Genomic DNA, 134,234 nt, shown 5'->3' on the forward strand with positions numbered 1-134,234 from the left:
ATACAGCGGCTTCTTGAGGTTATCTTGAGATGATTTCGGGGCTTTTAGTGTCCCCGCGGCCCGGTCCTCGACCAGGCCTCCACCCCCAGGAAGCAGCCCGTGACAGCTGACTAACTCCCAGGTACCTATTTACTGCTAGGTAACAGGGGCATTCAGGGTGAAAGAAACTTTGCCCATTTGTTTCTGCCTCGTGAGGGAATCGAACCCGCGCCACAGAATTACGAATCCTGCGCGCTATCCACCAGGCTACGAGGCCCCCCTTGCAGTTAAACTACAAAAGAACTTATGTATTTAAATTCCAGTGTATTACAGCAATATGAGAAGAGAAAGAGGAAATATTTCCTGAATTCAGGAGAACTTTAGCATAATTGTTGACTTAAGTTGTAATTTACCGCAACTATTCGCGTCGAGTTGCCTTTTATGTTATTACAATATTGTTGAGAGATAAGTGCCATATATTCTTGTATGAAGTTTAAAATGTAATCAATTAATATTAAATTAATTATTTAATTAAACTAAATTTAAATTAATAAAACACCAGTTTTATTACAGAGTTTCTAATTACTATATGAAGAACATCGCTCGTTGTTTAGCGAACAAAAAAATCAAACATATTTCTAAGGAATCTAATTTTGTTGATTTACAAGATCGTATCAAAAATATCAATATTTGGGAGACTTCATTTTAATCGATTTTATAAATAGTTTGGGAGAAAGTTTTAAAGATTTAAAGGTCTGACTATACAAACTTTGCTAGTTTACAACTGAGTTGTATTATAATGTTATTAATTATTATATTAGTATTTCACATGAATTTTAACTTGCTCTAGAGGTCATAGGCTTTCATCCCCCTGCCTTAAGCTCTCTTAAAGTTAGGCTTATATCGAAATAAATTTAATATTCAATATAGATATAATAAACACATTTTTATAAAATAAAATACAATAAATATATTAAATTTAACAATGGATGATTATATATTGCCATTGTGAATAATAATTGATCTGACGTGCTGCATATAACGCCGTTGTTCACTCTTCAAGTTCTAATCCAACAGTTGTGACTGAACTGGTCTTATAGAACAACTCTTAACGAACAGACTTTAACAAACAGCTCTTAACGAACTGTGTCCATAATGAATAGACCTGAACAAATAGCTCTTATCGAACAAATCCACAAGGGCCGTGTCGAGGGTTCGAACCTATGTCCGAGAGGATCCCAGACGCGACTTTATCGACTAAGCTACGACATGATTAAAAGAATTGCAACCGGGAAATCAACTTGACCTACCACGGATCCTGCAGCCTCTCCGAGACCAGTAAACACGAGAGAAGTCAATAATACCTTTGTATGAGAGGTCACCCCCCCCCCCCCCCTGCACTAGGTTCTCCACCACGACTACCCAGGATATGCATTCCACAACAGTTGCCTAACTCTCTGATACTTGTTTATCACTAGGTAAACAGCGGCATCAGGGGTAAGGAAATGCACTTAAGCGTCCCGTCCACCGTAGGAACCAAACCCGGGATCATTCGTTGTGCGTGTCGACCACTGCGCTGAGGAGGAATTGCTGCCAAATTGATATTAATTTGGTTTTCTATTCGTAAATAATTGAACATTTATAATATACTTTGTTTAAAAAATACAAGTACCATTCCGTTTATACAAGAAGTTAGTAACAGTGTTGATACTGATCATTGCAGTCACTAAATAGTAATACCCACTGTGACACTGTGCTGATAAATGTTAAATAACAACGCAATAGATTTGCAGCGTCTTCTAACGACCTGAAGAACAGATGAAAGTGGTTTGCGGAACCCAATGACTGAAGGGAAGGGAACTATCAGGGGAACCCATTGACTGAAGGGAAGGGAACTATCAGGGGAACCCATTGACTGAAGGGAAGGGAACTATCAGGGGAACCCAATGACTGAAGGGAAGGGAACTATCAGGGGAACCCATTGACTGAAGGGAAGGGAACTATCAGGGGAACCCATTGACTGAAGGGAAGGGAAGAGAACTGTCAGGGGAACCCATTGACCGAGTAGAAGATTGACTGTGTGGTTTAGACTAAGTGTTTCATCCTTTAGAGATAGGTTCCGTGAACCCACCGGCCTAGCTTACTGTTACGTGTAAGGCAAACGGCTTTCACGATCTCTCACCTATTCCAGCTTTGTGGAGGAACCACAACACAAGGCGCTCAGCCATTAGCAACCTCATGTTGGCAATTCCTTTCTCAAGACTATCACTCCATCAGCGATTATTCACTCCTAGACTGACTCCCATCTGGAATATGTTCCCACAACATGAAACTATTATGTTTCAACTCCAGTCAACTGAGCATATGAAGGCTGTGGCACACAGTTGGCTCCAGCGTCATCCTGTACCGTACACGGTTGAACTTAACATTAAAATAAACTTAATACCCAATGAAAATTATTAATAATTATTAATAGCTTATTTTCTAGGCCACGTTTCAGCTGAGTTGACCTACAATAACATCTCTTTGTTTCCAGTTTAAGTCACGAATATCATTGCTAGATATTCCTTATGAACCCCAGTCTAAGAGTGACAGAAAGAGGGAGGGAGGGAGGGAGAGAAGAGGAAGGGAGAGAGAAGGGAGGGGGACGGGGCGAGCCAGGGAGAGGAGCGTCCGGAAGGGTGACAGGTTGACGGGACCACAAAGCACGGGGCCCTGGTGAGTGACGTGTGAGGGGGGACTCATGCATCACTGACCACGGCGTTATGTGCTCTGCGGCCGCCGCTCAAACACGCTCATTACCGTCTTATTCGTAGTCATTCGCGCGAGGAGCCCACTATTTCCGCGAGTCTGCTGCGTGCTCAGTACCTCAGCGAGTCTGCTGCGTACCCAGTACCTCAGCGAGTCTGCTGCGTACCCAGTACCTCAGCAAGCCTGCTGCGTACCCAGTACCTCAGCGAGTCTGCTGCGTACCCAGTACCTCAGCGAGTCTGCTGCATGCTCAGTACCTCAGCGAGTCTGCTGCGTACCCAGTACCTCAGCAAGCCTGCTGCGTACCCAGTACCTCAGCGAGTCTGCTGCGTACCCAGTACCTCAGCGAGTCTGCTGCATGCTCAGTACCTCAGCGAGTCTGCTGCATGCTCAGTACCTCAGCGAGTCTGCTGCGTACCCAGTACCTCAGCAAGCCTGCTGCGTACCCAGTACCTCAGCGAGTCTGCTGCATGCTCAGTACCTCAGCGAGTCTGCTGCGTACCCAGAACCTCAGCGAGTCTGCTGCATGCTCAGTACCTCAGCGAGTCTGCTGCGTACCCAGTACCTCAGCGAGTCTGCTGCATGCTCAGTACCTCAGCGAGTCTGCTGCATGCTCAGTACCTCAGCGAGTCTGCTGCATGCTCAGTACCTCAGCGAGTCTGCTGCGTACCCAGTACCTCAGCAAGCCTGCTGCGTACCCAGTACCTCAGCGAGTCTGCTGCGTGCTCAGTACCTCAGCGAGTCTGCTGCGTACCCAGTACCTCAGCGAGCCGGCTGTGTACCCAGTACCTCAGCGAGTCTGCTGCGTACCCAGTACCTCAGCGAGTCTGCTGCGTGCCCAGTACCTCAGCGTGCCTGCTGCGTGCCCAGTACCTCAGCGAGTCTGCTGCGTGCCCAGTACCTCAGCGAGTCTGCTGCGTGCCCAGTACCTCAGCGTGCCTGCTGCGTGCCCAGTACCTCAGCGAGTCTGCTGCGTGCCCAGTACCTCAGCGAGTCTGCTGCGTGCCCAGTACCTCAGCGTGCCTGCTGCGTGCCCAGTACCTCAGCGTGCCTGCTGCGTGCCCAGTACCTCAGCGAGTCTGCTGCGTGCCGAGTACCTCAGCGAGTCTGCTGCGTGCCCAGTACCTCAGCGAGTCTGCTGCGTGCCCAGTACCTCAGCGAGTCTGCTGCGTGCCCAGTACCTTAGCGTGCCTGCTGCGTGCCCAGTACCTCAGCGAGTCTGCTGCGTGCCGAGTACCTCAGCGAGTCTGCTGCGTGCCCAGTACCTCAGCGAGTCTGCTGCGTGCCCAGTACCTTAGCGTGCCTGCTGCGTGCCCAGTACCTCAGCGAGTCTGCTGCGTGCCGAGTACCTCAGCGAGTCTGCTGTGTGCCCAGTACCTCAGCGAGTCTGCTGCGTGCCCAGTACCTCAGCGAGTCTGCTGCGTGCCCAGTACCTCAGCGAGTCTGCTGCGTGCCCAGTACCTCAGCGATTCTGCTGCGTGCCCAGTACCTCAGCGAGTCTGCTGCGTACCCAGTACCTCAGCGAGTCTGCTGTGTACCCAGTACCTCAGCGTGCCTGCTGCGTGCCCAGTACCTCAGCGAGTCTGCTGCATGCTCAGTACCTCAGCGAGTCTGCTGCGTGCCCAGTACCTCAGCGAGTCTGCTGCGTGCCCAGTACCTCAGCGAGTGTACGATAGGAACATCATTACAACTAGGAACAACTGTTTTACAGAAGGTCAAAGCAACACCTATGCACTGACAACTACACAAATACCGTCTATCATTACCACTACTGGAAGTAGAATCGGGGATCCGGGTTCGATTCCTGGGCGGGACAGAAATGGTTGGACACGTTTCATTTCACCTAATGCTTCTGTTTACCTAGCAGTAAATAGGTATCCTGGAATTAGGCAACTGCTGTGGGGTTGCATCCTAGGAAGTCAGTAATTCGACCTTGGGAGGAACTCGATACATGCCTAAGGAAAACACATACACAGGCTTCCTGTCCCCGACAAAACGAATTATACGAGCATTAAAAATGGGACGCTGTAGATGACTAAGCAAACAGGCAATTTAATAAAGAGTATATGGTGGTAACTCACTTTATTCCACCAACCAAGAATATATTAATGTTACTTAAAGCGTCCTTAAAAAGCCTATATATATATATATATATATATATATATATATATATATATATATATATATATATATATATATATATATATATATATATATATATATATATATATATATATATATATATATATATATGTCGTACCTAGTAGCCAGAACTCACTTTTTGGCCTACTATTCAAGGCCCGATTTGCCTAATAAGCCAAGTTTTCCTGAATTAATATATTTTTTCTATTTTTTTTCTTATGAAATGATAAAGCTACCCATTTCATTATGTATGAGGTCAATTTTTTTTTATTGGAGTTAAAATTAACGTAGATATATGACCGAACCTAACCAACCCTACCTAACCTAACCTAACCTATCTTTATAGGTTAGGTTTGGTTAGGTAGCCGAAAAAGTTAGGTTAGGTTAGGTTAGGTAGGTTAGGTAGTCGAAAAACAATAAATTCATGAAAACTTGGCTTATTAGGCAAATCGGGCCTTGCATAGTAGGCTGAGAAGTGCGTTCTGGCTACTAGGTACGACATATATATATATATATATATATATATATATATATATATATATATATTAGTATATTTTGGTAGCAGTCTTTCCTGTAGACATATATTATTAAATATGACCGAAAAATATTTATATTTTTAAATATTATGACCGAAAATGACCGAAAAATATTTTTCGGTCATATTTAATAATATATATATATATATATATATATATATATATATATATATATATATATATATATATATATATATATATATATATAGAACGTTGTTACAGGTTCTTCCATATAGGCTCTGAGACTCTGGGCGCCTGGGGTAAATGTGCACTTAAGTTCCCAAAGAAGCTGGGTGAGGAACTCATTAGGCAAACTAGAGACTCAAGAGTGGCCAGTTTCCTGTTCCAGCGCCTCAGTGTCACAATCCAGAGAGGAAGTGCTTGATGTATCTTGGGCACTAGGGGAACAATGGGGAATGGGTGCCAATGGAACATTGGGTAAGGAGGTGGGAGAGGAGAACTCTGTAGAGATGTCGTTGTTATCGGGAGGTGTTTAGTGAGGTCTGAGTCTGAGCGTAGGCAAGGTGTTGAAGTCGTTGCTCTGTATACTTAGGGTGGGTCTTTTAAAAGACCCACACAACTTCGCCTGTTTTACGTGTGTATTTAACACAAATTTGCCCCCTTGTATATTCATTCCTAGAGAGTTGCGAATGGAAATTTTTAGCGAGAATCAACTAACAAACACAAGGAAACGTCTGAACGTTTTAGAAACATTTAATGATGCATATTCAACACAAGGAACACACACAGGTCATCAGGTTGGGCTTACGCCTTGAAGACTTCACTAGTTATTGCTAGTATTTTATCAAATGATATTTTATTGTTTAATGTCTTGTAAGTCCATAATATTTTACCCTGTTACTTATGTTTCCTCTTCATTCCATGTTGTTATCTTGTTTCTTTCTCTCTATTTCTTCTCTCTCACTGCCCCTCATTCTTTCTTTTATATTTCCTCAGATCGCGTCCTGACTTTCTAACTGTAACGCGGTGTTCTACCCTCTCTCTCTCTCATGCAGGTCGGTGTTCAATCCCCGACCGTCCAAGTGGTTGGGCACCATTCCTTCCCCCCTTCCCATCCCAAATCCTTATCCTGATAGATCTCTCTCTCCCGCAGGAAGCAAAGAGACAGCGTTCATCTACGCTGTGACGTCGGCAGGGGTAGTACACGCCGTCACCCACGCCTGCTCCTCCGGCAACCTCACCGACTGCTCCTGCGACATGAGCAAGCAGGGACTGTCTACTCCTGAGGGCTGGAAGTGGGGGGGCTGCAGGTTAGTGTATCAGGGAGGGGATCAAGGTGTTTGTGTGTGTGGTGGAGGGGGAATGTGTGTATGTTTGTGTATATGGTGGAGGGGGAGTGTGTGTATGTTTGTGTGTGTGTGTGTGGTAGTGGAAGGAAGGGGTCTGGTGCGTACCCAGTACTTCCGCAAGTCTGTTGGGTGCCCAGTACCGCCGCGAGTCTGTTGGGTACCCAGTACTTCCACGAGTCTGTTGGGTACCCAGTACCTCCGCGAGTGTGTTGGGTACCCAGTACTTCCACGAGTCTGTTGGGTACCCCGCATTACTGAGAGTCACTACAACCAGGGACAGCACCTGTTTTACGAAGAGTCAAATCAAAAACTATATACAAAGGAAACGGGAAGAGTATGACTTCCCGTTCGTCACGAGTCATACGCCCTCTGTATATAGGTAGAAGTGTCCAAGATTTGTTTTAGAGAGAGGCAAGGAGCCTAATTTTGAGATTATGTCAGTTTTAATTTTCGGTGAGGAAGGAAGCAAAGCCTAGGGTTTTGACTTTGCTTTGCAGATGGCGGATCGCCGCCAGCCCCAAGTTGAGAGTTTCCCGCCGAGAATCAAAGACTGGCAGCGACACGGAAATTTTCGGATGGAAGAGGTGATTGGTCATACGCTGGCAGGAGTGACCAATGAGGAAGCGAACTTAGGTCACGTGACGTAGCGGGGTCGCAACCCGTTCTCGCAAACTTAATAAGTCAATATTGACTTATTAAATATGTGCATAGGTGACATACTTAACATAATAGATACCCTTAAAAAGATTCATAGAAAACACCGACCTTACCTAACCTACTTAGTATGTTAAGATAAGCATCTTATTGCTTCGTAATTACAATTATTACCTAACCTATAATAGGTATAGGTTAAGTAATAATTGTAATTACGAAGCAATAAGATGCTTATCTTAAGATACTAACAAGGTTAGGTAAGGTTGGTGTTTTCTATGAATCTTTTTAAGGGAATCTATTATGTTTAGTATATCACCTATGCACGTAGTTAATAAGTCAATATTGACTTTACGAATTTGCGAGAACGGGTTGGAGTGACGCTTGTCACCGCGGGCGGGAGCCATTGCACCCTCTAACGTCGCGAGAGGCAGATGCAACGCGGCCAGCTCGGTAGATGTCTGGGATTTCGCAATGTTATCAGAGCTAAGCCGTAGCAGACTCTCGGATAACCTCAAGAGTGACCGTGCAGTTTTCTGGGGAAGTTTTAAGGATGAAGCTCTGCAGATTGCAACTCACTATCTTTGTTATGTGGCATCACTTGTTCTTGTATTGGAGGCCGGGCCGAGGAGCTGTAGTCCTCGCAGCCTTTTGTCCTCTGCGCGACTACAAGAAGACAGTGTGTAATCCTGGTCTACAGTTATCAACATCAAGATGATCTGGTGGGCAGCGAAAATTTCCAAGCAGGAGTCCTGTCACCTGGGATAGCCCAGTGAGCAGTGAAGGCAGCGTCCGACTGCAAGGGTCCTGAGACCGCTATCGTACCCAGAAGAGTGCCCGCAGCTGCACGCAATCTCTTAGTGTGAAGAGTAAGTGCCCATTGAGGAGTGAGGAGTGCCGTAGAGCGCCGGGCACAGGCACCTGGGATACCCAACGTGAGGCCTTGACTCCAGGCAGGAGGTATGCTGGGACGGTGGCTGTATGCAGAAAGTGAACCCAGTGACTGCGAGGTGTTGTTCCCGAAGTACAAAATACTAATTAAACTCCCAGTGAGTAAAGTGAGGAGTGTGACCCTAAGAAATTAGCAGGGTCTGTGGACAACAGTTATCGTTAGCCGTACTACAAGATATTTACCATCGCGACTCAGGATAGGTGTGGGAGCTACAGGAGCAGCCAGTCACATTTGTCGTGATCAATATCTTCCAACACCTGGTCGGAAGGGACAGCACAGCAGACTCGACCTCCGCCAGCAGGAGGCTAGAGACGAGGTGAAGACCACCCCTCTCAGCTAGGGATCTCCTGGGAAAAAATCGGCGAGACCCGAGGGCAGGTGTACAGATAGATAATTAACGCCTCCAGTCACCCTTTATGTTAGGCTTTTCCCAGGAACCGATTTATAACTGTTGGCTATAAATTAAATGTATTATTATAACTCTGGAGTATGTTTATATATGTGTGCATTTATACTTTGAAGACTCTACTACCGACTAGAGAATAAAAGGCAACTATTTAATAGATAGGGAGTTAATGTAACTTTAGTTAAAGTTAGAACTGCGGGCCAGAGGAGCCTAATGTGTGCAACCTATTACTTTAACTTTTCAGTTCTCACAAGAGTTGAGCAATCTGTTTATGCTCATGAAAGTTGAGTATCTGTTTAGAATTTACAGAGTAGCTGTCTGGCAAGTTATTCTGAAGCACACGACGAGAAAAAATAAGTTTTCATTAATTATGTTCAAATAAATTACCAGTAAATTCCTCTTCAGGCTATAGCGCCAGGCGGTGTTGCCAGGCGGCGCGATAATTCACGTGTGTTGCTGGGGTCTACTTTTACTTACGTCAGTTTTTTTTATGTCGGTTATTAAATGTTGATAAATTCTTTGATTTTGGTGATTCGTGTTATACATTCTCCTCTTCCCAGCCATTGGTCTGAGGCACTGCGCTCAATATACACTGCTGAAATTTAACCACTGTATGAGAGAAGTGATTTATTTCACAGTGTGGGGGAGAGGTACAACTGCGAGGATATTAGGAGTATATAGTCGACCCACCGCACATATTTCGCAGCTGAAGGAGAGCCTCCCTAATTGGCGACCTTGTTTGTGATGTAAACCTTTGAGACGGTCTAAGCACCGGAGTTCAGGCAAACCCAATATCAGTGTCTGCAGATCAGGCCGTTCTCAGGGCAGCTGTGGGTGAATGAGTCAGTGGCGATAATGATAATTTTATTTAGGGAAAAGTACATAAATACAAAATGAGTTAGAGGCAAACTGTTGGATTTCCAGATAGAGCAAGTATATACTATGCCCAAAGCCACTTAACTAGTACGGGCAGCGTTTCGGGTAAAGGTGCTATGGAAAAGATTTTGGGCCTTATCCCACTCTCACACAGAGCGGGGTGAGACTTGCTGACAGTTACCCCTCTGTGCTGGTGAGTGACTGGGATCCACTCTGGTGCAACCCTTCCTCCGAATAGACAGTACGTTTAATACTAAACATAATAAGTACTTTCCTGACTGTATAGTACATAATTATACTTATGGTGCTGTTACATTTACCTCCCCATATATTTTCACAACGCATCATCCGATTAAACAGTACGTTTTAATACTAAATATAATAAGTACATTCCTTACTGTCTGCATAGTACATAAATATATTTAATTGTGCCGATACATTTACCTCTCCATATATTCTCCTCATTTTCTGCTGAAGACACTAAAAAATTTTAAGATGAAATTTTCATGATCGATGCAATATGTCCAAGTTTTAAATATAAAGAATGTCTTTTTTACTTTTAATAAACAATAGAAATTTTATACAAAATATGAAAACATCCTGAATTACTTTATAATTTATTAAAGATTTTAGTTTTGTTTTATTTGTTTAATAAAACTGTAATATCAATATAGCTATAGGTTAAGTACTAATTGTAATTTAGAAGCAACAAAAGTGCTTGTCCTCTTACACTATAAAGGATAGATTAGGTCGTGGTTTTCTATACACCTTTTCAGGTAAACTCTAATATTCACAATATTTTGGTGTGATGCTGGCAATTAAGTGTATTTATGTACTATGCCGATAGTCTGGATTGTACTTATTACATTTAGTATTAAAACGTACTGTCTATTCGGAGGATGGGCAGCTTTGGTGACAGTCGCACCTATAGAAGAAGGGAACGAGCGTCACAATGGTGTTTGTGTGCATGTATACTCACCTAGTTGTGCTTGCGGGGGTTGAGTTCTGGCTACTTCGGTCCGCTTCTCAACTGTCAATCAATCAGCTGATTTTTTTCACACACACACACACACACACAAAGCAGCCTGTAACAGCTATCTAACTCCCAGGTACCTATTTACTGCTAGGTAACAGGGACATCAAGGTGAAAGAAACTCTTCCCATTTGTTTCCACCATCGCCAGGGATCGAACCCAGACCCTTAAGATTAAGAATCCAGAGCGCAGTCCACTCAGCTATCGTCTGTGTGTGTGACGATAGCAATTTTTGTATGTGTGTGTGTGTGTTCATTTTTACTTTGTAAAATTTTTTGTTGAGTTTCTAAAGTATGAATAATCGTAGATTTTATTGATACACATTTTGTAAATTTTTCACTTTAGTTATAGATTTGGTTCATCAACATTTGTTCACGCCGATCATCATTTTTTTGCAATATAATAATAAATTTAATTTAAATGAATAATAGCGTCTTGATATTCACGTTTCTTTGTGGGAGTTTAAATAAATTATTAAATCTAATATACGTAACTCAAACTAGCTCAACACAACCCTGTCTTACCTAACCAGAGCTAATTTAAACTTACCGAACCGAATAATTAAAGTTCACTTAAACCGGATGGAAAGAAAAGTTGGCAGTGAACGAAGCATTAAGATGACCAACAGGTTCTCGTATAATGAGATTCTAATGCAAATAACAAAATGTGTAAATAGACGCATTGGAAAATATGATTATTATTATTATATCGTCTTATGAAATAGGAATTTTTGTAATTTCCCCTAAAACAGTTACCCCTAACAACGTGCTTTATAGAAAACGTTTGGGTTTGCTTGTTAGCGCAAACTGTGCTAGATATCGAGCGCGGGGATTCCTTGCCACGGGTTGACGCCATTGAGTTTACGAGATCACCCTAGTCAAAGGTGAAGCTCCACAATTTGGCACACCGTTCGTTCATTTTAACCAGCTTGTAACACCTTCCGTCTCCTCCACCCCGGCTGTAACATCTCCCGTCTCCTCCACCCCGGCTGTAACACCTCCCGTCTCCTCCACCCCGGCTGTAACACCTCCCGTCTCCTCCACCCCGGCTGTAACACCTCCCGTCTCCTCCACCCCGGCTGTAACACCTCCCGTCTCCTCCACAGTGACAACCTGAGGTTCGGGGTGCAGTTTGCCCGGCAGTTCGTCGACGCCCCGGAGAAGGAGCGCCATAAGAAGTTCAAGAGGAGACGGAACTTGATGAACCTGCACAACAATGAGGCTGGCAGAGAGGTGGGTGTGTATGTACTCACCTAGTTGTACTAGTTGTGCTTGCGGGGGTTGAGCTCTGGCTCTTTGGTCCCGCCTCTCAACTGTCAATCAACTGGTATACAGGTTCCTGAGCCTATTGGGCTCTATCACATCTACATTAGAAACTGTGTATGGAGTCAGCCTCCACCACATTACTGCCTAATGTATTGTATCTGTGAACTACTCTGACACTGAAAAAGTTCTTTCTGACTTCCCTGTGACATTTGAGTACTCAGTTCCCATCTCTGTCCCCCTTGTTCGTGTTCCACCCATGCTAAATAGTTTGTCTTTGTCCACCCTGCCAATTCCCCTGAAAATTTTGTAGGTGGTGATCATGTCTCCCGTCACTCTTCTGTCTTCCAAGGAACGAAGATGGGCTATGTCTTGGGCAGGCAAATGATGTGACTGTTGTGTTGCAGGCGGTGGCGAGACTGATGAAGATGCAGTGCAGGTGCCACGGGGTGTCTGGATCCTGTGAACTCAAGACCTGCTGGCGATCCATCCCGACCTTTCCCGTCGTGGGCGACTACCTCAAGAACAAGTACAAGACCGCCCTCAGGGTAAGGCCCTTGCCTCCGTGCTCTGTGTAGAGGCTCACCAGTGAGTCGCAGTAACGTCCCTCGAGATTATCATCACACATCACAAGACGAAGCAATGACGACGTTTCGAGTCGTCCTAGACCGTTATCAAGTCGTGGAATAACTTACACGGACCGAAACGTTGTCGTTTCTTAATTTTTTAATGTGTGTGTCGGTCATCAGCTTGTATTAGTCGTCTTAACTGTGAAATGAGACGAGAGTTAGTCCTTATCCTTGTCACAGTGCATTAATTGCCTTAATAGTAACATACAGCGCCACAGTAAAGAGTCAGTCCAAATCTTTCTCTTCTGAAATAGGGTTCAGTCAGATGTTTACTCTGAAATTGTGGTAAATAGAATTTCTGAATTGCTCTTGTAACGTGAGTATATTGTTACTGTACTGTAGTAATATACTGTACCCTAAATTGCTATAGGCACAGATGTGTACTATCCCAGTACAGATGTGTACTATCCCAGTACAGATGTGTACCATCCCAGTACAGATGTGTACCATCCCAGTACAGATGTGTACAAACATACCTTAACATCACTACCGTGCACTGATCAATTGTATTTATTTAGTAATTTCAATGTGCTATTAATTAATATTAAATAATTGCAGCGATGAAGGACTGCTCAGCCGTGCACCTCACCCCTTGCACCACGACGTGCTCAGAGTTTTACAACCTGGCCTGACATGACATGACATGACAGGGCGCCTCAGGTTTTATAACTTATTAACAGGTGGTGGTGCAGGGGTAAGGCTGGGCGTTCCTTGGTCGCTGGTTCGAGGCACCTCATTGCTCCAGTTGATTTTTTTCTCACTGATATTCTATATATATGTCACGTTTGTCAGAGATTTGTGTTATTATTATAATTATTATAAATATTATTACCATCATCACTATCATCATCACTATCATCATCACACCATCACTACCACAATCACTACCACCATCCCCACAATCACTACCACCATCCCCCACAATCACTACCACCATCCCCCACAATCACTACCACCATCCCCACAATCACTACCACCATCCCCACAATCACTACCACCATCCCCCACAATCACTACCACCATCCCCACAATCACTACCACCATCCCCACAATCACTACCACCATCCCCACAATCACTACCACCATCACCACAATCACTACCACCATCACCACAATCACTACCACCATCCCCACAATCACTACCACCATCCCCCACAATCACTACCACCATCCCCACAATCACTACCACCATCCCCCACAATCACTACCACCATCCCCACAATCACTACCACCATCCCCACAATCACTACCACCATCACCACAATCACCACCATCTGCAGTATGTGCATCATCACATAGAGCGTGTTTCAGTACAAGAGGAAGAAGCGGAGCAGCAGCAGTGGCCGCCGCGACTCCCGCAGGCGGCGGCGGCGACGCGGGCGACGCAAGCGGCGCTTCCTGGCCAGCAAGGAGGAGCTGGTCCACATCCACAAGTCGCCCAACTACTGCGTCCAGAACCTCAAGAAGGGCATCTTGGGCACCCACGGCCGCTTCTGTAACAAGACCTCCAACGGCGCCGACTCCTGCGACCTCCTTTGTTGTGGCAGAGGCTACAATACCCAGGTATGCTTACAGTACCCAGGTATGCTTACAGTACCCAGGTATGCTTACAGTACCCAGGTGGGCTATAGTACCCAGGTATGCTTACAGTACCCAGGTATGCTTACAGTACCCAGGTATGCTTACAGTACCCAGGTGGGCTATAGTACCCAGGTATGCTTACAGTACCCAGGTATGCTTACAGTACCCAGGTATGCTTACAGTACCCAGGTATGCTTACAGTACCCAGGTGGGCTATAGTACCCAGGTATGCTTACAGTACCCAGGTATGCTTACAGTACCCAGGTATGCTTACAGTACCCAGGTGGGCTATAGTACCCAGGTATGCTTACAGTACCCAGGTATGCTTACAGTACCCAGGTATGCTTACAGTACCCAGGTATGCTTACACTACCAAGGTATGCTTACAGTACCCAGGTGGGCTACAATACACAGGTATGCTTACAGTACCCAGGTGGGCTATAGTACCCAGGTATGCTTACAGTACCCAGGTGGGCTATAGTACCCAGGTATGCTTACAGTACCCAGGTATGCTTACAGTACCCAGGTGGGCTATAGTACCCAGGTATGCTTACAGTACCCAGGTGGGCTATAGTACCCAGGTATGCTTACAGTACCCAGGTGGGCTATAGTACCCAGGTATGCTTACAGTACCCAGGTATGCTTACAGTACCCAGGTGGGCTATAGTACCCAGGTATGCTTACAGTACCCAGGTATGCTTACAGTACCCAGGTGGGCTATAGTACCCAGGTATGCTTACAGTACCCAGGTGGGCTATAGTACCCAGGTATGCTTACAGTACCCAGGTATGCTTACAGTACCCAGGTGGGCTTCAGTACCCAGGTATGCTTACAGTACCCAGGTGGACTACATTAGCCAGTTGTATCCTTATAATGCCCATTTGTACCCACTGTATCCAATTGTATCCACTGTATCTTTATAGTGTGGGGTTACGTGGATAAGTTAAATATTTATTTCAATTTAATTGCAAGTAGTTTGTCTATTGGTTATTGTCATACAATTTTAGAAGCGTATAACATAGGTTAATATAAACTTTCACACAATTCCACAGTGGGAGTTTATTATAATATTAGTTAATAATAATCCGGTCTTATCGCTTATCGGTTAATTTGTTGAAGTTAAATGTGAACTTTTTGCTGCATTGTAGTATCAATGCTGAATGCCAATGAAAGTGGCTCTGCCGACGTTGAATGATAAGAAAGGACAGTATGGCATGCGGTACTGGGCATGCGGTACTGGGCATGCGGTACTGATCAAAAACTAAGGCAAAAAAAAAGGAAAAAAATACCCTGGAATTGGCACTGAAGAAACATGACGAAAAGATGTTGGTCTCCACACTATACCTAGTTGCTTGGACTCAACATTCTCCAGTTAAAGGCACTCATTCTAATTCCGTCCATGATGGGGCGAGGCAGTGTTGGGCCGTCATGAGCTTGTTTAAGGCCACTGTAGACGAATGTTAGTGAGATACACAACAAAGAAGTTCAAGTAGATCCTCGAGGACGCCGATGGCAGTGTGCCAAGTAGTGTTGAGCTCCTTGTTGCGTCAACTCAACATTCTACAGTGCAACACACTCATTGTACTCCCATCTGAGATGGGGCTGACGACCCTTAGATCAACATCAGAACAGCATGAGCTGTCGCCTTACACACACACACTCTCAATAGCTTGCTACATGTTACTGCACATATTTATACTTTATTTTGTAATAATAAAGAAAGGCCCATGGGTGTTTTGTATACCATTCCTTCCCACTGACAAGAAAGCTGCAAGAAAGATTAACAAGGAGACAAAGAAGCAAAGAGTGCCAGGATATTTTATACAGTTACTGCGACAAGAGATGCTGGTGGGACACCAATAAATCAGCTACCTGCTCACCATACAAGTGTATTCGTCAGAAACTATACATGTAGATCGGAGAAGTTGAGCCAGGAAAGTACATTAATGGTCCAATCTGCTCAAAGAGGCGGAAACCAGGGCTGAGCCGGCCACCAAGGGGCCAGAAGGATTACCGTGCCTGAGTATGCCTTCAGCCAGGACAGCAACCAGAGCATCAACTGAATCGGGGAAAAAGATTTAAATAATCCTCACATCGACCAGTCTAGCTGAAAGACGTCCACGACGGGAGCCATGTGATCGGGAAATGAAGCCACCAGTTCTAGACTGTCGTGAAACAGTCCACCTCAGGGGAAGCATTTTTGCAAAGCCAATGAAAGAACGAATCATTGATGGTCAACTCAATGGAAATGGGCTTTGAGTAAGATAAGCCATTTGCAAGATTATTGGAGCCACCCCACATGTGAACTGTGTGAAGAACCAAACCCCCCTAGAAGTCAGCAGCCAAACTACCTAAAGAATGCACCTCCAGAGAAGGAAGGACTGATGTGAACTCCCACAATTCAGTGAATGAATCACCAGAGAGCAGTTGGAATGAAGCCAGATGATGGAGCCTGAAGAAAGACGAACCCTCCACAGGGCTTGCCACACCATGGTAACCTCGCGTTTCGTGCCACTCACCTGATGAATGAGGCCTGACCACTAACCCTGGCAGGCCTGGTGCATAGTGGTCTCAAAGCCCCAACCCTGAGCCGACACATTCTTGAACATGTCGAGAAACGGGGGAGGATGGCATCATGGAACAAAACCCCGAATAAACAGTAAAGGAAGTTGGAAAAGCAGGAGCCGATAAAATGCGGGTGGGTACGGAACCCGACGGTCCCGGCAGTGGCGAGAGGTGCAAAACTAGAGGAACTGATACAATACCTGGAGCCTGATCCTACTCAGAGGAAATACCTTGGAGGCAAAGTCAGGGCTTCCTCACAAACACTCATCCAACCGACAAGTCACCCAGGGCCAATCCAGCGCCTGCTGGTGACTGCTGCAGGCAGTGCAGAGTAGCAAAAGGCAGGGATAGAGATGCTGACTGAGAATCCCAAATTGGGCCCAAGTAAGTCTAAACCTGGAACAGAACCAATTGGGACTTCTGCCAGTTTACCAGAAACCCTAACCTGGCAAGCTGGGAAAGATCCGAATCCCTGGCTAGCTGACTCGTGGACTGACTAGTAGTCCAAACCAGCTTGTCATAGAGACAGCCAGGTCGCCACTACTCACACTAACCTGGTAAAGATCGGAGCAGCCAGATTCAAGCTGAAGGGCAGAGCCTCGAAGCTGTAGGAGAATGTACCGTAGGTCCACCGAGTCTCGCTTAGGAACAGGCACAACCTGGGCACTCACCAAAGGAAGGTCAACTCAACAATGCTCGAGTCACACCACATCATCGCAACTATTATTATTGAGGATTGTGGGACCAGGAATTGGGGAAAATGGTCAGTCTTCCCCACACAGCACCGTCAAAAAGAGTAAACCACGAAAGGGCCATCACGAAGACCAACGAGCACAGCCATCCTTCTGTAACGTATAACTGTGGTGTCGAGGAGAGGAGGAATGAGCCAAAGAAAATGAAAGAGCCCGGGAATGTGACTCCAATAGGGACCTACCCTGACCAGCAGGAGGTGAGGCCCCCAACCATACTGGACCACCTCTAAAACAGAGAAACCAGATTACCACCTCTGAAAAAGTACCTGACTGAGGGTACGAAAAGCAGCAGCCATACACAGGTGAAATAATAGCAGAAACAGCTGTTTATAATAATAAACAGAAACGTTGAAGAGAAGCATTTCTCTTCAATGAAGGGAAGTATTTCTCTTCAAATGTACAACATTTTAAGAATTGTGCATTTGAAGAGAAGCTTAGGAGGCAGAATTCCTAGGCTACAAGCCCGAATGCATGAGGGGGGGGGGCAATTGTGTGAAACCCTGGTTAGGCTTCAGTGGAAGCCTAAGAAACCCTAGAGGATTTAGTTGAATCCCAGATTGCAATGCATTGACCCATTTCGTGGTGTAGTGATCTTGAGTGTGTGCCAGGAAACACCTAGTGCACAAGTTCAAATCCTCTTCATGGCTTCTACTGATTATCTCGATGATTTACCGTTTGCTGTATCTTAACTAGGCGATGACCTTTGCAGTATTTAGAACAAGGATACTGCATCCATTTGTCTTTTTCAAATATTGAGGGGAATTGTTTCCATGACACTAATACCGTAATACTAATGAAGGAAAGATGAGTTTTAATTATATATTGCGTTAAATAACCCAATCCACACGTATGAAATTAAGTTTAAGTGAATTACTTTTGGTCCATCCTGGACCCTTATCAAGTCGTGATTAAAAGAGTCCAAAACGGACCTAAATGTCGTCACATGAGGGTCCAAGACGGACCGAAATGTCGTCACATAAGAGCCCAGGATGGACCGAAACGTTGTCACATGAGGGGCCCAGGATGGACCGAAACGTTGTCACTATCATTACATTTTGTGTAGGTTGGGTTACTTGTTTCAGCCCCGTTAATGTGACTTGTTTTCTGTGTTTACAGAAAACAGAAAGAATATCACTCTTTTTTTTTTCCCCCAGGTGGTGAAATACTTAGGAATATCACTCTTTCCCCCCCCCCCCCCCAGGTGGTGAAATACTTAGGAATTATTTATATATATATAATGCGTTATGTGTGGTTTCCTCCGACGCTAAGGGTCCCCTTTTTCCAGCCAGAGGTGGTACTCCCTTCCCTATTGTATATATATACATATATACATATATATATATAAAATGAACAAATCCACAAGGGCCGTGACGAGGATTCGAACCTGCGTCCGGGAGCATCCCAGACACTGCCTTAATCGACTGAGCTACGACAGGGTAAAAAGGGTTGAAACCGAAGTTCTACTGAACTTACTGGATCCCGTAGCCTCTCCGAGGCCCTTGTGGATTTGTTCATTTGATGCATCACGCTATTGTGATCTCTGTGTGTGATATATATATATATATATATATATATATATATATATATATATATATATATATATATATATATATATTGTTTTCCCTTCCCTAGGTGGTGAGATACGTCGAGCGATGCCACTGCAAGTTCGTGTGGTGTTGCCACGTCAAGTGTAAGACTTGCGTCACAAACGTCGATGTTCACACCTGCAAATAGCGAAGAATTTTTTCTTCTTTCTGTTTGGACTAATGACAGCAAGTTGGAAAAAAAAGGTATATTAACATTTATTTCATTTCACTGAAACATTGAATATCTCACAAGAAGTTATTGAATATATGATCAGTGAGTAGGCCTATGCATGTGTGTCCAATGTATATACATGTGAGTAGGCCTATACATATATGGCCAGTGAGTATACATGAATATGAAAAAAGCATAATGTTAATGGGAATTAATAGAGACGCTGATGTAACATAGGAATTCAACAAATGGATAAATGGTAACACATACAGACACGTTTATCTTTGGCTACGAATAGTGTCTAAAAGGAGGAATTCAAAGATTTTAATTAAAACTGAGATGCCTATTGACTTAAAAGCAGAATAGGGTTAGACCTTTCAGAATGATAATTTAATAATAAAGGTGAAAGCAAATATAAATAGATTTAGATTTCCATAATTCTGGAACGTTAGAAATGAATAATTCTATATATTTTAGAGATAGTTTCGCCACTAGGCTCTACATCAGTATGATAGTTCACCAAGCCTGTGGCTCTTTAGCCTTTATGATGAAGTTAGATTTTTTAAGCCACAAACAATGTTTTAGACAGGATATAGTATTTGGATCCGAGCTTTTGAGAGCATTTACTAGCAAGTTTGTTCGTAATACATACTTTCACATGAATCTCAAGTGTGTTCTCTCTTTTGTTGTCATTTGTTTAACAAAGGTACTTGATATTCAAGTGCATTTGGACATTCATACATATATATATACACATACATACATACATACATACATACATACATACATACGTACGTACGTACGTACATACATACATACATACATACATACATACATACATACATACGTACGTACGTACATACATACATACATACATACATACATACATACATACATACATATTAATTTTATGAAAATAGGAAAAGTACTTATCAAACATTTTTATTGTAATGTACGTTTTTTTTTTCCTTCAAAGAGTTGAGGAATACTGTAGTTTTATGCTTCAGAATGATTTTCCATGTCTCGTGGAGTACTTTTAAGAATATGCCATGTACATATATATTCCTGAGTGGTGAGCATGTTCTGATCTAAGATGTTTTGATGATCACCCATATATATATATGCTGCCTAAGCAATATGATAAAAAAAACAAAAAATTGTGATAACTTCATTGGATAATGAAACATTTTGGCCAAATATTCCTTGAAGTTAAGAAGGAGGAATCTTAACCTCTGTTTTCCTGTGTAAGACAAATGAAACGTCTAGACTCTCCTTCTTGACAGACCTCATAATGAATGATACGAAAAGGTAATGTCTGTTTCTAAACTAATGTCATGTGAAGAAAGGATTAAAATATTTTCTGACACGAGTAACTGATCAAAATATATTGTGCCATGGTAACAGATGATCAAAGGTATTTCCACATGACATAAGAAATGCTGATCAAAATATTTTAAGTATGATATAGAACGTCCTAAAAATATTTTCCATGTGACATATGAATAATTCATCAAAAATATTTTCCATGTAAATTAAATTGCAATAAAATTGTATTCAGTGTAAATTATATTGCAATAATACTATATTACATGTATCCTCTTTCGCAATAAGACTATGTTACATGTAAACTATATTACAATAATAATATATTACTTGTAAACTATATTGCAATAATACTATATTATGATGTTTGAACATAACTAGCTATGATTGGAAGTCTTACCTCATATTAATGGTGTCTTGTGTATAGTGTACTCCCTTCATCAGTGGTAGTTTCATAAACTATGCTGGGTTTGTATATAATGTGATGTCTCTTTATTTTTTTTGCTTTCCTCATGCCTACTTGCAGATATCTTATATTCTACAGATATCTTCATATCCTATATATATAGGATATGAATACTGTATTCTAGTTTTAGCCAAGGAATTAACATTTACTGATTGCAGCATAGGTGCATACACACACAGAAAAAAAATCATGATTCAGTAATAAACATTTTAATATTCACTAGACTTTGGGAACTGTTCTGAAACTAGAATTTTTTGACCTGGTTAAATGCAATTATGAGATTGTACATTAAGAAAATATTCACTTCATTAGAATTGTATTATTATTTTTTATTTTTTATCTAATCAGTCACATTATATTTTGTAATAAATGTCCTAGCTTGATTTAACACTATACCACAAATTGCAAAAAATTAATTAAGTAGGAAATTTTCATGATAAATGTAAATACAAATGGGTCTTTACTAAAATCAAAAAGACATATTGTCATGACAGCTAGTTGTCTTAAAGTATCTTCACATGATATTTATATCATGTTATATAATCAATGTCTTAATTATAACTCTTTTATGTGAAATCGCTTGGATTTTTTTGTATCATTTATCTCTCCAAGAATCAGATTCAAGTGTGTTGCCAATGCACCACACGAACGTCCACTTTCTTATCGTCATAGAGAATTATTTTTGTATAATGCCTTTGCAGTATATTTTTTCTTATATCAGAAAATTGTATCATAAATATTGTTTTCCATACACACACTCACTCACTCGCACCTCTCACTCCACTTACTCTATTCATGCCTCATTCACTCACATGCGCAATCTTCTCTCTCCTCTGTCTGTCTGTCTGTCTGTCTGTCTGTCTGTCTGTCTGTCTGTCTGTCTGTCTCTCTGTCTCTCTGTCTCTCTGTCTCTCTGTCTCTCTGTCTCTCTCTCTCTCTCTCTCTCTCTCTCTCTCTCTCTCTCTCTCTCTCTCTCTCTCTCTCTCTCTCTCTCTCTCTCTCTCTCTTTCCCTCTTCCCTCTCCCTGAAACACACACACCTATATTTGATATTATTTCATGGTAAAACAGTTCAAAAGCAAATATTTCATGTGAGCAAATAATCGTGTACACCAGTGACGGACATTTGAAGCTATTTGTTTGAAATTTATTTGTAAACAGTATTACATTTGGTTCTACATTTTGAATAAAGAATTTATTTGTGATTAATTTTGTCCGAATAAACTCATCATAATTTACAGCTAAAAAAATATTTAAAAGTAAAGATATGTTTATTTAGGTTGTACGTAGACTTTATGATAACCTAAACACTGGGATTATTGTATTCACTGAAGGTAGCTATTGTTAATCTTATGGGCTAGACAGTTATAAACAATTAAAATAAAGTTTTGTAGTCTTCAATAATAACAACTCTAGTCATTTTATTTGTTTATAATGCTGATGATCATCAGTGTCTGTCAAATCTGACTCTCGTCTTGTCTGGGATATCTTAATTGCTCCCTAAGGTAATAATTAACTGAGAATTAAACCACACACCTGAAGATGAGGAGACGTTGACGTTTCGGTCCGTCCTGGACCATTTTTATCCAGTCGATTGTGTAATAATCAATTGTTTCAGTAGGGACAACAGCAGCATGTGTTGAGACAGGAAGGCGTTCTGGGACCTGCCGGTGCCATGGAAAGCCTCTCAAACGCCACCATGCCCGGCCATAATAGAAGTTCAGAACTCAATTGTTCTCTAAGATCATCCTCACTGACACCTCCAATGTGCCTTTCTGGCCATTTACACTTAGCCATTAACAGATGGCAACGTTTTAAAACACAACATTTTTTCCCCCCATTACTGTCTAGTGACTCGTTTCACTATACACAATGGATCAAAACTTAGCTCGTAAACGAGGCGGTGACAAGGGGCCGACTGCCAAACTCCTTAGTGCCCTCTCTGATGCCAAGTAAAGACATCAAAGCATTTTTAAAGATGATCTATATTTTAGCATTTTACCGACTCAAATTGTATGGTATTTGCCAGTGGTCCCAAGTACCAATGTGACTCTGTAAGAGTGCTGACGTTCTCTGTGGCGCCGGTACCAGAAGCAGGCTCTTCCTGGCTTTGTCATAGTTAATACTTAGACAGCGGAATCTTACCTTAGGAAGCATGAGCGAAATACTCAGAAAGAGGCTTTTCATGTACATTTCAAGCCAACGTTATGTTAATAGGCTTTTCCTGTACATTCAAAACGTATTTTATAATAATTGTTCATGTATATTGAAAGCCTATTATATGCAAAAGGCTTCTGTATATTCAAAACATTTTTAATGTAATTTGATTTCATGCACAATTAAAGCCTATTTTACGTAATATACTAATTGGCGGTTTAACCTCATTCTTCAAAGTCTTGAAGGCCACAGTTCTCGGAGATAAGAATACTGAAGCATCCCTGCGGCATATGGAACCCAATATGTCTTAGATGGTCAAGGAGTAATTCAGTGACCTCAATTTTTTTTCTAAATGCTAAATAAATTGCGATACTTATGATATGTACACTATCAAAATGTCTTATTTATGACACTTATGCAATGTTTAGCTGCACAAATATATAATACTCTTGAGTATATATATATATATATATATATATATATATATATATATATATATATATATATATATATATATATATATATATATATATATATATATATATATATAATATGTGTGTGTTGTAAATTGTATAAATCTCTCTATTTGTGCTGTACGTCAGGCATATTTTAGATATCTGTGTTGCCAAAACTTAAATATATATATATATATATATATATATATATATATATATATATATATATATATATATATATATATATATATATATATGTATATATATATATATATATATATATATATATATATATATATATATATATATATATATATATATGTGTGTGTGTGTGTGTGTGTGTGTGTGTGTGTATGTGTGTGTGTGTGTGTGTGTAAATCACGAAAATTAACACGTGATGAAAAATGTGACAGTGTCAGACCACGAAAGAAGAATTGAAACAGGAATTTCCTTAAGTACTTTCGTATTACGTCTTATTCGTATTAGTACCTTAAGTCTTGTTTCAATATATATATATATATATATATATATATATATATATATATATATATATATATATATATATATATATATATATATATATATATATATATATATATATATATATATATTTTTTTTTTTTTTTGTGCTGTATGTTTGCCAAAATCACCTCCCGCAAACACATACTGTAGTGCACATGTTTTTGTTCGAGTTTTTGCTTTGTTTTTCTTCACATTTTCAGTCGTCCTACCATCTCTGTTTTCCCCAAAATGTTAGCATCACGTTGTCAAGGTGATGTTGATGTTCACTAATGCAAATCGCATCCTTATGTACATATTTGTATTATATACACACTGAAGCAAAGATGTAGAAACTCTTAATTAAATATAGTTTAGGTGATGTTGCTCGAAGTATTTACACTAGTTAATTACTGTTCCTAAATGTGAACACTAATTAATTACTGTTCTGAACTTTGAACATAAATTAATTGATGTTATGAAATTTGAACACTCATTAAAAACTGTTCTGAAATTTGAACACTAATTAATTACTGTTCACAAATTTGAACACTAGTTAATTGTTGTTCACAAAATTGAACACTAATTACTGTTCACAAATTTGAACACTAATTACTGTTCACAAATTTGAACACTAATTACTGTTCACAAATTCGAACACTAGTTAATTACTGTACATGTGCTGAAAAAGATGTAGATTGTTTTGGATCAAAAAGCATAACAACAGTACATGAATTCTTCCTGAAATGATAACTCTCCTTCACAGGGACATGTTCACTCCATACAATTTGGTGTTCACTGGAAATTATTCCATGTTCCTCAAGCTGTTGTGAACTTTACAGTCACACATTACAGTTAATACAAAACTGGGGTTCCAATTTGGACTAAAATGGCGCACTGAACTCTGCTGTGCTTTATTAGAATCAGAAATACTGTAATTTTAAATGGTGATTTATATTATTATACTTTATATCTAGCAAAGCATACAGTATATCTAGCAAAGCATACAGTATATCTAGAAACTATACATTATATAATACAAGCTATACAGTATATCTAATAAGCTGTACAGTATATCTAGTAAGCTGTACAGTATATCTAGCAAGCTATGCAGTATATCTAGCAAGCTATACAGTATATCTAGCAAGCTATAAAGTATACCCAGCATACCTGAAGTGAATCATATGTTAGCTATTGTACCGTTCCCATGCTAGGAAATGTATCGTCCCATTCAATTCCTGCCGACTGCTATCTTCTAAGGATTTCTACCATTAGACTTGGAATTGTATTCCACCCCAGGTTATAATACAATACGCTAATGTGTGTGTGAGTGTGTGTGTGTGTGTCTTTCATTCAAAAGTTTCTTTTGACTGTATTACTATTTTGCAATATGTCATTACCAGATAACAAATGATTACAACTGTTTAAACACGTAATCTAGGGCCCCTCCCTTGTTAGCACATGGTAAAAGGGCTATATACTGCTATTCCAGATGCTGAAATATTATTTGATGTTGATGCATATATATATATATATATATATATATATATATATATATATATATATATATATATATATATATATATATATATATATTTAAAGTTACCCACCAACTACTTACTTTTCAGATCTGATTTTTTTTGTTTAACTTATTGATGTATAGTATAATTAGAGAAAGTTAATTAATGATCTATGTAATTAAAGGGATGTATATGCAGCTGGTGGGTAATTAATTAAACTCCTATACTGAGCTCTTCCACAACAGTTAGATTGATCTGCGTGTCGCCCTGGAAGACATGTGTTGAATAAGGCTTTCCTCATAAGTCAAAGGTAAATAATACTTAAAAAAAACTTAGGTTTTGAGATTGATGTTTATTGCAGTAAGTCGCACAAGTGTACACGAGGCTACAGAGAACAAAGACATAAACACAAAACACAACATTCCTTTTATGTTGTGTTTGTGTGTTTGTTGGGATGTCATCACGTGTCTGTCAGTGGGGGGAGGGGGGGGGGTGTGTTTGTTGGGATGTCATCACGTGTCTGTCAGTGGGGGGAGGGGGGGGGGTGTGTTTGCCCACAGCTTGAGGCAGAGTCACGGAGCTGTAGTCTTGGTTTCTGTCTGAATGCTGTAAGATAGCTTTCAATTGTGTTTATATATATATATATATATATATATATATATATATATATATATATATATATATATATATATATATATATAATTTCTATCACTAAATGTGTACATGACTGAAAGATCAGGTATTTTGTAAGGGAGTGATGATTATGTAGGAATATTCACTGTATTCTCCAACTAAATTATCGGGATATTCGCTGTATTTTGAACAAGTTAGTGAAATATTTGTGGTATTTCAAAACATGCTTTCATTTCCTGGTTTTATCAGAGCGCCCATTTCAATATTGAATCTTTAATATGTTCTCTAGAAATATGAGGCTTCAGACTGTTCACTTTGATATATATATATATATATATATATATATATATATATATATATATATATATATATATATATATATATATATATATATATATATATATATATATATATATATATATATATATATATATATATATATATATATATATATATATATATATATATATATATATATATATATATATATATATATATATATATATATATATATATATATATATATATATATATATATATATATATATATATATATATATATATATATATATATATATATAGATATTGACGCTGTCACTATCACGATGACGTCACTACTGGTAACGTTACTCATTGCGACGTCACTCATTGTGACGTCACTATCCTTGTAACATCACTACACTATCCTCAACAGTTTCTGTTTCTACCCCAGAAGTTTCTCTGTATTTAGTAGTGGTAAATTAGGCAATATTTAATTTTGATCAGGAAATTCAGTTCGGCAACGCAACAGACACTGAGAATGACTGAACCTATCTTGTCTTTAATTAATATATGGAGAGATTTGTATTGAGGCAATAAAATAGCCTAAATATAATATTTTTTTATTTCTACAGCCTTTTAAATGTATTATTAGTCATAGATTTAAAGGTATGATTAGGCAAGTGTTTTAATATATGATTAGCCAGGGGTTAGAAATAGTATTTACAATGTGTTTAAAGACATGATTACTAAGGTGTTTAAAGCCAGTTTTCAGGCTTTCAAATGTTGCCACAGAAAATGAGTATTGTTTGAAAACGACTTTGGAATGCTGCCATCTGTCGGTGAGAGACGTGAGATACTTCACATTATGTTTTGCAAGCCTGAACTGCCAGCTAAGTTCACCACGATAATCTCAACATTCTATTCTTTCTTCTGATGCCTTTGTTGTCATCCGGGCAGGCGCCAGTAACCCGTTTCCCGGTGACTGGAACGGTTAAAGTAGTGGTCTTTTGTGGTGTTATCAAGACTCCTCGTGCTTTCCAAACACGTGTGTGCGCGTGTGTGTGGGTGACGGTGATGTGAGGTAAAGTACACAGTTGTGTTTGTAATCGCAGCTCGTTTCTGAACCGCATTACTTGCTCTGGCTTTACATTGCAGCCAGAGCACTCACCAACCCGTCCTCGACTCAAGTCCATTACATCCAGCGGTCGACCCCACAGACGCATTCAAAATTTTTTACATGCTGTTCATTCAAAATGGAAATTTTCTCAAATGTAAATTATTATTATAACATATTAGCATATTGTGTATATATAGGCATAGGTTTGGTTAGGTGTTTAGGTTTTGTTGGCGATTATTTGTATTTGTAGTACGTGGGTGAAGCATTTATAGCGTTGTGGTTCGAACAAAATTCGTCAGTGAAGCACTTGTTCCGGAAGTGTTCGAACGAAATCAGTTGTGAGTCGTGTAAACCGTTTTTCATTCATAAACAGGTAGTTTAACGGGTGCATGGAATCAATTTTGGGTCTTTGTTTGGAGGACGGGCTGCGACTCACAACTGGTGACGTTAGAACACTTCCGGAACAAGTGCTTCACTGACGAATTTTGTTCGAACCTCAATGCTGTAAATGCTTCACCCACAAATACAAATAATTACCAACAGAACCTAAACACCTAACCTAACCTAAACTATGCCTATATATGCACAATATGCTAATACATTATAATTATATTTGAGAACATTCCCGTTTTGAATGATCATCATGTACAAATTTATGAACGCGTCTGTGGGGGTCGACCGCTGGATGTAATGGACTTGAGTCGAAGACGGGTTGCCTCTTCAACAAACGCCAAATGCTCGTTAATCCAGTCGCCAAACTCCCTGTTTATGCAACACCACCTCGGGCCAGGCTCGTTAGAGGTGCGGCCACCCCTGAAACTCGTTCGTCAATTATAAACTCGTACATCTACTGTGTAATGAAATTAGGGTTCTCACGTATAAATTAACATTATGTAATGAAATTCAATGCTAGGTTAGGTTCTGTTGGCGACTGGGTTGTAGTACGTGGGTGAAGCATTTACACACTTGCGATTCGAGCAGAGGACGTCACCAAAGCACTGCTCGAGAAAGGTACATACGTCATCCAGTCCATCCTAAGGTTTACCAACGTCAAGAAACTGTCGTACTAAAATGTCTTTATCCTAACCTACAATAGGACGCGAAATAGAAAACTGGACAGTATGTCAATTTCGCCGCTACCATTTTCAAGTACAGTAAGACCATTTTTGGCCTTAGGTAGAGTATATCTTGAGATTATTTCGTGGCTTAGCGTCCCCGCGGCTCGGTCCTCGACCAGGTCTCCTTTTTGTTATACGTCACGCTAAAATACGACGTTCTATTAGGAGGACGGGTAGCGTCATCAGTTGAGTCGTGTGCAAAATGTTTGCATTCGTAAATAAGGGGTTTGGCGGCTGGATTAACGAGCATTTGCCCCTTGTTGCGCATTTACCCGTTTATGTAAGAGTTCAGTTGGTTTGCGGCACCGTTGTTGTTATGTTAGATTCAGCAACCGAGAACAAAAAGTTCCAAGCAGTACGAGCTATGGTGAGCCCGTCGTACTCGCCTGGCACAGGAGGTGTGGGCAGCACCGCGTTTTGCACCGGCTTTGTCCATCTACCCAGTGTTTTGTGTGTGGGACGAAGGGCTTGTGCTTGCCTCCACAAGGGACTCGTGCAGCTCCCCCATACATCTGCCTGCCAGTGTGTTCATTCGCCGTCCAGGCGCAGTATTGCCGATAGCGACGTCAATATGGCCTTGTAAAGCTTTGCGTTCTATGCTCCCAGGGAACGTCGGGGGCGCATCTGGTGCCACTGGCGTCCTGGGCCCAAATCAGCAGCAGCAATGGTCTCAATCTTGAATATTTTTTGACTCACTTTAGCTGTCTACTTTGAAATGAGGTAACAATAACGTTTGTAATAATGTCTTTCAAAATGACATATAAAACGTTTATCATTGTTACAGAATCTATGTAATTAACATCAATATCTGTAAAATCGCAGCAACCATTGATCAAGTGTCGCCTGCAACCTATTTTCATATTTTTTTCATTATAAAATAAGTTTATTATCAAGAAAACTTAAATTTTGACGTTCTACATTCAGCACCAACATTCTATTTAGCAAATATGTTATATTTATATTTCTTAATTCTACGAAGCATAAGGGTGGCATTGGGTAATTCTGGCCTGAAGAAACCCCTTGTCCAAACAAATGTATCAGAGTCCCTACGATCAGTTATATTGTGGCTTATACAATATACAACTTGTATACCTACCACATATATAATACGCAAATCGGGTTAGGCGTCTTGGTTATGTTGATTATATCACGTGTGATTTAACCAGACTACACACACTAGAAGGTGAAGGGACGACGACGTTTTGATCCGTCCTGGACCATTCTCAAGACAACTTGAGAATGGTCCAGGACGGACCGAAACGTCGTCGTCCCTTCACCTTCTAGTGTGTGGTCTGGTCAAACTACTTCAGCCACGTTATTGTGACTCATCGCCTGCATATCACGTGTGGTTATAGTGAACGAGTGACGCGTTTAGAAAGGTGTGCGATTCGAACGTTTACCAGTAAACGAAGCACTGTTCGAGAAATGGTCGAAGTTGGACACTTTTGAACCAATGTTTTGAGGACTATGTTCCTAGGGCATGAAGAGCAAATAAAACACAAGTAGCTTAAAAATAATATTTTATTGGCATGAAATGAACACTCACATCCTGTGCATCTGTGCAACACGACAAAGAACACTACGTCGCTTGTCATTGAGTCGAGGATCTCCTGACTCAATGACTGGCTTATGAAGGCACTTATGTACACGAATGCACAGCCCTTACTCACACCGGGAACTCTTTCTTCTACTCCTATTAGACCATTTCTTAAGCCATTGTCCTGAAAATCCCTCGTAAAAAAAATAACCTTTTAAAAACTCGTAGTCGATCTAATTTACAAATTAAGTTTCTCTGACGTCTTAATAGACCCGAACTTTAATTAGCACCTACCGAACCTTCAGTAGCCCCGACCGAGCTTTCAAATGCTCCGACCGAAATTCGAAAAATATATCTTAGTCCTCCTTTTCCTTTGAGTGCACAAATGCTAATCAGTCTTTTTCCCAAATATAGAATTTCTATTACATAATCCTCACCTGGTGGTTGAGCTCCACAACCACTGATCATTCCCTCAGGGCCACAATCGACAACTGACACGGATACAAAATCTTGATACGACTCGGCTTCTCGCGCTTCTACTCCCAAACGTTCGTAAGCAGAAAGGTCTATATTGGCACGTTACTAAGAACTGAGGGTTGTTAAAGAGGTGAGAATTAGGGTTTCTAGGGTGCTCGATCCTCTTGACACTAAAAACCCATTTAAGGCTCCAGTACTAGCCTTGGGCTCAAGTATGACTCCAGTACTAGCCTTGGGCTGAAGTATGACTCCATCAAGCGACAGGATCAAGTATCACTATTGCAATAGTTTTGATGGCTCAAGAGGCACTTAATTTCATTTTAACGGATCAAGTATTATCGGGTGCATTCTCTAGGGGGTTCGATTAGCATAGAACCTATCCTGGGGACTGGGCACTACACCCTTTCTTGAGGACTGGGCACCATACTCGTCCTTGAGGACAGGGCACCATACCCATCCTTGAGGACAGGGCACCATACCCGTCCTTGAGGACAGGGCACCATACCCATCCTTGAGGACAGGGCACCATACCCGTCCTTGAGGACAGGGCACCATACTCGTCCTTGAGGACAGGGCACCATACTCGTCCTTGAGGACTGGGCACCATACTCGTCCTTGAGGACTGGGCACCATACCCGTCCTTGAGGACTGGGCACCATACTCGTCCTTGAGGACTGGGCACCATACTCGTCCTTGAGGACTGGGCACCATACCCGTCCTTGAGGACAGGGCACCATACCCATCCTTGAAGACAGGGCACCATACCCGTCCTTGAGGACAGGGCACCATACCCATCCTTGAGGACAGGGCACCATACCCGTCCTTGAGGACAGGGCACCATACTCGTCCTTGAGGACTGGGCACCATACTCGTCCTTGAGGACTGGGCACCATACCCGTCCTTGAGGACTGGGCACCATACCCGTCCTTGAGGACTGGGCACCATACCCATCCTTGAGGACTGGGCACCATACCCGCCCTTGAGGACTGGGCACCATACCCATCCTTGAGGACTGGGCACCATACCCATCCTTGAGGACTGGGCACCATACCCGCCCTTGAGGACTGGGCACTATACCCGCCGTTGAGGACTGGGCACTATACCCGCCCTTGAGGACTGGGCACTAAACCCACCCTTGAGGACTGGGCACTAAACCCGCCCTTGAAGACTGGGCACCATACCCGCCCTTGAGAACTGGGCACCATACCCGCCCTTGAGAACTGGGCACCATACCCGCCCTTGAGGGTTCCTCTAATACAGGTTCCACACTTCTGGGACTAGGCTCCCACTGTAGGATATGTGACGAGTCCAAATGTTGCTAAAATCTTCGCCCAAAGGTAAACTTATCACATTAAATGGTGGCGATGAGACAACTAGCACTAAATATCGCCACTTGGAGCTCAACTTGCTTTACCGTTTATAATTGTGTAAATTAACGTACCTAATGAAAATATTCCAGCGGCCAACATGAACAAAGTTACCAACGTATCCAGACTATCAACTATTAGAAAAACTTACTAAAGTAATGAATTCTTAAACACATTTATAAATTATTTCCAAACGAGTTAACATACAATTATCAGAAATACAATTATCATGGTCAATTATCATGAAAACAGTTATCATGGTCAATTATCAGAAATACTTAAGACAAGTCTTCACAAAACGTGTAGAGCGAGAAAGAGTTCCTGGCATTAACAAACTTATAATTATATAAAGAGTACCTCAGAATATATTGTGAAATAAAAGGAAAACATTTTATTTAGAATAAAAAGTACAAATTACGAAAGACTGCAGAAGCACCCGACTTTTGTACTGTGTGAAGGGTGTGGGGGCATCATTGTTGGAGGCGATTGTAAACATATCAGGACGATATCCAGCTACGTTACTCTGGGCGATATCCAGCTACGTTACTCTGGACGATATCCAGCTACGTCACTCTGGACGATATCCAGCTACGTTACTCTGGGCGATATCCAGCTACGTCACTCTGGACGATATCCTGCCACGTTACTTTGGACGATATCCTGCCACGTTACTTTGGACGATATCCAGCCACGTTACTCTGGACGATATCTTGCCACGTTATTCAGAACTATATCTTGCCACGTTATTCAGGACGATATCCAGCTACGTTACTCCCTCTTTTAGGGCTATTTTGCAAAAAAAAAATAATAATTTTAGATGGAGGTAACTGAATCGTGTCTATATTTTAATTTAACTATACTATGCTAGCCTAATTAATTTAACCACGTAAGAGTAATAAAATATGATTATTAAATGAAATGACAGTTGAGTTCTATAGTAATGCCTTAACTGAATGTAGGCAAGACAGTAAACCCTAGTTATTCATACAATTTATTCATTAAGGCAATGTAGATTTCCTATTTAACAAACGACGTGTCCACATGTAATTAAATTAGCATGGATCGTAACTGATCCAACCTTTTATCCAAAAAATGATAGTATTTATAACTACTATGGGTGGAACGTACAAAAATAGACTGTTGCACCCAGGAAAAACCAGCGTTTTGTACTATAAAATTTTGTAACGGGCGTGAGAAGGAACTAATCACATAGCCTAAATTAGGAAATATTATATAAAATAGTGCAATGTTAGGTTTCATTTAATTAAGTCGCCTCCTAATCTTACTTATATGATTAAAGTTGACCAAACTTAAGCCACACACACACACACACACACAAAGCTTCTGATATCAGACTGGATGAGGTTGCCATATTCTATCATTTGGCTGTAGAGTGTTTAAACTGGGTGGAGTGCATTTTTACCATCGCTCGGTATGGCTATACTATCGTATTTGGACTGGCAGGGATGGATAGTTACTATAGGTAGTACATGTGTGTACTAAGGGTCGTAGTACACGGTCGTAGCTAGACATTGTCCTGATAGGTTGAGTCACCCGCCAGAGTTATCACAGTGCTTGGGGGGGGTCACAGCCAATGAACATTATCGAAATATTTTTTGTTTTGCCTGCTAGTTGATATATATATATTAATTGGTTTTGGCGTTAAGAGAGGGGGAAAAGCAACTATTAAAGAGGATAAACAATAGAGGCAAAAATTATATATGTAAAAAAAAAAAAAATGACTAAACGGGTAATTGAGACTCGGAAAGTTTGGTGAAAGTTTTAGGGAAATTTTCTAATGAAGAAAAGTCTTAGGTCTGCAAAAAGTATATGAAAACCACCTTAAAAGTAGACTAAAATTGAGGCATTCCCTAATAGTGGTGACTAGATGATTTGAGCATTAATTTACATTTGACTTAGAAGGCAGTGCAATCCCTCCATCTACTCCAGAGAACAGTTAAAAATGACGGGCCAGCCCATAAAATATCGGGCCAGCCCCTAAAATGACGGGCCAGCCTTAAAATGACGGGCCAGCCTTAAAATGACGGGCCAGCCCTTAAAATAACGAGCCAGCCCATAAAATGACGGGCCAACCTTAAAATGACGGGCCAGCCCCTAAAATGACGGGCCAGCCCCTAAAATGACGGGCCAGCCCCTAAAATGACGGGCCAGCCCCTAAAATGACGGGCCAGCCCCTAAAATGACGGGCCAGCCTTAAAATGACGGGCCAGCCTTAAAATGACGGGCCAGCCCTTAAAATAACGAGCCAGCCCATAAAATGACGGGCCAGTCCTTAAAATGACGGGGCATCCAGTAAATTGACGGGATATCCATAAAAAATGTCGGGGTCAGTAAATAAAATAATAAAGAATGCCCATCAAATGTCGGACCATTGCCTGGTTTTCTCACAAGAGCTTTAATAAAATAGAAAACGAGTACTTAAGGGGAGTCTAATGTACGAGAGAGAATGAATATCTGTACGAGTCTTTCAGTGCCTATCTCTGTCAGCAGTTGGAGGCCAGTACGCCTGGAGATAGCTTCACCCAACTTTGCACGGAAGGAATGGTCACGGAGTAAGGGACGAACATAGGCTGCACGTGGTGGCCAGAATACAACGAGGGTTACATTGTGTCCCTCCTGTATTCTACCAGGTCACATTGTGACCCTCCACGACGATTTTGGCTCTGTCCGTCAGTTGCACTTAGCAAAATATTTTGAAAAAACATCAAAATAACTTTTATTACATAAACGAACACCATTATTCACCGAACTTGGAAAAATTAACATAATTTTCCTGCTATTCAAACTTGGCTCATAATACTATAAATCGCCTATCTTCAACTCGGTCCACCATCCAACCTCTGCCAAAGAAAACGGAAGGGCGACCACCAGATTCAACAGAAACTATTTTATCCTGCGTTTGCCATTAAATATAACCGATAGGGGAGCGAGACAGAGAGAGACAGATGGACGGAGAATGAGAGATGGACGGAGAGTGAGAGAGACCCGGAGTGAAAGAGATAGAGAGACGGGGAGAGAAAGAGAGACGGAGTGAGAGAATGAGAGTGAAAGAGAGAGGGAGAGAGAGACGGAATGAAAGATACAGTTAGAGAGAGAGATGGATTGAGAGAGGGGGGGAGAGAAAGAGACGGATTGAGAGGGAGTGAGAGTGAGAAGGGGAGTGAGAGAGGGAGTGAGAGTGAGAGACGGACTGAGAGAGAGATAGAGACAGAGAGAGAGGGGGGAGAGAGGGAGTGAGAGAGTGAGAGAAGGAGTGAGAGTGATAGAGGGGTTAAGAGAGAGAGAGAGGGGGGGAGTGACAGAGAAAGCGGGAGTGAGAGGTGGGAGAGAGAGGTGGGAGAGAGTGAGAGAGAGAGGGGGGGGAGTGGGAGAGAGCGAGAGGGAGTAAGAGAGGTAGTGAGGGGGAGGGAGAGAGAGAGTGAGGGGGAGGGAGAGAGAGAGTGAGGGGGAGTGAGAGAGAGAGTGAGGGGGAGTGAGAGAGAGGGGGAGAGGGAGAGGGGCAGAGTTAGAGAGACGGAGTGAGAGAGAGGCGGAAGGGGGGATGAGAAAGAGAGAGTGAGAGAGACTGAGTGAGAGAGGGGGGAGAGAGAGAGGCGGAGTGAGAGAGAGAAGTGAGAGACAGAACGAGAGAAAGAAGGAGTGAGAGAAACACAGTGAGAGAGAGACGGAGTGAGAGAAAGACGGAGTGAGTGTGTGTGCGAGAGAGAGAGAGAGAGAGAGAGAGCCAGAGAAAGAGACGGATTGAGAGAGAGTGAGATTGAGAGGGGGGGAGTGAGAGAAAGGGAGTGAGAGAAAGGGAGTGAGAGTGAGAGAGGGAGCGAGAAGGGGAGTGAGAGTGAGAGAGGGAGCGAGAGTGAGAGACGGACTGCGAGAGAGAGAGAGAGAGAGAGAGAGAGAGAGAGAGAGAGAGAGAGAGAGAGAGAGAGAGAGAGAGAGAGAGGAGGGGTGAGAGAGCGAGTGAAAGAGAGAGGGAGTGAGAGTGAAAGACAGATTGAAAGAGAGATAGAGAGGGGGAGTGAGAGAGAGACGGAGTGTGAGTTAGTGAGAGAAAGAGAGAGTGAGAGAGAGGCGGAGCGAGAGAGAGGGGCGGAATGAGAGAGGCGGAATGAGAGAGGCGGAGAGAGAGAGAGAGAGAGAGAGAGAGAGAGAGAGAGAGAGAGAGAGAGAGAGAGAGAGAGAGAGATGGATTGAGAGAGAGGGGGAGAGAAAGAGACGGATTGAGAGAGAGTGAGATTGAGAGGGGGGGAGTGAGAGAGGGAGCGAGAAGGGGAGTGAGAGAGGGAGTGAGAGAGGGAGCGAGAAGGGGAGTGAGAGTGAGAGAGGGAGCGAGAAGGGGAGTGAGAGTGAGAGAGGGAGCGAGAGTGAGAGACGGGCTGAGAGAGAGATACAGACAGAGAGAGAGAGAGGAGGGGGGAGAGAGAGAGCGAGTGAAAGAGAGAGGGAGTGAGAGTGAAAGACGGATTGATAGAGAGGGGGAGTGAGAGAGAAAGGGGGAGTGAGAGGTGGGAGAGAGGGAATGAGTGAGAGAGAAAAGAGAGAGAGAGAGAGAGGGGGAGTGAGAGAGAGCGAGAGGGAGTAAGAGAGGTAGTGAGAGAGAGAGTGAGAGAGAGAGAGAGAGGGGGAGTGAGAGAGAGGGGGAGTGAGAGAGAGATGGGGAGTGAGAGAGAGATGGGGAGTGAGAGAGAGAGAGGGGAGTGAGAGAGAGAGAGGGGAGTGAGAGAGAGAGAGGGGAGTGAGAGAGAGAGAGAGGCGGAGTGGGAGTGAGAGAGACGGAGTGGGAAAGAGAGAGGCGGAGTGAGAGAGAGAGAGAAAGATGGATTGAGAGAGAGGGGGAGAGAAAGAGACGGATTGTGAGAGAGTGAGATTGAGAGGGGAGGAGTGAGAGAGGGAGCGAGAAGGGGAGTGAGAGTGAGAGACGGACTGAGAGATAGAGACAGAGAGAGAGAGAGAGAGAGAGAGAGAGAGAGAGAGAGAGGAGGGGGAGAGAGAGAGAGAGAGTGAAAGAGAGAGGGAGTGAGAGTGCAAGACGGATTGAAAGAGAGAAAGAGAAGGGAGTGAGAGGTGGGAGAGAGGGAATGAGAGAGTGCGAGAGAAAAGAGAGAGAGAGAGGGGGAGTGAGAGAGAGGGGGAGAGAAAGAGACGGATTGTGAGAGAGTGAGATTGAGAGGGGAGGAGTGAGAGAGGGAGCGAGAAGGGGAGTGAGAGTGAGAGACGGACTGAGAGAAAGAGACAGAGAGAGAGAGAGAGAGAGGAGGGGGAGAGAGAGAGAGAGAGTGAAAGAGAGAGGGAGTGAGAGTGCAAGACGGATTGAAAGAGAGAAAGAGAAGGGAGTGAGAGGTGGGAGAGAGGGAATGAGAGAGTGCGAGAGAAAAGAGAGAGAGAGAGGGGGAGTGAGAGAGAGCGAGAGGGAGTAACAGAGGTAGTGAGAGAGAGTCAGAGAGTGAGGGGGAGTCAGAGAGTGAGGGGAGTGAGAGAGAGGGGGAGAGTGAGAGAGAGAGAGGCGGAGAGGGAGTGAGTGAGAGAGAGAGACGGAGTGAGAGAGAGTAAGAGAGAGACGGAGTGAGAGAGAGGCGGAGTGAGAGGCGGAGAGAGAGGCGGAGTGAGAGAGAGAGGCGGAGTGAGCGACAGAACGAGAGAAAGGAGTGAGAGAGACGGAGTGAGAGAAAGACGGAGGGAGAGATGGAGAGAGAGACACTGAGAGTTAGAGAGAGATGGAGAGAGAGAGAAGTGGTGTGTGTGTGTGTGTGAGAGAGAGAGAGAGAGAGAGACGGAATGAGAGAGAGAGAGAGAGAGACGGAGAGAGAGAAAGACGGAGGGAGAGAGAGATGGAGAGAGAGACACTGAGAGTTAGAGAGAGATGGAGAGAGAGAGAAGTGGTGTGTGTGTGCGAGAGAGAGAGAGAGAGAAAGAGATAAGTGGTGTGTGAGAGAGAGAGAGAGAGAGAGAGAGAGAGAGAGAGAGAGAGAGAGAGAGAGGGACGGAGTGAGGGAGAGAGAGATACGGATTGAGAGACGGAGAGAGAGAGAGAAGTGGTGAGAGAGAAGTAGAGAGAGAGAGAGAGAGAGAGAGAGAGGGACGGAGTGAGGGAGAGAGAGATACGGATTGAGAGACGGAGAGAGAGAGAGAAGTGGTGAGAGAGAAGTAGAGAGAGAGAGAGAGAGAGAGAGAGAGAGAGAGAGAGAGAGAGGGACGGAGTGAGGGAGAGAGAGATACGGATTGAGAGACGGAGAGAGAGAGAGAAGTGGTGAGAGAGAAGTAGAGAGAGAGAGAGAGAGAGAGAGAGAGAGAGAGAGAGAGGGACGGAGTGAGGGAGAGAGAGATACGGATTGAGAGACGGAGAGAGAGAGAGAAGTGGTGAGAGAGAAGTAGAGAGAGAGAGAGAGAGAGAGAGAGAGAGAGAGAGAGAGAGAGAGAGAGAGAGAGAGAGAGAGAGAGAGAGAGAGAGATGGAGAGTGAGTGAGTCGACCACCATATGTGGCCCCTCGGTCGACCAACATGTGGCCCCTCGGTCGACCAACATGTGGTCCCTCGGTCGACCAACATGTGGTCCTTCCGTCGACCAACATGTGGTCCCTCGGACGACCAACATATGGCCCCTCGGTCGACCAACACGTGGTCCCTCGGTCGACCAACATGTGGTCCCTCGGTCGACCAAAATGTGGTCCCTCGGTCGACCAACATGTGGCCCCTCGGTCGACCAACATGTGGTCCTTCCGTCGACCAACATGTAGTCCCTCGGTCGATCAACATGTAGTCCCTCGGTCGACCAACATATGGCCCCTCGGTCGACCAACATGTGGCCCCTCGGTCGACCAACATATGGTCCCTCGGTCGACCAACATGTGGTCCCTCGGTCGACCAACATATGGCCCCTCGGTCGACCAACATGTGGCCCCTCGGTCGACCAACATATGGCCCCTCGGTCGACCAACATATGGCCCCTCGGTCGACCAACATATGGCCCCTCGGTCGACCAACATATGGCCCCTCGGTCGACCAACATGTGGTCCCTCGGTCAACCAACATGTGGCCCCTCGGTCGACCAACATATGGCCCCTCGGTCGACCAATATGTGGTCCCTCGGTCGATCAACATGTGGTCCCTCGGTCGATCAACATGTGGTCCCTCAGTCGACCAACATGTGGCCCCTCGGTCGACCAACATGTGGTCCCTCGGTCGACCAACATGTGGTCCCTCGGTCGACCAACATATGGCCCTTCGGTCGACCAACATGTGTCCCCTCGGTCGACCAACATGTGGTCCCTCGGTCGACCAACATGTGTCCCCTCGGTCGACCAACATGTGGTCCCTCGGTCGACCAACACGTGGTCCCTCGGTCGACCAACACGTGGTCCCTCGGTCGACCAACACGTGGTCCCTCGGTCGACCAACACGTAGTCCCTCGGTCGACCAACACGTGGTCCCTCGGTCGACCAACATGTAGTCCCTCGGTCGACCAACACGTGGTCCCTCGGTCGACCAACACGTGGTCCCTCGGTCGACCAACATGTAGTCCCTCGGTCGACCAACACGTGGTCCCTCGGTCGACCAACATGTAGTCCCTCGGTCGACCAACACGTGGTCCCTCGGTCGACCAACACGTGGTCCCTCGGTCGACCAACATGTAGTCCCTCGGTCGACCAACACGTGGTCCCTCGGTCGACCAACATGTAGTCCCTCGGTCGACCAACATGTGGTCCCTCGGTCGACCAACACGTGGTCCCTCGGTCGACCAACATGTAGTCCCTCGGTCGACCAACATGTAGTCCCTCGGTCGACCAACACGTGGTCCCTCGGTCGACCAACACGTGGTCCCTCGGTCGACCAACACGTGGTCCCTCGGTCGACCAACACGTGGTCCCTCGGTCCATCTGGCTCTCCGGCGACCACCATCTGTGTTAATTTGATTGTCGATAAACAAAGAGGTTTCGGCTTCAATTCCTAGAGAGGTGAAAGCTGGTATACTTCTGTTTACCCACCAGTGAATACCTACCCCTTGATTTAGGCAACTGTTGTGGATTGCAACTTGGGAAAGAGTCAGTACGTAGCCTAGGAGGACCTCACTGAACCTACAGATTTTGCTACCAACATAAGGAAACCATTGAACATTATAGATTATTTACCTGCCCGAAACGCTGCGCGTGCTAGTGGTTTTACAAGACTGTAATTACCATATTTGTATCCTCACATTCCTTATGTACATTCTTGTATATGCATAAATAAATAAATAAATATATAAATAAATAAGAAAGCAAGAGTGAATTATATTTAAGTTACGGATTAAATTAAAAAATAAAAATGGCTAAGTGTACGTTTTCTCTGGAGAAGCTGTTCTCGGATAGAGGGATGACTTTGCTAAACTGTCTCAGACTTCAACCTGCATTGCATTGACTAGATGTGTAGAATATGTTCTCACTCGAATGACTAGGCCAAAGTGTGTATAATGGATGGATAAACTATAAAATGGGTGAAACAGAATGGAATACGATAATGATTGAAATAAAAGAAGTGTAAATAGAGCAACAGTGGGAGTGCAAGTGGATAAAACCGATTTAGTTTTGTGTTACTTTTTTTTTTTTATCGCGGAAATAAAATTGAGAAAATGTACATACAAGACCAAGAAGACTATCCTTAATTAAGGTGTGTGTAGTGAGGCAGGTCGCTAACCTGTTGCGCATAGTACTCTTACTTATCTATATACACATGTGCTTCAACAGAGAGTCGAGATGACGAGCAACGAAAACAAGTTTTACTGTCAAACTATTCTTTTGGAGGAAACTTGTGGTGATGGGGGCCCGGACGCCCACTTGTGGTGTTGGGGGCCCGGACGCCCACTTGTGGTGTTGGGGGCCCGGACGCCCACTTGTGGTGTTGGGGGCCCGGACGCCCACTTGTGGTGATGGGGGCCCGGACGCCCACGTGTGGTGATGGGGGCCCGGACGCCCACTTGTGGTGATGGGGGCCCGGACGCCCACTTGTGGTGATGGGGGCCCGGACGCCCACTTGTGGTGATGGGGGCCCGGACGTCCACTTGTGGTGATGGGGGCCCGGACGCCCACTTGTGGTGATGGGGGCCCGGACGTCCACTTGTGGTGATGGGGGCCCGGACGCCCACTTGTGGTGATGGGGGCCCGGACGCCCACGTGTGGTGATGGGGGCGGACTCGTGGACACACACACACACACACACACCAAGTTTTTACCACACATGACACGTGTAACTGAACTTAAAAAAAAATTCAGGTAAAGATTTGAAGTGAGGCAGCAGACAGAGAGTCGTCACTTGGCGTCCTAGGTGTAACACTAGTCTGCAAGAGGTTTTCAAGATGCAGTTTCATACTTCAGTTCACTGCTTCACTAACTTTCAGAAACGCAACACTTAGCTGCAGGTCACACGCACACTCGCAACTTGCTTCAGCGCTCGGCTGTTTGCCTCAGTGGAAAGTTTTCATCTGTTCTGAAATAAGGCTTTGTCTGAAGAATTGTTTTGAACATTTTTGTCGTCAATTAGACTAGCGAGTCCTGAGCCGTATACACACTGCCAAGCACCTCCAGTCACAACTCTCCATCGAAACACACTTGGTTGAAAGACTAGATGCAACATTATAAATAAACTCACACTGGACTGTGCTATAGTCCTCTTGAGTCGTGGCTTACTACAACGCAAACCAACTGACTACTTGTCTACTACTCAAACTGCCTCTCGTTGTGGTGTAAGTGATGACTGGGACGTGAAGATGATCATTCAAAGACCTGCTTTGAAGTATTATTTAACAAAGAAAAAAAAACGGAAATAGCTCAGCTACGCCCATAAGTCCCGACGCTGGTGTTGAAGTGGTTCAGGTCACCGCGTGTTGGTCCCACTGTTGTTGACGGAGGAGTCGGTTGTTGCCGTAATCTATAGTGGCAGGTCCCTCCACACCTTGCTGAGAGTACTGTACTCTGGCGGCAGGTCCCTCCACACCTTGCTGAGAGTACTGTACTCTGGCGGCAGGTCCCTCCACACCTTGCTGAGTACTGTACTCTGGCGGCAGGTCCCTCCACACCTTGCTGAGAGTACTGTACTCTGGCGGCAGGTCCCTCCACACCTTGCTGAGAGTACTGTACTCTGGTGGCAGGTCCCTCCACACCTTGCTGAGAGTACTGTACTCTGGTGGCAGGTCCCTCCACACCTTGCTGAGAGTACTGTACTCTGGTGGCAGGTCCCTCCACACCTTGCTGAGAGTACTGTACTCTGGCGGCAGGTCCCTCCACACCTTGCTGAGAGTACTAGAGGTTACACTCCAGCAAGAGCCGTTATGAATCTTCCACTGCTACAGGTACTCCGGCGGCCTGCTCCCTGGTGTCGCAAGCTCGCAGGAGGTTCGAGCAGGCTGACAGCCGACGCCCGGGTGTCAACAACACAGCAAACATCACTTCACAGGATCAGGTGGCAACGTTTTGCGAGGCCACGCAACGATGAAGACCTAAAACGTTTCATAACTAACTATAGCCACTACGTTTGACAAAAATATAACACAAGGGCGTGTTTCCAAGTGGCCAGAGGGCGCTGCTCGCTTGTTTCATCAGGTATTTGTACACAGTGCTGAGTTGTACTTTCTTGGAAGACTTGTCGTCGAGTCTTAACTAACTAGGTTCTTTCACTCGGCAGGCAGAGATTATCATATCAGTCACCAAAACTGCAAGAAGTCTGCATATGAACTATATTTACATTCATTCACTCGTATTCAATTGTTCGTCACAAGTTTCATATCCAGTTCACACCTTGGACGTTGAACAATCACGTCTTAGGCAGCAAAGATATCAAAAGGTAGGGAAGTCAACAGTTGTGAGCAGCACGGGCACGCAGCCCATTTGAATTTTTAACAGTCAGAAACTGTGTAGTAATTTCCTAAGTTCAAAGAGGCTTCAGAAGTCTCAAACATGTGGAGATATCTCGCATGTACGAATGCATGAACTCTTCTTTGAGTTGAGAGGGGACACCAAAGATTCTCGTGGCAGAAGTCAATCAGTTTTGCCCCGAGATTCAAGAAAGCTGCATGGAGACGGAAGACGGGGACATACTAAGGAATACAGTTTGGAGCTCACATTTGCTCCACTACGAGGGAAGGGCATCTCGAGGCCCTCGGGCAGGAAGACGGGGCTGAGTGGACCAGGAAACACTTGTGGTCCGGAGATGAGAGATGTGGTGGTTTTTGGGAGGAGTAGAAGTCCATTGGTGATGCCTAAGGGCTCTTTGAAGTAATCAAATCCTTCCGTTACCCTCGGTTGATACACCAGGGTAAAGTGTGAGCCACTTTGTATTCCACCGAGACATATATGGCGTTACTGTGGCTTTTTGATAGGCGGATACATTTTGGGGGGGAAGTATCAGGCCTCCACACTCTCGGGACGTTGAGTTATGGCACTTTGGAACAACATGTAGCCACTCAGCCGCTGTCAGTGCTTCAGTTGATGATGCGGCAAGCCGATATTGGTGGCGGGGACGTCACCAGCTGCATGAGGGTGTGAGGCGAGGAGTTCACACGTCTTACAGGTGCAAGAGACAAGGACGTCACATATGTTGCAGTTGCATAAGAGTGTAAGCAGCTGCTAGCTCCTCCGGCAGACGTATGCATCGGTCTGCGCTGCCCTCCTCGTCTGCAACATAAGCAACGCACCTTGTTAATCATTCTGCAATTAGTAGGTCTTAATAAATGCCAACATTTTCAGAAAGAAAAGTTATCAGTAGGGCAGCAGAGGTTCACCTCCTCCTTTTTTATTTGGCACAAACTAGTCTTTTAGTTATGCTAACATAATTCTTAGTTTCCCTAGCTAGGAGTCTTACCTAATAAAGATCTCGCTTACTTGTCAGAGATTTCTGCTACGTAGCGAAAACTTCCGCATATTTCAATTGACATTAAGAACATTATTGTTGTTTTCACGTGTCATAAGATAGCCTTCAATAGATCAATTTTAATAATAAGAATTGAAGACGAGATGAGACTCTTAATGATAGGACTAACAGCAAGACTGACAAGTATAAGGCAAGAGAACAGTCACACAACATATACTATAGACAGAATTTTTGTCACGTTACAAGAGATATTCCGTCGATCTGGTCCTCACCTGAGGACCTGGCGTCGGCCAAGGTGGCCCTTGTGGTCCACGACGCCAGGTGAAGACGGCTGCTGTAGCTTTCACCGCCAGCAGCTGTCTCGCGTCCCCCAAAGACCAGCGAAATGGAGTCTCTTGAAGTGGAGGGCCCGGGAGTGGAGGGCCCGGGAGTGGAGGGCCCAGGAGTGGAGGGCCCGGGAGTGGAGGGCCTGGGAGTGGAGTTTGTAGACGTTGAAGCTCGGTGTAGCCAGTCCTCGCCCGGCTCTAGCGTCCTCTGCTTCTTGACACACGGGGATCCATAATTCCGATGTCGGTCATATCTCTTGATGACTCGTCCTTCCTCTTCGCCCTGTGGCTTCACCTGGAGGAGGTCTGGCCGGCCAAGGACTCTGGTGCCAACGCTCGGCACCTGCCCATCTTTGACGTGCTCGAAGGAGGCGTTCCAAAGAGCTTGGAAGCTCTCCTTGGGGCTGGAAGTGCAGAGTGGCAAGGACTGTGGAAACTCATCAGAAGGCTCTGACGTTGATGATGATTTGTAGGGTTGGAGGGGGTCATCATGTTGAGGGGAGGCGGAGGTGGAGGAGTACTGGAGGTCGCCGGAGGGGCATACTGCGGCCTCCAAGGAGTTATTGAGATACCGGTGGAGGAGCGTCGTCTTGAACTTGGGCGATACTGACACCTCTTCGGGAGACTCGAGGACTGGAGGGTCTGAAAAAAAGTAACACATTAAGTATCAACGCGACTCTTCGCCAGGACCTGAAGGCTGAACTGATTTACAGACTTTAGTCTAATCAGGAAATATTCGTAATACATAGATTCAGACCCAAAGAATTCATAGGTTTCGTTTGTTATATTTAAACTATTTCTACATACAGTCTGAAATTTTGTATCCATATTTGTATGTTTTGTCATAGAACATTGAGATATTTCCTTAAAATAGACAGCTTGGGGCTCCCAGGGCAGCTTGGGGGCTCCCAGGACAGCTTGGGGGCTCCCAGGGCAGCTTGGGGGCTCCCAGGGCAGCTTGGGGGCTCCCAGGGCAGCTTGGGGGCTCCCAGGATAGCTTGGGGGCTCCCAGGATAGCTTGGGGGCTCCCAGGACAGCTTGGGGGCTCCCAGGGCAGCTTGGGGGCTCCCACGGCAGCTTGGGGGCTCCCAGGATAGCTTGGGGGCTCCCAGGACAGCTTGGGGGCTCCCAGGGCAGCTTGGGGGCTCCCAGGGCAGCTTGGGGGCTCCCAGGGCAGCTTGGGGGCTCCCAGGACAGCTTGGGGGCTCCCAGGACAGCTTGGGGGCTCCCAGGACAGCTTGGGGGCTCCCAGGACAGCTTGGGGGCTCCCAGGATAGCTTGGGGGCTCCCAGGATAGCTTGGGGGCTCCCAGGATAGCTTGGGGGCTCCCAGGACAGCGTGGGGGCTCCCAGGACAGCTTGGGGGCTCCCAGGACAGCTTGGGGGCTCCCAGGACAGCTAGGGGGCTCCCAGAACAGCTTGGGGGCTCCCAGGACAGCTTGGGGGCTCCCAGGACAGCTTGGGGGCTCCCAGGACAGCTTGGGGGCTCCCAGGACAGCTTGGGGGCTCCCAGGACAGCTTGGGGGCTCCCAGGACAGCTTGGGGGCTCCCAGGACAGCTTGGGGGCTCCCAGGACAGCTTGGGGGCTCCCAGGGCAGCTTGGGGCTCCCAGGACAGCTTGGGGGCTCCCAGGACAGCTTGGGGGCTCCCAGGACAGCTTGGGGGCTCCCAGGACAGCTTGGGGGCTCCCAGGACAGCTTGGGGGCTCCCAGGACAGCTTGGGGGCTCCCAGGACAGCTTGGGGGCTCCCAGGACAGCTTGGGGGCTCCCAGGGCAGCTTGGGGGCTCCCAGGACAGCTTGGGGCTCCCAGGACAGCTTGGGGGCTCCCAGGACAGCTTGGGGGCTCCCAGGACAGCTTGGGGGCTCCCAGGGCAGCTTGGGGGCTCCCAGGACAGATTGGGGGCTCCCAGGGCAGCTTGGGGGCTCCCAGGACAGATTGGGGGCTCCCAGGACAGCTTGGGGGCTCCCAGGACAGCTTGGGGGCTCCCAGGACAGATTGGGGGCTCCCAGGACAGCTTGGGGGCTCCCAGGACAGATTGGGGGCTCCCAGGACAGATTGGGGGCTCCCAGGATAGTTTGGGGGCTCCCAGGATAGCTTGGGGGCTCCCAGGACAGCTTGGGGGCTCCCAGGACAGCTTGGGGGCTCCCAGGACAGCTTGGGGGCTCCCAGGACAGCTTGGGGGCTCCCAGGGCAGCTTGGGGGCTCCCAGGACAGCTTGTGGGCTCCCAGGACAGCTTGGGGGCTCCCAGGACAGCTTGGGGGCTCCCAGGGCAGCTTGGGGGCTCCCAGGGCAGCTTGGGGGCTCCCAGGACAGATTGGGGGCTCCCAGGACAGATTGGGGGCTCCCAGGACAGCTTGGGGGCTCCCAGGACAGCTTGGGGGCTCCCAGGACAGCTTGGGGGCTCCCAGGACAGCTTGGGGGCTCCCAGGACAGCTTGGGGGCTCCCAGGACAGCTTGGGGGCTCCCAGGACAGATTGGGGGCTCTCAGGATAGCTTGGGGGCTCCCAGGACAGCTTGGGGGCTCCCAAGACAGCTTGGGGCTCCCAGGACAGCTTGGGGGCTCCCAGGACAGCTTGGGGGCTCCCAGGACAGCTAGGGGCTCCCAGGACAGCTTGGGGGCTCCCAGGACAGCTTGGGGGCTCCCAGGACAGCTTGGGGGCTCCCAGGATAGCTTGGGGGCTCCCAGGATAGCTTGGGGGCTCCCAGGACAGCTTGGGGGCTCCCAGGACAGCTTGGGGGCTCCCAGGACAGCTTGGGGGCTCCCAGGACAGCTTGGGGGCTCCCATGGCAGCTTGGGGGCTCCTATGGCAGCTTGGGGGCTCCCAGGACAGATTGGGGGCTCCCAGGACAGCTTGGGGGCTCCCAGGACAGCTTGGGGGCTCCCAGGACAGCTTGGGGGCTCCCAGGACAGCTTGGGGGCTCCCAGGGCAGCTTGGGGGCTCCCAGGACAGCTTGGGGGCTCCCAGGACAGCTTGGGGGCTCCCAGGACAGCTTGGGGGCTCCCAGGGCAGCTTGGGGGCTCCCAGGACAGCTTGGGGGCTCCCAGGATAGCTTGGGGGCTCCCAGGACAGCTTGGGGGCTCCCAGGACAGCTTGGGGGCTCCCAGGACAGCTTGGGGGCTGCCAGGACAGCTTGGGGGCTCCCAGGATAGCTTGGGGGCTCCCAGGATAGCTTGGGGGCTCCCAGGACAGCTTGGGGGCTCCCAGGACAGCTTGGGGGCTGCCAGGACAGCTTGGGGGCTCCCAGGACAGCTTGGGGGCTCCCAGGACAGCCTGGGGGCTCCCAGGGCAGCTTGGGGGCTCCCAGGACAGCTTGGGGGCTCCCAGGACAGCTTGGGGGCTCCCAGGACAGCTTGGGGGCTCCCAGGGCAGCTTGGGGGCTCCCAGGACAGCTTGGGGGCTCCCAGGATAGCTTGGGGGCTCCCAGGATAGCTTGGGGGCTCCCAGGATAGCTTGGGGGCTCCCAGGACAGCTTGGGGGCTCCCAGGACAGCTTGGGGGCTGCCAGGACAGCTTGGGGGCTCCCAGGGCAGCTTGGGGGCTCCCAGGGCAGCTTGGGGGCTCCCAGGACAGCTTGGGGGCTCCCAGGATAGCTTGGGGGCTCCCAGGGCAGCTTGGGGGCTCCCAGGATAGCTTGGGGGCTCCCAGGATAGCTTGGGGGCTCCCAGGACAGCTTGGGGGCTCCCAGGGCAGCTTGGGGGCTCCCAGGATAGCTTGGGGGCTCCCAGGATAGCTTGGGGGCTCCCAGGACAGCTTGGGGGCTCCCAGGGCAGCTTGGGGGCTCCCAGGATAGCTTGGGGGCTCCCAGGACAGCTTGGGGGCTGCCAGGACAGCTTGGGGGCTCCCAGGATAGCTTGGGGGCTCCCAGGACAGCTTGGGGGCTCCCAGGATAGCTTGGGGGCTCCCAGGACAGCTTGGGGGCTCCCAGGGCAGCTTGGGGGCTCCCAGGATAGCTTGGGGGCTCCCGGGAGACTCCCAAACAAGACCCAGAATCGAATCAACTTCTCCAGGAAGGACAAAACAGTTTAGCAAGGCGACCCTCCGACGCCTCGTCCACGGAAGTCGTCCACACGTGTGCCCGCCTGTCTTACCCTCCCCCTTGGCGCTTCCTTGAGACCTGACACTCCCACCACCCCCCCCCCCCTTTGGGGCCAAGAATCATCAATCATTCACGTAACCATTTACGAAACCCGTACATGTTAAGACCTTAATCATGACGTCCTTTATTTACGGTTATGAAATCAGCTTTCTAAACCCAGATGTATAGGCTTCGTAAAGGGGTGGGGGGCTGCGGCGTGGCGCGGAATTCTGCAGGGGGGGCTCCCTCTGCCTTACCTTGAGGAACGGGAGGCACCCAGGTGTTGATGGCATCGTCCGGGAGGATGGGCAGCGGCTCCGACTTGCCGGTGATGACGGCGTTGTAGACCCTGACCCGCTCCTCCCAACACAGCCCCAGGCCGCGCGTCGCTTCGCGGATCCGGCGACGCATGTTACCAAACCATTCGCTCACCTGCCGTTGGGGGGGAGGAGGAGGAAGAGCTGATGAAACGGGTTACGGGCTCACCATAGCCCGTGCTACTTTTGAACTTGTTCCGAGTAGTGGAATCTATAACAACAACAACATGATGAAACGGATGAGGCGCGTTTGTGAGCTGACCGGATTGGTTGTTGGTGAGCTTGGAGGGTTGTTAGCTAGCTTAAAGGGTTGTTAAGTGAGCTTGGAGGGTTGTTAAATGAGCTTGGAGGGTTGTTAGCGAGCTTGAAAGGTTGTTAAGTGAGCTTGGATGGTTGTTAAATGAGCTTGGAGGGTTGTTAAATGAGCTTGGAGGGTTGTTAAGTGAGCTTGGAGGGTTGTTAAATGAGCTTGGAGGGTTGTTAAGTGAGCTTGGAGGGTTGTTAAATGAGCTTGGAGGGTTGTTAAGTGAGCTTGGAGGGTTGTTAAGTGAGGTTGAAGGGTTGTTAAGTGAGCTTGGAAGGTTGTTAACAAATTTGAAGGGTTGTAAGCGAGCACACACATACAGCTGGCTTGGACAGTCAACAGTGTATGTGTGTGGAGGTGTAGTGTAGGATACAATGATATACAAAATTGTATGTAATTGTCATAACTAATAAACTTTCACTATTTCTGGGAGGGGCTCTTGATGTCCCGCTGATGGTGTGGTCAACTGTGAAGAGACGGTTTATATGTGAAGTTACGTAACTAGTCCATCAGAAGCGATATATATATATATATATATGTCGTACCTAGTAGCCAGAACTCACTTCTCAGCCTACTATTCAAGGCCCGATTTGCCTAATAAGCCAAGTTTTCCTGAATTAGTATATTTACTATAATTTTTTTCTTATGAAATGATAAAGCAACCCTTTTTTCTATGTATGAGGTCAATTCTTTTTTATTGGAGTTAAAATTAACGTAGATATATGACCGAACCTAACCAACCCTACCTAACCTAACCTAACCTATATTTATAGGTAAGGTTAGGTTAGGTAGCCAAAAAAAGCTAGGTTAGGTTAGGTTAGGTAGGTTAGGTAGACGAAAAAACATTAATTCATGAAAACTTGGCTTATTAGGCAAATCGGGCCTTGAATAGTAGGCTGAGAAGTGCGTTCTGGCTATTAGGTACGACATATATATATATATATATATACATATATATATATATATATATATATATATATATATATATATATATATATATATATATATATAAAATATATATATAAAGACGCTGATTAATTAGGTGGAGAAGTGTCAGTTCTTAATATATATATGCTTCCGTTTTCTTTTTATGGGTTCCTTTGTGAGAGTGTCAAGGTGGGTGACACGTGTGTGTGTGTGTGTGTGTGTGTGTGTGTGTGTGTGTGTGTGTGTGTGTGTGTTGTGTGCGTCCCCACGACCCAGCCCACTCTGCTACACCACCCCATCACTAGTGTAGCCATCATCGCCATCATTAGTCCAAGAGCTAATAGCTTGATCCTGCAGACTCAAATAGTAAATACACACGCACATACACAACCCCTAGTGTGTGTGTGTGTGTGTGTGTGTGTGTGTGTGTGTGGGGCGAACATTCGTGCAACCTTCAGGTCAGGTACGCTTTACAGACGTTACATACAACTTCCGTCATACCAATACGATAATATGAAGCCATGAAGCCCTAGTGTGGATGCCTTGAAAATAGATAAGTCAATACTAGAGATAGTCCAGCAGGATGTTACAAGACTGGTCCCTGAACTAAGTGGACTGAACTACTAGGAAAGGCAGTATGCTTCACCACAGTGGTGCAACAGAAGGGAAAGCGGAGATATGATAGCAACAAAAAGGCTTCATTAAAGGCTTTCACAAAAGGGAGAGAGAAGCCAAGTGTTGTCGACAGGGAGGTAATAAAGCAGTTTAGTGGAAGTATTTGAGCTAAGAAGGGAAGAAGAAGTTAATCGCCATACATAGTAAAACTATGTATGGCGATTAACGTCATACATAGTTTTATTAGTTGCTAGCAAGAGAGTCGGGGACCATCACAATAACCTACCAGTAACCGAAAGGCGGGACCCAAGAGTTGAAGCTCGCTTTGCTAACATTCATATGAGTATACATTAATAAAAGAATAAGAGCAACAGTTAAAGCAAAATAAATTTTTACTAGGTTTCAGACTACCTGTTTAGATTAAGAGTCAGCAGCACCTGGCTGGAACCCTCCAACCCGTCCTCAGACTAAGTCCATTCCATCCAGCGGTCGACCCCAAAGACGCATTCATCAAGTTTAACATGCTGTTTATTTAAAATAGGAATTTTCTCAAATATAAATTGTTATATATTTAGCGTACTGTGCATAATAGTTAGGCATAGGTTAGGTTAGGTGTTTAGGTTCTGTTGGCGATTATTTGTAGTACGTGGGTGAAGCATTTATAGCGTTATGGTTCGAACATCATTCGTCAGTGAAGCACTTGCTCCGGAAGTGTTCGAACGTCATCAGTTGTGAGTCATGTGTGTAAACCGTTTTTCATTCATGAACAGCGGGTTTGGCGGGTGCATGGAATGGACTTTTTCCTTTTTTATGAGGACGGGCTGAACCGTCGCTTTGTAAAGTTCAGAGGAAAAATTGAGACGTTCAAGAGAATGAGTGAAGCCCAACAGGCACCGCATGGGCAAGCTGGAGGCCCGGACGAGCCACGGGAATATAATGATGTACTTGGAGTGGGAGCAGCGAGCACGTGTCCTTAAGCGAGAGGTGACCCAAGCAACAACATCCCACAACTTGGGAAACAAATGTGACATTCCCAGAACATTGCATTGTTCACCAAACACTTCGTGTAGAGGCGGGGCCCAGGAGCTATTCATCTCTGCTGTTACACACACACCATGCAGCCCCAGCATGGAGTCCATATCTAGTCAAGGATAAGACTAAACTGGAAAAGGTTCAAAGGTTTGCCACCAGACTAGTACCCGAGCTGAGAGGTATGAGCTACGAGGAGAGACTACGGGAATTAAACCTCACTTCGCTGGAAGACAGAAGAGTTAGGGGGGACATGATCACCACATTCAAGATTCTGAAGGGAATTGATAGGGCAGATAAAGACTGTCTATTTAACACAAGGGGAACACGCACAAGGGGACACAGGTGGAAACTGAGTGCCCAAATGAGCCACAGAGATATTAGAAAGAACTTTTTTAGTGTCAGAGTGGTTGACAAATGGAATGCATTAGGCAGTGATGTGGTGGATGCTGACTCCATACACAGTTTCAAGTGTAGATATGATAGAGCCCAATAGGCTCAGGAACCTGTACACTTGTTGATTGACGGTTGAGAGGCGGGACCAAAGAGCCAGAGCTCAACCCCCGCAAACACAACTAGGTGAGTACAACTAGGTGAGTACACACACACACACACACACACACACACACACACACACTTATTGACATTTAAAAATAACATTTTGTTTTTGCACAAGAGAGGTGGGCCCGGCGCCTGCTGCCACCCCAAACCACGGCAATGAACGGCTCGTTTCATTCACCGTCAACAGCGCCACACAACAGCTGGGGCAAGACGTGGGACACGCCTTGAACCTGCAAACGTCTTATTACAGGTAGAAACCTCTTCGTAAGGATCTTTTCTACGATTAGTTGTATATGTATAAAATAACTAGTGGGAGGTAAACACGTGTGCCATATGGACAATAATGCTGTGTGTGGACCGACCCGTTGTACGAGCTGCGGGAGAAGATGAGGGACTGGCAGTATGTGACCTCCTCCTCCTCCTCCTCCTCCTCCTCCGACACGAAGTTCTGTACTTCAGGAAGAGAAGTTTCTGTACAAGCTTATCTTATCCCCATGTTACGTGTGGGTGAGAGAGAGAGAGAGAGAGACGTGGGAGGCAGAAACCACTTTCTAATGGCTCTCTGGTTGACTATTTGGATAATTGGGTGCAAGCACTTAAGTTTGCTATAACACATCCTGTCTTACGAAGCCCATTCCACATTGTTGAATTCCACATTGTTTCCTGACCACCCACATCTGGCCGGAGATTCCTGGTCACCCACATCTGGCCGCCCATTCCTGACCACCTACTTCTGGCCGCTCATTCACCCATTCCTGAGCGCCAAACACCACGCATCGCCGTGGCTTGCACTACCCACAGGTCCACCATCCACACGCCCTGGCAAACCACGACCATGCAGTGTTTGGTCAATGTTGAATCATTGCTAAATCAATAGAGTTTGCCCTTCTTACTCCCTTGACGAGGGGGAAGGAGAGAGAGGTATTATTTGTAGGAAGAGCAGTTTCCGTGAGCCTACAGAGATACACTGTTGCCACACCCATATTTAACTCCAACACACCCCCTTGGATATATCCCATAATAACCCCCTTCCCCCATACCCTCTGCCCCCCTCATCTGGCATCGCTGGGAAGGAATAATCGCCAAACAATTTACAAAACAATTGCCATCTTCGTCACCAAACCATGACGACGTTCCTAAGATTTTGTTCATTGTGATATTTTTTGTTTTTGCTTCTCTTGCGGGGGAAACAATTTGGTCGGACTAAACCTTGAAGGGCGGCTACGTTTTCTATGATGCGGCGGTAAGCGACGCTGAAGAAAATCGGGAATGAGACAAGCGTTGGTAAATAAATAGGAATATTACATAAGGCAAATTATGAGAGAAACATTGTCAGGCATTTTTAGCGATCTATTAAGCTAATCGTGATGTTACTGTGTGTGTGTGTGTGTGTGTGTGTGTGTGTGTGTGTGTGTGTGTGTGTGTGTGTGTGTGTGTGTGTGGATGGTGGAGGTGGTGGCATACTCCTGCGGCGTCTGGCACACTGTTGCAGGCATAGTGCCAATACTACGGGGTTGGCACTGCTTCTAGTACCCGGCACTCTCTCTCATACATACACACACACACACACACACACACACACACACACACACACACACACACACACACACACACACACACAAAGGGGTGCGGCTTGATTACTGATTCGCCCTCTCTGATTCCTGCACTTTATTCGTTCTACTATCTCTCATTCATTCTCTCATTCTGCTTCTCACATTCTATCACAGACACACCAGAAGCCGCACAGTAATTCCTGAAGCCGAGAAACGGACTCCTTCCTGCGGCTCACGGCAAGCCTTACCTTACATGTTCCTCCCTGGAACACAACCCGCCAATCGCTTTACTCCCAGGTCCCCAGTTACTTCTGGGTGATTAGGGGCGAACAGATAGGACTGGTGCCCAATTAACATCGTATTTCTCTTCGTGATACGTGCAGTCTGCATGAATCACGAAGATACGTGATACTTGATGTGGAGAGACGTGACAGTGGCGCATCAGTGGTAATGATTGGGCAGAGGTTGGAAGGTTATCGATGTTGTCTATTTGTGTGAGGATAAAGACAAAAATAAACATATGGGTGGAAATGGACTCAGGATGGCTAAGATGAGAGGTGGTGGTGGTGGTGATGGTGGTAGCAAAGTGTGGCTGTTGTATGAAGTGTGTGTGTGTGTGTGTGTGTGTGTGTGTGTGTGTGTGTGTGGGTGTGTGTGTGTGTGTGTGTGTGTGTGTGTGTGTGTGTGTGGTTAAATCAAAAGACTGAGTTTGTAAGTCGAAGTTGTTGTTGTTTTAGATTCAGCTACTGGGAACAAAAAGTTGCGAGTAGCACGGGCTATGGTGAGCCCGTCGTACTCACCTGGCACAGGAGATGTGCCCAGTCGAAGTTTGTTTGGGGGGTTAGTCGCATGTTCAGATAGGTTAGGGTAGATTAGGGTAGGGTAAGTTAGAGTACATTAAGTAACGTGGGATTAATGTGTATAAGGTTAGGTTGGGGTAGGTTAGTTGGGTTAGGTTATGTTGTGGTATTTCAGATCTTTACGTCTGGGATGTGAATACATTAGTCTTCCAGGACGTGTGGGTAGTACACCGTGTTGAATATCTGGGAGTGGTGGGGGGGATGTGTCGTGGGATAGTGGGGCTTATGTGGGTGTTACCTGGTTGATGGGGTTCTGGGAGTTCTTCTACTCCCCAAGCCCGGCCCGAGGCCAGGCTCGACTTGTGAGAGTTTGGTCCACCAGGCTGTTGCTTGGAGCGGCCCGCAGGCCCACATTCTGTGACTCTGTTCAGTCACAGTGCCAGATCGTTGGGAGGTTTGTACAGCTAAAGGTTTCTTACTCTTAGTGCCGGTGGCTGGGGGTTTGTGGCAAGTCAGCTTGGGGCGTGACATGGGTAAGACGTGCTAAGGGTTTATTTAGGAGTTTGTCCAGCATTAGTTCAAATGATTTGTATACAGCAATGGTTGGTGCGTCAGGGCGGATGTCATTGTCTGTGGATGAGGTGTGTGTGTGTTGGGTCAGCCTCGGGGATGGTGTGTGTTGGGTCAGCCTCGGGGATGGTGTGTGTTGGGTCAGCCTCGGGGATGGTGTGTGTTGGGTCAGCCTCGGGGATGGTGTGTGTTGGGTCAGCCTCGGGGATGGTGTGTGTTGGGTCAGCCTCGGGGATGGTGTGTGTTGGGTCAGCCTCGGGGATGGGTTGGTTTACTTGTGTTAAGAATTTAGTTAGGAGTGGGTCCAGCGCCTTTTCTAGTGCTTTTGTTGTACAGTATTTCTTTGTGTGTATTTACCTATCAGTAATTACCTATATTGAGGTCTTGCGCTTTATGAAGCGCCTAACTATAGCCTTGTACTTGTTGCGTTTCAATTTAACTATTCTGACATCCGAATTCTTTGTCGAATCTGGCTTTAAAGTTGTGGATGGAGGTATTTTCCACAACTTCTTTCAGTGCTTGACATTTAACGTTTTTCACGTTGCTAATAATCTTCAGTATATTGTAATATGCAATAAAACATGCCCTTTCAGGTAATTTTAAATGTTCTTCGTGTGTTTGGGACACAATATTATCTGGATGTCAACACCTGGGCTGCTGCTCGTGTTTACATTCTGGAGGCATAGTACTGGCACGTAAAGAAGCATCGTACGTGTGCGCCATGTTGATGACCCCCACTCATACCTGTCTCCTGAGGTCCTGCCACATTAGTCTCTCTTAATGCAGCGTAGGTCCTAGCAGCTGCGGGGCTCTTACTACTACAACGACACCAGATGAAAATGTATCACAGTATTTAGCTCCGGTGTTACCTCATGGACAAAAAATAAACTCTGTTCAGTCAAGTCAGAGTTGTGGCGGTTCGCGAAAGCTGTTTCGGACAAAGCATCTGATTTACACGTTTATTTGAGGACAATTAATTAGATTATTCTGATTTCTCAGCCACATTTTATGGAATGTTGTAGTTCCCGTTTAAGTGTGACTCGGTCTCGCCAGCGCTGTCAATAAAAAGCAAGTCTTCCCATGATTAAAAACAAATGTCCCTCAGTACATTATAAAAACATAGAGAGACTTGTGTTGCCTGATGAAGGATGAGTCACCGCTACTCACGGTGTCTCACCACGACATCGAGTTGCCACATATCTTTGGCGTAAGTTTCATCATATCCCCTGTGGGCGCCCCTGGTCTGGGCGCCCTTGGTCTGGGCACCCCTGGCGTGGGCACCCCTGGCGTGGGCACCCCTGGCGTGGGCACCCCTGGCGTGGGTTCTACCATCACTTCCCACACATCTCTCATCACCCACTCTCCCTAGTGCTGGGCATAAAGGGCTTCACCACCCCATGCCTGGGTTGACCTTCGTCGCAAACAGCTCGTATTCTCGTGTTTTGTTCCTTAACTCGTGCTCGTGAGGTCCAGATATCTCCTTAGTGTCTGGGTCAAGACGCAGGAAGAGGTACGCTGGAGTGAGGCAACTGTTGTGGGCCGCATCCTTGGCCAGGAGCGGCCACCACCACAAACCTCACCTCACAAAAGGGTTTCGATAAGAGTTGTCTACATCAGATCATGTCAATGACTAGAAATTGCCAAGGCTGTAGCGTGTATATCGCAGGCTGTAGCGTGTATATCGCAGGCTGTAGCGTGTATATCGCAGGCTGTGGTGTGTATATCGCAGGCTGTGGTGTGTATATCGCAGGCTGTGGTGTGTATATCGCAGGCTGTGGTGTGTATATCGCAGGCTGTGGTGTGTATATCGCAGGCTGTGGTGTGTATATCGCAGGCTGTGGTGTGTATATCGCAGGCTGTGGTGTGTATATCGCAGGCTGTGGTGTGTATATCGCAGGATGTGGTGTGTATATCGCAGGCTGTGGTGTGTATATCGCAGGCTGTGGTGTGTATATCGCAGGCTGTGGTGTGTATATCGCAGGCTGTGGTGTGTATATCGCAGGCTGTGGCGTGTGTATATTCACGGCTGAGCTGTAGTCATAAAAATTACACAAGTACAAATAATGTAGAAATAATAACAAATACTTTAGCTTAATACTTCTCAATATTATTCTAAAAGGGCATCAGAAAGTGTAGATGAGTAATCAAGCCGCACCCCTTTGTGAGTGTGTACTCACCTAGTTGTGCTCGCGAGGGTTGAACTTCGGCTCTTTGGTCCCGCCTCTCAACTGTCAATCAACTGGTGTACAGGTTCCTGAGCCTACTGGGCTCTATCATATCTACATTTGAACCTGTGTATGGAGTCAGCCTCCACCACATCACTTCCTAATGCATTCCATTTACTAACTACTCTGACACTGAAAAAGCTCTTTCTAATGTCTCTGTGGCTCATTTGGGTACTCATCTTCCACCTGTGTCCCCTTGTTCGTGTTCCACCCGTGCTAAAGAGTTTGCCTTTGTCCACCCTGTCAATTCCCCTGAGAATTTTGTAGGTGGTTGTCATGTCTCCCCTTACTCTTCTGTTTTCCAGGGACGAGAGGTTCAGCTCCTTTAGTCTTTCCTCGTAGCTCATACCTCTCAGTTCCGGGACGAGCCTGGTGGCATACCGCTGAATCTTCTCTAACTTTGTCTTGTGTTTAACTAGGTATGGACTCCAGGCTAGAGCTCCATACTCCAGGATTGGTCTTACATAAGTGGTATACAGGGTTCTGAACGATTCCTTACACAAGTTTCTAAATGCAGTTCTTATGTTGGCCAGTCTAGCATATGCCGCCGATGATATCCTTTTGATGTAGGCCTCTGGCGACAGGTTCGGTGTGATATCAACCCCCAGATTTTTCTCTATATTTGACTCTTGCAGGATTTCACCTCCCAGATGATACCTTGTGTTCACCCTCCTGCTCCCTTCGCCTAATTTCATTGCTTTACACTTTCCTGAGTTGAACTTTAGCAGCCATTTTCTAGACCATTGTGTGTGTGTGTGTGTATGTGTGTGTGTATGTGTGTGTGTGTGTGTATGTGTGTGTGTGTATGTGTGTGTGTGTGTGTGTGTGTGTGTGTGTGTGTGTGTGTATGTGTGTGTGTGTATGTGTGTGTGTGTGTATGTGTGTGTGTGTGTGTGTATGTGTGTGTGTGTGTGTATGTGTGTGTGTGTGTGTGTATGTGTGTGTGTGTGTATGTGTGTGTGTGTGTGTGTATGTGTGTGTGTGTGTGTATGTGTGTGTGTGTGTGTATGTGTGTGTGTGTGTGTGTATGTGTGTGTGTGTGTATGTGTGTGTGTGTACTCACCTATATGTACTCACCTATATGTGCTTGCAGGATCGAGCATTGACTCTTGGATCCCGCCTTTCGAGCATCGGTTGTTTACAGCAATGACTCCTGTCCCATTTCCCTATCATACCTGGTTTTAAAATTATGAATAGTATTTGCTTCCACAACCTGTTCCTGAAGTGCATTCCATTTCCCCACTACTCTCACGCTAAAAGAAAACTTCCTTACATCTCTGTGACTCATCTGAGTTTCAAGCTTCCATCCATGTCCTCTCGTTCTGTTACTATTCCGTGTGAACATTTCGTCTATGTCCACTCTGTCAATTCCTCTGAGTATCTTATACGTTCCTATCATGTCCCCCCTCTCCCTTCTTCTTTCTAGTGTCGTAAGGCACAGTTCCCTCAGGCGCTCTTCATACCCCATCCCTCGTAGCTCTGGGACGAGTCTCGTTGCAAACCTCTGAACCTTTTCCAGTTTCATTATATGCTTCTTCAGATGGGGACTCCATGATGAGGCGGCATACTCTAAGACTGGCCTTACGTAGGCAGTGTAAAGCGCCCTAAATGCCTCCTTACTTAGGTTTCTGAATGATGTTCTAACTTTTGCCAGTGTAGAGTACGCTGCTGTCGTTATCCTATTAATATGTGCCTCAGGAGATAGATTAGGTGTTACGTCCACCCCCAGGTCTCTTTCACGCGTCGTTACAGGTAGGCTGTTCCCCTTCATTGTGTACTGTCCCTTTGGTCTCCTATCTCCTAGTCCCATTTCCATAACTTTACATTTGCTCGTGTTGAATTCTAGTAGCCATTTCTCTGACCATCTCTGCAATCTGTTCAGGTCCTCTTGGAGGATCCTGCAATCCTCATCTGTCACAACTCTTCTCATCAACTTTGCATCATCCGCAAACATCGACATGTAGGACTCTACGCCTGTAAACATGTCGTTAACATACACAAGAAATAGAATTGGTCCCAGCACCGATCCTTGTGGTACTCCACTTGTTACTGTTCGCCAGTCCGACTTCTCGCCCCTTACCGTAACTCTTTGGCTCCTTCCTGTTAGGTAGTTCCTTATCCATTCTAGGACCTTTCCCCCCACCCCCGCCTGCCTCTCGAGCTTGAACAGCAGTCTCATGTGCGGTACTGTATCAAAGGCTTTTTGGCAGTCCAGAAATATGCAGTCTGCCCAACCATCTCTGTCCTGTCTTATCCTCGTTATTTTATCATAGAATTCCAGAAGGTTTGTTAGGCACGATTTCCCTGTCCAGAACCCATGTTGATGTTTGTTCACAAACCTAATGTTCTCCAGGTGTGCAACCAGTCGTAGCCTAATTATTCTTTCCAGTATTTTACAGGGGATGCTTGTCAGTGATACAGGTCTGTAGTTAAGTGCCTCCTCCCTATCTCCTTTCTTGAAGATCGGCACGACATTTGCCTTCTTCCAGCAACTGGGCAATTCTCCTGACATAAGTGACTCATTAAAGATCATTGCCAGAGGCACGCTGAGGGCCTGTGCTGCTTCTTTTAGTATCCACGGTGATACTTTGTCTGGTCCAACTGCTTTAGTTGCATCTAGAGTTGTCAACTGTTTCATTACCTCCTCTGCTGTCACCTCTATATCTGATAGTCTTTCATCTAGGGTAACCCCTTCCAACAATGGGAGCTGCTCAGGCTCGGTAGTGAACACTCCATGGAAACTGGCATTCAGTGCCTCGCAGATTTCCTTGTCACTTTCAGTATATGCCCCCTCTGTCTTCCTTAGTCTTGTCACTTGGTCGTTCACCGACATTTTTCTTCTTATATGACTGTGTAGTAACTTAGGTTGTTTTTTCGCTTTGATTGCAATATCGTTCTCATAGTCCCTTTCCGATGTTCGTCTTATGTTAATGTAATCGTTCCTAGCTCTGTTGTATCTGCTTCTGTTGTCCTCTGTTCTTTGTCTTCTGTACTTCCTCCACTCCCGCCTGCTGGCCATTTTTGCTTCCTGACACTGTCTATTAAACCATGGGTTATTATATTCCTTCTTATTTTTTCCCTTTACCGTTGGTATAAATCTCTCTTCGGCCTCCTGGCATTTCTGTATGACTAGGTCCATCATATCTTGGACTGTTTTTCCTCTAATTTCTTCCTCCCACTGCACTTCACCCAGATAGTCCCTTATCCTCATATAGTCCCCTTTCCTGTAGTCAGCTCTCCTTTCCCAGATCTCTTGTCCCATGGTCATAATTTTGAATTCCATCATGTAGTCAAAGACTAGGACACAATGGTCACTGGCCCCTAGAGGTATTTCATGCTCTAAATTCTCGATATCTTCTACGTTCTGGGTGAAAATCAGGTCTAATAGGCTCGGTGCATCTCCTCCTCTTTCCCTTGTGTCTTCCTTCACATGTTGTGTCAGGAAATTCCTGTCTATAACATCTACTAATTTTGCTCCCCACGTTTCATCCCCTCCATGGGGATTCCTTGATTCCCAATTTATCTCTCCATGATTTAGGTCCCCCATGATCAGCAGCTTCGCTCTCATTCTGTGGGCTAGTGTTGCTGCCTTCTGCAGTTCATCAATACATGCTTTGTTGTTGTCATCATACTCCTGCCTGGGTCTTCTACTGTTTGGTGGGGGATTGTAGATTACCATGATCACAATCTTCCTCCCATCTACTGTCAGAGTTCCATGTATGAAGCTTGTGCACTCATTGGTAACTCGATTTCCCAGGTCTTCAAACTTCCATTTCCGCTTTATTAGGAGTGCTACTCCCCCTCCCTGTCTCTGTGTCCTCTCTTTTCGTATCACCTGGTACCCTTCAGGAAAGATAGCATCTGAGATCATGTCATTAATTTTAGTTTCCACAATTGCAACTATGTCAGGATCTGCTTCACTCACTCTTTCTTTTATCTCTTCTGCTTTATTAGATACCCCATCAGCATTGGTGTACCAAACCTTGAGATTCTTCATGGAAACTCTTGTACCAGAGTTCTCCCTTTCTCTGGGGGTCTGGGGGGATCTGGGGGATGTCTGGGGGGTGACTGGGGGCAGAGGGGATCTGGGGGATCTGGGGGGTGTCTGGGGGATGACTGGGGGCGGGGAGGGTCCGGGGGATGTCCGGGGGGATCCAGGGGGTGTCTGGGGGGGTCCGGGGGGTGTATGGGGGGTGAAAGAGTTCAGGAGGGGTGCTTGGGGGGCTACTGGGGGCTGGGCTTCTAGGAAGGTAGGTAGGAGGGTCTGGGGTAGGGCCTGGGTAGGTAGGTCTGGAGTAGGAAGGGCATACTGGGTCTGAAGATTAGGGAGGGCATAGAGGGGTTGGGAGATGGCGTAAGGTTGGGAGACAGATAGAGGTTGAGAGGTTGGGAGGGGGATGGATAGAGGGGGTGGGGGGGACCTCCCACCTCCCTCGCAAGGGTGGGGGGTCACATGGAAGGAGAGGGGATGAGGAGGGGTGAGGGCAGGGTAGGCTTTGGGTGTTGAGGGGATGAGGTCTGGGTGGGTTCTTGGGGTTGAGGGGATGAGGTCTGGATGGGATTTGGGGGTTGAGGAGATGAGAGCTGGGTGGGTTTTGGGGGTTGAGGGGACGAGGGCTGGACGGGTTTTGGGGGTTGAGGTGATGAGGGGGTCCTTGGAATGTGGGATGAATTTGACTCCAGTGGGGTCAGAGGGGTCAAGGGATGTGCTGGGGAGATAAGCAGGGGCGGCTGATTTGGGAAAGGGGTGACCTGAGAAGCACGTGTGAGCTGGTTAGCATGGGGTGGATTAGCACTGGGGTGTGTAGCTGCGCTCAAATGGGAAGAGTCGTATTGTTGTTTGCTTGCTCTGTGGGCAATCTGTTCCTCCTTCGTCATGAATTTGTCAATAAATACGTTGTAGTAATTTTCGCTACCTCTGAGTAGGTGTTTGTGATGCAGTATGTAATCCACTGCCTCTTCGTTAGTGAACTGTACCAGGACAGGTCGTTTCCTGTTACAGTTGTATGGTCCAATGCGTCGGTGGACTTGCACCTCATTCCCTGCCATCTGGGCTCTCATGTCTCTCAAGATCCCCTGTAGTTCCAAATCCTCAATCTCCATCCTTTCCTGCCTCGATGGTGCCCTGGCTTCAAGTAATCCATGGATTATGATTGTCCTCTTTCTCAGTTCAGGGTCATGCTGGTGGCCCTCTCCCTGGCTGACGTGTGTGTGTGTGTGTGTGTGTGTGTGTGTGTGTGTGCGCGCGTGTGTGTATGTGTGTATGTGTGTGTGTGTGTGTGTGTATGTGTGTGTGTGTGTGTGTGTGTGTGTGTGTGTGTGTGTGTGTGTGTGTGTGTGTGTGTGTGTGTGTGTGTGCGCGCGTGTTTCCACTTACCCTTCACCCCTCCCACAACTTCATTTCCCCTACTTTCTCCGCCCTTATTTTCAATCGTCCCCCCTTGGCTCCTTTCTTCTTCGTTGACATCCCCCCTCCTCTCCCCTAGTCATCACCCCTCTTACCCCTCCTCTCCCCCTCCCCCCCCAGTCATCACCCCTCCTCTTCCCCCCCCAGTCATCACCCCTCTTGCCCCTCCTCTCCCCCTCCTCCCCCCCCCAGTCATCACCCCTCCGCCCCCTACACTACCCCTGGCTTGGGGCCAGCGATACCCTGGTCATCCTCAATGACTAGGAGCAGCCGTGTGTCCCTTCGCTTCACCCAGGTGTACCACATGACCCATCTCGTGTGCAACAACTGGGACGGGTGTGTTTCCATCTCGTGTGCAACAACTGGGACGGGTGTGTTCCATCTCGTGTGCAACAACTAGGACGGGTGTGTTCCATCTCGTGTGCAACAACTGGGACGGGTGTGTTCCATCTCGTGTGCAACAACTAGGACGGGTGTGTTCCATCTCGTGTGCAACAACTAGGACGGGTGTGTTCCATCTCGTGTGCAACAACTGGGACGGGTGTGTTCCATCTCGTGTGCAACAACTGGGACGGGTGTGTTTCCATCTCGTGTGCAACAACTGGGACGGGTGTGTTCCATCTCTGTTCCATCAGCAACTACATCACCAGACTCCACCTGTCCCACTCGCTACCCCTCACCGCTCCTGCTTGCTGTTTGCCAGCGGTTCTGGTCAGCGTGGAGAGCAGCAAGGGAGGATACCAACACCGCAAGAGGGGCCTATGCTATCCTGTTATGTCAATATTTGCTATATTGAAAGTATTGGCATGTGCTGCACCAGACACCTATTCAACAGCCTGGTTGATCAGTCCAGCAACCAGGAGGCCTGGTCGACGACCGGGCCGCGGGGACGCTAAGCCCCGGAAGGTAACCTCAAGGTAACCTCAAGGTAAGGTAACACAACCATGCAGCAGATTAACGAAGAAAAGAACCCAGGAGTCAGACTCCATCACTAAAGATGGAGTCAGGAGTCAGACTACATCACTAAAGATGGAGTCAGGAGTCAGACTCCATCACTAAAGATGGAGTCAGGAGTCAGACTCCATCACTAAAGATGGAGTCAGGAGTCAGACTCCATCACTAAAGATGGAGTCAAGATTCAGACTCCATCACTAAAGATAGAGTCAAGATTCAGACTCCATCACTAAAGATGGAGTCAGGAGTCAGACTCCATCACTAAAGATAGAGTCAAGATTCAGACTCCATCACTAAAGATAGAGTCAAGATTCAGACTCCATCACTAAAGATAGAGTCAAGATTCAGACTCCATCACTAAAGATGGAGTCAGGAGTCAGACTCCATCACTAAAGATAGAGTCAGGAGTCAGACTCCATCACTAAAGATAGAGTCAAGATTCAGACTCCATCACTAAAGATGGAGTCAGGAGTCAGACTCCATCACTAAAGATAGAGTCAGGAGTCAGACTCCATCACTAAAGATGGAGTCAGGAGTCAGACTCCATCACTAAAGATGGAGTCAGGAGTCAGACTCCATCACTAAAGATGGAGTCAGGAGTCAGACTCCATCACTAAAGATGGAGTCAGGAGTCAGACTCCATCACTAAAGATGGAGTCAGGAGTCAGACTCCATCACTAAAGATAGAGTCAAGATTCAGACTCCATCACTAAAGATGGAGTCAGGAGTCGGACTCCATCACTAAAGATAGAGTCAAGATTCAGACTCCATCACTAAAGATGGAGTCAGGAATCAGACTCCATCACTAAAGATGGAGTCAGGAGACAGACTCCATCACTAAAGATGGAGTCAGGAGTCAGACTCCATCACTAAAGATGGAGTCAGGAGTCGGACTCCATCACTAAAGATAGAGTCAAGATTCAGACTCCATCACTAAAGATGGAGTCAGGAGTCAGACTCCATCACTAAAGATGGACCCAGGAGTCAGACTACATCACTAAAGATGGACCCAGGAGTCAGACTACATCACTAAAGATGGAGTCAGGAGTCAAGACTCCATCGCTAAAGATGGAGTCAGGAGTCAGACTCCATCACTAAAGATGGACCCAGGAGTCAGACTACATCACTAAAGATGGACCCAGGAGTCAGACTACATCACTAAAGATGGAGTCAGGAGTCAAGACTCCATCGCTAAAGATGGAGTCAGGAGTCAAGACTCCATCAGTCACTTAAGTGGAAGCTGCAGAAAAAACAAAAAAATAGGAGGGGCGATTTTTGACAAGCCGCCGTGGTTCCTGTCCCCGTCGAGTTCACTAGACTGATAGATAGTAGCCCCCTCAAATAAATTCAGCTAAATATCTATCCTCTATTTAAATTAATCAGTTCGAGAGATCTATTCTAGTCTTCCTGCTGTATTTAAAAATAAAAAAAGAGGCATGTCCCACCCCTCGCAGTTCAACTGTTCAAAATAAGTGTCTTAATTCTAATTTCTGGCTTTGAGAGGCCTATCCTGCCTATGTTCATCAGATGAGACATATTGGAGAGTAATAAGCCATCACTGTACTCTGGCCTCGCCTAAGCAACCTCAGGGCTGCTGCTCACCTTCTGTGCTTCCTCTTGTGGAAAAACACATTGTTTCAACTTCCTCACACACTCTCTAACTTCCTCACACACTCTCTAACTTCCTCACACACTCTCTAACTTCCTCACACACTGCCTAACTTCCTCACACACTGCCTAACTTCCTCACACACTGCCTAACTTCCTCACACACTGCCTAACTTCCTCACACACTGTCTAACTTCCTCACACACTGTCTAACTTCCTCACACACTGCCTAACTTCCTCACACACTCTCTAACTTCCTCACACACTGCCTAACTTCCTCACACACTGCCTAACTTCCTCACACACTGTCTAACTTCCTCACACACTGTCTAACTTCCTCACACACTGCCTAACTTCCTCACACACTCTCTAACTTCCTCACACACTGCCTAACTTCCTCACACACTGCCTAACTTCCTCACACACTGTCTAACATCCTCACACACTGCCTAACTTCCTCACACACTGCCTAACTTCCTCACACACTGCCCAACTTCCTCACACACTGCCCAACTTCCTCACACACTGCCTAACTTCCTCACACACTGCCTAACTTCCTCACACACTCTCTAACTTCCTCACACACTGCCTAACTTCCTCACACACTGTCTAACTTCCTCACACACTGTCTAATTTCCTCACACACTCTCTAACTTCCTCACACACTCTCTAACTTCCTCACACACTGCCTAACTTCCTCACACACTGCCTAACTTCCTCACACACTGCCCAACTTCCTCACACACTGCCTAACTTCCTCACACACTGCCCAACTTCCTCACACACTGCCTAACTTCCTCACACACTCTCTAACTTCCTCACACACTGCCTAACTTCCTCACACACTGCCTAACTTCCTCACACACTGCCTAACTTCCTCACACACTGCCTAACTTCCTCACACACTGCCTAACTTCCTCACACACTGCCTAACTTCCCCAAACACTACCTAACTTCCTCGTGTGACGTTTCATTCCATTTCGAATCGCCAACCTGTATTTCATTCTACATTGATTTCTTTCGTCACACTGCGTTCATTCTCACTGCGTTCCGTTCCGACGCGCACCGTTGCGTTTGCTTCAGCTTAAGCTGTGAGTCACATACGCTGCCTTGAGTAAACACTAATACGTCTGCGATTATCAGATGCACGTCAAAGTCAAGCTGACGTCCATTTGATAAACGTATACCCGCTTAGAAGTTGTGGGTATGTTGCAAGAGGTGGTGGGTATGTTGGAACACCTGCCCTACAAGTTTTGGGTATGTTGGAACACCTGCCCTACAAGTTTTGGGTATGTTGGAACACCTGCCCTACAAGTGGTGGGTATGTTGCAAGACCTGCCCTACAAGTGGTGGGTATGTTGGAACACCTGCCCTACAAGTGGTGGATATGTTGCAACACCTGCCCTACAAGTGGTGGGTATGTTGCAACACCTGCCCTACAAGTGGTGGGTATGTTGCAACACCTGCCCTACAAGTGGTGGGTATGTTGGAACACCTGCCCTACAAGTGGTGGGTATGTTGCAACACCTGCCCTACAAGTGGTGGGTATGTTGCAACACCTGCCCTACAAGTGGTGGGTATGTTGGAACACCTGCCCTACAAGTGGTGGGTATGTTGCAACACCTGCCCTACAAGTGGTGGGTATGTTGGAACATCTGCCCTACAAGTGGTGGGTATGTTGCAACACCTGCCCTACAAGTGGTGGGTATGTTGCAAGACCGGCCCTACAAGTGGTAGTATAGACAGCGGAAATAACACGGTGCTCGCTGGAAACTCTTGCGGAATATTTACCAGAACACGCGATGGCAACATAGGGGCGAAGGAAATGCCTGTACACTCACACACACACACACACACACACACACACACACACACACACACACACACACACACACACACACACACACACACACACACACACACACTTGGCATCTAAGTAAAAGAGCGTTGAGAAACTATAGAAATAGCAGGACACTTGAGAGCAGAGTAGGATACTCTGCCAGGAATGAATACGTCAGAGTGAAAAAGAGAGGCAGAAGAGCAATATGAAAATGACATAAGCAAGGCTAAGATTCAATCTAAATTGCTGCACAGCCACATCAGGAAGTAGACAACAGTGAAGGAACATGTAATGAAACTGAGGATAGGGGCGGACAGATTCACTACAAACGACAAAGAAGTGTGGGAGGAACTCAATAAGAAATTCCAGGAAATCTTCACATTAGAGCAAGGAGAAGTTCCAGTGTGGGATGTAAGGAAGCTTTTGCTAGAGTTGGATGTGACAAAGGCTATAGGCCCGGATGGAATATCGCCATGGATACTAAAGGAAGGAGCAGAAGCACCGTGCCTGCCGATGATGCAAAAATTATGAGGAGGCTTAAGACGGAGGAAGATAGTATGAGGCTACAAGATGACCTAGACAGACTGAATGGTTCAACAAATGGCTACTAAAGTTCAACCCGAGTAAATGTAAGGCAATGAAACTGGGCAGTGGAAACAGGAGGCCAGACATAGCATACAGAATGGGAGATGAAATCCTTCATGAAACGGAGAGAGAGAAAGATCTAAGAGTTGATATCACACCAAACTTGTCTGCTGAAGCCCACATAAAAAAATAACATCTGCGGCGTATGCAAGGCTGGATAACATTAGAACTGCCTTCAGGAACCTGTGCAAGGAATCATTCAGAACCTTGTATACCACATACGTAAGACCAATCCTGGAGTATGCGGCCCCAGCATGGAGCCCGTACCTTGTCAAGCACAAGGTGAAGATTAAAAAAGTTCAGAGGTATGCCATTAGCAACCCGTTCTCGCAAATTTAATAAGTCAATATTGACTTATGAAATATGTGCATAGGTGACATACTTAACATAATAGATACCCTTAAAAAGATTCATAGAAAACACCGACCTTACCTAACCTACTTAGTATGTTAAGATAAGCATCTTATTACTTCGTAATTACAATTATTACCTAACCTATAATAGGTATAGGTTAAGTAATAATTGTAATTATGAAGCAATAAGATGCTTATCTTAAGATACTAACAAGGTTAGGTAAGGTCGGTGTTTTCTATGAATCGTTTTAGGGGTATCTATTATGTTTAGTATATCACCTATGCACATATTTCATAAGTCAATATTGACTTATTAAATTTGCGAGACACCAACAACATGTTGAGACACCATCAACATCATAGTCCCAGAACTAAGAGGCATCACTTACGAGGACAGGCTGCGAGAAATGCAACTCACGACACTGGAAGACAGAAGAGTAAGGGGAGACATGATCACTACCTACAATATTCTCAGAGGAATTGACAGAGTAGAAAAAGATAAATTATTTAACAAGGGTGGAACGCGAACAAGGGGACACAGGTGGAAACTGAGTACCCAAATGAGCCACAGGGACGTTAGAAAGAACGTTTTCAGTGTCAGAGTAGTTAACAGGTGGAATGCATAGTTAACAGGTGGAGTTGGGCAGTGATGTGGTGGACACTGTGGTGGAGGCTGACTCCATACACAGTTTCAAATGTAGATATGATAGAGCCCAGTAGGCTCAGGAATCTGTACACCAGTTGATTGACAGTTGAAAGGCGGGATCAAAGAGCCGGAGCTCAACCCCCGCAAGCACAACTAGGTGAGTACACACACACACACACACACACACACACACACACACACACACACACACACACACACACACACACACACACACACACACACACACACATCCACAGTTATAAATGCCAGAAACATAAAAGTGGTGTGAGAGTGACTGTGGGTCCCCCACACTCCCCGGGCCCCGCTCCTACAGGCAACACATCAACTGTTGGACTGTTGTGTTGCTCGGAAGTCAACCCGTCTTCACACTATTCTCGTCCCTGCAGCAGCCCGTCCTCCACAACAAAAGTTAGACGTTCATTCCATGCAGGAGCCAACCCCCCGTGTTTATGAATGAAAAACGCTGCACACACGACTCACAACTGATGACTTTCGAACATTTCTCGAACAAGTGCTTCGCCGACGACTTCGGTTCAAATCACAATGCTGTAAATGCTTCAACTACGTACTACAAACGCAAAGAACCACCAGCAGAGCCTAAAACACCTAACCTAACCAATGCCTAAATATGCACAATATGTTAATATATAACAATATTAATTTATATTTGAGAAAATTCCTGTTTTGAATGAACAACGTGTTCAAATTGATGGCGCACAACCCTGTCTTTGGGGGGGGGGGGGGTTGAGCGCTGGATGGAATGGACGTGCTCTGAGGACGGGTTGCATGAACAACGGGGGGGGGGGGGGTTGATAGGCTGGATTATCGACCATTCGGCCTTTGTTGACGAGGACGGGCTGAGGAAGCGAGCCAAGCGTTAGTTGAGAAAAGTTCGATCGCAATCAATCAATCAATTACCAGAAATTTTTGCCAAATATCCCCAGTTTGCTAACTGTAGGTAGTAACTAAGTGATTGTAACCAATCCACCGCTGCCCACTGGATGGGGGGCGGTGTGCAGGACAAACATATCAATTGTGACACTAGCTCTCCACATATGTCAGTTGCTTAATTTAGAACCTGTACTTGTGGTCGACCTCGAACCCATTGTTGATGTGACGACTTATACTGAATTTTGTAACTAGCTCATCAAGATTGTAACTTGCTTAGCTAAATGAATTGTGGGGTTCAGTCCCTGAGCCCATTATGTGCCTCAGTAACCCTTTCCTCTACCCCCCACAAGATGGGTATGGGGTGCATAATAAATGAACTAAACTAGCAATCAATCGAGTGGCGTGTAAACATCTACACGGTCTCTCACCTGATTCCTGGTCATATTGGTCTTGGTGGCGAGTTGGTCTTTCTGGTCCTTGGAGGGGTACGGGTGGGTGAAGTGGGCGATGAACCAGCGGCCCAAGTGGTAGCTCCTCGCCTTGAGGAACACCCGGCTCCTCCTCTCCCTCGTCAACAGGAACTGTCTGCGGGAGAGACCACGTCTGGTGAGATGGTGAGCGTCCAGGAGCAGAGAGAGAGAGAGAAGACAATGAACGGTAAGGAAGAGGTGCACGAATATAGAAGGTTGAAGACGATCAGTTAAAGATATTTGAGGTGAAGGAAGATTATAAAAAACGACAAAAATCATAATAAAATTGAGATATTGATACATGGATAGACTCAAGGAGGTCACTGTAGACGAGCAGGAGTCACACACACACGTGATGAGATGTGTGTTTGTTTACAGGTGTGTGTGTGTGTGTACAGGTGTGTGATGGTGTACAGGTGTGTGTGTGAGAGTGTGTGATGGTGTACAGGTGTGTGTGTGTGTGTACAGGTGTGTGATGGTGTACAGGTGTGTGTGTGAGAGTGTGTGATGGTGTACAGGTGTGTGTGTGTGTGTACAGGTGTGTGATGGTGTACAGGTGTGTGTGTGAGAGTGTGTGATGGTGTACAGGTGTGTGTGTGTGTACAGGTGTGTGATGGTGTACAGGTGTGTGTGTGAGAGTGTGTGATGGTGTACAGGTGTGTGTGTGTGTGTACAGGTGTGTGATGGTGTACAGGTGTGTGTGTGAGAGTGTGTGATGGTGTACAGGTGTGTGTGTGTGTACAGGTGTGTGATGGTGTACAGGTGTGTGTGTGAGAGTGTGTGATGGTGTACAGGTGTGTGTGTGTGTGTACAGGTGTGTGTGTGATTGTGTACAGGTGTGCATGACTGTGTGTGGGAGGGGGGGGGAGGCTGTGTATGGGGGTGGTAAAACACGAAACCAGTCTATCTTCATGAAGTACACTACACTGTAATTACAAGATAAATCTATTATTTACAAACACTGGACCCTACGATAGCAGGATGGTCACTGTGATAACCAAGATGGAGACTCTTCTCTCGCCTCCCTGAATGTGTGTCTGTGCCGGATATACATGTATCATTGCCTGTATAGATGGATGAATGTATATATATATATATATATGTATTTAAGAATGTATATTTACCTCTCCAGATTGCCCTTTCTCTAACTCTCTTGCTTTTAGATTTTTTTTAACTTTTAATAATAAAACTTAATTTTTTGTTATAACCAGACGCTCACTAACTACAAGAAATATTATTTGAGTCAACTGGGAATAACTCACTATAGACAGGCAACTGCAGCTGTCACTCTTCTTAATACTACCCAACCTTCTTTTACCTGCCATTTTACGATGTGTTTACATCGTAAACACATCGATAGAGTTGATTGACAGTTGACGGGCGGAACCCAAGAGCCATAGCTCAACCCCCTACAGCCCCCACTACTTAACTGAACCCCAGACATGAAGGGAACTATCAGGGGGAAAGCGCCAAGCCCTTATGACTATATAGCACTTGGAAGGGGTCAGGATAACGATTTGGGATGGAACGTGGGGGAAAGGAAGGGGGATTGAACGCCGACCTGTAGGAAGCGAGATCTAGATGGGCAGTGGCCATCTAGAGCGGGGTGGGGGTGTTCCTTCCCCCCCCCTCCCCCTCCCTCCCTCACCCCAGCCCGTTGAGTGCCTCTTGTTCCTCTAATATGTTAATGAAGTCCTCTAAGATGTTCCTGCGATTTCTGGGACACACTTGCGGCTCCTGGGACCACTCCTGGGACCACTCCTGGGACCCCGGAGACACTTATGGGGGCGCCTAGGACAAACCTTTGACTCCTAGGACTGTTCTGAGACCCTTAAGACTTTATTAAGATTCCTAGGTTAGTCCTGGATCTTCTAGTTTATTCCTTGGACATCGTTAGAAGTCCTAAGAACTCTTAAGAAGTCCTAGGACTTCCATGGAAATTCTAAGATAATCCGAGAATCGTGGGACACTAGAACGTTCCTGGGACACCTAGAGCGTTCCTGGGACACCTAAAAGGTTCCTGGGAGACCTAGAACGTTCCTGGGACACCTAGAACGTTCCTGGGACACCTAGAACGTTCCTGGGACACCTAGAACGTTCCTGGGACACCTAGAACGTTCCTGGGATACCTAGAATGTTCCTGGAATACCTAGAAGGTTCCTAGATCAGTCGGGACATTCCTTTGACACACTGAACATATCTGGGACATTTTCAGGACTTTGCTAGGATACCTGGGATATAACATTCTGGGACACTCTGGGACATTCTTGGGGCATTGAGGTCATCACCAGGACACCCAGGAAATTCCCTTGGCTTCCTGGGACACTGGAGGGATACATGGATCCCTCAAGGCTCCTGCGCATACTCAGGTATTTCTGAAGGCACGGACACAGGTGTCACAGGTGTCTTGGGATGCATGTATTTTGGGGCGCAGGTATTGTGGGATACTCCATCCATATCCCCCCCCCCTTATCCACCCTTCTCCACCACTCCAAGACCCCTCTCCACCTCTCCACCTCTCCACCACTCCACCATCATCCCAGGCCTTCGCCATACACGACAAACACGACCAACGTGGCCTTTGACGAAGCAAGACCAGCACATCACTCAACTCGGTTCTCAAGTCCGACCAGAGTTCCAGCTTCCCCTCCACCACCACGTCCAGGTACTCTCAAGAAGACCAACTGGTCAAACTACAGGCACTAAGGAGAGCCACAAAACAGAGCACTAACAAGAGGCACAAAGCGAGGCACTAACAACAGGTGCCAAACGTCACCCCACTATATGACCAAATTGCAACCCGTTCTCGCAAATTTAATAAGTCAATATTGACTTATGAACTACGTGCATAGGTGACATACTTAACATAATAGATACCCTTAAAAAGATTCATAGAAAACACCGACCTTACCTAACCTTGTTAGTATCTTAAGATAAGCATCTTATTGCTTCGTAATTACAATTATTACCTAACCTATAATGGGTTCCTCTGTGATTCACCCAGGGAACCTTGGACAACAACAGCACGGTGTGGAATACGGCCCAAATGTTAAGTCCCAGTGATGGGGAGATTGAAGCAAGACCCAAAGCCCGCTCAACCACCTCTGGCGGCCCAGGAGCTAAGCTATGCGTTACCAGAATACGCACTTACGCACGAGCCAAAGTCTTCGTTTTTGTATGTTGTTTTAGATTTAGCTAATCAGAACAAGATGTCCACGAAAGACTGGCTATAGTGAGCCCGGTAGGACCCAAAGTCTTCATTTATTCATGTATACAAAGGCTGAAAAACGCGTGACCAATGTATCTCTGGGAAGAGAGAACACCCTCAGCTTAATTTCCTAAAATACACACACACACACACACACACACACACACACACACACACACACACACACACACACACACACACACACACGTACACACACACACACACACACACAGTGTGTGTGAAAAGAAAGGCCTGGAGAAGAAAAAAAAGGCTAGAGTTTTGAGGAGATGGTTATTCAGGGCTGTGAAAGTTTCAGTGACTACATAACGGTAGTAATTGGAGAACAAAAACTTATAGTCGTAGTCATATATATAACCCACCACCAAATGACAGAAGACCCAGACAGGGATATGATAGAAACAACATGGCCACCATTAATATAATAGAGCAGCTTCTGTCACCAGCAGGGATGGATCTGGACTACTAATCGTGGGAGACTTCAACCATGGGAAGATAGATTGGGAGAACAGAGAACCACTTGGAGGACCAGATATATGGAGAGCTAAGCTGCTGGACGTGGCAACAAGACACTTTCTAAGCCAGCACATCAAGGAACCAACAAGAATGAGAGGAAAGGATGAACCAGCCATGCTCGATCTGATATTTACCTTAAATGAGTGGGATATAAGGGAAGTTAAGTTCGAAGCCTGCTTGGGAATGAGTGATCACAGTGTATTGATCTTTGAGTACCTGGTAGAGCTGGGATTTATCTCTCCAAAAACAGAACTAGGAAACAAAGGGCTGGCGTATCGAAAGGGGAATTATGAGGAGATGAGTAGTTTCTTAAGGGATATACCATGGGACACAGAACTCAGAGCCAAGTCCGTACAAGACATGATGGAATATGTCACTCAAAAGTGTCAGGAGGCAGTAAACAGGTTTATCCCGGTCGTAAAGGAACAATCCGAGAAGCAAAAGAGGAATCCGTGGTTTAATAGGGCATGTGTGGAAGCAAAGGAGCTGAACAAAAGGCATGGAGGAACTTCCGAAAGAAGAGAAAAAGTATGAAAATTATATAGCAAATAAAGCCTAGAACTAACCAAAGCTACTCCTCAGTCACATCAGGTGAAAAGCAATAGTGAAAGAACAGGTGATGAAACTTAGAACGGGTGAGGACAGGTATACAGAGAACGACAAAGAGATGTGTGAAGAACTCAACAAGAGGTTCCATGAGGTCTTTACAACAAAACGAGGTGAGGTCACTGCGCTAGGAGAGGGGGCAGTAAACCAAGCGGCCTGGAAAGGGGTCCGAAATTACAACAGACGAGGTCAAGAGACACCTGTTGGATCTGGACGTGAGTATGGCTGTTGGTCCAAACGAAATCTCACCATGGGTACTGAAAGAGTGTGCAGAAGCACTTTGCTTGTCACTCTCCATAGTGTATAGTAGGTCACTGGAGACGGGAGACCTACCAGAAATATGGAAGACGGCGAATGTAGTCCCAAAATATAAAAAGGGCGGCAGGCAAGAGGCACTGAACTACAGGTCAGTGCCCTTAACTTGTATATCATGCAAGGTGATGGAGAAGATCGTGAGGATCTTCTCCATCCTCAACAACATCCTCATCCTAGGTTTAAAAAGATGTGTTAAACCAGGTAACACATCTGGAGAGAAGGGAATTTGTGACATACCACCAACATGGGTTCAGGGAGGGTAAATCTTGCCTCACAGGCTTAATAGAATTCTACGATCAGGTGACAAAGATTAAGCAAGAAAGAGAAGGATGGGCGGACTGCATTTTATTGGACTGCCGGAAAGTCTTTGACGTAGTACCCCATAAGAGGCTGGTGCATAAGCTGGAGAAACAGGCTGGAATAACTGGTAAGGTGCTCCAGTGGATATTCCTAAGCAATAGGAAGCAGAGAGTTACCGTGAGAGGTGAGACTTCAGATGAAGCTTGAGACCTGGTGACGTGAAGTCACCAGTGGAGTCCCACAGGGCTCTGTACTTGGACCTATCCTGTTTCTGATATATGTAAATGATCTCCCAGAGGGTATAGACTCATTCCTCTCAATGTTTGCTGACGATGCCAAAATTATGAAAAGTATTAAGACAGATGAGGACTACTTGAGGCTTCATGAAGACCTAGACAGACTGAAGGAATGGTCGAACAAATGGTGTTTAGAGATTAACCCAAGCAAATGTAATGAAATGAAGATAGGTGTAGGGAGCAGGAGGCCAGATATAAGGTATCATTTGGGAGATGAAATTCTTCTAGAGTCAGAGAGAAAGACATGGGAGCTGATACCTCACACACACACACGCATACACACACACACACACACACACACACACACACACACACACACACACACACACACACACACACACACACACACACACACACACACACACACACACACACACACACACACACTAACAGAAAAAACAACGAACACATCTGGCCACACTCCGCCTCTCCCTCACACTCTACCTTTCTCACATCTCTTCCATCTTCTTTCCCCTCCTTCCCGTCCTTCCACATCCTCCTTCCTGTCACTCCATCCTACTCGGGTCGTCCCTCCCTTCCCTCCATCACTCGCACCTTCCCCCTCTTCTGATATCCCACCTTCACCACGTTCCCTCCTCCTCCTCGTCTCTTCCTCCCCCTCCCTACCCTCCCTCCCTCTCTCTCTCCCTCCCTGCCTTCCCTCCCTCCTTTCCTCCCTCCCTCCCTCCCTTGTGAGAAGGGGTTGCCAACAGGCAGCTCAGGAGCAAGACTCACAATAACAGACGTTTGGTCCCGTTTTTTTGCTTCCCGGGTCCTGTTGCTTAGCGTTTAATGTCTTCCGTTCGTGGCCTCGTTGAGCGGCCGGCGTTCACCGCAGGCGGGCGTTCAGCACCTATCGTTTAGCGCCCCTTATGAAGTTTATTCACTCATAGGGTGAGTGACGCTGCCCAATACTGTCACTATGGCGGTGTGTCCACTCACAGGATGAGTGACGCTGCCCATTACTGTCACTATGGAGGTGTGTTCACTCACAGGATGAGTGACGCTGCCCATTACTGTCACTGTGGCGGTGTGTTCACTCATTGGATGAGTGACGCTGCCCAATACTGTTACTATGGAGGTGTGTTCACTCATAGGATGAGTGACGCTGCCCATTACTGTTACTATGGAGGTATGTTCACTCATAGGATGAGTGACGCTGCCCAGTACTGTCACTATGGCGGTGTGTCCACTCACAGGATGAGTGACGCTGCCCAATACTGTCACTGTGGCGGTGTGTTCACTCATAGGATGAGTGGCGCTGCCCAATACTGTCACTATGGCGGTGTGTTCACTCACAGGATGAGTGACGCTGCCCAATACTGTCACTATGGCGGTGTGTTCACTCATTGGATGAGTGGCGCTGCCCAATACTGTCACTGTGGCGGTGTGTTCACTCATAGGATGAGTGGCGCTGCCCAATACTGTCACTATGGCGGTGTGTTCACTCACAGGATGAGTGACGCTGCCCAATACTGTCACTGTGGCGGTGTGTTCACTCATTGGATGAGTGGCGCTGCCCAATACTGTCACTGTGGCGGTGTGTTCACTCATAGGATGAGTGGCGCTGCCCAATACTGTCACTATGGCGGTGTGACCACTCACAGGATGAGTGACGCTGCCCAATACTGTCACTATGGCGGTGTGTCCACTCACAGGATGAGTGACGCTGCCTAATACTGTCACTATGGCAGTGTGTCCACTCACAGGATGAGTGACGCTGCCCATTACTGTTACTATGGAGGTATGTTCACTCTCAGGATGAGTGGCGCTGCCCAGTACTGTCACTATGGCGGTATGGCCACTCACAGGATGAGTGACGCTGCCCAATACTGTTACTATGGCGGTGTGTCCACTCACAGGATGAGTGACGCTGCCCAATACTGTCACTATGGCAGTGTGTCCACTCACAGGATGAGTGACGCTGCCCAATACTGTCACTATGGCGGTGTGTTCAATCACAGGATGAGTGACGCTGTCCAATACTGTCACTTTGGCGGTGGCGGTGTGTTCACTCACAGAATGAGTGACACTGCCCAATATTGTCACTATGGCGGTATGTTTACTCACAGGATGAGTAACGCTGCCCAATACTGTCACTATGGCGGTGTGTCCACTCACAGGATGAGTGACGCTGTCCGGTACTGTCACTATGGCGGTGTGTCCACTCACAGGATGAGTGGCGCTGCCCAATACTGTCACTATGGCGGTGTGTTCACTCACATGATGAGTGACGCTGCCCAATACTGTCACTATGGCGGTGTGTCCACTCACAGGATGAGTGACGCTGCCCAATACTGTCACCATGGCGGTATGTTCACTCACTGGATGAGTGACGCTGCCCAATACTGTCACTATGGCGGTGTGTTCACTCACATGATGAGTGACGCTGCCCAATACTGTCACTATGGCGGTGTGTCCACTCACAGGATGAGTGGCGCTGCCCAATACTGTCACTATGGCGGTGTGTTCACTCACAGGACGAGTGACGCTGTCCGGTACTGTCACTATGGCGGTGTGTTCACTCACTGGATGAGTGACGCTGCCCAATACTGTCACCATGGCGGTATGTTCACTCACTGGATGAGTGACGCTGCCCAATACTCTCACTATGGCGGTGTGTTCACTCACAGGACGAGTGACGCTGTCCGGTACTGTCACTATGGCGGTGTGTTCACTCACAGGATGAGTGGCGCTGCCCAATACTGTCACTATGGCGGTGTGTCCACTCACAGGATGAGTGACGCTGCATGATAAACTCACCCTTCGTGACACCCTTCGTGACAAAACTAAACAAAATAGGGACCACATCTGCAAATACAAAAAAATATATCCAACTTTCAATCTTCCCATTTTCTAATTCCAGGTAATTCAGCGGACACTAAGCTAACATAGTGTCACTGAACTTAACTAAAATTACTTTTTTCACAGAGCCACTTTCCCTGTGCATGTACAGCATATTTGTAGCTCGGGCGGTTCCATACAAGATGCATTCGATTAAGTACTCAAAAAGATTGCACAATATATGAGAAATGCGAGAATTAACCAATCCGAATAAGCATATAAATCTCAGACCAAGAGCCATGATTAGCTGTTTCTCCTGACCAAGCTGTTTAATGGCTCCCTGTCACTACTACGGCAGAGGCAGGCAATGATAGTAAACAAACCCTCGTGTGTGTGTGTGTGAAGCTGTTCATTCCACTGGTCCCCCATTCATAAGTCTGACTCGCCATTCATAAGTTTGACTCACCATTCATAAGTTTGACTCACCATTCATAAGTTTGACTCACCATTCATAAGTTTGACTCACCATTCATAAGTTTGACTCACCATTCATAAGTTTGACTCACCATTCATAAGTTTGACTCACCATTCATAAGTTTGACTCACCGTTCATAAGTTTGACTCACCATTCATAAGTTTGACTCACCATTCATAAGTTTGACTCACCATTCATAAGTTTGACTCACCATTCATAAGTTTGACTCACCATTCATAAGTTTGACTCACCATTCATAAGTTTGACTCATCATCATTCACGATGTTTTCTATGTGTTCGTAATCCTTCCTTTTCATTATTTCGTTTCTTAATTCCGTTCCTTCTGGTTATCTATATTGATATGTTTTATGTATTTCTCTATAGAGCTTCGTCAATGACTAACACCTTCATCAATGTGACGCGCATGTTCGTGTAACGCATACACCAATGTTACATTCCCATCGGTGTTACTCTCACGTCAACGGAACTCACACGTCAACGTAACTCTCACAGCAACGTAACTCATAGGAACGTAACTTTCCCTTCAACGTAACTCTCACCTCAACGTAACTCTCACAACAACGTAACTCTCACGTCAACGTAACTCTCAGGTAAACGTAACTCAAAACAACGTAACTCTCCCGTCAACGTAACTCACAACAACGTAACTCTCCCGTCAACGTAACTCACAACAACGTAACTCTCCCGTCAACGTAACTCTCCCGTCAACGTAACTCACAACAACGTAACTCAGCAACGTAACTCTCACGTCCCTGTAACACTCACGTCAACGTAACTCTCACGTCAATGTAACTCTCACGTCAATGTAACTCTCACGTCAACGTAACTCTCACGTCCCTGTCACTCTCACAGCAATGTAACACTCACGTCAACGTAACTCTCACGTCAACGTAACACTCACGTCAACGTAACTCTCACAACAACGTAACTTTCACGTCAACGTAACTCTCACGTCAACGTAACACTCACGTCAACGTAACTCTCACGTCGTCGTAACTCTCATGTTAACGTAACTCTCACTTCAACGTAACTTTCACGTCAACGCCACTCTCACAACAACGTAACTCATAGCAACGTAACTTTCCCTTCAAGGTAACTTTCACTTCAACGTAACTCTCAGGTCAACGTAACTCTCAGGTCAACGTAACTTTCACGTCAACGTAACTTTCAGGTCAACGTAACTCTCACGTCAGCGCAACTCTCACAACGTCGTAACTCTCACGCCAACGGAACTCTCACAACAACGTAACTCACACCTCAACGTAACTCTCACGTCAACGTAACTCTAAGGTAAACGTAACTCACAACAACGTAACTCTCCCGTCAACGTAACTCACAACACCGTAACTCAGCAACGTAACTCTCACGTCACTGTAACTCTCACAACAACGTAACACTCACGTCAACGTAACTCTCACAACAACGTAACTCACACGTCAACGTAACTCTCACGTCAACACAACTCTCACGTCAACGTAGCTCTCACGTCAAAGTAACTCTCACGTCAACGTAACTCTTATAGCAACGTAACTCTCACAACATCGTAACTCTCACATCAACGTAACTCTCACGTCAACGTAACTCTTACATCAATGTAACTCACAATATCGTAACTCTCACGTCAACGTAACTCCTACAACAAGGTAACTCTCACGTCAACGTAACTCTCACGTCAACATAACTCTCACAACAACGTAACTCACACGTCAACGTAACTCACACGTCAACGAAACTCGAACGTCAACGTAACTCTCACAACAACGTAACTCACGTCAACGTAACTTTCACGTCAACGTAACTCTCACATCAACGTTATCTTGATATCTTGAGATGATTTCGGGGTTTTAGTGTCCCCGCGGCCCGGTCCTCGACCAGGCCTCTACCCCCAGGAAGCAGCCCGTGACAGCTGACTAACACCCAGGTACCAATTTACTGCTAGGTAACAGGGGCATAGGGTGAAAGAAACTCTGCCCATTGTTTCTCGCCGGCGCCCGGGATCGACCCCTGGACCACAGGATCACAAATCCAGCGTGCTGTCCGCTCGGCCGACCGGCTCCCCATACATACATCCACGACATGTGATACATATACGTATGTGATACATACATCCACGGCACTTACAGTGACACATACAACCAACCACACTTACAGTGACACATATAATTAGCGACACATTACCTATTGTAGAAAAATTAGACCAATAGGGACAAACCTATAAATTTGGAAAACAAAAGAGTTATTGATTTGGCAAAATGGGAACATAAGTGGGCAAAATAGCAACCAATTTGGCAAAATAGCAACCATTTTGGCAAAATAACAACCAATTTTGGCAAAATAGCAACATAATTGGGCAAAATAGCAACCAATTTTGGCAAAATAGCAACCAATTTGGCAAAATAGCAACCAATTTGGCAAAATAACAACCAATTTTGGCAAAATAGCAACGAATTTGGCAAAATAGCAACCAATTTGGCAAAATAGCAACCAATTTGGCAAAATAACAACCAATTTGGCAAAATAACAACCAATTTTGGCAAAATAACAACCAATTTTGGCAAAATAGCAACCAATTTGGCAAAATAGCAACCAATTTGGCAAAATAGCAACCAATTTTGGCAAAATAGCAACCAATTTTGGCAAAATAGCAACCAATTTTGGCAAAATAGCAACCAATTTTGGCAAAATAGCAGCCAATTTGGCAAAATAGCAACCAATTTGGCAAAATAGCAACCAATTTGGCAAAATAACAACCAATTTTGGCAAAATAACAACCAATTTTGGCAAAATAGCAACCAATTTAGCAAAATAGGAACCAATTTGGCAAAATAACAACCAATTTTGGCAAAATAACAACCAATTTGGCAAAATAGCAACCAATTTGGCAAAATAGCAACCAATTTGGCAAAATAGCAACCAATTTGGCAAAATAACAACCAATTTTGGCAAAATAACAACCAATTTGGCAAAATAACAACCAATTTTGGCAAAATAGCAACCAATTTGGCAAAATAGCAACATAATTGGGCAAAATAGCAACCAATTTTGGCAAAATAGCAACCAATTTGGCAAAATAGCAACCAATTTGGCAAAATAGCAACATAATTGGGCAAAATAGCAACCAATTTGGCCAAATAGCAACCAATTTGGCAAAATTGCAACCAGCTTGTAAAAAATAGCCATCGATTTTCAAAAATAAATATTTACCAAAAGTAGCAATCATTAATCATCAGTGACTTGTACGCCTTTCACATTCGTAGGTCATCAATGTTTCAGGGGTCACAAGAAACATTTGGCGGCAGTGAACTTTAATATATATTTGTCAATTCCTCTTTCTCCATTCTCTCTAAACTGCGGCTATTCGATCTGATATTCTTTTTATGGTGTATATATTCACCAAGTTGTGCTTACTGGGGGTTGAGCTCTGGCTCTTCGGGCCCCGCCTCTCGACTGATTTTTTTCACACACACACACACACACACACACACACACACACACACACACACACACACACACACAGGAATGCGTGCATGCATGCGCGCATGTGTGATCAAGATTTCTGTCCTACTACTCACAAAATTAAGTCGTTTTATAGATTTTTTTTTTTTTTACAAAGTCTCACAGTAAATATGATTTTTAAGGCAGTGATTTTTTAGTTTTATTTGCTGGTGTTATTTTCACGGCGCCGCGAGAGTGTGGCAGGAACGCTCATGTGAGGGTTTTGAACAGTTACTATTTATCCCACTGTGAAGGGTTGAACAGTTACTATTTATCCCACGGTGAAGGGTTGAACAGTTACTATTTATCCCACTGTGAAGGGTTGAACAGTTACTATTTATCCCACTGTGAAGGGTTGAACAGTTACTATTTATCCCACTGTGAAGGGTTGAACAGTTATTATTTATCCTACTGTGAAGGGTTGAACAGTTACTATTTATCCTACTGTGAAGCATTGAACAGTTACTGTATATCCCACTGTGAAGGGTTGAACAGTTACTGTATATCCCACTGTGAAGGGTTGAACAGTTACTGTATATCCCACTGTGAAGGGTTGAACAGTTACTATTTATCCTACTGTAAAGGGTTGAACAGTTACTGTATATCCCACTGTGAAGGGTTGAACAGTTACTATTTATCCTACTGTAAAGGGTTGAACAGTTACTGTATATCCCACTGTGAAGGGTTGAACAGTTACTATTTATCCTACTGTAAAGGGTTGAACAGTTACTGTATATCCCACTGTGAAGGGTTGAACAGTTACCATATATCCCACTGTGAAGGGTTGAACAGTTACCATATATCCCACTGTGAAGGGTTGAACAGTTACCATATATCCCACTGTGAAGGGTTGAACAGTTACCATATATCCCACTGTGAAGGGTTGAACAGTTACCATATATCCCAGTGCTCGCAACACAGCATCACGGTGATGGGATATTCACTGTTACACTTCACAGAAGTTACCAACGGAACACATTTTCTATCATCACTATAAACAAAATATTGTAACTGTTAAATACTGTATATAGAAGACTGTTAAATACTGTATATAGAAGCAACTGTTAAATACTGTATATAGAAGCAACTGTTAAATACTGTATATAGAAGCAACTGTTAAATACTGTATATAGAAGCAACTGTTAAATACTGTATATAGAAGCAATATTAAAGATCTCCACGTGTGTGTGTGTGTGTGTACTCACCTATTTGTGCTTGCGGGGGTTGAGCTCTGGCTCTTTGGTCCCGCCTCTCAACCGTCAATCAACTGGTGTACAGGTTCCTGAGCCTATTGGGCTCTATCATATCTACACTTGAAACTGTGTATGGAGTCAGCCTCCACCACATCACTGCCTAGTGCATTCCAATTGTCAACCACTCTGACACTAAAAAAAGTTCTTTCTAATATCTCTGTGGCTCATTTGGGCACTCAGTTTCCACCTGTATCCCCTAGTGTGTGTGCCCCTTGTGTTAAATAGCCTGTCTTTATCTGCCCTATCAATTCCCTTGAGAATCTTGAATGTGGTGATCATGTCCCCCCTAACTCTTCTGTCTTCCAGCGAAGTGAGGTTTAATTCCCGTAGTCTGTGTGTGTGTGTGTGTGTGTGTGTGTGTGTGTGTGTGTGTGTGTGTGTGTGTGTGTGTGTGTGTGTGTGTGTGTGTGTGTACTCACCTAGTTGTGTCTGCAGGATCGAGCATTGGCTCTTGGATCCCGCCTTTCGAGCATCGGTTGTTTACAGCAATGACTCCTGTCCCATTTCCCTATCATACCTGGTTTTAAAATTATGAATAGTATTTGCTTCCACAACCTGTTCCTGAAGTGCATTCCATTTCCCCACTACTCTCACGCTAAAAGAAAACTTCCTAACATCTCTGTGACTCATCTGAGTTTCCAGTTTCCATCCATGTCCTCTCGTTCTGTTACTATTCCGTGTGAACATTTCGTCTATGTCCACTCTGTCAATCCCTCTGAGTATCTTATACGTTTCTATCATGTCCCCCCTCTCCCTTCTTCTTTCTAGTGTCGTAAGGCACAGTTCCCTCAGGCGCTCCTCATACCCCATCCCTCGTAGCTCTGGGACGAGTCTCGTTGCAAACCTCTGAACCTTTTCCAGTTTCATTATATGCTTCTTCAGATGGGGACTCCATGATGAGGCGGCATACTCTAAGACTGGCCTCACGTAGGCAGTGTAAAGCGCCCTAAATGCCTCCTTACTTAGGTTTCTGAATGATGTGTGTGTGTGTGTGTGTGTGTGTGTGTGTGTGTGTGTGTGTGTGTGTGTATGACAACCATTGTATAATAGGAATATCATTAACATGTAAGACAACCGTTGGATTACATTGAAAATATGGTAAATATGTGTATGACTAAATATATAACACACGCTTCAGGGTTGTCCCGTTGTATGGGAACGCCGTAAAGTGTGTGTGTATGGGCAGTATGCAGGTGAGTAGTGTATGAAAATGTCAATGTAAGTTAATTATGCAACTGCATAATTAACTTGCATAATGTATAAGGGTTACCGTGCAGCATAATGTATAAGGTTATCGTGCAGCATAATGTATAAGGGTTACCGTGTAGCATAATGTATAAGGTTATCGTGCAGCATAATGTATAAGGTTACCGTGCAGCATAATGTATAAGGTTATCGTGCAGCATAATGTATAAGGGTTACCGTGCAGCATAATGTATAAGGGTTACCGTGCAGCATAATGTATAAGGTTATCGTGCAGCATAATGTATAAGGGTTACCGTGCAGCATAATGTATAAGGGTTACCGTGCGGCATAATGTATAAGGTTATCGTGCAGCATAATGTATAAGGGTTACCGTGCAGCATAATGTATAAGGTTATCGTGCAGCATAATGTATAAGGGTTACCGTGCAGCATAATGTATAAGGGTTACCGTGCGGCATAATGTATAAGGTTATCGTGCAGCATAATGTATAAGGGTTACCGTGCAGCATAATTTATAAGGTTATCGTGCAGCATAATGTATAAGGGTTATCGTGCAGCATAATGTATAAGGGTTACCGTGCAGCATAATGTATAAGATTATCGTGCAGCATAATGTATAAAGTTACCGTGTATTGTAATATCAATTTTTCTCGATTATAATGAGGGTTATAGGACTCCTGGGATACGGAAACGCTGCAAACGCAGAGCACAATAGAGGCACGTTGCAAGCAAATGTGTTACAGTGCACGGTACAATGAACACAGGATGTATAATGAGTTGACCGTGAAGACACTTGCTGTGTTTCGTTGCATATTCAGTTGAAGGTGGTCAAAATAATGCAGTATGGGAGGGAGGTGGGGTTGTGCAATGCAGTCTGGTGGTGTGAATATAATGACGGAAAGCGTGAAACAATGCACATCGGTAGGGATTATAATAATGTATGGGGAGGGGGTGATACAATGCATTTCAGTGGGAATTATAATGATGGTCGTGAGAGGTGATACAATGCAGTTCAGTTTGGAATTATAATTATGGTCGTGCGAGGTGATACAATGCAGTTCAGTAAGGATTATAATGATGGCCGTTGGGTGGTGGGGGGGAGGGGTGATACAATGCAGTTCAGTAAGGATTATAATGATGGCCGTTGGGTGGTGGGGGGGAGGGGTGATACAATGCAGTTCAGTAAGGAATATAATGATGGCCGTTGGGTGGTGGGGGGGAGGGCTGATACAATGCAGTTCAGTAAGGATTATAATGATGGCCGTTGGGTGGTGGGGGGGAGGGGTGATACAATGCAGTTCAGTAAGGATTATAATGATGGCCGTTGGGTGGTGGGGGGGAGGGGTGATACAATGCAGTTCAGTAAGGATTATAATGATGGCCATTGGGTGGTGGGGGGGAGGGGTGATACAATGCAGTTCAGTAAGGATTATAATGATGGCCGTTGGGTGGTGGGGGGGGAGGGGTGATACAATGCAGTTCAGTAAGGATTATAATGACGGCCGTTGGGTGTTGGGGGGGAGGGGTGATACAATGCAGTTCAGTAAGGAATATAATGACGGCCGGCGTGATACAAGAGCTATGCTGTCCGCTAGGGATTCTCAGACACCAAAATAACGCGGGAAGCTGAAGGCACGACACGCTGCAACCAGCCGAGGCGAGCGAGGCGCGCGACCAGAGGAGTCTAATTCCATCCGGTAGACGTCAGTAGCCGGGGCAGGCGGACGGGGCTACGACGATTGCCGTCAAATGCCTCGCCAAAACGAATCAAATCGTCTCGAGGATAGTCACGGAATTGTATCTTTAAGGCTTTTTTAGTTTTGCTTCTAGGTGTATTCATGCAAAGTAGGGAGAGTACGAGGCCTTTTTAAAGTGTGCCGTCAACCAGTGCGGCAAGCGTTTTCTATGAGCCGTTTTTTTTTTCGTATTTTGCTGTTTTGTGTTTGTTGTATAGATGTTTTGTGAGTGATTAGTCGTCCTGCTCCAGTGCCGAGCATTTGACAGTGTGGAGGTGGTGTATTGATGCACTCGACGGAAGCGCCGAGGTAAACATGAGGAATATAGGTAACAATAGTGGATCCACTCACCTGTAACTGCGTGGGCGAAGTCGCTGAGTTGCTCTGATGCCGTCACGAGGAGACTCCCCGCTCTCTGCTCCCTTCCTCTCATCCGTTTCTTCTTTTTCCTCCTCCTCCTCCTCGTCCCCTCTTCCCTCATCTCCCACCACATAGTCCTGCTCCTCGCCTGATGCTTCCTCGTGCCGTGGGGGGAGTTCTTTGCATTGCTGAGGCTCGAGAGGGACTTGTGTGTTGCACGGGCGGTAGTTCTCTCTCTCGGGTTTTGGAGACTCGAGCCTGTCCTGGGCCCGAGGCGAGCCTGGCGCCTTGATCACCACACTCGCTACACTCTCTCCTGCAGGAGTGCCGGTACTCGGGCCCTCCTGCGTCAGCGAACTCCCCTCGAGTCTGGCGTGGGCGGCGTCCGCAGCCTCGAGTGACTGCGGGAGTGGCTCCTGAGGCTCCCCTTCCTCGTCCTCGGTCTCAACGATGTCCGAAATAGGCCAAGCCTCGTGCCTGCTCTCACCTGCGGCGCGGCCTTCGTCCTCGTCGTCGTCTTCCTCGTCGGAGAAGGGGAAAGCCAGGGCCATGCGTGACGACGACGGGTCGTCAGCTCTGGCCGAGGTGTGACACAGCCCCGGAGATGCCTTGTCCTTCCTCCACTTGTATTCATCCTTCTTCGGCTTGCATTGTTCTCTATCTTTCTTTATCCACTTTTCGCGGTCGTTTTTAGCCGCCCTCCACGGGGATGCGTCTTTGTCCTTCCTCCACTCGCATTCATCCTTGCTCTTCTTCCACTTACATCCATCCTTCTCTCTTTTCCCCTTGCTCTCATCCCTCTCTTTCCTCCACTCGTATTCATCCTTGCTCCACGCGCTATCTTCCCCGCGCTTCTTACACTTGTTTTCCCCACTCTCTTTCTTCCACTTATCTTCATCTTTCTTCCACTTGTATTCACTGTCCTTCCACCGGCCTGCTTGCTGCCTCCAGACAGTCTCTCCCAGGGCCTGCCCCCTCGTGTCCTGCGGCAGACTGACGCCCGGGTGGGGGTCCGCAGGCGGCGCTCCTGGTGGCAGGAGTGTCCTAAAGTGGTGGTAGATGTAGGGCGCCACAGACGAGGACATGAGGCCAGCGCGCAGGGGGTCCACCGCGCACGTTTGGCAGTAGGGGTGGGGGCGCTGGTGGGGGTTGTGGAGGGGGGAGGAGGAGGGGGCATGGGTGCCGCAGGGGCGGTGTTGCGCCGAGAAGCTCCGGTGGGAGGGGCTGAAGGGGCTGGCGGTTGTGGCGAACTCCCCAGGGGCGGCGCCGTGCGAGGGGCGCATGAAGGCGCGGATGGGGCCCATTGTGGCTCACATGACAGACGTAGCAGGTGCTGAGCTTGATGTTTTTAGCTGCTACTGCTGCTGCCACAGCTTTAGCTACTGCTGCCACAGCTTCATCTGCTGCTGCCACTGCTTTAGCTGCTGCTGCTGCTGCCACAGCTTTACTTGCTGCTGTTGCTGCCACAGCTTCACTTCCTGCTGCCGCCACAGCTTTAGCTGCTGCTTTTGACACAGCTTTAGCTCCTGCGGGGGCGTCTCTGGCGAACACAACGCGTGGGGCCAAACTGCTGCTGCTGCTGCTGTTCCCAGCTAATTGCACTAATCTCACTGAATCTTTGACTGGTTGTGACGGCGTCAGCTCCTTCCTGCCGGAGGCGCGGGGGAAGGAGCCCGTCAGGACCGCCGCATGCTGGTGCGGGCGGCGGCGGTGGACCCTGGGACCTGCGGGCGGTGGTTGGTTACTGGCATGTGGCTGTGGGCGGCCCTTCCCCCCCCCCCCCCCCCGCGCCCCCACCCACACACAGGGCTCTCATGGGGGGTGGAGGTAGTTATGTCAGGCTAGGAAGTGTGGGAGAGGGGCTTGTAACACCAGGGTGTGGGGGGGAGGGGTTGCAACACCAGGGTGTGTGAGGGGGGGCTTGTAACACCAGGGTGTGGGGGGGAGGGGTTGCAACACCAGGGTGTGTGAGGGGGGGCTTGTAACACCAGGGTGTGTGAGGGGGGGTTGTAACACCAGGGTGTGGGGGGGAGGGGTTGCAACACCAGGGTGTGTGAGGGGGGGCTTGTAACACCAGGGTGTGTGAGGGGGGGTTGTAACACCAGGGTGTGGGGGGGAGGGGTTGTAACACCAGGGTGTGTGAGGGGGGGCTTGTAACACCAGGGTGTGTGAGGGGGGTTGTAACACCAGGGTGTGTGAGGGGGGGTTGTAACACCAGGGTGTGTGAGGGGGGGGTTGTAACACCAGGGTGTGTGAGGGGGGGTTGTAACACCAGGGTGTGTGAGAGGGGGTTGTAACACCAGGGTGTGTGAGGGGGGTTGTAACACCAGGGTGTGTGAGGGGGGGTTGTAACACCAGGGTGTGTGAGAGGGGGTTGTAACACCAGGGTGTGTGAGGGGGGGTTGTAACACCAGGGTGTGTTAGGGGGTTGTAACACCAGGGTGTGTTAGGGGGTTGTAACACCAGGGTGTGTTAGGGGGTTGTAACACCAGGGTGTGTGAGGGGGTTGTAACACCCGGGGGTGTGAGGGGGGGTTGTAACACCAGGGTGTGTGAGAGGGGGTTGTAACACCAGGGTGTGTGAGGGGGGTTGTAACACCAGGGTGTGTTAGGGGGTTGTAACACCAGGGTGTGTTAGGGGGTTGTAACACCAGGGTGTGTTAGGGGGTTGTAACACCAGGGTGTGTTAGGGGGTTGTAACACCAGGGTGTGTTAGGGGGTTGTAACACCAGGGTGTGTGAGGGGGTTGTAACACCCGGGTGTGTGAGGGGGGTTGTAACACCAGGGTGTGTTAGGGGGTTGTAACACCAGGGTGTGTGAGGGGGGGTTGTAACACCAGGGTGTGTGAGGGGGGGTTGTAACACCAGGGTGTGTGAGGGGGTTGTAACACCAGGGTGTGTGAGGGGGTTGTAACACCAGGGTGTGTTAGGGGGTTGTAACACCAGGGTGTGTGAGGGGGGGTTGTAACACCAGGGTGTGTGAGGGGGTTGTAACACCCGGGTGTGTGAGGGGGTTGTAACACCAGGGTGTGTTAGGGGGTTGTAACACCAGGGTGTGTGAGGGGGGGTTGTAACACCCGGGTGTGTGAGGGGGTTGTAACACCCGGGTGTGTGAGGGGGGGTTGTAACACCCGGGTGTGTGAGGGGGGGTTGTAACACCCGGGTGTGTGAGGGGGGGTTGTAACACCAGGGTGTGTGAGGGGGGGTTGTAACACCCGGGTGTGTGAGGGGGTTGTAACACCCGGGTGTGTGAGGGGGGGTTGTAACACCAGGGTGTGTGAGGGGGGGTTGTAACACCAGGGTGTGTGAGGGGGGGTTGTAACACCAGGGTGTGTGAGGGGGGGGTTGTAACACCAGGGTGTGTGAGGGGGGGTTGTAACACCAGGGTGTGTGAGGGGGGGTTGTAACACCCGGGTGTGTGAGGGGGGGGTTGTAACACCAGGGTGTGTGAGGGGGGGTTGTAACACCCGGGTGTGTGAGGGGGGTTGTAACACCAGGGTGTGTGAGGGGGGGTTGTAACACCCGGGTGTGTGAGGTGGGGTTGTAACACCCGGGTGTGTGAGGGGGGTTGTAACACCAGGGTGTGTGAGGGGGGGTTGTAACACCAGGGTGTGTGAGGGGGTTGTAACACCAGGGTGTGTTAGGGGGTTGTAACACCAGGGTGTGTGAGGGGGTGTTGTAACACCCGGGTGTGTGAGGGGGGAGGGTTGTTACACCCGGGTGTGAGGATGTGACTCACGGGTTACATACACACACACACACACTTGGGGGCTTTACTCCTACATACACCCGGTGGGGAGGAGGGGGGGGGGGGTTACCCTCACACAAACAGGAGTCACGTGTTACACCCACACACCCCAGGGTGTGTGGGTGTAACACCCGGGGGAGACCCGGGATGCAACACACACAGTACTGGTATTATCGAGTCTTATTTTCTATACACTGCTCCATCCCAGACACCCATTCCACCCCCCACCCTCCTCAATCCACCCATTCCTGAGGCTGGGTGTGATGGGTGGCCACAGCTGCCGCCCACCGCCGCCCCTGCTAGGTGGCGCCAGGTGTCGGCGCCGCCCCACGCAGACGGCCGGACCGGCTCCACTGGACAGGGCTATGGCCGGCCCGGCCGGCTGCCCCACAACCCATGTTTGGCCAGGTGGGCAGCCGCCCCTCCCCCGCCCACCTGCGTGGGCGTAGTGGAGAGGGAGCACCATACTCACTAGCGGGTGGGCGGTGTGGGCGTGCGGGCGGTGGCGTGGGCCATGTTGTTGCTGCTGCTGCCGGTCCCGGCGGGCCCTCACACAGTGCCAAGGGAGACTAGCAGGTGTTAGGCCCGTGCCAGGCAACTAGGGGCACTGTGGCACCTGAGGGGCGCTCATTGGTCGGCGTGGCCCAGGGGGCGTGGCCCTACACTCCCTTACACCTCGCCTATTGGTCGAGAGGCAGCCGCCATTTGCGTGCTGGACTCTACCTGGTGAGCCGGTACCCACACCTCTGCCCACACCCAGCACCGCCCACACCCAGCACCGCCCACACCCTACACCGCCCACACCCTACACCGCCCACACCCTACACTACACCCAACACGATACACAACACCTTGGATGAGCGGGTATCCCGCCAGATGCTCCTCTGAAGGAGGGAACCTGTCGCCTGCATCCAGCGTGGCTCCCCCCACCATCTTGTGGCACGCCTCGAGTAAGAAATGGGGGGTAGAGGGGCGCGCACCTCACCGATGATCACCCCACCCTCCCCCCCAGACACCCCTCCCCCAGACACCCCTTCCCCAGACACCCCTCCCCCCAGACATCCCTCCTCCCAGACACCCCTCCCCAAAAGAAAACAGATTTTAAATTAGATTCCTTTGCCTACTATCACATGTTGACATCTCAAAGAATGATACGGTTGACCTGCTGGCAAAGACAGCCTGTAGGAGACCAGTAGTAGAAATTAGTATAGGGGGCGTTTCATTTGCTGTGACTAAGAGAATACGTCAGCGAATGTATGATGAAAATCTTACTGACCTAACAAATTCATTTAGAGCAAGAACTCGGCAATGTGACGTTATAGTGGCCAGAATACGCCTGGGATATAGACGTATCCGGCAGCTTTCTCAAAACCCAAGTGTCGAATACACCATGTGAGAGGGGGGGGGGGGGTTGTAACACATGGGTGGGGGGGTGGTTGTAACACCCGGGTGTGAGACGGGGGGGCTTGTAACACCCGGGTGTGAGAGGGGGGGGGCTTGTAACACCCGGGTGTGAGAGGGGGAACTTTGTAAAAGTGTCGAATACACCATGTGTCAACTTTGTGAAAGTGTCGAATACACCATGTGTCAATTTTGGTAAAGATAAAACATGCACTCCCTCGAACATTATATTGTCGAATGTCCCACATTGAGTGACTTTCGCCCTCCTGGGCTGAGGTATGCTGAACTCTGTATCTACTATATGAATACTGGAACGCTTGATGATATATCGGACTTGTACCCAAGATTGACCATGTAAAATATCAGTTACACAATATTTGTGATGTGACTATAGTCTGAGCTTGTAAAAGCACCTTAATCACCTTCAGTAGTTAGTCCCCCCAGACACCCCCCCTCCCCCGAGACACCCTTCCCAAGACACCCTGAGACACCCTAAGACACCCTCTTCGTGCCTCACGCCTCCACATCAAGTAGTTATAACTATCTACGGGCTCACCATAGCCCGTGTTACTTGGAACTTTTTGTTCCAGGTAGCGAATCTTTAACAACGACGACGACATCAAGTAGTTCTCCCTTTGCGTAAAATAAGAAAAAATCGCGCTTAACGAGCGGGAGTACAGCGATCAACGCGAGCTCGGGCAGCCACCGCCACTGGAGGGGGGGGGGGGGTTGGGTTGGGGGGTTGGGTGGGGGTTGAGGGGTGAGCCAACATGGAGTGCCATCTGGAGCTAGACCGGCCAACCTCTCCCGGGGGTGTAGCAGTAATGGAACTATTGCCAACGTGAACGACGGTGATGGCCATACTCTCCATTATAATAGAATTATTAATCAATAAATATAGCGATATTGTTATAACTAGAATTGTACTTGTAAATGTTTATACTGTTATACTGCCTGACTCCTGACGCCATTGTGTTTAATGTTGAATTGAAATGTTTCGATAAACATCAGACATGGCCGCCTGACATACATCGATGTTTCTGACATTATTCAATCTAATTTCGTTAGCTATTCGTTATCTATCTACTCTAAACGGTAGCACTGAACCGTTAAACTCTGTAATTGTTAAACTAATTATCGTTAAACTCAGATAATAGTTAAACTCTGGTATTTGTTAAATTCGAATAATTGTTAAACTCTTATAATCGTTAAACTCGCAATGGGTAAAAATATAGTAATTGTTAAACTCTGGTAATCGTTGTGCAGTGCCCAACCAGTTGGGCTGGACGGTAGAGCGACGCTCTCTTGTCATGCAGGTCGGCGTTCAATCCCCGACCGTCCACCAAGTGGTTGGGCACCATTTCTTCCCCTCCTTCCTATTCCCATCCCAAATCCTAATCCTGACCCCCCTTCCCAGTGCTATATAGTCGTAATGGCCTGGCGCTTTCTCCTCATAGTTCCCTTCCCTCCTCCCTTGCAGTGGTTAAACCCAATCAGTTGTTAAACTCTGGTAATCGTTAAACCTCATTTTGTTTTACTTAATGACCGTTATACTTTAAATTGCCCTACAACGAAATCTCGTTCATCGCCAGATTGAAATCGTTAATTGCAACAGTTTTAATGTTCAAAACCATATTGCCAATGTTGTGAACACCGTTTTGTATTCGCTGAAAATCGAATGTGTCGTTGAAATCCGAATTTCGGTGGTTAAACGCCAGATTTCGATGGGTTGAACGCCGGATAAGCGTTGTTGAACATTACATTTTTGAATGCCGAAGATTTATAACTGAACTGTGAACGGCAAACTTTGATTGTTGAACGGCAAACTTTGATTGTTGAACGGCAAACTTTGGTTGTTGAACGCCGAACTTTGGTTGTTGAACGGTAAACTTTGGTTGTTGAACGTCGAACTTTGGTTGTTGAACGTCGAACTTTGGTTGTTGAACGTCGAACTTTGGTTGTTGAACGTCGAACTTTGGTTGTTGAACGGTAAACTTTGGTTGTTGAACGTCGAACTTTGGTTGTTGAACGTCGAACTTTGGTTGTTGAACGTCGAACTTTGGTTGTTGAACGGTAAACTTTGGTTGTTGAACGTCGAACTTTGGTTGTTGAACGTCGAACTTTGGTTGTTGAACGTCGAACTTTGGTTGTTGAACGTCGAACTTTGGTTGTTGAACGTCGAACTTTGGTTGTTGAACGTCGAACTTTGGTTGTTGAACGTCGAACTTTGGTTGTTGAACGTCGAACTTTGGTTGTTGAACGGGCAACTTTGGTTGTTGAACGTCGAACTTTGGTTGTTGAACGTCGAACTTTGGTTGTTGAACGTCGAACTTTGGTTGTTGAACGTCGAACTTTGGTTGTTGAACGGTAAACTTTGGTTGTTGAACGTCGAACTTTGGTTGTTGAACGTCGAACTTTGGTTGTTGAACGTCGAACTTTGGTTGTTGAACGGTAAACTTTGGTTGTTGAACGTCGAACTTTGGTTGTTGAACGTCGAACTTTGGTTGTTGAACGTCGAACTTTGGTTGTTGAACGTCGAACTTTGGTTGTTGAACGTCGAACTTTGGTTGTTGAACGTCGAACTTTGGTTGTTGAACGTCGAACTTTGGTTGTTGAACGTCGAACTTTGGTTGTTGAACGTCGAACTTTGGTTGTTGAACGGGCAACTTTGGTTGTTGAACTGTGATTCTTGGTTGCAGGACGCTGATTTCAGTCGCAGGTCGCCGAACGCCACAACCATTCAACGCAGACTGTAACCGTTCAATGCTGTATTGGTAAAACGTCGAGGCTGTAACGAGGTGATTAACGATAAACATTTGAGTGAAGGCGTTGATCATATTAATAAAAATAGTAACACCTCGACAAATATTAATAGAATCTTAAAAAAATATATATAATTATATCTTCATTAAATATTACTAATATTAATAAACTTAAAAAAATATTATGAGTGGTTTTGATGATATTAATACCAAAAGATATTGATAATTAAAAATCTTATGTTAAAAGGAGGAGAGTAATTTGGGTACAGTTGACGAGGGCTTCACAAGCTCCACTAAATGTTTAACCACTCGCAGTTTGCTAAATCAAACCAAACTCAATTTAACCAAACCCAATCAAACTGAATTTAACCTCACCCAATCAAACTGAATTTAACCAAACCCAATCAAATTAAATTTAACCAAACCCAATCAAACTAAATTTAACCAAACCCAATCAAATTAAATTTAACCAAACCCAATCAAACTAAATTTAACCAAACCCAATCAAACTAAATTTAACCAAACCCAATCAAACTGAATTTAACCAAACCCAATCAAATTAAATTTAACCAAACCCAATCAAACTAAATTTAACCAAACCCAATCAAACTGAATTTAACCAAACCCAATCAAACTAAATTTAACCAAACCCAATCAAACTGAATTTAACCAAACCCAATCAAATTAAATTTAACCAAACCCAATCAAATTAAATTTAACCAAACCCAATCAAATTAAATTTAACCAAACCCAATCAAACTAAATTTAACCAAATCCAATTACCTGAAGCGAAATCAAACCACTAATTGTAACCAGCCTAAATCAAATCTTTCTTGATCTCACCCAATGTAAATGATGAACATGTTAATGAACATGGTGGTGTTGGTGAGTATGGTGGTGTTGGTGAGTATGGTGGTGTTGGTGAGTATGGTGGTGTTGGTAAGTATGGTGGTGTTGGTGAGTATGGTGGTGTTGGTGAGTATGGTGGTGTTGGTGAGTATGGTGGTGTTGGTAAGTATGGTGGTGTTGGTGAGTATGGTGGTGTTGGTAAGTATGGTGGTGTTGGTGAGCATGGTGGTGTTGGTGAGTATGGTGGTGTTGGTGAGTATGGTGGTGTTGTTGGTGAGTATGGAGGTGTTGGTGAGTATGGTGGTGTTGGTGAGTATGGTGGTGTTGGTAAGTATGGTGGTGTTGGTGAGCATGGTGGTGTTGGTGAGTATGGTGGTGTTGGTGAGTATGGTGGTGTTGGTGAGTATGGTGGTGTTGGTAAGTATGGTGGTGTTGGTGAGCATGGTGGTGTTGGTAAGTATGGTGGTGTTGGTGAGTATGGTGGTGTTGGTGAGTATGGTGGTGTTGGTGAGTATGGTGGTGTTGGTGAGTATGGTGGTGTTGGTGAGTATGGTGGTGTTGGTAAGTATGGTGGTGTTGGTGAGCATGGTGGTGTTGGTGAGTATGGTGGTGTTGGTGAGTATGGTGGTGTTGTTGGTGAGTATGGAGGTGTTGGTGAGTATGGAGGTGTTGGTGAGTATGGTGGTGTTGGTGAGTATGGTGGTGTTGGTGAGTATGGTGGTGTTGTTGGTGAGTATGGAGGTGTTGGTGAGTATGGAGGTGTTGGTGAGTATGGTGGTGTTGGTGAGTATGGTGGTGTTGGTGAGTATGGTGGTGTTGTTGGTGAGTATGGAGGTGTTGGTGAGTATGGAGGTGTTGGTGAGTATGGTGGTGTTGGTGAGTATGGAGGTGTTGGTGAGTATGGTGGTGTTGGTGAGTATGGTGGTGTTGGTGAGTATGGTGGTGTTGTTGGTGAGTATGGAGGTGTTGGTGAGTATGGTGGTGTTGGTGAGTATGGTTATGTTGGTGAGTATTGTGGTGTTGGTGAGTATGGTGGTGTTGGTGAGTATGGTTGTGTTGGTGAGTATGGTGGTGTTGGTGAGTATGGTGGTGTTGGTGAGCATGGTGGTGTTGGTGAGCATGGTGGTGTTGGTGAGTATGGTGGTGTTGGTGAGTATGGTGGTGTTGGTGAGCATGGTGGTGTTGGTGAGCATGGTGGTGTTGGTGAGTATGGTGGTGTTGGTGAGTATGGTGGTGTTGGTGAGTATGGTGGTGTTGGTGAGTATGGTGGTGTTGGTGAGCATGGTGGTGTTGGTGAGTATGGTGGTGTTGGTGAGTATGGTGGTGTTGGTGAGCATGGTGGTGTTGGTGAGTATGGTGGTGTTGGTGAGCATGGTGGTGTTGGTGAGCATGGTGGTGTTGGTGAGTATGGTGGTGTTGGTGAGTATGGTGGTGTTGGTGAGCATGGTGGTGTTGGTGAGCATGGTGGTGTTGGTGAGTATGGTGGTGTTGGTGAGTATGGTGGTGTTGGTGAGTATGGTGGTGTTGGTGAGTATGGTGGTGTTGGTGAGTATGGTGGTGTTGGTGAGTATGGTGGTGTTGGTGAGCATTGTAGTGTTGTTGGTGAGTATGGTGGTGTTGGTGAGTATGGTGGTGTTGGTGAGTATGGTAGTGTTAGTGAGTATAGTGGTGTTAGTGAGTATGGTGGTGTTGGTGAGTATGGTGGTGATGTTGGTGAGTATGGTGGTGTTGGTGAGTATGGTGGTGTTAGTGAGCATGGTGGTGTTGGTGAGTATGGTGGTAATGTTGGTGAGTATGGTGGTGTTGGTGAGCATGGTGGTGTTAGTGAGTATGGTGGTGTTGGTGAGTATGGTGGTGACGTTGGTGAGTATGGTGGTGTTGGTGAGTATGGTGGTATTGGTGAGTATGGTGGTGTTGGTGAGTATGGTGGTGTTGGTGAGCATGGTGGTGTTGGTGAGCATGGTGGTGTTGGTGAGTATGGTGGTGTTGGTGAGTATGGTGGTGTTGGTGAGTATGGTGGTGTTGGTGAGCATGGTGGTGTTGGTGAGTATGGTGGTGATGTTGGTGAGTATGGTGGTGTTGGTGAGCATGGTGGTGATGTTGGTGAGTATGGTGGTGTTGTTGGTGAGCATGGTGGTGTTGGTGAGTATGGTGGTATTGGTGAGTATGGTGGTGTTGGTGAGTATGGTGGTGTTGGTGAGTATGGTGGTGTTGTTGGTGAGTATGATGGTGTTGGTGAGCATGGTGGTGTTGGTGAGTATGGTGGTGATGTTGGTGAGTATGGTGGTATTGGTGAGTATGGTGGTGTTGGTGAGTATGGTGGTGATGTTGGGGAGTATGGTGGTGTTGTTGGTGAGCATGGTGGTGTTGGTGAGTATGGTGGTATTGGTGAGTATGGTGGTGTTGGTGAGTATGGTGGTGTTGGTGAGTATGGTGGTGTTGTTGGTGAGTATGATGGTGTTGGTGAGCATGGTGGTGTTGGTGAGTATGGTGGTGATGTTGGTGAGTATGGTGGTGTTGGTGAGCATGGTGGTGTTGGTGAGCATGGTGGTGTTGGTGAGTATGGTGGTGGTGTTGGTGAGTATGGTGGTGTTGGTGAGTATGGTGGTGTTGGTGAGCATGGTGGTGTTGGTGAGTATGATGGTGTTGGTGAGTATGGTGGTGATGGTGAGTACTGTGGTGTTGGTGAGTATGATGGTGTTGGTGAGTATGATGGTGTTGGTGAGTATGATGGTGTTGGTGAGTATGATGGTGTTGGTGAGTATGATGGTGTTGGTGAGTATGATGGTGTTCGTGAGTATTGTGGTGTTGGTGAGTATGATGGAGTTGGTGAGTATGATGGTGATGTTGGTGAGTATGGTGTTGGTGAGTATGGTGGTGGTTTTGGTGAGTATGGTGGTGTTGGTGAGCATGGTGGTGTTGGTGAGTATGATGGAGTTGGTGAGTATGGTGGTGATGGTGAGTATGGTGGTGTCGGTGAGTATGATGGTGTTGGTGAGTATGATGGTGTTGGTGAGTATGATGGTGTTGGTGAGTATGGTGGTGTTGTTGGTGAGTATCGTGGTGTTGGTGAGTATGGTGGTGTTGGTGAGTATTGTGGTGTTGGTGAGTATGGTGGTGTTGGTGAGTATGGTGTTGTTGGTGAGTATGGTGGTGTTGGTGAGTATGGTGGTGTTGGTGAGTATTGTGGTGTTGGTGAGTATGGTGGTGTTGGTGAGTATTGTGGTGTTGGTGAGTATGGTGTTGTTGGTGAGTATCGTGGTGTTGGTGAGTATGATGGTGTTGGTGAGTATTGTGGTGTTGGTGAGTATGATGGTGGTGTTGGTGAGTATCGTGGTGTTGGTGAGTATGGTGGTGTTGGTGAGTATGATGGTGTTGGTGAGTATGGTGGTGTAGGTGAGTATGGTGGTGTTGGTGAGCATGGTGGTGTGTTGGTGAGTATGATGGTGTTGGTGAGTATGGTGGTGTTGGTGAGCATGGTGGTGTTGGTGAGTATGATGGTAGTGTTGGTGAGTATGGTGGTGTTGGTGAGTATGGTGGTGGTGTTGGTGAGTATGGTGGTGTTGGTGAGCATGGTGGTGTTGGTGAGTATGGTGGTGTTGGTAAGTATGGTGGTGTTGGTGAGTATGATGGTGTTGGTGAGTATGATGGTGTTGGTGAGTATGGTGTTGGTAAGTATGATGGTGTTGGTGACTATAGTGTTGGTGAGTATGATGGTGTTGGTGAGTATGGTGGTGTTGGTGAGTATGGTGGTGGTGTTGGTGAGTATGATGGTGTTGGTGAGTATGATGGTGTTGGTGAGTATGGTGTTGGTGAGTATGATGGTGTTGGTGAGTACGGTGTTGGTGAGTATGGTGGTGTTGGTGAGTATGGTGGTGTTGGTGAGTACGGTGGTGTTGGTGAGTATGGTGCTGTTGGTGAGTATGGTGGTGGTGTTGGTGAGTATGGTGTTGGTGAGTATGATGGTGTTGGTGAGTACGGTGTTGGTGAGTATGATGGTGTTGGTGAGTATGGTGGTGTTGGTGAGTATGGTGGTGGTGTTGGTGAGTATGGTGGTCGTGTTGGTGAGTATGGTGGTGTTGGTGAGTATGGTGGTGTTGGTGAGTATGGTGGTGATGGTGAGTATGATGGTGGTGTTGGTGAGTATGATGGTGGTGTTGGTGAGTATGGTGGTGGTGTTGGTGAGTATGGTGGTGTTGGTGAGTATGATGGTGTTGGTGAGTATGGTGGTGTTGGTGAGCATGGTGGTGATGTTGGTGAGTATGGTGGTGTTGGTGAGCATGGTGGTGGTGTTGGTGAGTATCGTGGTGTTGGTGAGTATCGTGGTGTTGGTGAGTATGGTGGTGTTGGTGAGTATGGTGTTGGTGAGTAGTGTGGTGTTGGTGAGTATGATGGTGTTGGTGAGTATGGTGGTGTTGGTGAGTATGATGGTGTTTGTGAGCATGGTGGTGGTGTTGGTGAGTATGATGGTGTTGGTGAGTATGGTGGTGTAGGTGAGTATGGTTGTGTTGGTGAGCATGGTGGTGGTGTTGGTGAGTATGACGGTGAAGGTATGGTGGTGGTAAGTATGGTGGTGTTGGTGAGTATGATGGTGTTGGTGAGTATGGTGGTGTTGGTGAGTATGGTGGTGTTGGTGAGCATGGTGGAGGTGTTGGTTAGTATGATGGTGTTGGTGAGCATGGTGGTGGTGTTGGTGAGTATGGTGGTGTTGGTGAGTATGGTGGTGTTGATGAGTATGGTGGTGTTGGTGAGTATGGTGTTGGTGAGCATGGTGGTGGTGTTGGTGAGTATGATGGTGTTGGTGAGCATGGTGGTGGTGTTGGTAAGTATGGTGGTGTTGTTGAGTATGATGGTGTTGGTGAGTATGGTGGTGTTGGTGAGTATGGTGGTGTTGGTGAGTATGGTGGTGGTGTTGGTGAGTATGGTGGTATTGGTAAGTATGGTGGTGTTGGTGTGCATGATGGTGTTGGTGAGTATGGTAGTGGTGTTGGTGAGTATGGTGGTGTTGGTGAGTATGGTGGTGTTGGTGAGCATGGTGGTGGTGCTGATGAGTATGATGGTGTTGGTGAGTATGGTGGTGTTGGTGAGTATGGTGGTGTTGGTGAGTATGATGGTGTTGGTGAGCATGGTGGTGTAGGTGAGTATGGTGGTGTTGGTGAGTATGGTGGTGTTGGTGAGTATGGTGGTGTTGGTGAGTATGGTGGTGTTGGTGAGTATGGTGGTGTTGGTGAGTATGGTGGTGTTGGTGAGCATGGTAGTGTTGGTGAGTATGGTGGTGTTGGTGAGCATGGTGTTGGTGAGCATGGTGGTGTTGGTGAGTATGATGGTGTTGGTGAGCATGGTGGTGTTGGTGAGTATGGTGATGTTGGTGAGTATGATGGTGTTGGTGAGCATGGCGGTGTTGGTGAGTATGATGGTGTTGGTGAGCATGGTAGTGGTGTTGGTGAGTATGGTGGTGTTGGTGAGTATGGTGGTGTTGGTGAGTATGGTGGTGTTGGTGAGCATGATGGTGTAGGTGAGCATGATGGTGTTGGAGAGTATGGTGGTGTTGGTGAATATGGTGGTGTAGGTGAGTATGGTGGTGTTGGTGAGCTTGGTGGTGGTGTTGGTGAGCATGGTGGTGGTGTAGGTGAGTATGGTGGTGTAGGTGAGTATGGTGGTGTTGGTGAGTATGGTGGTGTTGTTGGTGAGTATGGTGGTGTAGGTGAGTATGATGGTGTTGGTGAGTATGGTGGTGCTGGTGAGTATGGTGGTGTTGGTGAGTATGGTGGTGTTGGTGAGTATGGTGGTGTTAGTGAGCATAGTGGTGTTGGAGAGTATGGTGGTGTAGGTGAGTATGGTGGTGTTGGTGAATATGGTGGTGTTGGTGAGTGTGGTGTTGGTGAATATGGTGGTGTTGGTGAGTATAGTGGTGTAGGTGAGGAAGGTGGTGTTGCTGAGCATGGTGTTGGTGAGCATCGTGGTGTAGGTGAGTATGGTGGTGTTGGTGAGTATGGTGGTGTAGGTGAGTATGGTGGTGTTGGTGATTATGGTGGTGTTGGTGAATATGGTGGTGTTGGTGAGTATGGTGGTGTTGGTGAATATGGTGGTGTTGGTGAGTATGGTGTTGGTGAGTATGGTGGTGTTAGGTGAGTATGGTGGTGTTGGTGAGTGTGGTGGTGTTGGTGAGTATGGTGGTGTTGGTGAGCATGGTGGTGTTGGTGAGCATGGTGGTGTAGGTGACTATGGTGGTGTTGGTGAGTATGGTGGTGTAGGTGAGTATGGTGGTATTGGTGAGTATGGTGGTGTTGGTGAGTATGGTGGTGTTGGTGAGTATGGTGGTGTTGGTGAGCATGGTGGTGGTGTTAGTGAGCATGATGGTGGTGTTGGTGAGTATGGTGGTGTTGGTGCGTATGGTGGTGGTGTTGGTGAGCATGGTGGTGTTGGTGAGTATGGTGGTGTAGGTGAGTATGGTGTTGGTGAGTATGGTGTTGGTGTTGGTGAGTATGGTGTTGGTGAGTATGGTGGTGTGTTGGTGAGTGTGGTGGTGTTGATGAGTATGGTGGTGTTGTTGTTGAGTATGGTGGTGTAGGTGAGTATGGTGGTGTAGGTGAGTATGGTGGTGTTGGTGTGTATGATGGTGTTGGTGAGTATGGTGGTGTAGGTGAGTATGGTGGTGTAGGTGAGTATGGACCAAGTTCTCAGACCAAGTCCATTCCATCCAGATGTCGACCCCAGAGGGACATTCTTCAAGTACAACATGCTGGCCATTCAAAATGAGAATTTTTCTAAAAATATAAATTAATATTGTTGTGTATTATAATACTGTGTGTGTTTATGTGCAGTATGCGAGTGTATGGAGTGGACTTTGGCCTTTATTTACACGGGCTGGGATTGGAAATGAAATCCCAATAAAATGTGTTCATTTTGTTCACCCTAGCAAGTGTGTTTGTTCATCTCAGCTAGTGTGTTTGTTCACTCCAAATGTGTTTGTTCATCCTAGCAAGTGTGTTCACTCCAGCAAGTGTGATTGTTCACTCCAGCAAGTGTGTTTGTTCACTCCAGCAAGTGTGTTTGTTCACTCCTGCAAGTGTGTTTGTTCACTCAAACAAGTGTGTTTGTTCATCCCAGCAAGTGTGTTTGTTCATCCCAGCATGTGTGTTTGTTCATCCCAGCAAGTGTGTTTGTTCACTCCAGCAAGTGTGTTTGTTCACCAAAGCAAGTGCGTTTGTTCATCCCAACAAGTGCGTTTGTTCATCCCAGCAAGTGTGTTTGTTCACTCCAGCAAGTGCCTTTGTTCACTCCAGCAAGTGTGTTTGTTCACTCCAGCAAGTGTGTTTGTTCACCCCAGCAAGTGTGTTTGTTCACCCCAGCAAGTGTGTTTGTTCACCCCAGCAAGTGTGTTTGTTCACCCCAGCAAATGCGTTTGTTCACCCCAGCAAGTGCGTTTGTTCACCCCAGCAAGTGTGTTTGTTCACCCCAGCAAATGTGTTTGTTGACCCCAGCAAGTGTGTTTGTTCACCCCAGCAAATGTGTTTGTTCACCCCAGCAAGTGTGTTTGTTCACCCCAGCAAGTGTGTTTGTTCACCCCAGCAAGTGTGTTTGTTCACCCCAGCAAGTGTGTTTGTTCACCCCAGCAAGTGTGTTCACCCCAGCAAGTGTGTTTGTTGACCCCAGCAAGTGTGTTTGTTCACCCAAGCAAGTGTGTTTGTTCACCCCAGCAAGTGTGTTTGTTCACCCCAGCAAGTGTGTTTGTTCACCCCAGCAAGTGTGTTTGTTCACCCCAGCAAGTGTGTTTGTTCACCAAAGCAAGTGTATTTGTTCACCCCAGCAAGTGTGTTCACCCCAGCAAGTGTGTTTGTTCACCCAAGCAAGTGTGTTTGTTCACCCCAGCAAGTGTGTTCACCCCAGCAAGTGTGTTCACCCCAGCAAGTGTGTTCACCCCAGCAAGTGTGTTCACCCCAGTAAGTGCAGACAGACAGGCGTAGGTGAGTCACAGTGCGAGGGTGTGTTAGCTGGAGCTCCAATTGTCTTGATACTAATAAGGGAAGGTGTAGTGAGGAAGCTGTGTGGAGCTCTCAGGACAGAGTTAGAGTCCTTGTGGGAGGAGCTACGACAGATGAAACAACTTCAAGAGGAAGCAAAGAACGAGAGCGGCAGGAGAGGGTCTACATTTTGGGATATCGTAGGGAACAGGGGTCTTAAGAAGCCTCTGACGAGACCCCTTACAGATGTCATAAACACTTCCAACCCATTCACCGTGATGGAAGACGAGTGCTGTAGGAAGCCCGCAGTTGGCTCGAAAGGGGAAGGCAACGAAGGGAGCGCCGGTCCCTCAAGCTGCTCACAAAGTTAAGGAAGTAGCTAAGCGAATTTTGGTTGTGGGAGAGTCCCGGGTGAGGTGTTTGGGTAGAGCTTTTTGTGCCTGAGATAAGGGTGGGGGGGGGGACAGGTTAAGGGTTTGCTATCCGGGGGCAGGGATTGGTGATAGTGTTAACAACATGAATGATATTATGGCGGGAAATCGGAACAAACCCATTATTTGTGTCATTGCTGGTGGAAATGATGTTGGACGAGTTAGGAGTGAGGCACTGATACAGAGGTTTAAGACAGCCATAGAATTAGTTAGGAATAAGGGAGGAATCACGATCATATGTGGCATTCTTCCAAGAAAAGGAGTTGGAGATTTATTATTGTCGAAGGCACTTGGTGTCAATTGCCGGCTGGACACATATTGTAAATCAAATGCAATATCATTCATTGATAACTGGGGCAAATTCTCTGGAAGGAATGACATGTATACTTGGGATGGGGTACATTTGTCCAGGGCTGGGGTTGTTGCTGTTGCCAACTCGTTGGAACCTGTGGTTAGAGGAGCATGTTTGGGTTTAAACTGTTAGTAGATAGTGGTATGGAAATTGATATGGAGAAAGCAGGCATGAAAAGTATATGTTGGTGGGGGTAAAAATTGGCAAAATGGTCATGGAAAGAAAAGGGCCTCAAAATAACAATACACTTAAGGTATATTACACGAACAGTAGGAGTCTAAGAAACAAAATAAACGATTTAAACGCTCTTGTCTGCACAGAAACAATAGATATTATTGTACTTATCGAAACGTGAATAAATGTAGAATACAGAACTATTAGCTGAATATCAAAATAAACGATTTAAACTATTTCACGCAGATAGATATATTAGACGAGAAGGGGAAGGAGCCATATATATTAGGGAAAATTTGAAATGTAGTCTCAAATAGGGGATCAAAACTGAGCCACACACAGAAACTAGTTGGCTAGAATTAAACGAAAAAACTAAAATTCTTATAATAGAAGTTATATACAGGCCATCAGACTTAAAACGGAAGCAAAGCATCTATAGGATGAAATATCTAGAGCATCTAGGTCTAACAGTAGTTGTGTCATGGGTGATTTTAATTTTAGTGGAATAAACTGGCTTAACAGAACAGGGAATAATAAAGCATGAGATTTTATAGAATTAACAGACGATTGCTTCATTAAGCAACACATTAAGGAACCAACACGAGAAAATAATGTTTTAGACTTAGTGTTAACTAACAGGGTGACACAAATTAATGACATCGAAATAGGAAGTGAACTAGGGAACAGTGATCACAAAGTAATCAGATTTATCATAGAATGAGATAGATTTTTAAGAAAAAACTCTGTGCCAGATTTCAGAAAAGCTGATTTTAATGGCCTATGAAAGGCATGGGGGGGGGCGGTCTTGGAGCGAGACGTGAACCCAGTAATGGGTGACGTAAAAAGGGATTTCGATGTGGATTCAAAATATAACTTATTTAAAAATATTCTAAGCAAAGCACAGGAACGTAGTATTACAATACAAATTGAATAGATCGAATAATAATGACTCGAAATGGATAACAAAAGATCTGAAGAACCTTATAGGTAGAAAGAGAGCTTGGTACAAAATGATTAAGAATGTGAAAGTCAGTTTAGAACATGAAATGTTAAGAAAGAGATAAGGAGGGCAAAAACAACCTATGAAGTTCGCAAAGCAAGACAAGCAAAGACAAATCTTAAAGGGTTTATAGTTATATTGAACAAAGATTAGGGAAAGGATGGGTCCACTAAAAACTGAGACAAGTCAGTTATAACTGATAATGACAAAGAGGTGAGTAGTAATTTTAATAAATATTTTATCTCTGTATTTACTAAAGAGGAACTCAATATTATACCTTCAGCCAAACAAGTCTATGTTGGTGGGGGAAGAGGACAGGTTGACTAGTAGTTAGTAGTTACCAGGGAGAATGTTTTATTAAACAAGTAGTGAAACTCAAGCTAAACAAATCCCCAGGCCCGGACGAAGTGTTCACCAGGATGCTTAAAGAATGCAATGAGGAGCTTTGCGAGCCACTGTCTACCATATTTAACAAATCATTAGAGTCAGGCAGAGTGCCAGAGTCGTGGAAGGTTGTTAATGTGGTACCAATTTTCAAGAAAGGAGAGTGATTACTTACCTCAAATTATCGGCAAATTAGCTTAACTTTTATTGTGGGGAGTTACTTGAATCGATAATTGCAAATATCATTCGCCTTCATCTTGAAAAATATAGATTAATAAATCACAACATTGTTTTACTTTAACTTTGTCATCCTATACTGGATGCGTTATTGTGGATTTATATCCATTCTCTAGTATGGCGACCAAAACTGAATTACATAATGTAAATGGGGCCTAACCAGAGCAAGATATAGCTGAAGAACAACACCAGGTGTCTTGTTACTAACGCTTCGATAAATAACGATTAATAACGCTTCGATAACGAGTTAGTAACAAGACACCTGGTGTTATTTTTCAGCTATATCTTGCTCTAATTAGGCCCCATTTCGGTTATGCAGTTCAGCTTTGGTCGCCGTACTATAGAATGGATATAAATTCACTAGGATGACAAAGTTAATCCCCCAAATTAGAAGTCAGTCATGTGAAGAAAGATTGACAAGGCTTAAATTACATTCTTTAGAAAGGACGAAGAATGAGGGATGGCATGATAGAGATGTACAAGTGGACGAATGGTCATAACAAAAGAACATAAGAATGAAGGTAACTGCAGAAAGCCTATTGGGCCCATACGAGGCAGCTCCTATTAATATCCACCCAATCTCAATCCTATATATGTCTAACCTACGCTTGAAACAATCAAGGGATCCTACTTCTATTATGTCATACCGTAATTGGTTCCGCAAATCAACAACCCTGTTACCGAACTAGTAGTTACCCGAAATGCAGTGAATGATCAATACCTTCACTAACCATATCCCAATTAGTTGTCGTTAATCGCTAAAGTTTGTATGCTAAGCGTTGAACAGTATTTCTTTAACGTCGATGCGTTTATCGTTGAATGTATAACTATTAAATGCTGCTATTATTTCGTTAATCACCAAAATGCCATAGATTTACGTTCAACGAGAATCTCTGGACTTTTAGATGTAACTTTTGAAATTGAATTCCATACGTTAATTGTGTGTAGGCGTTCATACGTTGAACGTTGTCGTTAAATGTGTGGTCGTAGTACTGCGCATGCAAATTAGCGTTAGACATTAACATTTAGTCAATCATTACTAACACGGAATCGTTAAGTGATGTTCTGTCAGTGCTTTCTTTAAGGCAAGTTCGCTAAAGGTTAACGTATAAACGCTAATCGCCAATTTGGTCGTATAGAAATTCGTTATATGTCAACGATCTATCTCACTAATATTGTAATTTTATACAACTTTTACGTAATCGTTAATTGTCAACCTTGTCGATGAACACAAATGTTGGCTCGTTAAGCATTACCGTACAGTTAATGAACTGAGCACTGAACATGCTAATTACTGTGGTTAACCATCGGCAAATGATCGTTAAGTCTCAACCTATAGACGTTAATCACCAGATTACAGTCGTTAAACACTTCAACTGCCGAGGTTTACACAGTCGCTCAACTTCCCAAGGGAATAAACGAATCTACAAATTCGTTGAACAGAGGCCTAAACCTGCTAAACGTAAGCCATATATTTTAAAAGGCTGTAATGTATTCCATTTAGGCTTATTTAGTGCTCTCTTGGTATGATTATGTATATATGGTATATAAAGTTAACTACACACATATATTTCAATTAATCATACATTTGTATATATGAATGATTAAGTACGTTTCCTTGTTTTATAAGTTATATTTCTCACTTATTATTACTTATTCATTTAAGCCACTTACCCCTTACTTAAGTACTCAACTTAGTTATACCATACTTAGGTATAGGTTATGAGTACAGTTGAATACTTAATTATTCAAGTTAATTATGGAATTTTAACTAGATTAATTATGGCTTTTTAACTGGATCAATTATGGCTTTTTAACTGGATCAATTATGGCTTTTAACTTGGATCAATTATGGCTTTTTAACTAGATCAAGTATGGGTTTTTAACTAGATCAATTATTGCTTTTTAATTAGATCAATTATGGCTTTTTAATTAGATCAATTATGGCTTTTTAACTGGATCAATTATGGCTTTTTAACTGGATCAATTATGGCTTTTTAACTGGATCAATTATGACTTTTTAACTGAATCAATTATGGCTTTTTAATTAGATCAATTATGGCTTTTTAACTGGATCAATTATGGTTTTTAACTTGGATTAATTATGGAATTTTAACTAGATTAATTATGGCTTTTTAACTGGATCAATTATGGCTTTTAACTTGGATCAATTATGGCTTTTTAACTAGATCAATTATGGCAGTTTAACTGTATCAATTATGGCTTTTTAAATGGATCAATTATGCTTTTTAACTTGGATCAATTATGGATTTTTAACTGGATCAATTATGGCTTTTAACTTGGATCAATTATGGCTTTTTAACTAGATCAATTATGACTTTTTAACTGGATCAATTACGTAACGTGGAATAATTGTGTCAACTGTGAACAATCAGCCTTGTTCAGTACCGGAACCAGGCTAATTGGATCTCATGCCGTTGCAACATTTTATGAACAAGGCAACAGATGAATTCTTGTTGCAAGCACGATTCCCAGTGATCTTAAAAAAAAAAAAAACTTAAGTGAATATAATTAAGATCTTGTATGTTTGGAACAATGTCTCGTAACTGTTCCCTAAGCTATGGAACAACTCAATAGTTTAGGCGACATAATTTGAGATACGTCGTTACATCAGCACTATCCATAGTGTAAATATTACCCCCCCCCCCAAAATGTCATCCTAACATCAATATATATCTATAGTTACTCTAGATAGTACAACATATAATATTTTAACCCAAAAAGTTTACTTTTTATCAATTGTTTATTTGATAACAAGCCAAGAAGGGCAACGACTAAATTTAGTTTCCTAGGCCTACGTGTGTAGTCAATTGAACGTGTGTAGTAAATTAGACATGTGTTTGGCCTAGAATTGCGAAATTTGGCCTAGGTTTGGTCAATTAAATTTGGGGTAAAGTTTTTGGTTACCCTGTTCCACTCTTCTTGGTTTGTGTGGTTGAGTTTCAACAGTAGACAACGGGAACATTTTTTTTTTGTGTTGTACACAACTGTTTGTATTTTGTACTTTCAGGCCATAGCTTCTCTCTCATTTCTGGATGATCAGTTGTATCGTTCTGTTGATATCTGTGGTTTTGTTGATATCTTGGTTCTGTTGATATATGTGGTTCTGTTGATATCTGTGGTTCTGTTGATATCTGGGGGTCTGATGATATCTGGGGTTCTGATGATATCTGGGGTTCTGTTGATATCTGTGGTTTTGTTGATATCTGGGGTTCTGTTGATTGTGGTTTTGTTGATATCTGTGGTTCTGTTGATATCTGGGGTTCTGTTGATATCTGTGGTTTTGTTGATATCTGGGGTTCTGTTGATTGTGGTTCTGTTGATATCTGTGGTTCTGTTGATATCTGTGGTTCTGTTGATATCTGTGGTTCTGTTGATATATATCGTTCTGTTAATATCTATCGCTCTGTTAACAATATCTTTGTTAGTATTATGTCGTTCTATTAACTATATGTATAGTCTCCCCTTAACTATTATATATCGTACTGGTAACTATTTATATTATGTAGTCCCTATTTACTGTTAAATGTATCATATTTAAAACTATTTCAACCTATTAAAATTATCAATAATTATTGTCATTATTGATAATTTTATTGTCATTACTGAACATTGCTCGGTGAGGACACTCGCAATATATATATATATATATATATATATATATATATATATATATATATATATATATATATATATATATAAATATATATATATATATATATATATATATATATATATATATATATATATATATATATATATGTCGTACCTAGTAGCCAGAACGTATTTCTCAGCCTACTATGCAACTATGCAAGGCCCGATTTGCCTAATAAGCCAAGTTTTCATGAATACATGTTTTTTTGACTACCTACCTAACCTAACCTAACTTTTTTGGCTACCTAACCGAACCTAACCTATAAAGATAGGTTAGGTTAGGTTAGGTAGGGTTGGTTAGGTTTGGTCATATATCTACGTTAATTTTAACTCCAATAAAAAAAATTGACCTCATACATAATGAAATGGGTAGCTTTATCATTTCATGAGAAAAAAATTAGAGAAAATATATTAATTCAGGAAAACTTGGCTTATTAGGCAAATCGGGCCTTGCATAGTAGGCTGAGAAGTGCGTTCTGGCTACTAGGTACGACATTATATATATATATATATATATATATGCGGAAAATCCACAGAGAAATATGAAATGAGGTGAACGTTTCGGCTTTGTTAAAGCCTTTGTCAACACCAGACTGACTAAGGAGAAGGGAGAAGGGGGAGGATATATAGGCCGACACCTGACCAACCCATCCCTAGGGTTGGTCAGGTGTAATTAACCAAAATCAGGTATAGCTTAGCTTAAAATGGTCAAAGAGGATTAAGCGGTCAGAGAATAAGGATGAAAGATTAAAGAAACCTGAGCTATACCTGATTTTGGTTAATTACACCTGACCAACCCTAGGGATGGGTTGGTCAGGTGTCGGCCTATATATCCTCCCCCTTCTCCCTTCTCCTTAGTCAGTCTGGTGTTGACAAAGGCTTTAACAAAGCCGAAACGTTCACCTCATTTCATATTTCTCTGTGGATTTTCCGCATAAAATGATCAGTGTTTTGTGATCGTCAATTGCATATATATATATATATATATATATATATATATATATATATATATATATATATATATATATATATATATATATATATATATATATATATTATAAGCATTGGTTATCGCGTTATAAGCGGTGTTCATTGTTATATAAACATTTCCTACCGTTCTGCAAACACTGCTTTAGTCGTCGGTAAACACTGCCTAACGTTCTATAAACATTGGATTTGTTTACATATAAACATTGGATTTTTTGTTTTTGTTTTCCATAAGCAACGTATAGCTGTAAATAATGTTTCGTGTGTAAATTATGTTCTTTTTTTCTTTATTGTTTTGTTTTTTCATTTACGTCACTTTATTCGCATCGTCATCCTGATGATAGTTTTGTTTACACGTGGACAGTTTAGTTTACAGGTAAATCAGGCAAATAGTAGCGAGAAGACTGAACCATCAGAGACTGAGGCAGGTCAGGTCAGGTTATTGAGTGTAACAAAGACATTTGTATTTGAAGCAAACATTTCGTTCACTTCCAAGATAACTTAAGTCATGCAGGTTAACTAGCTGAAGAGGTCAGGTTGATTAGTGGCTACCAGGAAGAAAGGTAATGTAATTATCAGGATAAACCGCTAAGCCACTATGATTAAATAGCCGTTACAAACGATATGTTGAAAAGCAGAGGTGCAACAGGTACTCTGAGAGAGAACTCTATCAACATCAGAGGCCCGAGACTGTTCAACACGCTTCCACTACACATAAGGGCCTGGCCGACCCCCTCACAGTGTTCAAGAGAGAACTTGATAAACACCTCCAAAGGATACCTGATCAACCAGGCTGTGACTCATATGTCAGGCTGCGAGCAGCCGCAGTCCAACAGCCTGGTTGATCAGTTCATCAACCAGGAGGCCTGGTCGGGGACCGGGCCGCGGGGACGCTAAGCTCCGAAACCATCTCAAGGTAGCCCTCAAGGTATAAGAATTTGGAATTTGACGGGGGGGAAAGGAATGGTGTCCAACCACTAAGACGGTCGGGGATTGAACGCTGACCTGCATGACACGAGACCGTCGCTCTACCGTCCAGCCCAAGTGGTTGGGCCATCAAAGTGGAAATTATTAAGTTGAAAATTATATACAAAAAAGAGTCAAATTTGACAAAGTGTTTGTAGTTTCCTCTATAATTATGTAAGAGAAAGAACTGTAATTTTTCACCACAGGTTTCTGTCTCTTTTTTGAATACAGAAATATATTGTTAATCATTTACAATATTATTGACTTGTTGAAGTTTCAGAATGTTTTGGTCGCCAACCTGATATTATAATGCGGTCCGTAATTTCGATTATTTCCGATGGTAAGTTAGTCGAAACTGCGCTATGTGTGCGCAATATCGATCAGTATTGTGCGCACAAGTTACAGCACCCGCTCCTGTGCCAGGTAAGTCCACAACGGGCTCACCATAGCCCGTGCTACTTGGAATTTTTTGTTCCGAGAAACTGAATCTAAAACAACAACAACAAAATGTGTGCAATATCAGTCAATATTGTGCACATTATCAGTCAATATTGTGCGCAATATCAGTCAATATTGTGCGCAATATCAGTCAATATTATGCGCAATATCAGTCAATATTGTGCGTAATATCGGCCAATATTGTGCGTAATATCGGCCAATATTGTGCGTAATATCGGTCAATATTGGGTTCAATATCGGTCAATGTTGTGTGCAATATCAATCAAAATTTATTGAATCGATAATTGCAAAAGTCATTCGCCTGCATCTTGAAAAACATCTCTTGATTGTTTCAAGCGTAGGTTAGACATATTTATGAATGAGATTGGGTGGTCATAAATTAGAAGCTGCCTCGTATGGGCCAATAGGCCTTCTGCAGTTACCTTTATTCTTATGTTCTTAAACTCTTATGTTCTTATGCTCTTTCTACAAACCTTACCACAATCAACTGCCTCAACTATTCTGGAATAAAAAGATAGCAAATTTGTTAAACATGAACGGCCATTAGTAAAACGATGTTGTGAATCATTTATTAATCTAATTTTTTCAAGATGAAGACGAATGGTATTTGCAATTATCGATTCAAGTAACTTTCTCACAACAGACGTTAAGCTAATTGGCCGATAGTTTGACGCAAGTAATCTATCTCCTTTCTCGAAAATTGGTTCCACATTAACAACCTTCCACGACTCTGGCACTCTGCCTGACTCTAATGATTTGTTAAATATGGTAGACAGTGGCTCGTAAACTTCTCTTTGCATTCTTTAAGCATCCTAACAAACACTTCGTCCGGGCCTGGGGATTTGTTTAGCCTGAGTTTCACTACTTGTTTAATAAAACATTCTCCCTGGTAACTACTAACTACTAGTCAACCTGTCCTCTTCCCCCACCAACATAGACTTGTTTGGCTGAAGGTATAATATTGAGTTCCTCTTTAGTAAATACAGAGATAAAATATTTATTAAAATTATTACTCATCTCTTTGTCATTATCAGTTATAACTGACTTGTCTCAGTTTTTAATGGACCTATCCTTTTCCTAATCTTTGTTCGATATAACTATAAACCCTTTAAGATTTGTCTTTGCTTGTCCTGCTATGCGAACTTTATAGTTTCTTTTGTCCTCCTTATCTCTTTTTTAACATTTCTAACCAGTTGGACGAATTCTTGTTCGAAACTGACTTCCCAATTCTTAATGTTTTTGTACCAAGCTCTCTTTCTACATACAAGGTTCTTCATCCATTTCTGGTCATTATTATTCGATCTATTTGTATGGTTCCTACGTTCCTGTGCTTTGCTTAGAATATTTTTAAATAAATCATATTTTAAAGCTACATCGAAACCCTTTTTACGTCACCCATCGCTAGTTAGTCACCCATCGCTAGTTAGTCACCCATCGCTAGTTAGTCACCCATCGCTTCCTGTTAGTTAACATCGTCTAAGATATTATTTTCCCGCATTGGTTTCTTAATGTGTTGCTTAAGGAAGCAATCGTCAATTAATTCTAGAAAATCTTCTGCTTTATTATTCTCTATTCTGTTTAGCCGTATATTTCACTAAAATTAAAGTCACCCATGACACAAATACTGTTTGACCTAGATACTCTAGATATTTCATCCCATAGACAGAATGGAATCAAAGCATCTAAGTTTGGTGACATGTATATATGTAGCATGTAAATTATAAGATTTTTAGCTTTTTCTTTTAATTCTATCCAAATAGTTTCTGTGTGTGGCTCAGTTTTGATTCTCTCTTTGATTTGACTACATTCCAATTTTTTTTTCCTAACATATATGACTACTCCTCCTTATCACACATATATCTATATGTGTGAAATAGTTTAAATCCGTTTATTTGATATTCAGCTAATAGTTCTCTGTTTTCTTCGTTCATCCATATTTCGGTAAGTTCAATAATATCTATTGTTTCTGTGCAAACAAGAGCATTTAAATCGCTTATTTTGTTTTTTATGTTCTTACTGTTAGTGTAATATACCTTAAGTGTATTGTTATTTTGAGGCCCTTCTCCTTCCCTGTTCATTTTGCATTTTTTCCCCCACCAACACATACTTTTATTGCCTCTTTTATCAATTCCCATACCACTATCTACTAACAGTTTAAACCCAAACAAACTCCTCCAACCACAGGTTCCAACGAGTTGGCAACAGCAACAACCCCAGCCCTGGATAAATGCACTCCATCCTGAGCATACATGTCATTCCGTCCATAGAATTTGTTAAAATTAATAATGAATTATATTGCATTTGATTTATATTATTTATCCAGTCGGCTATTGACACCAAGTGCCCTCGACAACCATTCATTTCCAACTTTCTTTCTTAGAAGAATGCCACAAATGATCGGGATTCTTCCCTCGCTCCTAATTCTATGGCTGTCTTAAACTTCTGTATCAGTGCCTCACTCCTAACTCGCCCAACATCATTTCCACCGGAACTGATACAAATAATGGGTTTGTTCCCATTTCCCGCCATAATATCATTCACGGTGTTAACACTATCACCAATCCCTGCCCCCGGAGAGCAAACCCTTAACCTGTCCCCCCCCCCCCCATATCTCAGGCACAAAAAGCTCTACCCAAACACCTCACCCGGGACTCTCCCACAACCAAAATTTCCTTTTCTAATTCCTTTACTTTGTGAGCTGCTTGAGGGACCGGCGCTCTCTTCATTGCCTCGACTTTCGGGCGAACTGCAGTCTCCCTACAGCACTCGTCCTCGAGCACGGCGAAGGAGTTGGAAGTCTTTAGGACATCTGTAGGCTGTCTTGCCAGTCTTCTTAAGACCCCTGTCCTTTGCGACACTCCAAGACGAAGACTTTCTACTGCTGCTCCCCTCCTTTGCTTCCTCTTGACGTTGTTTTATCTGTCGTAGCTCCTCCCACTGGGGTTCTAACTCTGTCCTCAGAGCTCCTCATAGCTCTCCCACTAGCAACATTTCCCTCACTACACCTTCCATTATTAGTATCAAGACAATTGGTCCTCCAGCTAACACACACACACACACACACACACACACACACACACACACACACACACAAGGGAAATGGGACAGGAGTCATTGCTGTAAACAACCGATAGCTGGAAAGGCGGGATTCAAGAGTCAATGCTCGATCCTGCAAGCACAAATAGGTGAGTACAAATAGGTGAGTACACACACACACACACACACACACACACACACTGTGACTGACCTCTCACTGAGGGCAGTCAGTGAGAGGGTGTACACAATTGTGGCAGTTGATAGTGGAAAGGATTGTAACGTTGTGTACCTTGACTTTAGCAAAGATTTTGATACAGTGCCATGTGAAAGACTAGATAGCAAGGTAGAGACTTAGGGTATCGGGGGTGATATCATAAATTTAAGGGCACGGTTATTATATCATGATTTGTTTAATGAAATTAGCGTTCTTTTCAAAAATGGACAGTTGTGATCAATCTTCAGAAGGTGACCCACAACAAACGACTAACAACAAAGTACCTGTTTCTTGCCAGGTGAACAGACACAGCAGGTGCAGGGAAACTTGCAGTGCTGCCTCGCCCTGCCCTGGGGCTCTGTCCCGGGACCTCTGTTTACAATCCAGATAAAAGATTTAATCGCAGGAGTGAGCAGCGATATTGGCAAATTTGCAGACGATACGAAAATTGGGCGGGAAGTAGACTGGAAAGACTCAGAATCACTCTATGACAGGGGTCTCCAAACTATGGCCCGCGGGCCACATCCGGCCCGCGGACCACATCCGGCCCGCCACATAATTTCATCCGGCCCTCCAAACAAATCCCTGTGTGGTGGCCTTGAAAAAATAATTATCGTACGAATGGCATCGCAGAATTATTCAAAGCTGGGGCTGCTGACTGGTGGCGCTCAACCCGAGACAGTTTTCCTCTCTCTCGATAGTGTGACGCACAGATACTAATACTGGTAGGTATGTGTTGGCTCTTTCATAATCCATTTGACTGCAATGCTGAAAATCTTCCAACTCAATTTCAAATGGAAATTATTGATCTCCAGGCAGATGACAGACTGAAAGATAAGTATAGAGAAGGAAATCTGATTGAGTTTTATAAATGCCTGCAGCCAGAACAGTTTCCAAATTTGATAAAGTTTGCTTGTAGTTTTGTGTCCATTTTTGGTTCAACATACTTGTGTGAACAAACTTTTTCCAAAATGAAGTATGTGAAATCTAACTATCGAGCAAATTTGTCTGATGATCACTTGAAATCAATTCTTACAATTGGCTCATCTAATCTGGAACCTGATTTTAATGAAATTTTGAAGTCAAAACGACAGTATCATTCGTCACACTAATTTGGTTGCATAAAACTAAAGGCAGGAATCTATTTAGTTTACCCTGATTTTTTCCAAAAAGATATGTTTTAATTTTTCCATGTTTATACTTTAATATTTGAGGAAATTAAATTACTGGCACTGATTTGTTTTTTGTTTTTTTTTCATTTTTTATTCCTCCGGCCCGCATAAATATGGGAAATATATAATGTGGCGCTTACATTGACAAGTTTGGAGACCCCTGGTCTATGACGATCTGTATAGATTAACATGGACGAGGGTGGCAGATGTAATGGAAAGTTGTCTCTTCTAAGCTTGCAGAGTTAGCCGGACGACTCAAACAGAAAACGGAACAGTACGTCACTTTTGTGAGTCGATTTCATTTCAAATTACGTCCAAATTTGGCCATAGTGCGCATACGAGCGAAAAGTGACGTTATTTTTAAGAGGACGGGTTGGGCAGATGTCCCTTAATGCTGACAAACTTGGACTTCTGAGGTATAAAATCTACGTATAAACGTTAAGAATAAGGTAAACAGGATACCGGAATTTATTTTTAGGAGTGTTTTGTTTTAGGAGCAGAACAATGCTTAACGGGTAAAATCAGCAGGTGCCGTGAATAGGATTCGAACCTGCACACACTGCGTACTCCCAAGCACACGCCTCAGACCACTTAACTAAGACATGCCGTGTGTACCCAGTGTGCAGGTTCAAATCCTCCTCCTCGTGGCTCCTGTTGATTTTCTCATTGATACATCATGTTAAAGTGATTGTGCAAAACTCTTAATGTTTCTCTTCAGCTATATTTTGCTCGTGTTAGGCCACATTTAGATTATGCACTTAAATTTTGGTCGCCGTAATATAGAATGGACATAAGATCCTTAGAAGGCGTCCAGGGTTGGATGACAGCGTGGGATGACAGCGTGGGATGACAGCGTGGGATGACAGCGTGGGATGACAGCGTGGGATGACAGCGTGGGTTGACAGCGTGGGTTGACAGCGTGGGATGACAGCGTGGGATGACAGCGTGGGATGACAGCGTGGGTTGACAGCGTGGGTTGACAGCGTGGGATGACAGCGTGGGATGACAGCGTGGGTTGACAGCGTGGGATGACAGCGTGGGTTGACAGCGTGGGTTGACAGCGTGGGATGACAGCGTGGGTTGACAGCGTGGGTTGACAGCGTGGGTTGACAGCGTGGGATGACAGCGTGGGTTGAGAGCGTGGGTTGACAGCGTGGGATGACAGCGTGGGTTGACAGCGTGGGATGACAGCGTGGGTTGACAGCGTGGGATGACAGCGTGGGATGACAGCGTGGGTTGTCAGCGTGGGATGACAGCGTGGGATGACAGCGTGGGATGACAGCGTGGGTTGACAGCGTGGGTTGACAGCGTGGGATGACAGCGTGGGTTGACAGCGTGGGATGACAGCGTGGGATGACAGCGTGGGTTGACAGCGTGGGTTGACAGCGTGGGATGACAGCGTGGGATGACAGCGTGGGTTGACAGCGTGGGATGACAGCGTGGGTTGACAACGTGGGTTGACAGCGTGGGATGACAGCGTGGGTTGACAGCGTGGGTTGTCAGCGTGGGATGACAGCGTGGGTTGACAGCGTGGGATGACAGCGTGGGTTGACAACGTGGGTTGACAGCGTGGGATGACAGCGTGGGATGACAGCGTGGGATGACAGCGTGGGTTGTCAGCGTGGGATGACAGCGTGGGATGACAGCGTGGGATGACAGCGTGGGATGACAGCGTGGGTTGACAGCGTCGAATGACAGCGTAGGATCCCGCAAATTAGAAACCTTCCTTATGAAGAGAGATTGAATAACCCTAATTTACACTCTAGAAAAAGCAGAGAGTTAAGGGTGACATGATTGAGGTACACAAGTGGATGAAAAAATCCACTTGAGCACCTCAATCATGTCACCCTTAACTTTTTGCTTTTCTAGAGCGTAAATTAAGCTTTCTCAATAACAAAAGGGACATTAATACGGTATTAAATAAATCAACACCTATTAGAACACAAAACAATGGGTATAAGCAGGATAAGTTTAGATTTAGGAAAGAGCTGGGTAAATACTGGCTTGGTAACAGTTGTGAATTTGAGGAACCAATTACCAGGCAACACAATAGACGTTGGATACCTAGATAGTTTCAAGCGTAGGTTAGACATGTATATGGTGAGTCTGGGAGGATAGAAATAGGAGCTGTCTCGTATGGGCCAATAGTCTTCCATTCTTATGTGTGCCGGACACTTCACTCCAGTAATACAATACTTGTATTAATATCGTAATGTATCGCCTTGATATCAAATGTTATAAATATCGTGGATATTTTCTATATCTTGTGGTTCGCGTTGCCTCCTCTTGAAGCCCATTGTGGCCCACGTTGCCAATAACGTCAGCCGCATACTCTACTCTGGCGTAAGTCAGAACATCATTCAGAAACCTGATTAAGGAAGCTTTTAGATCACTGCATGCCACCTATGTGAGGCCAGTCTTAGACTATGCGATCGCCCCCCCCCATCTAAAGAAAAACAGATAAGGAAGCTCGAAAACGTGCAGAAGTTTGCAACGAGACTAGTACCAGAGCTGCGAGGGATGAGGTACGAAGAGAGACTGAAGGAACTAAACATGACGTTAGAAAGGAAGAGGGAGAGGGGGGGACATGATACAGACGTATAAAATAGTTAGGGGGGATTGACAAGGTGGAAACAGGTGAATTCTATACAATAAATATCAACAGAACAAGGGAGAACGGATGGACGCTTGAGACTCGCATGTGTCATAGAGATGTTAGAAAGTTTTCTTGTAGCGTGAGGGTGGTGAGTAAATGGAATGACCTAAAGGAGCAGGTTGTAGAGGTTACCTTGAGGTGATTCCGGGGCTCGGCGACCCCGCGGCCCGGTCGTCGACCAGGCCTCCTCGTTGCTGGACTGGTCAACCAGGCTGTTGGACGCGGCTGTTCGCAGCCTGACGTATGAGTCACAGCCTGGTTGATCAGGTATCCTTTGGAAGTGTCAAGTTCTCTCTTGAACACTGTGAGGGGTCGGCCAGTTATGCCCCTTATGTGTAGTGGAAGCGTGTTGAACAGTCTCGGTCCTCTGATATTGATAGAATTCTCTCTCAGAGTACCTGTTGCACCTCTGCTCTTCAACTGGGGTATCCTGCACATCCTGCCATGCCTCCTGGTCTCATGTGATGTTATTTCTGTGTGCAGGTTTGGGACCAGCCCCTCTACTATTTTCCACGTGTAAATTATTATGTACCTCTCCCGCCTGCGCTCAAGGGAGTGCAGATTTAGGCTCTTTAGTCGATCCCAATAGTTTAGATGTTTTACTGAGTGGATTCTAGCAGTAAAGGATCTCTGCACGCTCTCCAGGCCAGCAAATTCTCCAGCCTGGAAAGGGGCCGTCATTGTGCAGCAGTACTCCACTCTAGAGAGCACAAGCGTCTTGAAGAGTATCATCATCGGTTATGGCTAACTCCATTCATAACTTTAGCGGGGTCCAAGAGCTAGATTTCGATCCTGCAAGCACAAATTGGTGAGTGCAAGTAAGTGAGCACGCACGCACACGCGCAAGCACACACACGCGCAAGCACACACACGGGCGCATGCACACACACACACACGCGCGCGCATGCACACACACACACACACACACACACACACACACACACACACACACACACACACACACACACACACACACGTGAAGACATGATCACCACATGCAAAATTCTCAGGGGAATTGACAGGGTAGACAAGGATGGATTATTTAACATGGGTGGTACACGAACAAGGGGACACAGGTGGAAGCTGAGTACCCAAATGAGCCACAGACACATTAGAAAGAACTTTTTCAGTGTCAGAGTAGTTAATAAATGGAATGCATTAGGCAGTGATGTGGTGGAGGCTGACTCCATACACAGTTTCAAATGTAGATATGACAGAGCCCAGTAGGCTCAGGAATCTGTACACCAGTTGATTGACGGTTGAGAGGCGGGACCAAAGAGCCAGAGCTCAACCCCCGCAAGCACAACTAGGTGAGTATACACACATGTAATGTGTGTAATGTACATTAGCCGTGTAATGTGTAACTGACTCCTGACGTACTATTGTCACAGTAACATTCTCTCTCTCTCTCTCTCTCTCTCTCTCTCTCTCTCTCTCTCTCTCTCTCTCTCTCTCTCTCTCTCTCTCTCTCTCTCTCTCTCTCACTCACTCACTCACTCACACACACACACACACACACACACACACACACACACACACACACACACACACACACACACTCACACTCACATTTGTGTACTATTTGTGCCTGCACGATCGAGACATTCTGGAGACACGTATCAACACGTCAAGCAGGCCACAAGAATGAGAGAAGGACATGTTCCGTCAGTACTGGATCTAATATCCACCAGGAAAGAAGAAAAGATATTTGACATCCAGTACCTTCCTCCCTTGGGAAAGAGTGATCATGTCCTGTTGGACATTAAATATGCGTTGCCAAATAATCTAGAAGAGAATGGGGACAGTGAAACAGTTAATAAAGTTTCTTGCCCGAGAAACAGTAAGTCAGTTTCTTGCCCGAAACGCATTGCGTAATAGTGGCTTTAGGCATTGTATGTACTAGCTCTATCTATATATCAATCCATTAATGTACCATCACTTGTACGTATATACCTTACCTGAATAAACATATTTATTTCTTTATTTATTTATTTAAAGTTTATTTCAAGAGAGGACACTACGGGGAACTTAGAAAATAATTTAATAAATTTAACTGAACTTGTTGCTAGGCAAGGAAGTAAACGAGATGTGTGCCAAATTTTGTGAAATATACGATGAAGGAACACAAACATTCCTACCAAAACAGAGATACAGGACCAGAAAACAGGATTGGTCCAACAGAAATTGTGAGAGGGCCAGAAAGATAAAGACAAGAAAATGGGTTCAGTATAGGAAGAGGCCTAACCCACAAACACACCAGCACTACAAGCAAGCAAGAAACAAGTAAACAACAGTGAGGAGAGAGGCAGAAATGAACTTTGAGAAATGAGGGTAGAGAACAAACAAGAGAACAAATAAAAGCAAGTTGCGGGTGAAGTATAAAATCCAGAGATTGAGAACGGGGGAACAAGACTAATGAGAATGAAAAAGAAATGTGTGAAACACTAAATGAACAGTTCCAAAGTGTGTTTGGACAAAATGAGGATTTCGGAGAGTCGGATTAAGTACCAATTCCAGAATAACCCATAGAATACATAGGGCTGTTGTTGTTGTTTAAGATTCGTTACCTGGTACAAAAAGTTCCAAGTAGCACGGGCTATGGTGAGCCCGTAGTGGACTTCTTTTTTAAAATACATAGGGATATCTTAAGACAAAGTGGAAATATTACTCATTTAGCGAGAAAGAAGTCGAGATACCACGAGCGGAGCTCTCATTCTGTAACTACACTTAGGTAATTACACACACACACACACACACACACACACACACATCCTCAGGATGCAGCCCATAACAGCTGATCTCAGGTATCTATTTACTATTAGGTGAACATATGCATCAGGTGAAGAAAAACTCCTCCCACTAGAACCCGGGTACGTGAATGGCGTCTTCCGAACGCCTGTCCCCTCGACCGAGAGGACCTTTGTGTGTGCGTGTGTGTGTGTGTGTGTGTGTGTGTGTGTGTGTGTGTGTGTGTGTGTGTGTGTAATTACCTAAGTGTAGTTACAGGATGAGAGCTACGCTCGTGGTGTTCCGTCTTCCCAGTACTCTTTGTCATATAACTCTTTGAGACTACTGACGGTCTTGGCCTCCACCACCTTCTCCCCTAACTTGTTCCAACCGTCTACCACTCTGTTTACAAAGTGAATTTTCTTATATTTCTCCGGCAGCTTTGTTTCGTTAGTTTAAATCTATAGCCTCTGGTTTTTGAAGTTCCAGGTCTCAAGAATTCTTCCCTTTCAATTTTATCGATTCCTGTTACTATTTTGACGTAGTGATCATATCGCCTCTTTTTCTTCTATATTTTAGTTTTTGCATATTTAATGTCTCTAACCTCTCCTCGTAGCTCCTGTCCTTCAGTTCTGGGAGCCACTTAGTAGCATGTCTTTGCACCTTTTCCAGTTTGTTGATGTGCTTCTTAAGATATGGGCACCACACAACTGCTGCATATTCCAGCTTTGGCCTAACAAAAGTCGTGAACACTTTCTTTAGTATATCGCCATCCATGTATTTAAAAGCAATTCTGAAGTTAGAAAGCGTGGCATAGGCTCCTCGCACAATATTCTTTATGTGGTCCTCAGGTGATAGTTTTCTATCTAGAACCACCCCTAGATCTCTATCTATATCAGAATTCTTTACAGATTTCCCACATAATTTATAGATTTGTGTGAGGTCTATGTTCTCCTATTCCACATTCCATAACATGATATTTATTCACATTAAATTCCATTTGCCAAGTGATGCTCCATATACTTATTTTGTCCAGGTCATCTTGAAGGGCATGACAATCATCTAAGTTTCTTATCCTTCCTATTATCTTACCATCATCAGCAAACATGTTCATATAATTCTGTATTCCAGAATACAGTGTGTGTGTGTGTGTGTGTGTGTGTGTGTGTGTGTGTGTGTGTGTGTGTGTGTGGTGTGTGTGTGTACTCATCTAGTTGTGCTTGCGGGGGTTGAGCTTTGGCGCTTTTGTCCCGCCTCTCAATTGTCAATCAACTGGTGTACAGGTTCCTGAGCCTACTGGGCTCTATCATATCTATATTTGAAACTCTGTATGGAGTCAGCCTCCACCACATCACTACCTAATGCATTCCGTGTGCATGCGGAATATATACACACACACACACAGGCACAGGCACAGGTGCAGGTTCACACAGAAGGTACTCCATTGGATAAGGGAGTACCTAAGTAACAGAAGGCAGCGAGTCACTGTGCGGGGTGAAGTGGGTGATTGGCGAGACATCACCAGTGGGGTCCCGCAGGGATCAATCCTTGGACCCATACTGTTTCTTATATATGTAAATGATCTTCCAGATGGTATAGAATCATTCCTCTCATTGTTTGCTGATGATGCAAAATTATGAGGAGGATTAAGACGGAGGAAGACAGTATGAGACTACAAGATGATCTAGACAGACTGCATGAATGGTCCAACAAATGGTTACTAAAGTTCAACCCGAGTAAATGTAAGGTAATGAAAGTAAGCAGTGGAAACAGGAGGCCAGACACAGGATACAGAATAGGAGATGAAGTCCTTCATGAAACAGACAGAGAGAAGGATCTAGGAGTTGATATCACACCAAACCTGTCTCCTCAAGCCCATATCAAAAGAATAACATCGGCGGCGTATGCGAGGCTGGCTAACATCAGAACTGCCTTCAGGAATCTGTGTAAGGAATTATTCAGAACCTTGTATACCACATATGTAAGACCAATCCTGGAGTATGCAGCCCCAGCATGGAGCCCGTACCTTGTCAAGCACAAGACGAAGCTGGAAAAAGTTCAAAGGTATGCCACTAGACCAGTTCCAGAACTAAGAGGCATGAGTTACGAAGAAAGGCTGCGTGAAATGCACCTCACGACACTCGAAGACAGAAGAGTAAGGGGGAGACATGATCACTACCTACAAAATTCTCAGAGGAATTGACAAGGTCCAATTGACAAGGTCCGAGTTTGTGCCTCAGAGAGGCTGCAGGATCCAATAAGTTTAGTAGAACTTCGGTTTCAATTCTTTTACCATGTCGTAGCTCAGTCGATTAAGGCAGCGTCTGGGATGCTCTCGGACGCAGGTTCGAATCCTTGTCACGGCCCTTGTGGATTTGTTCAATTGACAAGGTAGATAAAGATAAACTGTTTAACACGGGTGGTACGCGAACAAGGGGACACAGGTGGAAACTGAGTGCCCAAATGAACCGTAGAGACGTTAAAAAGACCTTTTTCAGTGTCAGAGTAGTTTACAGGTGGAATACCTTAGGCAGTGATGTGGTGGAGGTTGAATCCATACACAGTTTCAAATGTAGATTTGATAGAGCCCAGTAGGCTCAGGAATCTGTACACTATTTGATTGAAAGTTGAGAGGCGGGACCAAAGAGCCAGAGCTCAACCCCCGCAAGCACAGCTAGGTGAGTACATGCATAATATGTGTGTGTGTGTGTGTGTGTGTGTGTGTGTGTGTGTGTGTGTGTGTGTGTGTGTGTGTGTGTGTGTGTGTGTGGGCAAGGGGGGGGGGTCATGTCTGGTCTGGGCTCGTCAAGGTTACCAGCGGCATCAAATGTCTTGTGTTTTTGTACAAGTCGTGTTGAGTCGCGCCTGGCTACTGTCCTTAATTATTAATATTAGAAGCTGTAATAATAATCATGAAGATAATTACTTGTACAGTGATCATCTTGTTGAAGATAATTACTAAATAATCTTCACACACACACACACACACACCCACACACACACACACACACACACACACACACACACACACACACACACACACACACACACACACACACACTACAAGCCACGACAAAGATCCGGTGGCCACACAAGACATGATAAAAGAATTAGCGAGGAACTCCTCACCAGCGTACGTGGAGTGTCCACAGCCGCGCCTGTACAGCTGCCCGTGGTAGCGGGGCACAGAGTCCAACATCACACACTCTGAGGTAACACAGGCTGTAAAACAACAACAAATATCACTGGACGAAACTAAAGCTGTTGGACCGGGCCCCATATATCACCGTGGATGTTAAAAGAAGCAGCTCAGGCCTTCAGTGTACCTCTGGCATTGATCTTTATTCACTCACTCACAAGGGGTGAATTGCCAAACTGCTGGAAGAAGGCAAATGTGGTACCAATGTACAAGAGAAAGTGAGAGAGAGGAGGCAGTTTACTTCACTAATATAGACAAGGAATTACCTAACAGACAGGAGTTGGTGACGGTAAGGAGTGAGAAGTTGGACTTGAGTCGTCAAGTGCCTCAAGGATCGGTGCTGGGTCTCATACTGTTTCTCATGTAAATTATATCTGCAGGAGTTGAGTCTTATATCAATGTTTGCAGACAATGCAACACCAATGAGAAGAGTTGAGACAGATGAGGATTATAAGGTGCTTCAAGATGACTTAAACAAGCTTCAGATATAGTTCTAGAAATTACAATTTATTTTTACAACAAAAAACTAAAACCTATTTACATGATAAATAAGTTTATATTTTTTTTTAACAAGGAGACTGAACAGGCCAGGTGATTCCTGGCGAAGTGACTGGTGACCTGGTGACTGGTGACCTGGTGGAGGTGACTGGTGACCTGGTGGAGGTGACTGGTGACCTGGTGGAGGTGACTGGTGACCTGGTGGAGGTGACTGGTGACCTGGTGGAGGTGACTGGTGACCTGGTGGAGGTGACTGGTGACCTGGTGGAGGTGACTGGTGACCTGGTGGAGGTGACTGGTGACCTGGTGGAGGTGACTGGTGACCTGGTGGAGGTGACTGGTGACCTGGTGGAGGTGACTGGTGACCTGGTGGAGGTGACTGGTGACCTGGTGGAGGTGACTGGTGACCTGGTGGAGGTGACTGGTGACCTGGTGGAGGTGACTGGTGACCTGGTGGAGGTGACTGGTGACCTGGTGGAGGTGACTGGTGACCTGGTGGAGGTGACTGGTGACCTGGTGGAGGTGACTGGTGACCTGGTGGAGGTGACTGGTGACCTGGTGGAGGTGACTGGTGACCTGGGGAGGTGCCTGGTGACCTGGTGGAGGTGACTGGTGACCTGGGGAGGTGACTGGTGACCTGGTGGAGGTGACTGGTGACCTGGGGAAGGTGACTGGTGACCTGGTGGAGGTGACTGGTGACCTGGTGACGTGACTGGTGACCTGGTGGAGGTGACTGGTGACCTGGGGGAGGTGACTGGTGACCTGGGGAGGTGACTGGTGACCTGGTGGAGGTGACTGGTGACCTGGTGGAGGTGACTGGTGACCTGGTGGAGGTGACTGGTGACCTGGTGGAGGTGACTGGTGACCTGGGGGAGGTGACTGGTGACCTGGTGGAGGTGACTGGTGACCTGGTGAGGTGACTGGTGACCTGGTGAGGTGACTGGTGACCTGGGGGAGGTGACTGGTGACCTGGTGACGTGACTGGTGACCTGACGAGGTGACTGGTGACCTGGGGAGGTGACTGGTGACCTGACGAGGTGACTGGTGACCTGGTGACGTGACTGGTGACTGTTGTTGTAATGAAGACCTGGTTCTATTATGATGCTGATGGCCTAGTTCATTATTATGATGAAGATCTAGTTCTATTAATAATATGAACATCTAACTGTATTCTTATGATCTAGTTCTATGTTATGTCGTTATATTATATATATATATATATATATATATATATATATATATATATATATATATATATATATATATATATATATATATATATATATATATATATATATATATATGTCGTACCTAATAGCCAGAACACACTTCTCGGCCTACTATGCAAGGCCCGATTTGTCTAATAGGCCGAGTGATTTTCTTTATTTTCAATAAAATGTTTCCAGATGGTTTATTTTAAACATTTTTATTATATTATATTAGGAACATAAATTATTGATTTAGTTATGTTTAAGTTAAGATAGGTTAGGTTAGGTTAAGATAGGTTAGGTTAGGTTAGGTTAAGAGAGGTTAGGTTAGATTAGGTTAGGTTGGGTAGGTTGGGTTTGGTCATATATCCCCGTTAGTTGTAACTCATATTTAAAATATGAAAAATTTAAGTCATACATAATGAAATGGATAGCTTTATCATTTCATAAGAAAAAAATTAGAAAGACATTGAAATTCAGAAAAACTTGGCTTATTAGGCAAATCGGGCCTTGCATAGTAGGCTGAGAAGTGCGTTCTGGCTACTAGGTACGACATATATATATATATATATATATATATATATATATATATATATATATATATATATATATATATATATATATATATATATATGTCGTACCTAGTAGCCAGAACTCACTTCTGAGCCTACTATGCAAGGCCCGATTTGCCTAATAAGCCAAGTTTTCATGAATTAATTGCTTTTCGACTACCTAACCTACCTAACCTAACCTAACCTAACTTTTTCGGCTACCTAACCTAACCTAACCTATAAAGATAGGTTAGGTTAGGTAGGGTTGGTTAGGTTCGGTCATATATCTACGTTAATTTTAACTCCAATAAAAAAAATTGACCTCTTACATAATGAAATAGGTAGCTTTATCATTGCATAAGAAAAAAATTAGAGAAAATATATTAATTCATGAAAACTTGGCTTATTAGGCAAATTGGGCCTTGCATTGTAGGCTGAAAAGTGAGTTCTGGCTACTAGGTACGACATATATATATATATATATATATATATATATATATATATATATATATATATATATATATATATATATATATATATATATGATAATATAATGTGTTATACTTGCTTGTATGGATGTAAACTGCAAAATGCTGACCTTGGTAAGCCAAATTGGGAATAGAAGAAATATTCAAGACATAGGAGTTGATCGTTGCACTTACTGCACTCTCCACCTCAAGAACAACTCACAAACGAACGATGTCCATTTGCGTGAAGGTAGTCGCCCACCCGACAGAGAGCACACGGTACACGGTACACGGTACACGGTACACGGTAGTTCTGGCCATTCAAACTTTGCCAGAAGTGTCACCTAAATTGTGAGGAAATACAACGTCTTGACTGAGTGATACAACAGGCATAATACAGTATAAGACAAGCAGCACTAGTCAGCAGGGAGAAAGCAGTGAGCAACTTTAGCCGGATACTTGATATTATTTAGGAATTACTGTAATAGAAAAATGATTTGTTGACCAGGTATGTAAAGCCTGTTGCAACTTGTTCGAATCCTGTTGCAAATCCTGTTCCAACTTGCAATCCTGTTCGTTCCTCTCACAGGATTCTATTACAACCTCTCACAGAAGCAGTGTGATGCAGACCACCTTTCATCCTGTTGATGTCAACTGCAGAGTGCACAATTGCATAATATTTATGCTTGCTCTGTTTCACATCCATCATATTTCATTTATCATATTGACTTTCTTTGACAAATAAATATGTTTTCACTGTATTTGTGAGTATTGTGGTATTAAATTGGTTACTTGATATACAGCATCAGAATTAGCCTGTTGAAATACAAAATCAGAACTGATATGTTGAAATACAGCATCAGAGTTAGCCATTGGAATACAGCATCAGAATTGGCCTCTTGAAATACATCCTCAGAATTGGCTTGTTGAAATACAACATCATAATTTGCCTGTTGAAATATAGCATCAGAATTAACCTGTTGAAATACAGCATCAGAATTGGCCTGTTGATATACATTCTCAGAATTGATCTGTTGAAATACAACATCATAATTTGCCTGTTGAAATACTGCATCAGAATTGTCCTGTTGAAATACATCCTCAGAATTGGCCTGTTGAAAGACAGCATCAGAATTGGCCTGTTGAAATACATCCTCAGAATTGGCCTGTTGAAATACAGCATCAGAATTGGCCTGTTGAAATACATCCTCAGAATTGGCCTGTTGAAATAAAGTATCAGAATTGGCCTGTTGAAATACATCCTCAGAATTGGCCTGTTGAAAGACAGCATCAGAATTGGCCTGTTGAAATACATCCTCAGAATTGGCCTGTTGAAATAAAGTATCAGAATTGGCCTGTTGAAATACATCCTCAGAATTGGCCTGTTGAAATACAGCATCAGAATTGGCCTGTTGAAATACATCCTCAGAATTGGCCTGTTGAAATACAGCATCAGAATTGGCCAATTGAAATACAGCATCGGAATTGGTCTGTTGAAATATATCCTCAGAATTGGCCTGTTGAAAGACAGCATCAGAATTGGCCAACTGAAATACATCCTCAAAATTGGTTTGTTGAAATACAGCATCAGAATTGGTCTGTTGAAATACAGCATTAGAATTATTATATTGAAATACAGCATCAGAATTGGCCTGTTGAAATACAGCATCAGAATTGGTCTTAAACAGAATTGTTAACAAAGTATTTGTTAACATTTAAAACCGTAACAATGAATTTATTCATATAATTTTATAATGAACCTTATGTTTTAATTACAGTTCTTGAGTATAATTAGTAATTGATGAATATTATTAAATTGTTCTTCTGTTAGTGAAAATTGTATTTAAATTTTTTTAAATTAGATTTTCATATGATGTATAATAATGATTAATTAGACCTTTTTCGCCATATAAATTAACAAATTTCAAAAACTTAACTCAGATACTGATGATATTTTTGAATGATGAATTTTATTTTGCCTTTAATTCAAATCAAAGTCAAGATCAAATTATTTAGATGGATTATTAGGTGCTAGATTTAGAAGCCAGGAGAGCAGAGAGATTATTAGATGAATCAGTATGATGAGTTTAGGAACGTTGCATGAATATAATTATCAAATGAATTCGTCGTAAATGTCTAGGTAAAGTTGATGAGTAAGTAGATGCAGGATTAATTAGATGAGTGAGAATAATGAGGTGAGTAGGTGGGTATAACTACTCACTTTATTAGTAAATAAGGTGAGTATTGATATTGGTATACTTAATATTAAATAAATATTTAAATAATATCTACATACTAAATAAATATTTAAATATTTAATATGCAAATATTAAATTCATATTTAAATATATATTTAGTAATTTAAATGAATGTTTAATTAGGAATTTAATATTTAAATGCTTCAAAATTATTGTTTATTATTCAACATAAAATTAATATATATAATTATAATATTTTTAAAAATCTCGGAATTTTGTTATTGTTATAATTTTGTCATTAAATTATTGCTTATAAGATATTATTAGTATTTCTATTACTAATATTACTAGCATTAATAGTACAAATATTACTAGCATTAATATTACTAATATTACTAGCATTAATATTACTAATATTACTAGCATTAATAGTACAAATATTACTAGCATTAATATTCCTAATATTAGTAGCATTAATATTACTAATATTACTAGCATTAATATTCCTAATATTAGTAGCATTAATATTACTAATATTACTAGCATTAATATTACTAATATTACTAGCATTAATAGTACAAATAATACTAGCATTAATATTCCTAATATTAGTAGCATTAATATTACTAATATTACTAGCATTAATATTCCTAATATTAGTAGCATTAATATCACTAATATTACTAGCATTAATATTACTAATATTACTAGCATTAATATTACTAATATTACAACTATTAACTGCGTAGAGCACAAAGTACTAGCAGCGAAGGAGATGAACAAGACAAGAGTAGATTTTAATAGTTTCTACTAGCTGAGATTTCTACTTTAAGAACTTTATCAAATGCCTAGGGCTAGTACTCACCTAGTTGTATTCACCTAGTTGTACTCACCTAGTTGTGCTTGAGGGGGTTGAGCTCTGGCTCTTTGGTCCCGCCTCTCGACGGTCAGTCAACAGGTGTACAGGTTCCTGAGCCTATTGGGCTCTATTATATCTACACTTGAAGCTGTGTTTGGAGTCAGCCTCCACCACATCACTGCCTAATGCATTCCATCTGTTAACTACTCTGACACTGAAAAAAGTAGTGTTTTGTGGGGTGTTGGTCATAGGGGGGGGGGGTAGCCAATCCTAAGATCTCCCACCGTCAGGAAACAGTCGTACTAAAGTACTCTTATCCTAACCTACCAGAGGACCCAAAACAGAAAACGGGATAGTATGTCGATTTTGCCAGCCGCTTCCATTTTCTAGTACGACGATTTTTGGCCTTGTGCGTCAAAAATGCGACGCTGTATTAGGAGGACGGGTTGCGGTGAGGTGAAGTTAGGAGGGGGGGAGGGTCAAACTTATACGTATATCACACCCATATATCTTCACAGTATAACTGATACCCAATGAGAACTTCCAGTATCAATATAACACACTACCATTATAACGACCCGCCCGGCCTCCTATTTTAACACAATAATATAACATCGAAGCAGAACTAGTACTAATTTTACCTGGTAGGTCTAGAATGTTAACAATTATCAATGTAACATCCCAAAATGACTTCTATTTTAACCCAGTTTTAATATATCGACCAGTAGGCCTTTACATTTTTTTCCCCAGAACCAGTATAACGACTCAGTAGGCCTAGTATATTAATCCATACTCAATTACAACCCTAGTTACTAGTTGAGTAACTAGTAACTACTTGTTGAACAACCCCATTAGATATAAACTTACAATGTAACAATCCACTGTAGTCCATTGGATCTTTAATATATAATAATGTCATGCACTGTGAAAAAACACAATATATAATATATATATATATATATATATATATATATATATATATATATATATATATATATATATATATATATATATATATATATGTATATATATATGTATAGCAGATATATATGTTATAGAAAAGATGTGTTGACCAGAGAATAAAATAAACGAAGAATTAATCATTCAATAAATATGTCGGCTTTAAATTGGATTAATTTGAAGAGAAAATGTCTAGGACTTCTTTCTTCGTGAATGAAGTGGGATGGATTTAGTAGACTGTGAATGAAGATCCAAGCATTTGATTCACTTGATTCATGAGAGATTCTAACTTGGGACTTCAGAATGTGAGTCTGGGACCCTGCCGACCAGACCCGCGTGTTTGTGGTGGGCAGCCGGCGGACGCCCTGGTGTGGTGGGCAGCCGGCGGGCGCCCTGGTGTGGTGGGCAGCCGGCGGACGCCCTGGTGTGGTGGGCATCCGGCGGACGCCCTGGTGTGGTGGGCAGCCGGCGGGCGCCCCCTGGTGTGGTGGGCAGCCGGCGGGCGCCCTGGTGTGGTGGGCAGCCGGCGGGCGCCCTGGTGTGGTGGGCAGCCGGCGGGCGCCCTGGTGTGGTGGGCAGCCGGCGGGGCGCCCTGGTGTGATGGGCAGCCGGCGGGCGCCCTGGTGTGGTGGGCAGCCGGCGGGCGCCCTGGTGTGGTGGGCAGCCGGCGGGCGCCCTGGTGTGGTGGGCAGCCGGCGGGCGCCCCCTGGTGTGGTGGGCAGCCGGCGGGCGCCCCCTGGTGTGGTGGGCAGCCGGCGGGCGCCCTGGTGTGGTGGGCAGTCGGCGGGCGCCCTGGTGTGGTGGGCAGCCGGCGGGCGCCCTGGTGTGGTGGGCAGCCGGCGGGCGCCCTGGTGTGGTGGGCAGCCGGCGGGCGCCCTGGTGTGGTGGGCAGCCGGCGGGCGCCCTGGTGTGGTGGGCAGCCGGCGGGTCCCGACGCGACTGATCACACAGACTTGACTAAGAGTAGACCGCAGTCGTCCCTTCACACGATAGATACACATGGTGGTAGTGACTGGTTGCGGGGTGACTGGTTGCGGGGTGACTGGTTGCGGGGTGACTGGTTGCGGGGTGACTGGTTGCGGGGTGACTGGTTGGGTCGACCATTTCCGTCCCACCACCAACACATGCGCCATCACCACAACCACTACCACCTCCATCGTCACTATAACACTACTATTGCCACAACTGATACATCTCACCACCCATCGCCATCATCACTACCCCTAGCATCACCATCACCTCCACCACCACTATCATCACCACCACCACCACCACTATCATCACCACCACCACCACTATCATCACCACCACCACCACTATCATCACCACCACCACCACCACTATCATCACCACCACCACCACCACTATCATCACCACCACCACCACTATCATCACCACCACCACCACTATCATCACCACCACCACCACCACTATCATCACCACCACCACCACCACTATCATCACTACCAGTAGGATAAAACCCCCAAACATATATTCATGAATTTTACGTAAAAGACTTTACACGGAGTCCTTCCCTCTCTCCTGAGTGCTCTGTCAAGGTCTTGAGTGTGTGGTGAGGAGGAGTCTTGCACACCTCAAAGACTAAGTCAGTTTAGTCGTTGAGGTGTAAGTCTGATCCAGACCACGCACTCAGACCATGACAAAGCACTCAGTAGAGTGCGAAGGACTTCGTGTAAATCAAGTAAATAAATACATAAGTACTTACCTATTTGTACTCACCTATTTGTGCTTGCGGGGGTTGAGCTTTGGCTCTTTGGTCCCGCCTCTCAACTGTCAATCAACTGGTGTACAGATTCCTGAGCCTACTGGGCTCTATCATATCTACATTTAAAACTGTGTATGGAGTCAGCCTCCACCACATCACTGCCTCACAATCTCACAAGTGTGTGTGTGGGGGGGTGTGTTATCATGTGTTATCATGTGTGTGGGAGAACATTACTGTGTAGTTAACATCAATAACACCACCAGCGCCAGCACACGTCTCACCAGGCATGGCTCCTCTCTGTTCACTTACCACCAAGACTAACTGTTGTTGAACACTCACACTCTACACCGACACCCCCCCCCCCTCCTCCTGCTTACCCCACAACACCACCACCACCACCTCACACCAGCAGCTGCAACCCCAACACCTCTCCCCCACCCACCCCACCTCCCACACCACCACCAGCACCACCTCACACCAGCAGTAGCCACCCCCCACATCTAGCCTCTCACCCCCCCCCCCCCACACCCTCAACACCACCACCCCAGCTGTTGAACACCCCCAACCATCTCCCCATTCCATTCACCCCAACCCACCCACCCCTCTTACTTCATAATCTCTTGCCTAACTCCCCCTCCCTCTCCATCTCTTCCTCTCCTCTCCTCCCTCCCTCCCACTCTCC

General features: G+C 45.2%; 3 protein-coding genes across 4 annotated transcripts in view; 1 reads left to right on the forward strand and 2 right to left on the reverse strand.

Annotated features, from left to right (window-relative positions):
• LOC123773842 (protein Wnt-16) overlaps positions 1 to 22,395 on the forward strand; it is a 362,399-nt gene extending 340,004 nt beyond the window's left edge. The window contains exons 3-7 of one of the 2 annotated variants that reach the window (XM_069321960.1): positions 6,523 to 6,679; positions 11,742 to 11,868; positions 12,306 to 12,446; positions 13,827 to 14,090; positions 19,058 to 22,395. In XM_069321960.1, the coding sequence (XP_069178061.1) occupies positions 6,523 to 6,679; positions 11,742 to 11,868; positions 12,306 to 12,446; positions 13,827 to 14,090; positions 19,058 to 19,159 (791 nt within the window). In that variant the 3' untranslated portion in view covers positions 19,160 to 22,395. The remainder of the gene's footprint in view (positions 1 to 6,522; positions 6,680 to 11,741; positions 11,869 to 12,305; positions 12,447 to 13,826; positions 14,091 to 19,057) is intronic. The other variant, XM_069321962.1, reaches the window with a different exon arrangement.
• A 16,124-nt stretch (positions 22,396 to 38,519) lies between these two features.
• LOC123745182 (uncharacterized) lies at positions 38,520 to 91,256 on the reverse strand. The gene is made up of 6 exons (XM_045725494.2): positions 90,913 to 91,256; positions 86,686 to 88,418; positions 70,065 to 70,221; positions 48,628 to 48,802; positions 44,239 to 44,934; positions 38,520 to 43,770 (listed from the first exon to the last, which is right to left on the reverse strand). Exons 2-6 carry the CDS (start codon positions 87,996 to 87,998, stop codon positions 43,685 to 43,687), a joined length of 2,427 nt encoding a protein of 808 aa, XP_045581450.2. The 5' UTR covers positions 87,999 to 88,418; positions 90,913 to 91,256; the 3' UTR covers positions 38,520 to 43,684.
• A 2,342-nt stretch (positions 91,257 to 93,598) lies between these two features.
• Positions 93,599 to 94,678, reverse strand: LOC123773853 (protein P200-like). Its single transcript, XM_045767774.2, has one exon. The coding sequence runs from the start codon at positions 94,676 to 94,678 to the stop codon at positions 93,599 to 93,601; it is 1,080 nt and encodes a 359-aa protein (XP_045623730.2).
• Between the last annotated feature and the right edge of the window lie 39,556 nt (positions 94,679 to 134,234).

The sequence above is a fragment of the Procambarus clarkii genome, chromosome 10, assembly GCF_040958095.1.
Source record: "Procambarus clarkii isolate CNS0578487 chromosome 10, FALCON_Pclarkii_2.0, whole genome shotgun sequence".
Classification (NCBI taxonomy): domain Eukaryota; kingdom Metazoa; phylum Arthropoda; class Malacostraca; order Decapoda; family Cambaridae; genus Procambarus; species Procambarus clarkii.

Excerpts from the sequence above, each read along its gene's own strand:
- LOC123745182 (XM_045725494.2), bottom strand. The coding sequence starts at position 87,998 with ATGGGCCCCATCCGCGCCTTCATGCGCCCCTCGCACGGCGCCGCCCCT. Across the intron at positions 48,803-70,064 it reads CCAATATGACCAGGAATCAG|GTGAGCGAATGGTTTGGTAA; the intron begins GTGAGAGACCGT and ends CCCCAACGGCAG. Across the intron at positions 43,771-44,238 it reads GGCCGACGCCAGGTCCTCAG|ACGAGGAGGGCAGCGCAGAC; the intron begins GTGAGGACCAGA and ends CTTATGTTGCAG.
- LOC123773853 (XM_045767774.2), bottom strand. The coding sequence starts at position 94,678 with ATGATCAACGCCTTCACTCAAATGTTTATCGTTAATCACCTCGTTACA.